The sequence below is a fragment of the Myodes glareolus genome, chromosome X (genome assembly GCF_982192425.1).
Source record: "Myodes glareolus chromosome X, mMyoGla1.1, whole genome shotgun sequence".
NCBI classification, from domain to species: Eukaryota; Metazoa; Chordata; class Mammalia; order Rodentia; family Cricetidae; genus Myodes; species Myodes glareolus.
This window is the reverse complement of record NC_142053.1, coordinates 394,283-538,461: the sequence shown is the minus strand read 5'-3', so window position 1 is coordinate 538,461 and position 144,179 is coordinate 394,283. Positions and strand designations below refer to the sequence as shown.

General features: G+C 37.8%; 1 protein-coding gene across 5 annotated transcripts; it reads right to left on the bottom strand.

Annotated features, from left to right (window-relative positions):
• Window positions 1-36,094: 36,094 nt before the first annotated feature.
• Window positions 36,095-143,831, bottom strand: Tmlhe (trimethyllysine hydroxylase, epsilon). 5 transcript variants are annotated; one of them, XM_085684777.2, is made up of 10 exons: window positions 143,685-143,827; window positions 137,124-137,232; window positions 120,696-120,898; window positions 85,568-85,749; window positions 66,853-67,029; window positions 58,018-58,297; window positions 56,192-56,311; window positions 42,959-43,195; window positions 37,169-37,307; window positions 36,095-36,536 (listed from the first exon to the last, which is right to left on the bottom strand). In XM_085684777.2, the coding sequence occupies exons 4-10, from the start codon at window positions 85,746-85,748 to the stop codon at window positions 36,405-36,407; spliced, it is 1,266 nt and encodes a 421-aa protein (XP_085540903.2). In that variant the 5' UTR covers window position 85,749; window positions 120,696-120,898; window positions 137,124-137,232; window positions 143,685-143,827; the 3' UTR covers window positions 36,095-36,404. The 5 variants fall into 5 exon arrangements, with proteins under 5 accessions (XP_085540903.2, XP_048283574.3, XP_048283575.3 ...); XM_048427617.3 differs by lacking the exon at window positions 137,124-137,232 and having other exon boundaries at window positions 143,685-143,831; XM_048427618.3 differs by lacking the exons at window positions 120,696-120,898; window positions 137,124-137,232 and adding an exon at window positions 93,339-93,408 and having other exon boundaries at window positions 143,685-143,829.
• Window positions 143,832-144,179: the final 348 nt, after the last annotated feature.

Genomic DNA, 144,179 nt, shown 5'->3' with positions numbered 1-144,179 from the left:
TGATCAGTGGTTGTTAATTCCGGTTATTTTTTGGTATTAGTGTTTGTGTGTTTTTCTTCTTTGTGTTAGGCTGGTGGGGGTTATCAGATGCCTGTTTTTTGTGGCTGCAGTTAGCTTCTTTGGGTTGGGGTTTTCCTTCTAGTAATTTCTGTAAGGCTGAATTTGTGGACACACATTGTTTAAATCTGTTTTTGTCTTGGAATATCTTGTTTCTCCATCAATGGTGAAAGAAAGTTTTGCTGGGTATAGTAGTCTGGACTTGCATACATGGTCTCTTAGTGTCTGCAGCACATCTGTCCAGGACCTTCTGGCTTTCATGGTTTCCATTGAGAAGTCGGGTGTAATTCTGACAGGTTTCCCTTTATATGTTACTTGACCTTTTTCCTTTGCAGCTCTTACTATTCTTTCTTTATTCTTTATGTTTTGTGTTTTGACTATTATATGGTGAGGCAATTTTTTTGATCCAATCTATTTGGTGTTCTGTAAGCTTCTTGTACTTTCATAGGGATATCCTTTTTTAGGTTGGGAGAGTTTTCTTCTATGATCTTGTTGCATATATTTTCTGTGCCTTTGAGCTGGAGTTCTTCTTCCTCTTCTACCCCTATTATTCTTAGGTTTGGTCTTTTCATGGTGTCCCAGAGTTCTTGGATGTTTTGTGTTAAGATTTTGTTGGATTTAATGTTTTCTTTGACCAATGTGTCTATTTCCTCTATAGTATCTTCAGTGCCTGAGATTCTTTCTTCCATCTATTGTATTCTGTTGGTTATACTTGTCTCTGTAGTTCCTGTTGGTTTACCCAGATTTTACATATCCAGAATTCCCTCAGTTCATGTTTTCTTTATTACCTTTATTTCAGTCTTCAAGTCTTGAACTGTTTACTTCACTTTTGATTGTTTTTTCTTGGTTTTCCTGGGTTCCTTGAGGGGTCTATTAATTTCTTCCAATTTTTTGTTTGTCTTCTCCTCCATTTCTTTGAGAGTTTTTCAGTCCTCTTTAAAGGTCTCCATCATTTTCATAAAGTTACGTTTAAAGTAGTTTTCTTCTACTTCTTCTGGGTTAGGATGATCAAGTTTTCCTGTTGTAATACCACTGGGGTCTGGCATTACCATGTTGCTTTTTAGATTGTTGGATGAATTCTTACATTGGTGCCTACCCATCTCTTCCTTCAAATGAGGCCAGCAGTGTCTTTGCATCTTGGTCCAAATCCTTGCAGTGGCTGTCTGAGTGTTTGGGAGTTTTTCTTTGTCTTCCCTGTACTATCAATGCCTGTCTCAGAAAGCCTCTGAGGTCTCTATATGCCTGCTCTCTTGCTCTTCTCTCCTGGTTTGCTCTCTTGGTGCTCTCTGTTAATTCCCTCAGTGTTTGTAGCAAGCTCTTGATTCCCTCAGTGTTATAAGAAGCTCTCAGCTTTTAGGTGGTGTGTGGCTAGTAGCTTGAGGGGTCCAGTGGATGGGTTTGGGTTTTGGGGGAGCTTAGCTGTAGGAAACTCCCTGCTGGCTGTCTAGAAAAGCTGAGGGAGTTGGGGGAGGGACCCAGGGTTTTTTTTCCCACTGTGGAGGTCCTAGAGAGTGTGGCATCCTGCCCTTTGGCTGTTCACTCACCTCTTAACTACCCTCAGCATTGGAGCAAGCTGTGTTTCAGAGTTTCACCGAGTTTGCAAGAGCCCACAGCAACTTTTATAAGGAAAACATTTAATTAAGGGGCTCACTTACATTTTTTGAGGTTCAGTTCATTATTATTATGGCAGGGAGCATGGTGGCGTGCAGGCAGATGTGTTGCGGAAGGAGTAGCTGAGAATCCTATAACTTGTGAGCACTGGGAAGTGAACCGAGGTGAGACACTGGGTAGTATCCCAAGCACAGGAAGTCTCAAAGCCTGCCCCCACAGTGACACACTCCCTCCAACAAGGCCATATCCACTCCAACAAAGACACATCTCCTAAGAGTAGCACTTTCTTTATGAATATAGGGCCAATTACATTTAAGTTATCATAATGATCTATTGTTAATTATGGGGTATTGAAGTCACCTACTATCATTGTGTTAGGATCAATATTTAACTTAACTGTAGTTGTGTTTCTTTTAAAAATTTGAATGTTATTGTACTTGGTGCCTAAATGTATAGAATTATAATATCATATTGACAGGTATCTAGAACTATAATATCCCATTGATAGACTTTTTCTTTAACTAGTATGTAATATCCTTACTTTGATATTTTGATTAGTTTTAGTTTTAAGCCTATTTTTCAGATACTAAAATAGCTATGCCTGCTTGCCTCTTGATTACATTTGCTTAAAATATCTTTTCTCATTTTTTACCCTAAATTATTGTTTGATCTTTATGGTGATATGTATTTCTTGGGTGAACCAAAAGATGAATCCTGTTTTCTTATCCAATCTGTTAGTCTGTATCTTTTTATTGTGGAATTGAGACCATTAGTGTTGAAAGTTATTATTGAGCAATGTTTACTAATTCCTACTGTTTTGTTGCTGTGGTTTTTGCTGCTGTTCTTGTTTTTACCTGTTTTGCTTAATTTTTCTAGGATTATTTATTTCTTTTGTCCTCTTGGGTGTAATTAAACTTCTCTTCAGACTGAAAGACCCAGATAAATGCAGACCCCTTTAGCAGGAAAAATAGAGTCAAAAATCTAGGTTAGCCGGTTCAGTGACTCTGTTTCTGGAACTAGCTGAAGATAAAGTTAGATTATAATCTTGAGAATAATCTTGAGAAACAGGGAGTTACCCCCCTGTGATTATCACTGGTATTTTGGGAATTTTTGAATGATCACTGGTATTTTCGGAATTTTTCAATGATCACTGGTATTTTGGGAATTTTTGAATGATCACTTGTATTTTCGGAATTTTTCAATGATCACTGGTATTTTCGGAATTTTCCAATGACACCCTCCCTACCCACTTTGGATTACTGGGTTGTGGTTTCCTCCCTTAAATACCCTTTCTCCCAGCTACTCGGGGTTGAACTCTCTACCCCTGCGTGGAAAATGAGTTTTGGCCCCAGTGCACTGGTTCCTGTCCTCTCATTAAACCTCGTGTGATTGCAGCAAGGATGGGTTCTCATGAGTTCCTGGGGGTCATGTTATTCCGAGACTTGAGTGAGAGTCTCCCCACTTCAGAGGTCTTTCAAGACTAATGTTTTCCTTCTAGAGTCTTCTGTAGAGATGGATTGAAAGACATAAGCTGCTTATATTTATTTTTATTATGAAATTTTTTCTTTCTCTGTCAATTGTAGTCGATAGTTTTGCTATGTATAGTACTTTGGTCTCTCATCTGTGGGCTTTCAAAGTCTGTAGAACATATGTCCCCATCCTTCTGGCTATTGGTCTCCATTGAAAATTCAGGTGTTATTCTATTGGACCTGCCTTTATATGTGACTTGGTCTTTTTTCTCTTGAAGCTTTTCCTTCCTTTCTTCTTTTCTTCCTTTCTTTCTTCCCTCTCTACATTCCTCCTCCTCCTCTCTCTTTCTCTCTCTCTCTCTCTTCCCCCCCCCCCGAATCAAGGTTTATCTGTGTAATAGCTCTGACTATCCTGAAACTTGCTTTGTAGACCAGACTGGCCTTAAACTCACAGAGATCCGCCTGCCTTTGCCTTTGCCTCCTGAGTGCTGGGACATCTGGTTGTAACATGTGGGGCCGGCTTGTTGGGGTTTCTGTCTCGCCCAGTACTCCACAACTGGCAACTCCCAACGAAAAATAGCACAGAGTCTACATTAGGTTATAAACTGATTGGCCTATTAGGTCAGGCTACTTATTAGTTCTTATAACTTATCTTAACCCATTATTCTGATCTATGTTAGCCACATGGGCTCAGTACCTTTCTCGGTGTGACAGCTTACATGTTGCCTCTTCGGTGGTCTGTACAGGAGTGGCTGAGGGCTTCCTGTGTCCCAGAATACTCCCAGTCTCTTTACTCCACTCCTACTTCCTGTCTGGCTTTCCCGCCTATACTGCCTGCCTGGCCAATCAGCGTTTTATTAAAATATGATTGACAGAATACAGACAATTCTCCCGCACCATTTCCCTCTTTTTTTTTTTTTTTAAACAAAGGAAAATACCCATAGTCCATTTGTTGGGAATGTGGGCGTAGTATTTCAGGCTACTTCCTGCTGGTTGGGGGCGCTGATGATCTTATGGGGACCTAAAGAAAACTTAGAGTTATCATCAAGTCCTGACTGGAGTATCCTGTGAGTCTCGATCATCTCAGGCAGTAGTCTTGAATCTGTTCTGGATGTAGAACTCAGACATCTGGGCCATCTGTTCCTATCGGAGATTTTTCAGGTGGCCTCCCTTGGTCAAAGGTGATTATTCTTAACTCTGAATAAATCCAGAGTCTCTCGTTTTCTGTGGAAACAAAAGCAAAATCTCTTCTCCAAAGTAGCATACCTTTTGACTTCAGTTTTGAAGCCAAGGTATTTTCAAAATTCCTATCTTGGGTTAGTTCAGCAGCATTTATAAACAAAAGTCTTTTAGCAGCTGTTGCTCCTTCCTCAGCAATCAAACAATTTAAAGAGAGCATAATAGCATACAGTATGAAGATTCTCTGTGCATTTTCCATCTTTATATGGCTTTATTTTAACCTCTATTTCTTTTATTTTTACTTTTACTTTTTGAGACAGGATCTTTGTATATCTTTGTCCTGGAATAACACTGTAGACCAGGCTGTCTTTGAACTCACAGAGATCCTCCTGTCTCTGCCTCCCCAGTGCTGGGATTAAAGGTGTATGCTACCACACCTTGAACTCACAGAGATCTGTCTCTGCCTCCCAGGCATTGGGATTAAAGGCGTGTACTACCACACCTTGAGGTCACAGAGGTCAATCTACCTCTACCCCTTGAAGTCACAGAGGTCAATATGCCTCTGCCTCCCAGGCATTGGGATTAAAGGTGTGTACCACCACACCCAACTACTCTCTTTTTTTCCTTTTAACTTTAAGAACTTTAACTTTTAGCCTGCATATACACACTGTAAACCATTTAGAGGTTTTCTTCCTCTTTGAATCTCTCTTTACTGTATATTTTTCTTTTTCTGACCACATGAGCCATTAATTTACTAAGCAATATGGAGAGCCGTGGCTTTGACAGCTAGATCCAGCTCATTCCTTAGCATTTCAGCCTCAAGGCTGAGGTACCAGCCAGAGCTGTGTTCACTGCCACAACTCTATGGCGTTTCAAAATCCTTGCCAGCAAGCAAGCTGCAGCATTCTGCTCACAGACCACACTCAGTCGGACTGCCTGCCTGAAAGAGTCAGAGTTTGCTCTGGCAGGACAGCCCAGAAAGCCGGCATTTTAAAACAGCACAGCTTTTTTCCTGCTACGACTGAAAACCGAAAAGCATGTGTTCAGCTTTTCACCAACAGCATTTAAGTGTTTCGTGGCAGGACCTCTTAATGAGCTGCAAGGTTTTGCAGTTAAGGCTGAGTCAGGAAGCCTCCCTTAGATGAGAGTGTTTGCTTGCTCTAGCAAACAGAGCAGACCTGAGAAATTGCTGCTACCAAGAAAACATGCTTTACTCTATTCTTTCCCAAGCTTTTTACGCTTTATGTGGATTTAGTTATCCACGTTGGCGCCATATGTAACATGTGGGGCCGGCTTGTTGGGGTTTCTGTCTCGCCCAGTACTCCACAACTGGCAACTCCCAACGAAAAATAGCACAGAGTCTACATTAGGTTATAAACTGATTGGCCTATTAGGTCAGGCTACTTATTAGTTCTTATAACTTATCTTAACCCATTATTCTGATCTATGTTAGCCACATGGGCTCAGTACCTTTCTCGGTGTGACAGCTTACATGTTGCCTCTTCGGTGGTCTGTACAGGAGTGGCTGAGGGCTTCCTGTGTCCCAGAATACTCCCAGTCTCTTTACTCCACTCCTACTTCCTGTCTGGCTTTCCCGCCTATACTGCCTGCCTGGCCAATCAGCGTTTTATTAAAATATGATTGACAGAATACAGACAATTCTCCCGCACCATCTGGTCACAATCCTCTTGAAGGTTTTAATATTCTTTCTTTGTTCTTTATATTTAGTGTTTTGATTATTTTGTATTTTTGGAAGTTTTGTTCTTTCTTTCTTTCTTTCTTTCTTTCTTTCTTTCTTTCTTTCTTTCTTTCTTTCTTGAGGGCTTCCAATATTTCCAATATTTTTGTTCTCCTTGTTTTGTTTTTTAAATTTTAATACTTTTTAATTACTTTATAAATAATACCAATCAAAATTGGTACTCCCCTTCTCCCCTCCTCCCACTTCCCTCTCGCTCCCCCCCACACCCTCTCCCCTATCCCCTTTCAGTCCTAAGAGAGGGCAAGGCACCCTGCCCTGTGAGAAGTCCAAGGCCCTCCCCCCTACATCCAGGCTTAGGAAGGTATGCATCCAAAGAGAATAGGATCCCCAAAAGCCAGTACATGCAGTAGCGATAAATCCCAGTGCCATTATCAGTTGCCCCTCAGTCTGCCCCAACTGTCAGCCACATTCAGAGGGTCCAGTTTGATCACATGCTTGTTCAGTCCCAGTCCAGCTGGATTTGGTGAGCTCCCATTAGATCAGGCACACTGTCTCAGTGAGTGGACCGACCCCTCACAGTCCTGACTTCCTTGCTCATATTCTTCCTCCTTCCTCTCTTCAACTGGACCTTGGGACCTCAGTCCATTGCTCCTATGTGGGTCTCTGTCTCTGTCTCCACTTTTCTCCCATCCCGGAAGTTTCTTTTATGGTCTTGTCTATTTGGTGTTCTGTATGCCTCTTGCAACTTGATAGGCATCTCTTTCTTTAGTTTGGGGAATTTTTCTTCTGTTTTAAAAAATATTTTCTGTGCCTTTGACCTGAGTTTCTGCTCCCTTCTCTGTATCTATCATTCTTAGGTTTGTTCTTTTCTTAGTATCCCACACTTCCTGAACACTTTGTGCCTGTAATTTTTTAGATTTAACATTTCCTTTGAACTACCCATTTCTTCCTTTTCCTTATGACAATAAATTCTCTCTTCCACTTCTTTTAATTTGTTTGTGAGCTTACCTCTAAACTTTTTGTTTGTCTTCCTGAATCTTTCATTTCAGTTTTATTTCAGTTTGACTTTTCTTTAGTGATTCTATTTCTTTGTTAAAGTCTATTTTCATATCTTAAATTGTTTTTCTTATTTTATTCAACTGTTAGGTTTTTATTTCATGGTCTTCAATGAGGCATTTATTTATTTCTTCTTTAAGGTCATTGAATATATTCATAATTGCTATTTTAAAGTCCTTGTCTTATACTTTAGATAAATTGCTTTTCTCTGGGCCTATAGCAATAGGGACAGAAACTATTCCTGATTATATCTTGAACCTGTACAAATAATGAAGTCAATTCTGTATCATCTGGTATAAACTCAGTGATTTCAATATGCAAAACAACTCTTTCTGCATATTGTGAATCAGTAACTTTATTGAGAGGTTCTTTAAAATCCCTTAGCACCATGAGAATAGCATATAATTCTGCCTTCCGAACAGAATTATAAAGGTTTTGTTCCACCTTACTTAATTCTTCTGATTTGTAACCTGCTTTTGCTGATTTATTTGCAACAGCTTAAAATGTATGGGCTCCAGTTTTTGAAACATTACGTAAAATTTGGAGAAGAATCCAAAAGGTCCCCTTTATAAGGTTAATTCTATCACTTTTGGGATAGTTGCTATTAATTTCTCCCCCCAAATTAGCACAAACTCTTTGCCATGGTTCATTGACTTCCCATAACTGTTTTATTTCATCAGCAGCAAAAGGCACTATAATCTCTGCTGAGTCTATACCTGCTAATTGATGAACTCTTAATTTACCTTTTATAATTACTTTAGACTCTTTTTCTATGTAAGCCTGGCTGTGGGTTGCTGACCGGCCCATCTGCCTCATCTATCAGTCCATTCCACCCAACCTTTCCCACAGACCGCCCTGCGTGACCGGCCGGCCTCGTCCCTTCCTTCCGTTGTGTTCTTATTAAGGCTTTAGTTCGAGAACCCCATAGGTTTGTTTCCCTGGCTTTTCCTTTGGGCATGGGATGGGGTTGAGGGTGTCAGTGTGGGTAGAGGGCGAGGTGGGCCTAATTGGAGGAACTCGGCGTGGGGGTGGTACTGGGTGCTAGTGACCACAGGCTGGTCTTCCTCTGGGCAGGAGGTGGGAGTGGAAGGTGGGGGAGGAGGGTGAGGTGGGCCTAGTTGCAGGATCACAGTGGTGTTTGGGGTGCAGGTGTGGAAGGCAGGCAGGGATGGTGGAGGAACAGCCGCTCTGGAGGGAGACAAGGAGGACCTGGGTAAGGGGTACATGACTGGCTCTGAACCAGTGTGGGTCAGCACGGCCAGCTGCATCAGAAAGATGGCCTCCTCAGGAGACCACAGAGCAGAGAGGACCCCTGTACAAAGGTGGGCTTTTGACTGGAGATGCTGATGTGAACATAACAGTGGCATGTGGGCACTAGGGCCATGGAGGATTATGATTCGTTATTCATCCTGGCATTGCCAGCAAGATCTACCAGGAGGCTGCATTGGTAATGGGTGTAAGTGATCCGTAAACTACCAAGGGCTCCCCCAGGCCAGGGCCAGTTTTAGCCTGAGCAGGCTGGTCTCAGGTTTGTGGGGGCCCGCTAGGATCCAGACGCTAGGTCCCGCCCCACAGACGGTCATTTGCATACTTAATGGCACTGGGCCTCAACCGCCTCTCAATCGGCATCACCCAGGGCCCCCCCCCCCCCCGCCCCCGCTCCCACAGGTTGTTATTTACAGATGGGTCCTGCTGTCAGACAGATACCACCTGACCTTCCTGACTAGTAGGCAGTCGCCCGACCTGCCTCCAGCAGCGCTCTGTGCCTATCACCATGGCAACGGGTGAGCGCTGGGTTGCCTGCTGCAGCCAAGGCGGAGACGGAGGTGACGCGATTTCCGGCGACGACCAAGATCCCAGCCTTAGTGATGACTGTGCCAGTTCGCACTCCCCACCCGGAAGTCAGGAGGTGTGGCCGGTCGGCCAACATGGCGGTGGGCCCAGCGGCTGCAGTGAGCAGCGGCGCGTGTCTTGCTTTGATCCTGCGGACTTCTTGTGCCGCTTCTGGCAGGTGTCCAACAAGCCTAAGAGCGTCCCAGGAGATGTTGTGTCCCAGGCCAGAATTTGTTAATTCCAAACATGGGAGGAGAAAGACCACTGATCTAAATAATCTTAGCCAGATTAAATAAAACCTTTTATTTTTGTATGCAGGCTGCCTTCCTCTTAGGTGAGGCTAATGATGTCAGCATTAGATGTGGGGAAGATAGACAGGGCTTTTGTAGCTCAATTGAAGGGGTTTTTAAATGGATTTGGCAGACAACATTGGTGGGCTTATGGAGAACATAAGCATAGGAAGTTAGTTCTAACAATCCTCTGAAACAAAGACATGGCTACCAGGTAGCGCTAGAAGTCCGCAGGATCAAAGCATGACACGCGCCGCTGCTCACTGCAGCCGCTGAGACCACCGCCATGTTGGCCGACCGGCCACACCTCCTGACTTCCGGGTGGGGAGTGCGAACTGGCACAGTCATCACTAAGGCTGGGATCTTGGTCGTCGCCGGAAATCGCGTCACCTCCGTCTCCGCCTTGGCTGCAGCAGGCAACCCAGCGCTCACCCGTTGCCATGGTGATAGGCACAGAGCGCTGCTGGAGGCAGGTCGGGCGACTGCCTACTAGTCAGGAAGGTCAGGTGGTATCTGTCTGACAGCAGGACCCATCTGTAAATAACAACCTGTGGGAGCGGGGGCGGGGGGGGGCCCTGGGTGATGCCGATTGAGAGGCGGTTGAGGCCCAGTGCCATTAAGTATGCAAATGACCGTCTGTGGGGCGGGACCTAGCGTCTGGATCCTAGCGGGCCCCCACAAACCTGAGACCAGCCTGCTCAGGCTAAAACTGGCCCTGGCCTGGGGGAGCCCTTGGTAGTTTACGGATCACTTACACCCATTACCAATGCAGCCTCCTGGTAGATCTTGCTGGCAATGCCAGGATGAATAACGAATCATAATCCTCCATGGCCCTAGTGCCCACATGCCACTGTTATGTTCACATCAGCATCTCCAGTCAAAAGCCCACCTTTGTACAGGGGTCCTCTCTGCTCTGTGGTCTCCTGAGGAGGCCATCTTTCTGATGCAGCTGGCCGTGCTGACCCACACTGGTTCAGAGCCAGTCATGTACCCCTTACCCAGGTCCTCCTTGTCTCCCTCCAGAGCGGCTGTTCCTCCACCATCCCTGCCTGCCTTCCACACCTGCACCCCAAACACCACTGTGATCCTGCAACTAGGCCCACCTCACCCTCCTCCCCCACCTTCCACTCCCACCTCCTGCCCAGAGGAAGACCAGCCTGTGGTCACTAGCACCCAGTACCACCCCCACGCCGAGTTCCTCCAATTAGGCCCACCTCGCCCTCTACCCACACTGACACCCTCAACCCCATCCCATGCCCAAAGGAAAAGCCAGGGAAACAAACCTATGGGGTTCTCGAACTAAAGCCTTAATAAGAACACAACAGAAGGAAGGAACGAGGCCAACCAGTCACGCAGGGCAGTCTGTGGGAAAGGTTGGGTGGGATGGACTGATAGATGGGGCAGATGGGCCGGTCAGCAACCCACATCCAGATGGCAGCAGCAGCAGAAGCTTTGCGCTGTTTTTCATTTGACTGATTTATCTCCAACACTTCTGTTCATTTTTTTTCCCTCTCAGAGTCTTAATTTCCTTGTAGAGTTTTTTTTTCTCCACATTTTGAGTTTGTACTCCACTTAGCTATCTATTGTTTGTCTCTTTTTTCACATGTCTTTGAATTGGTTGCCTTACTTTATTCACCCGTCATTTTGTGTCCTCTATGAGGTCTTTTGAACCTTTTAAAAAATTGGAAATCTGAGTTAGTTTTATGGCATTTCAGCTATCTCAGCATATTGTTTTGTGTATTGAAAGTAGTGACTTTGTGGAGGGAGGTGTCTCATTGGCTCATTTTCTCAGCCCTCTCCCCTTCCCCTTCCCTCACTCTATTGTGTGTTTCTTTGTAGTACTTACACATCTTTTGGGAAGGATATTGTTATGGATTTGCAGTTTATTAACTGCATGGTCTTGCAGTTAATTTAACTTTGTTCTTTGTTCTAACAATACCTTAAACAAGTGTAAGAGACACCAGACATTTCCATGCCATAAATACTGGACAGGAGCAAAGAGACCAGCTATGTCAGGATGTTGCCAGCACCCAGCCTTCTTAGGTTCCCCTCCAAAGATGACGCCCACAAATAAGCCAGAAGCAGTCTTGAGAATCTGTCGCCCCAATTCCTTCAATCTGTTGTGCTAATGTCCCACTTTTTATTATAAAAAAGAGCTGGGAATGTAATAGTCTGGCTCTTTAAGAGACAAGCCACGCCCACTCCCTTCCTCCTTGCAGCCTCTGTCCTACTCTTCTTTCTTCCTGTCCCTTCTCTGGGAGAGGAAGTTTTTACCTCTCTCCCCACTTCTCTGCATCCCCCGCCTTTCTCTCCTCTTCTCCTTTCTCTCTCTCTCTCTCTCTCTCTCTCTCTCTCTCTCTCTCTCTCTCTCTCTCTCTCTCCCCCCCCCCTTTCTCCTCTTTTTCCTTCCTCTCCATAACGCATCTAATAAATAACTAACTTTATTTTGTATGGTATATTTATCATCCGCATGGTCTTGTGCACTGTCCCTGCTTGGGACCTCAGCAGCTTGTAGCAAACCCATCTGCATGGTGTGACTATCTGTCTGCCCCTTGGCTACCTGCCGCCCACATGGCTAGCCACGGGGGATGCCCAGGGGACCAGCCACCTTGGTTTGTGGGGACCCGCAGCAAATCCATAACAGATATATCCCTCTGGCTTTTAATCTCCCCCTTTCCCAGTATTTCTGTTTGTGATATGATGTGTTCTGTAATGATATTTTGTTTGTGATCAACAAATAAAGCTTGTCTGATGATCAGAGTGCAGAGTTAAACTTCTAGGTATCCATAAAAGCCAGGTAATGGTGGTGCACACCTTTCATTCCAGCACTCGGGAGGCATGAGTTCAAGGCCATCCTGGGTTACACTAAACTGATCCTGTCTCAAAGGCAAACAGCCAGTTGATGGTGGCTCACACCTTTAATCCCACCCAGTATTCAGGACTCACATGCCTTTAATCCCAACACTAGGGAGGTGGAGACAAAAAGGGATATGGCTAGGCAGAGAGGGTAATGTAAGGCAGGAGGAGGAGACAGGAGCTCAGATGAGGTATGCAGTCTCAGCATGTAGTCAGGACTTGTAGAGACAGGATTTTCCCTTTGGTCTGAGCATTGGTAGAGGTAAGAACTCTCTAGTGGTTGACTGCTCTGCTCCTCTGATTTTTCAGCATTAACCCCTGTATCTGACTCTGGGTTTTTATTAAGACCAATTAGAATTCATGCTACCTGTTTTATTTTATGTGAGTGTGTGTGGTGAGTTGTTGAGTTTGGGTTCCTCACTACTATTAAGATGGGAGGCTGATGGTAATAACAGATACAATGTTTGACATCAATACAGGTGTTGAATACTCTCAACTGCTTGAGTGTCATGGTTCTCTTCTGCACAGAATGCAAAGTATGCATCTGATAATCATGTGCATGGAGTCCTTATTTCATTAATTTTCCATGTCAGTATCCTTAGATTGTTTTCATCTTGGTTGATTAGGTGACTCACAGAAAACTCTTTTAGCTATGAATCCATTTAACATTGATTTTTAGTATAACATTCCAACCCTAGCCTGGATACAGAGAGTTCTATTCAGGAACACTTACTTTTTTGTCATGGAATAACCCTCTAGATTAATATTTAGAGATGGCAATGGCCAATACTGTACTAGTATTGTTTTCCAGAGGGATTTTTGATGAATCTACTTCTGAAACACTTTTCAGCCTTCATTATTTTGCTGTCTAGTCACCTTCATGCCTACTCCCAAAGTTAACTTTGCATCCTTGAAGGATCCTTTAGCTAAATCAATCTGGTCTTTTTGTTTGCTTGTTATTTTCTTTCTCCCTAAGGAAATCACAAGTCCTCATTCTGTGCCCTACTCAAATCTGCTAAATTAGTTGTGACTCATTCATCTGCTCTTTAACATGTAAATCTTAGTTGCTGCCTCCTCTCATGTTTTAATCTCTTCCTTCAAATTCTGTCCTTCTCATCTGTTTAAAGAGAGCCTTTAATAGCTTAATCAAAGTTTTCTGGAGGACATGAAGTCAAATGTGAATTTATAGACCCCCTGTTAAGTATACCTTAATCATCATCATGCACATCCTCTTGCCTGTCTCATCTATTCTATAAGCTATTGCTTACAGGCCATTCTTCCCATTACTCTCCAGAATTTGCTTGTCTCATCAGCCTCTCTTACTCTTCTGTTCTTTATGTTTTCAACCCTAAGGTCACCAAAACCTCCAAACAACTTCCTATCCCTAACGTAAGTGCTGTGGCCTAGAAGTTCAGATGCCAGATTATCACATTTGTGCTTCATCATCTATTTATCATCTCTGATATATATGTCATTTTCTTATACCCTTTCTAGTGAGACAGTCTTCTTAGATAATATTGGCAACAATGGTGAGCAACTACTATGTACTATTTATTGTGTTCTGCTCACTGTAGTAGGTAATTTTTACATATTACTTTGTTTTGTTCTTCATCATAGCTCAAGTAAAATGCATTCATTAGATCCCCTATGATTGGAAGTTTTTCATCTTCCTGCCAGTTCATGAGTAACCACCACTCAGAGGCTTAATATTACTTATAAATGCTTGGCTGATGACTTAAGCTTATTATTAGCTAGCTCTTATATTTAAATTAACGCTTATTTCTCATCTATACTTTACCACATGGTTCGTGGCTTGTTACCTCATTTTCTACATGTCTTGCTTCCTCAGCAGTTGGCTGGCATCTCCTGGACACTTCCCTTCTTCTTCTGTATCTCTTCTTAGATTTCTGGGCTTGCTCTCTCCTGCCTTGTCATAGGCCAAAGCAGCTTTATTTATCAACCTATGAGAGCAACACATATTCACAACATAGAGAAAGACATCCCAAAGCACTCCCCCTTGAACATGAAGACACAGGATGGGCACACCTTGATGGGAGGAAAAGAGCTTCTCAAAAGGTAATAAGAGGCAGAGATGGAATTCAAACAAGCCTAGTTAAGTCTTTGTTTTTCCCATGACACTATCCTACTTCAGTGAAAACATCAGAGAAAAAGCTAGAAAGCAGATGAAGGGAGGACACCAATTACTGGAATTTGAAGAAGTAGTTACCATCAAAGTGTATAACATTAACCCTTGTGATCTGTGCTGGTCTCTTGCTAAACACAGACAATCCTTCAGAGCTAACTGACAAAACCCCCAGAGATTCTTAATTCAAATATATCATGCCAATGGTCTTATTGAGTCTTTGCTTCCCTGGGAAAGTTCATTAGCCAGGCCTTCATGTCTGCATTTTGTTCAATAGCGGTATTTTCCAATATCCTATATTACGGCCCACTAAATTTTGATCACTCATTATCTTTATCAGCCCAAAGTTCTAAACATTTTCACAATTCTCCCCAAAACACAGGTTCTTTACAGCAACACTCTACATTCCTATCCTAGATAGATTTCTCTGTTACTGCATTAAAACACTGACCATAAACAACTTTTAGAGAAAAAAGTTTATCTCAGTTTACATTTTACACTCTACCAAGAAAAAAAGGCAGGGCAGGAACTCCAGGCAAGAACATGGAGGAAGGAACAGAAGCAGAGGTCATGGAGGAATTCTGCTTACTAGCTTGTTCCTTACAGTTTGCCCCATTAACTTTCTTATACAACCCAGGACCACTTGGCCAGTGGTGGCACTGCCTATGCTGGGCCCTTCCACATGGTTCATTAATCAAGAAATGTCCCACAGACTTGCCTACAGGCCTGTCTGATAGATGAAATTCCTCAGTTGAAGTTCCCTCTCACCAGATGACACTAGCTTATGCCAAGTTGGCAAAAATCTAAGCAGAATGTGATCTTCAGTTAAACTGACATAGTTATCTGCTGACACAGAAAGTAAGTTAGAATACCACTGTTAATCTGCACACTACATGCCAAAATGAATTAAAATGGCTTATCAGAGTTGTAAAAGATGCTTGTTTCTTTCATCTCTTCAGAAAGGAAGTTTTGAATCCATTACTGAAGCTAATACTTTTATATTGCTTTATAGCCTGGAGTAAAAGCAGTTACAAAGATAAGCCTAAATCAAGGAAGTATACAGTCATACTTTGTATGTCCAATGCAAGGAATGAGGGAAGAGTAAAATCCACATGGAAATGGTATTTATCAGTCAAGAAGGTTCAGTGAGTTCATGATATGGAAAGCCTACAGTTCCAAACATATGGTAATAATGAGTAAAATATAAAAGATAAGCTGAAAAGGACTAACAATAAAAAAATTAAACAAAAGACCATATAATTATCTTCATACTGAAGTGTCAGGCTTACTGCTCTAGAAACAAACTGTGGTAGACAGCAGTTACTCTCATGAAAGGCATAATATTCCAAAAATACTTTGTAAAATGCTGGTTATAGGCCAGGTTCGTTGTTTAAAGTGAGGGTATTTACAAATTCACTAACCCTTATCCATTGGTCTTACAAAAATAAGGACCAAGTTAAAAAACAAAACACTGTCAGGTCAGAAACCTTTGCCAGGGTCTTTAGCTCTAACTAGGTACAGGTCAGGATACACAAAGAGCCTGGCCTCACAACCAGCAGCTGTCTCTGAGTAGATCTCCCAAATGCCAATGACAGTTCCTATAAAATGGGTTTGAATCTAACAACTGACTGGTATTTGGGAGTCTAATTATGAGGGGAATATGCTGAATAAGTTGCTATCTTTCTACAAAGCTTCCACTTTGGGAAGAAGGAAACATAGAAGAGTTGAATAACACTTTTTAGATTATGCTTTTTAATGTTTGCAAACTGTTTATCAAACTAGATAATCATGGGGCTTTTAAAAAGATTTTGCTAAACAAACTGAAAGTATGTCTAATGATTGTTATATTATAATGATTATACAGTAGACTGTGTCAGTGTAGAGATGGGAGGAAGTTAACATTTACTATATGATATAGCATACTAACAATAAGATTTAGCTTTGGTGTCAAACTTCTAAAACTCTGTTCTGTCACCTTGGCTGAGGTGCTTTATATCCCTTTACCTCTATGTTTTCCATTTATAGAATAGGTCTGGGGATGTTGTTCCCGATTAAAGCATTGTGAACAGTGTTCTTGTTTGAATATGAAATGTGTTCTATAGGCTTGTGGGTTTGGACACTTGATTTTCAGTTGGTCGCACTATTTGGGAAGGTTGTAGGACGTTTAGGAGGTAGAGCTATGCTGGAGGAAGTATGTCACTGGTGGAGGGATTTGAGGATTTATAACCAACCCCTAATTTCTGTTTTCTTTCTGTTTCCTGATTGAGGAATGGCAGAGTCCTTTCAGGCTGTTTAATCCAAAATTCACAGAAGAACAAACTGAAGTTCAGCATAGGAGTGGGACATGCCTCAGGTTATTTAGTAGATGAGGGAGGGAGTAAGGATTCAGCACAGGGCTCTGTTCTTGAGTGATTCTCAAACAACCTGGAGTGTACCAGAATTCCCTAGAGGGCTTTGCTGGTGTCTGCTGTTAGAGAGTTGGGGGAACTGGGAGGAGTGGAGAGAGGAGAGACTGTGGTCAGAATGTATTGTATGAGAGAAGAATAAATAAAAAGAGGAAGAGAGGCAAAGAACAGCAATTTGCTTACATCCTCAAATGATGATATAGCTAGCCTGGAGATATACCAGAGTTCATTAATCATTCTTTTCTGTTCATGGTGGAGTACAGGGTTTGCAATCTATAGACATTCACACACAAAAGGGTAACAGGTAAAGAAAAGTAAAGAAAAAAAATATAGCATTAAGAAGGTGAGATAAACGGCCAACATTTCCAAGTTGTGAGGGATTTCCCAGTTTAAAAAAAAAGGATTACTTTTTTCAAAAAGCTACTAAACTTTAAGTACTTATACGAACAGATTATCAGTTAACTAGATTTTTTTCTTGTTTTATTTTTTTCAATATGAGTTTTATATTTTTAATTGTTTAAGAATTTCATACATGTATATATTTTGATCAAATATACCTCCCATTTCCACCTTCTCCAATTCCTCTTGCCCAATACGTTCCCCTCAAACCTTGATGTGTTCTGGTTTTAAATCCACTGAGTCTACTTAGTATTACTTGAATGTGCATGGGTGTAGGACTATCTACTGGGGCATGAGTAGCCTCTCAGCGACCAATTCCTGAAAAAAACTGCCGGTGGCCATGTAAGAGGTATAGCAGGTGGCAATTGAAGTTCAAGGTGTCAGTCTACCAAGAGCAAAATCCCTGATTGATGAATCTGTGATAGGCAAGGCCCCAAGACCACAGACTCCAGAATGTCTTTTGCTTCTGCTATGCCTTTACATGTTTGCTGCTGTTATCTGTCTCTGGTATCTGCCATGGTGTGAATGGGTGTGGGGAGATTCCCCACTGTCTGAAATGTAGTGTGTTTATCTCATGGAAACATTCCATTCTACTGGGCATTTTTACCTTTGGATTATTATGAAGATTATTTCCTCCTAAGATGTATTGTCTAATTGATAATAATAATGTTAGTTGAAATAGAGTATGGATTATTAAAAATAAATTAAGGAAGTGTCATACAGCTAGAACACATTTGTTTCTATTGAGGAGCCATATAGACAGTGGCTTAAGTTAATGATTAAGAAAAGCAATTGAGTCCCAGGAGCCAGGCTGCCTTGAATTCTTTTAATCTTAATGTTGGAAGATGTGTTTACAGCTTTGGGAGTCCATCATAGCTGAAATAAAGCTTTGAAAATAACTGAGAATTAGGCTAAGATGTTTTTGTTAAATAGCCTTGAGGTGAGAAATCTAAGAAGTCAATTTAAAGTTTTAGAAAGACACATGGTTGAAGGAGGAATTTGTTAAGTCCAGGGAACAAGAATAAAGAAGCCCAATTATTATTAGCTAACATATCTTTCTTTCTAGGATTAGTTGATGACAAAAGGTGATGGTTAATTCTTTATACCTATTTCTGCCCTCAATCTCTTGATATAAAAAGCTATTGATGAACCTCAACCACAAAGACAGACACCTACTCAGAGTAAAGGGTTGGGAAAAGGTTTTCCAAGCAAATGGACCTAAGAAACAAGCGGGTATGGCCATTCTAATATCTAACAAAATCAACTTCAAACTAAAATCAATCAGAAGAGATGGAGATGGACATTTCATACTCATAACTGGAACAATTCATCAGGAAGAAGTCTCAATCCTGAATATCTATGTCCCTAATATAAAGGAACCCACATATGTAAAAGAAACTCTTCTAGAACTCAAGGCAGTCATCAAACCACACACACTAATAGTAGGAGACTTCAACACTCCTCTCTCACCAATGGACAGGTCAATCAGACAGAAACCAAACAGAGAAATAAGAGATTTATTGGAGGTATTGAATCAAATGGACTTAACAGACATCTATAGAACACTCCACCCATATAGGAAAGAATATACCTTCTTCTCTGCAGCTCATGGAACCTTCTCGAAAATTGACCACATACTCGGTAACAAAGCAAACTTCCACAGATACAAAATAAATTAGTAACCACCTGTGTCTTGTCAGATCACCATGGATTAAAATTAGAATTCAACAACAATGGTACCCCCAGGAAGCCAACAAACTCATGGAAGTTGAACAGTCAACTACTAAATCACCCCTGGGTCAAGGAAGAAATAAAGAAAGAAATTAAAGTCTTCCTTGAATTTAATGAAAATAAAGACACAACATACTCAAACCTATGGGACACTATGAAAGCAGTGCTAAGAGGAAAGTTCATAGCACTAAGTGCCCACTTAAAGAAAACGGAGAAAGCACACATTGGAGACTTAACAGCACACTTGAAAGCTCTAGAAAAAAAAGAAGCTGATTCACCCAGGAGGAGTAGAAGACTGGAAATAATCAAAATGAGGGCTGAAATCAACAAAATAGAAACACAGAAAACAATCCAAAGAATCAATGAATCAAAAAGCTGGTTCTTGGAGAAAATCAACAAGATTGACAAACCACTATCCAAACTAATCAAACGGCAGAGAGAGAACTTGCAAATTAATAGGATCAGAAACGAAAAGGGGGACATAGTAAAAATGGCAATTCTACCAAAAGCAATCTATAGATTCAATGCAATCCCCATCAAAATCCCATCAAACTTCTTCACAGACCTTGAGAGAACAATAATCAAGTTTATATGGCAAAACAAAAAACCCAGGATAGCCAAAACAATCTTATACAATAAAGGAACTTCTGGAGGCATTACCATCCCTGACTTCAAACTCTATTACAGAGCTACAGTATTGAAAACAGCTTGGTATTGGCATAAGAACAGAGAAGTCGACCTATGGAATCGAATAGAAGACCTGGATACTAACCCACAAACCTATGAACATCTAATTTTCGACAAGGGAGCTAAAAGTATACAATGGAAGAAGGAAAGCATCTTTAACAAATGGTGCTGGCATAACTGGATGTCAACCTGTAGAAGAATGAAAGTAGATCCATATCTATCACCATGCACAAAACTCAAGTCCAAATGGATTAAAGACATCAATATCAATCTGTCCACTTTGAACCTGATAGAAGAGAAAGTGGGAAGTAGGCTACAAGATATAGGCACAGGAGGCCACTTCCTAAGTAGGACCCCAGTAACACAGACAATAAGAGAAATAATGAATAAATGGGACCTGCTGAAACTGAGAAGCTTCTGTAAAGCAAAGGACACTGTCAGTAAGACAAAAAGGCTGCCTTCTGACTGGGAGAAGATCTTCACCAACCCCTCATCAGACAAAGGTCTGATCTCCAAAATATACAAAGAGCTCAAGAAACTAGACACTAAAACTCTAATTAACCCAATTAAAAAATGGGGTACTGAACTGAACAGAGAATTCACAACAGATGAACTTCAAAGGGCCAGAAGACACTTAAGGTCGTGCTCAACCTCCTTAGCGATCAGGGAAATGCAAATCAAAACCACTTTGAGATACTATCTTACACCTGTCAGAATAGCTAAAGTCAAAAACACCAATGATAGCCTATGCTGGAGAGGATGTGGAGTGAGGGGAACACTCATGCATTGTTGGTGGGAATGTAAACTTGTGCAGCCACTGTGGAAATCAGTGTGGCGGTTTCTCAGGAAACTGGGAGTCAACCTCGCTCAAGACCCAGCAATTCCACTCTTGGGAATATACCCAAGAGATGCCCTATCATACTACAAAAGTATTTGTTCAACTATGTTCATAGCTGCACTATTTGTAATAGCCAGAACATGGAAACAACCTAGGTGCCCCTCAATAGAAGAATGATTAAAGAAGGTGTGGAACATATATACATTAGAGTTTTATTCAGCAGTAAAAAACAATGACATCTTGAATTTTGCATGCAAATGGATGGAAATAGGAAACGCTTTACTGAGTGAGGTAAGCCAGACCCAAAAAGAGGAATATGGTATGTACTCACTCATAAGTGGTTTCTAGCCATAGTTAAAGGTCTTTGAGTCTAGAATTTGTCATCCTAGAGAAGCTAAATAAGAAGGTGAACCTGAAGAAAATCATATAGTTATCCTCCTGGATAGTGGAACTAGGCAAGATTGCCAGGCAAACTCGGGTGCATGGGGGGTGGGGGGGTGGTAGTAAGGCAAGATGGTCAGGGAGAGGGGAGAGGGGAGGAATGGGGATGGTTTGGGGGAATGGGAGGGGGGGAGGGAGGAAGGTTGGTTGTGGGAGCAGGGAGGTTTATATCTCAGCTAAGGGAGCCATTTTAGGGTTTGCAAGAGACTTAATTCTGGAGGGGTTCCCAGTAAAAATTAAATAAAAAAATAAAATATGTGGGTGCCTTTACATTAGGGGCATAGATATTCAGGATTGAGATTCTTCCTGATGAGTTGTTCCTGTTATGAGTATGAAATGTCCATCTCCATCTCTTCTGATTGATTTTAGTTTGAAGTCGATATTGTTAGATATTAGAATGGCCACACCTGCTTGTTTCTTAGGTCCATTTGCTTGGAAAACCTTTTCCCAACCCTTTACTCTGAGTAGGTGTCTGTCTTTGTGGTTGAGGTGTGTTTCTTGTAAACAGCAGAATGTTGGATCCTGTTTTCGTATCCAATCTCTAAGTCTATGCCTCTTTATAGGTGAATTGAGTCCATTGATATTAAGAGATATTAATGACCATTGGTTGTTGACTCCAGTCATTTTTTGGGGGGGGGGTAATAGAGTGTATGTGTTTTCCTTCTTTGAATTGTGCTAGTGAAGGGTCGCTAGATGTCTGAATTATTGTAGTCAGTGTTGGCAATGTTGGATTCCTTGGGATGTAATTTTCCTTCTAATATTCTCTGTAAGGCTGGATTAGTAGTTACGTATTGTTTAAATTTGTTTTTATCCTGGAATATTTTGTTTTCTCCGTTGATAGTGAACGAAAGCTTGGCTGGGTAAAGTAGTCTGGGCTTGCATCCATGGTCTCTTAATTTCTGCAGTACCTCTATCCAGGACCTTCTGGCTTTCATGGTTTCTATAGAGAAGTCTGGTGTAAGTCTGATAGGTTTATCTTTATAGGTTACTTGACCTTTTTCCTTTGCAGCTCTTAATATCCTTTCTTTAATCTGACTGCTTTGTGTTTTGATTATTATATGGCGAGGGGATGTTTTTTTCTGATCCAGTCTATTCGGTGTTCTGTATGCTTCTTGCACCTTCATAGGAATATCACTCTTTAGGATGGGAAAGTTTTCTTCTATAATTTTGTTGAATATATTTTCTGGACCTTTGATGTGCAATTCTTCTCCTTCTTCTACTCCTATTATTCTTAGATTTGTTTTTTTTTTTTTATTATGTCCCATATTTCCTGAATGTTTTGTGATGAGAATTTGTTGGATTTGCTGTTTTTGGTCAGGGCGTTTATTTTCTCTATCGTGTCTTCATAATCTGAGACATCAACATTAATCCGTCCACTTTGAACCTGATAGAAGAGAAAGTGGGAAGTAGTCTACAAGATATAGGCACAGGAGGCCTCTTCCTAAGTAGGACCCCAGCAGCACAGACAATAAGAGAAACAATGAATAAATGGGATCTACTGAAACTGAGAAGCTTCTGTAAAGCAAAGGACACTGTCAGTAAGACAAAAAGGCTGCCTTCTGACTGGGAGAAGATCTTCACCAACCCCTCATCAGACAAAGGTCTGATCTCCAAAATATACAAAGAACTCAAGAAACTAGGCACTAAAACTCTAATTAACCCAATTAAAAAATGGGGTACTGAACTGAACAGAGAATTCACAACAGATGAACTTCGAATGGCCAGAAGACACTTAAGGTCATGCTCAGCCTCCTTAGCGATCAGGGAAATGCAAATCAAAACCACTTTGAGATACCATCTTACACCTGTCAGAATAGCTAAAGTCAAAAACACCAATGATAGCCTATGCTGGAGAGGATGTGGAATGAGGGGAACACTCATCCATTGTTGGTGGGAATGCAAACTTGTGCAGCCACTGTGGAAATCAGTGTGGCGGTTTCTCAGGAAACTGGGAGTCAACCTCCCTCAAGACCCAGCAATTCCACTCTTGGGAATATACCCAAGAGATGCCCTATCATACCACAAAAGCATTTGTTCAACTATGTTCATAGCAGCACTACTTGTAATAGCCAGAACCTGGAAACAGCCTAGGTGCCCCTCAATAGAAGAATGGTTAAAAAAGGTGTGGAACATATACACATTAGAGTTTTACTCAGAGGTAAAAAATAATGACATCTTGAATTTTGCATGCAAATGGATGGACATAGAAAACGCTTTACTGAGTGAGGTAAGCCAGACCCAAAAAGAGGAACACGGTATGTATTCACTCATAAGTGGATTCTAACCATAATTAAAGGTCTTTGAGCCTATTATTCGTGATCCTAGAGAAGCTAAATAAGAAGACGAACCTGATGAAGACTATTTAGCTATCTGCCAGGAGGTAGGAAATAGTCAAGAGTCCCAGGTAACCTTGGGTGCATGGGGGGGGTGGGAGGGTTGTTGGAAGGGGAGAGGGTTAGAGAGAAGGGAGTAGGGGAGGAATGGAGAAAGCTCGGTTGACCGGGATGGGGGGAAGGGAGGAAGGATGAATATGGGATCAGGGAAGAATATATTTCAACTAATGGAGTCATTTTAGGGTTTACAGGAAACTTGATTATATATGGGATCCCAGGTCCAAGGAGAGATCCCCAGATTGTTTTCTGGGCAGAGGAGAGGGTGCCTGAACCGGCCTTGGTCCATAACCATACTGATGAATATTTTGCTTATCACCATAGATCCTTCATCTGGCGATGGATGGCGATACAGACGGAGACCCACATTGGAGTACCGGACTGAGCCCCCCAAGGTACAAATGAGGAGCAGAAGGACGAAGAAAATGACGAAGGACTGCGAGGGATGCTATCACCCACTGATACAAGGGGTCGGATCTAATGAGAGTTTACCAAGGGCAATTGGACTGCGACTGAAGGAGCACGTGATCCAACCAGATTCTCTGAATGTGGCCGGATTCTCTGAATGTGGCTGGCCTGGAGTCTTTCTGAGAAGCCATTGACAATGACACTGGGACTAGTTTCCTCTGCATATACTGGATTTTTGGGATCCAGTCTCTTTGGATACTCACCTTCCTGGACCTGGAGGGCGGGGGGGAGGAACTTGAACTTCCCACAGGGCTGGAAACCCTGACTGCCCTTAGGGACAAAGAGGGAGGAGGAGAGGGAGGCGGGGGAGTGGGAGGGTGTTGGGAAGAGGGGCGTAAATGGAAACTTTTATAATTTAATAAAATTACTTTAAAAAAAAATAAAATAAATAATAATAATAATAAAAAAGGAAAACGCTTTACTGAGTCAGGTAAACCAGATCCAAAAAGAGGAATATGGTATGTATTCACTCATAAGTGGAATTTAGCCATAATTAAAGGTCTTTGAGCCTATTATTCGTGATCCTAGAGAAGCTGGATAGGAGGGTGAACCTGAAAAAATTCAGGTAGTTTTCCTCCTGGAGATTGGAAATAGACAAGAGTCCCAGGTAACCTCGGTTGCTTGGGGGGGTGGGAGGGTTGCTGGAAGGGGAGAGGGTTAGAGAGAAGGGAGCAGGGGAGGAATGGGGAATGCTCGGGGGACTGGGAGGGGGGAGGGAGGAAGGATAGATATGGGATCAGGGAAGAATATATCTCAATTAAGGGAGTCAGTTTAGGGTTTACTAGAGACTTGATTATAAATGGGATCCCAGGTCCAAGGAGAGATCCCCAGATTGTTCTCTGGACAGAGGAGAGGGTGCATGAACTGGCCTTGGCCCATAACCATACTGATGAATATTTTGCTTATCACCATAGATCCTTCATCTGGCGATGGATGGAGATGGAGACGGAGACCCACATTGGAACACTGGACTTAACTCCCTAGGTCCAAATGAGAAGCAGAAGGAAAGAGAACGTGAGCAAGGAAGGCAAGATCAGAGGGAACCTTCATACGACGAGGGATGGCGATACAGATGGAGACCCACATTGGAGCACTGGACTGAGTCCCCAAAGGTCCAAAGGAGGAGCAGAAGGAGGAAGAACATGAAAAAGGAAATCAGGACCGTGAGGGGAGCGATCACCCACTGATACAAGGGGACTGATCTAATGAGAGTTCACCAAGGCCAGTTGTCTGGTACTGAGCGAGCATGTAATCCAGCCAGATTCTCTGAATGAGGCCGGATTCTCTGAATGTGGCTGGCCCGGAGTCTTTCTGAAATGCCATTGACAATGACACTGGGACTTGTTTCCTCTGCATATACTGGATTTTGGGGATCCAGTCTGTTTGGATGCTCACCTTCCTGGACCTGGAGGGAGGGGGGAGGAGCTTGAACTTCCCACAGGGCTGGAAGCCCTGACTCCTCTTAGGGATGGAGAGGGAGGAGGAGGGGGAGGGGGGAGTGGGAGGGTGTTGGGAGGAGGGGCGGAAATGGAGACTTTTGTATTTTAATAAACTTTGAGAAAAAAAAAAGCTATTGATGAGTTGGTATGCATCCTAAATTTTTAAAACAGAGCTGACTGATTCTTATATAAAAATTGAGAGTTGTGATTCTTTTAAGATTCCTTATATGATTACCTTTCAATATAAGCAATAAAGTGATTGGTTCTTTCTTTGTAACTGCAAAGTGCAGCCTTTCAGTGAAAGAACTGACTGAGAAGAAAACCTTGCTTACACTGCTAATCTATAACAAGTTGCTTGGGTATGAATGTGTGTGGGTTCTTGGGATAATTTGTTTTATACCTGTAATATGTAAAATGTTTACGCATGTTAAGGGATATGGATAACATGCTGTTTTTTACTTGTATTTATTGTAATCATTTGAAAAATAGAATGTAATCACAATGTGATTTTTATATTGCCTGAAAGATTTTGCTGGGGTATGTAAGCTGTAACAGAAAGAACAAAGATAGAATTGGAAGGAAAACATCAAGAATGAGAGAAGGAACTCACCAGGAAAATAAAGCATAGAGAATAGAGAAGGAAACCATCAAGAGGAGTGTGTGTGTCTTGCCCTTTTACCCTTCAGATAAAAAAAGTCTTAGTATGCTGACTCTGTGGATTTCCTTCAAGCCCTGTGCTGCTGGAGGCTAGTGCCCCAGGCAGCAAAACACAAAAACAAAAAACAAACAAAAACCAAAAACAAAAACAAACACCCCTCCCCCCAAAAAAACCTGTCTCTTTCTCCCCCAGTAGCTAATAGCTCCTCACATATGAGTGGGACTTCATGAGTCTCTTCTTCATCCATGCTGTATATTTTGGCTGGCTTGATCATGTGCCAAAAGTTGCAACAACTGTGAGCTTTGTGTGCAATGGCCTTGTCATGTCCAGCAAGTACTGTTCTTACAAAGTTCATCAAATAGTGCAAGTACCCCCTCTTCCTAGATGGTTTCTGAGTCATGTTGTGCATGCATACACGCATGTGTACTTGAGTGTATGTGTGTGTGTGTGTGTGTGTGTGTGTGTGTGTGTGTGTGTGTGATATAGATGTTCTATTTGGAGCTGAGATGTTCTATTTGGCTGTTTTGCCTTGTATGTTGATCAGTTCTGGATATAACCATGTACTGCAAAATTTCTCTGATGAGGGTTGATAGATACACTAATCTATGAGTATAAGACAAAAAAATTATGGGGCAGTTTATTATTACATCTATTTAGTAAAGTAATAGTATTAGGTTCTCTCCAAGGAACAAAGATCTAGTAAATCACAGGTTTTTTTTTGACCAGTAATGATACCAGGCATCAGTTCCATCTTGTTGAGTGGGTATTAAATCCAAGTAGAAAGTGGTTGGCTACTTCCATAGCATTTGTGGCACTTACAACAGTGGGATTATCTTGCCAGGCCAGTCATTATTGTAGCTTGTAGAGTTAACAGATGGGTAAGACTGATGATTCATTTTGTCCCCTGGAGGCTTGCATAGTATCATTCAGCACTATAAAAGCTAGCCAGTAGTGTTGAAGCTTCACAGTTAGTACAAAGCATTTTGATTTCTGCATGTTCTATGACTAAAGTATGTGATGCCTTCAGCAATAGGGTCTTAAAATCTAGTTCTGGAGGGTAACCAGGAGCAATGGTAATAACAAATAATGTTTGGAGGTTGTCTAAAGGACTCTACTGACCAACAAATTTAAAGTGTTAGCCATACCTGGGACTGAGGTTTTTATTTCACGGCATCCGGTACCTGGGAGAGGCACTGTCCCCCTTATTATAGGTAATTCAATTTCAAGACACATACACATAAACACACACACATGCATGCACACATCTGTATGTTAGAAAGCTTCTACAGTAGCGGGTATCCATATGACTTTTTCAAATGTTTTTAGTGTTAGTTATCCCACCCAGTACTCCCTCTTCTACCGTACTATCCAATTCCTACGCCACTTAACCTTAAACTCAGTTGGTCACAATGAGGACATGAGAGTAGGAGGAGGACTTGTTGGCAAGGAGAAGCATTTGGCTGAAGTGGGGGGAGATAAAGGAGGGTAACAAGTGGGGGTAAATATGATCGAAAATCATTTGTCAAATGATCAAAGAACAAAATATTTAAAATAATCATTGTAAGCCTATGCACCCTATCACTGAAGGCATAAAGGAAACAGAGCACTAAATTGTGTCTGTAAAACTTTTGCAATTTACTTGTATAATATTTTAAGAGAAGGAATATGAAAAGAACAGCAGAAATGGAAGAAGAGGGTTTATACTTGTAAATGCTATCCAGTTGCCAAAAGACAAGTTTGCTTAGTAATATCAAGTACTCTGGAGGCATACCATCTACATGATGAGTTCCCTGAATAGTCAAACCCAGTAATCCTTTGAACTTTCAGTTGTGTGTGTGTGTGTGTGTGTGTGTGTGTGTATGGATCTCAAATGTCTCTGAAATCTGTTTGCAATTATTCCTCTAGTAAACACCAAAGTGATCATGGCTTTATTCCAAGAGTTGCCATAACTCCTAATTTAATTTCTTGAGATATGATATAGATGGAGACAACTCTTCCAGGATGATAAAACATATTTGAATTCCATTTCCATCTCATTATCACACTTGTGCTATCAACTGATTTTGACAGTGTCTGGAGATGTCCTGTAGGAGACTGCAAATTCTCCTTTATTCATGGTAGACTATAAGACAAAGGTTTAGGGTTTCAGCTAAGCCCTTTAATGTGCTGATATAGTTAAATGACTGACCCAATGATCTAAGCCTCTAGCCCAAGACTCATCAAAAGTATTTTCTACAGACACATACAATGGTGTTCCTGGGTACCTTTTTCATGGATTTTTGAGATTAAAAACTATTTTTATAGCAATACTATTGTTATTTTTTTTTCATTCCCATTTGTCTCACTAGTGCAGAGACTTCAGGTGGCATGACATGTTATAATGGCATGCATCTGATAACTAATGGACTGGTACTTTTGTCTTTTTAACTTTTAAACATTTCTTGCTCTCAGTATCTAATATAATTAGTATTAGATTTTGGGGTCCATGGTAACTTTTAAGGGTGCTAAGGTGCTTTTTAATAGCAAAAGATACAGGAGTATAGTGATTAAAGGAAAACCTATAGAATGAGATAAATGATTTATTAACTATACATCTGAAATGATGAGGTTGTTTAAATATATAGAAAACTTCAAAAATTCAATAACTAAAATACAAACAACAAATTAAAAGTTGGCAAAAATTCTGGATTGACAGTTCTCAAAAGAACACATAAAATGGTCAAGAGGTATCTGAAAAGCTGCTAAATATCACACGTCTTCAGGAAGAAGCCAACTCAAACCACAATGAGGTATCATTTTGATCTAGCTAAAATTGCAATTATCAACACCAAAAGCACAAAAGTTAGTGCCTATGTATATTAAAAAGAATGGTTATTATAACAGTTGTAGGAATGTAAATTAATGTATTCACTATGGGAAACATTATATAGCTTTTAAAAATAAAACTACTGTTTCATCTATATGCTCTCTTTGATTATATTACACACCAATGGAAAAATTAAACCTGTTTATCACAGCATATCTGCATGACCAGGGTTTTCAATATATTATTCACAGTAGCTAAAATAAGGAATCAACCTTGCTTTCCATTAACAGGTAACAAAAATGTGTCACAATGGAATACTATTCAGTAATTAAATAGAAAAGCAATATCCAATCATCTGCTGAAATTGGAAGACACTAGAAAATATCATAGGATATATTCAAAATACAAGTAAGCACATATTATTAGTCAAGTGTATTAAAAAAGATAAAAACTTTTCACAAATGTTGCTTTATGCTTTCCAGAGAGGTGAGTGGGTGCTCGCCTGGGCAGCCTGCCTGTCCGGGAAGAGAGCACAGCCCCTCCCCCCTCAGCTTCTGTGGCAGGGTCTTTGGTGTTCCACGGGACCCCTCCCTCCCCCCACTGCTGCGGGCCCTTTGTCTCCCGGGTCCTGGGAAGACCAGCTAGCCCTGTTGCACTGCTGAGGAGCTCTTTCCAGAGAGGTGAGTGGGTGCTCGCCTGGGTAGCCTGCCCGTCCGGGAAGAGAGCACAGCCCCTCCCCACTCAGCTTCTGCGGCAGGGTCTTTGGTGTTCCACAGGACCCCTCCCTCCCCGCACTGCTGGGGCCCTTTGTCTCCAGGGTTCTGGGAAGACCAGCTAGCCCTGTTGCACTGCTGAGGAGCTCTTCCCAGAGAGTGCTGAGGAGCTCTATCCAGAGAGTGCTGAGAAGTCCTACCCAGAGAGTGTTGAGGAGTTCTATCCAGAAAGTGCTGAGGAGTTTCATCCAGAGTGGAGGAGATGGGCAGGCGCCAATGCAAGAATTCCTCCAACAACCTGAAAGGCAACATGACATCTCCAGAATTCAGGGAGCTCGAAACTAGAAGAATTGAACACCCTACGCCAGAAGAAATAGAAGAAATTGACTATAAACTGATCTTTATGAAAATAATAGAGGAACTTAAACAGGAGGTGAAAATCTGCCATAAAGAAATGGAAGATAAGTATAACAAAAATATTGAGGAAATGAGTAAAGACATGGAAGAGAAATATACCAAAAAGTTTGAAGAAATGAGTAAATCCGTAAATGAAATTCTGGGAAACCAAGAAAAAACAATCAAACAGGTAATAGAAACAGTTCAAGATTTGAAAACTGAAATGGAGTCAATGAAGAAATCACAAACCGAGGGCCGGCTGGCTATGGAAAATCTAGGTAAACGAACAGAGACTTCAGAAACAAGCATAACCAACAGAATACAAGAGATAGAAGAAGGAATCTCAGACTCTGAGGACACCATAGAGAAATTAAACACTCTGACCAAAGAAAACAGCAAATCCAACAAATTCTCATCACAAAACATTCAGGAACTGTGGGACACAATAAAAAAACAAATCTAAGAATAATAGGAGTAGAAGAAGGAGAAGAATTGCATTTCAAAGGTCCAGAAAATATACTCAACAAAATTATAGAAGAAAACTTTCCTATCCTAAAGAACGATATTCCTATGAAGGTTCAAGAAGCATACAGAACACCGAATAGACTGGATCAGAAAAAAAATCCCCTCGCCATATAATAATCAAAACACAAAGCATTCAGACTAAAGAAAGGATATTGAGAGCTGCAAAGGAAAAAGGTCAAGTAACTTATAAAGGTAAACCTATCAGACTTACACCAGACTTCTCTATGGAAACCATGAAAGCCGGAAGGTCCTGGATAGAGGTACTGCAGAAACTAAGAGACCATGGATGCAAGCCCAGACTACTTTACCCAGCCAAGCTATTGTTCACTATCAACGGAGAAAACAAAATATTCCAGGATAAAAACAAATTTAAACAATACGTAGATACTAATCCAGCCTTACAGAGAATATTAGAAGGAAAATCACAACCCAAGGAATCCAACATTCCCAACACTGCCTACATTAACTGAAACATCTAGTGACCCTTCACAAGCACAACTCAAAGAAGGAAAACACATACACTCTACTACCCCAAAAAATGACTGGAGTCATCAATCACTGGTCATTAATATCACTTAATATCAATGGACTCAATTCACCTATAAAGAGGCACAGACTTAGAGATTGGATACGAAAACAGGATCCAATATTCTGCTGTTTACAAGAAACACACCTCAACCACAAAGACAGACACCTACTCAGAGTAAAGGGTTGGGAAAAGGTTTTCCAAGCAAATGGACCTAAGAAACAAGCAGGTGTGGCCATTCTAATACCTAAGAAAATCGACTTCAAACTAAAATCAATCAGAAGAGATGGAGATGGACATTTCATACTCATAACAGGAACAATTCATCAGGAAGAAGACTCAATCCTGAATATCTATGCCCCTAATATAAAGGCACCCACATATGTAAAAGAAACTCTTCTAGAACTCAAGGCAGTCATCAAACCACACACACTAATAGTAGGAGACTTCAACACTCCTCTCTCACCAATGGACAGGTCAATCAGACAGAAACCAAACAGAGAAATAAGAGATTTATTGGAGGTACTGAATCAAATGGACTTAACAGACATCTATAGAACACTCGACCCAAATAGGAAAGAATATAGCTTCTTCTCTGCAGCTCATGGAACCTTCTCGAAATTGACCACATACTTGGTAACAAAGCAAACTTCCACAGATACAAAAAAATATTAGTAACCACCTGTGTCTTGTCAGATCCCCATGGATTAAAATTAGAATTCAACAACAATGGTACCCCCAGGAAACCAACAAACTCATGGAAGTTGAACAGTCAACTGCTAAATCACCCCTGGATCAAGGAAGAAATAAAGAAAGAAATTAAAGTCTTCCTTGAATTTAATGAAAATAAAGACACAATGTATTCAAACCTATGGAACACTATGAAAGCAGTGCTAAGAGGAAAGTTCATAGCACTAATTGCCCACTTAAAGAAAACGGAGAAAGCACACATTGGAGACTTAACAGCACACTTGAAAGCTCTAGAAAAAAAAGAAGCTGATTTACCCAGGAGGAGTAGAAGACTGGAAATAATCAAAATGAGGGCTGAAATCAACAAAATAGAAACACAGAAAACAATCCAAAGAATCAATGAAGCAAAAAGCTGGTTCTTGGAGAAAATCAACAAGATTGACAAACCCCTACCCAAACTAATCAAACGGCAGAGAGAGAACTTGCAAATTAATAAGATCAGAAACGAAAAGGGGGACATAACCACAGACACAGAGGAAATTCAGAGAATCATTAGATCTTACTACGAAAGTTTATATGCCACAAAGTTGGAAAATGTAAAAGAAATGGAGATTTTTTTAGATAAGTACCATATACCAAAATTGAACCAAGACCAGATGAACAATCTAAATAGACTGGTTAGTCGTGAAGAATTAGAAGCTGTTATCAAAAATCTCCCTACCAAAAAAAGCCCAGGACCAGATATCTGGTTTCAATGCAGAATTCTACCAGAACTTCCAGGAAGAGCTAATACCTATACTCCTTAATGTATTCCACAATATAGAAACAGAAGAGTCATTGCCAAACTCCTTTTATGAAGCTACAGTCACCCTAATACCAAAACCACACAAAGACACAACCAAGAAAGCGAATTACAGGCCAATCTCACTCATGAACATCGATGCGAAAATTCTCAATAAAATATTGGAAAACCGAATCCAAGAACACATTAGAAAAATTATTCATTATGATCAAGTAGGCTTCATCCCAGAGATGCAGGGATGGTTCAACATACGCAAATCTATCAATGTAATCCATCATATAAATAAACTGAAAGAAAAAAACCATATGATCATTTCATTGGATGCTGAAAAAGCATTTGACAAAATTCAACACCCATTTATGATAAAGGTGTTGGACAGACTGGGGATACAAGGATCATACCTAAATATAATAAAAGCAATATACAGCAAGCTGACAGCTAGCATCAAATTGAATGGAGAGAAACTCAAAGCCATTCCACTAAAATCAGGAACACAACAAGGCTGTCCACTCTCTCCATACCTCTTCAATATAGTGCTTGAAGTTCTAGCAATAGCAATAAGACAACATAAGGAGATCAAGGGGATTCGAATTGGAAAGGATGAAGTTAAACTTTCGTTATTTGCTGACGATATGATAGTGTACATAAGAGACCCCAAAAACTCTACCAAAGAACTCCTACAGCTGATAAACACGTTTAGTAACGTGGCAGGATACAAGATCAACTCCAAAAAATCAGTGGCCCTCCTATACACAAAGGATAAAGAAGCAGAGAGGGAAATCAGAGAAACATCACCTTTCACGATAGCCACAAATAGCAAAAAATATCTTGGGGTTACTCTAACCAAGGAAGTGAAAGACCTATTTGACAAGAACTTTAAGCCTTTGAAAAAAGAAATTGAGGAGGATACCAGAAAATGGAAAGACCTCCCCTGCTCTTGGATTGGGAGAATCAACATAGTAAAAATGGCAATTCTACCAAAAGCAATCTATAGATTCAATGCAATCCCCATCAAAATCCCATCAAACTTCTTCACAGACCTTGAGAGAACAATAATCTACTTTATATGGCAAAACAAAAAACCCAGGATAGCCAAAACAATCTTATACAATAAAGGAACTTTTGGAGGCATTACTATCCCTGACTTCAAACTCTATTACAGAGCTACAGTATTGAAAACAGCTTGGTATTGACATAAGAATAGAGAAGTCAACCTATGGAATCGAATAGAAGACCCGGATACTAACCCTCAAGCCTATGAACACCTAATTTTCGACAAGGGAGCTAAAAGTATACAATGGAAGAAGGAAAGCATCTTTAACAAATGGTGCTGGCATAACTGGATGTCAACCTGTAGAAGAATGAAAATAGATCCATATCTATCACCATGCACAAAACTCAAGTCCAAATGGATTAAAGACATCAACATCAATCTGTCCACTTTGAACCTGATAGAAGAGAAAGTGGGATGTAGTCTACAAGATATAGGCACAGGAGGCTACTTCCTAAGTAGGACCCCAGTAGCACAGACAATAAGAGAAACAATGAATAAATGGGACCTGCTGAAACTGAGAAGCTTCTGTAAAGCAAAGGACACTGTCAGTAAGACAAAAAGGCTGCCTTCTGACTGTGAGAAAATCTTCACCAACCCCTCATCAGACAAAGGTCTGATCTCCAGAATATACAAAGAACTCTAGAAACTAGACACTAAAACTCTAATTAACCCAATTAAAAAATGGGGTACTGAACTGAACAGAGAATTCACAACAGATGAACTTCGAATGGCCAGAAGACAGTTAAGGTCGTGCTCAACCTCCTTAGCGATCAGGGAAATGCAAATCAAAACCACTTTGAGATACCATCTTACACCTGTCAGAATAGCTAAAGTCAAAAACACCAATGATAGCCTATGCTGGAGAGGATGTGGAATGAGGGGAACACTCATCCATTGTTGGTGGGAATGCAAACTTGTGCAGCCACTGTGGAAATCAGTGTGGCGGTTTCTCAGGAAACTGGGAGTCAACCTCCCTCAGGACCCAGCAATTCCAATCTTGGGAATATACCCAAGAGATGCCCTATCATACTACAAAAGTATTTGTTCAACTATGTTCATAGCTGCACTATTTGTGATATCCAGAACCTGGAAACAGCCTAGGTGCCCCTCAATAGAAGAATGGTTAAAAAAGGTGTGGAACATATATACATTAGAGTTTTACTCAGCGGTAAAGAACAATGAAATCTTGAATTTTGCATGCAAATGGATGGACATAGAAAACACTTTACTGAGTGAGGTAACCCAGACCCAAAAATAGGAATATGGTATGTACTCACTCATAAGTGGATTCTAGCCATAGTTAAAGGTCTTTGGGTCTATAATTTGTGATCCTAGAGAAGCTAGATAAGAAGGTGAACCTGAAGAAAATTTGTATAGTTACCCTCCTGGATAATAGAACTAGGCAAGATTGCCAAGCAAAGTCGGGTGCATGGGGGGTGGGGGGGGGTGGAAGTAAGGGAAGATGGTTAGGGAGAGGGGAGAGGGCGAGAATTGGGGATGGCTTGGGGGAATTGGAGGGGGGAGGGAGGAAGGATGGTTATGGGAGCAGGGAAGTTTACATTGCAACTAATAGAGCCATTCTAGGGTTTGCAAGAGACTTGATTCTTGAGGGGTTCCCAGTAAAAATTAAATAAAAATAAATAAATAAATAAATAAATAAATAAAAAGAAAAATAAAAAAAAAAGAAAAAGAAAACGCTTTACTGAGTCAGGTAAGCCAGACTCAAAAAGAGGAATAAGGTATGTATTCACTCATAAGTGGATTCTAGCCATAATTAAAGGTCTTTGAGCCTATTATTCGAGATCCTAGAGAAGCTAAATAAGAAGGTGAACCTGAAGAAAATTCAGGTAGTTTTCTTCCTGGAGATTGGAAATAGACAAGAGTTCCAGGTAACCAAGGGTGCATGGGGGGTTGGGAGGGTAGTTGGAAGGGGAGGAGGTTAGAGAGAAGGGAACAGGGGAGGAATGGGGAATGCTCGGGGGACTGGGAGGGGGAAGGGAGGAAGGATAGATATGGGTTCAGGGAAGAATATATCTCAACTATGGAAATCAGTTTAGGGTTTACTAGAGACTTGACTGTAAATGGGATCCCAGGTCCAAGGAGAGGTCCCCAGATTGTTCTCTGGACAGAGGAGAGGGTGCCTGAACTGGCCTTGGCCCATAACCATACTGATGAATATTTTGCTTATCACCATAGATCCTTCATCTAGCAATAGATGGAGATAGAGACGGGGACCCACGTTGGAACACTGGACTTAACTCCCTAGGTCCAACCGAGAAGCAGAAGGAAGAAGAACGTGAGCAGGCAGGGCAAGATCAGAGGGAACCTTCATCCGGCGATGGATGGCGATACAGATGGAGACCCACATTGGAGCACTGGACTGAGCCCCCCAAGGTCCAAAGGAGGAGCAGAAGGAGGAAGAACATGAAAAAGGAAATCAGAACCGCAAGGGGAGCGATCACCCACTGATACAAGGCGACTGATCTAATGAGAGTTCACCAAGGCCAGTTGACTGGGACTGAAGGAACGCTTGATCCAACCAGATTCTCTGGAGGAGGCTGGATTCTCTGAATGTGGCTTGCCCGAAGTCTTTCTAAAACGCCATTGACAATGACTCTGGGACTTGTTTCCTCTGCATATTCTGGATTTTTGGGGATCCAGTCTGATTGGATACTCACCTTCCTGGTCCTGGAGGGAGCGGGGAGGAACTTGAACTACCCACAGGGCAGGAAACCCTGACTGCTCTTAGGGATGGAGAGGGAAGAGGAGAGGGAGTGGGGGGGAATGGGAGGGTGTTGGGAGGAGGGGCGAAAATGGAAACTTTTATATTTTAATAAACTTAAAAAAAATAAAAAAAAATTAAAAAAAATGTTGCTTTATCAAAATTTTCTCATTTCTAGAATGTATGGCATTCTGATTTAGCAGAAGACAAATTATATAATATTAGTTTCCTTTTAATATAGAGATTACATTTCTTAACTACAGTGATTAGGTACATCAAAAAGTTTGGAAAAGAGTAGGATCATATAACTTGAGAAGACAGTTACCTTAGTAGATGGCTGCCATTAGGTAATTTAAAAGCCCCTCTTTAACAGGTTTTTCCTGGTAAAGTAAGGAAAATCTTCTGTTTCATAGAATAGAAAGGAGACAAAGTGAAACAAATTTTGACACAATATTGTTGTGTTGATACAAAATTCTGGTACCAGGATGCCAAGTGTACTCATAATCCCAGTGCTTTCAATTTTAAGCATGAAGGCCCATGAGACGAGCAGTATTTAGCACATCATCTCTTGTTAAATAGCAGCCACAGAGTTGGCGGTAACCAGTGAATGATTCCCTGCCATGAAGGATTCGCCAATTGTCTATAAACAGTACCTGTAAATGTATAAATATAAAAAAGAGAGAAAACAATCAGAACTAGGGAAAATCAAAGGGAACTTAAACCAGAAGAGCTCACTGAAAGATAAAGCTTTAGATTGTTCTATTAGTTACATTTGATGAAATATTTTTCTTTTGAAGTTAAGCAAATTAAAAAGAAAATAAGATGTTTCTAACCCCATAGCAGGCTAAATAGCAATTAAAAAGAAAATAGTTTATAAGTTCTGTGCACCTGAGAGCTTATATTCTTTGTGCAGCTATCATTTCTTCAAAGTAAATCAGGAAATTGTGTTTTTACATAATTCTCAGTTTATTATTTCTCAATTATGTTTTATGTAAAGCTGAAGCTATACTTTAGAGGAAATATCAATGCTTAAAAATGGAATTATTAAGCTGGAAGGATCTTAGTTAAATCCCTTCATAATTACAACAAGTGTCTGATGTTTAGAGATGACATGGTGCCTGTTTACAGATCATCAGTGAATAAATGGCATGGCCAAGAACAGTACCTAGGACATAAGAAATTTTTTTTTCCTTTGTAATATGGTGATACATATTAAACAAGTATCATTCTTCATTGATTTTATATGGCAAGTTTATTTGATATCTTTATAGAATTTAGGGCCTACCTTTCCAGGCTTCAGTTTGACCCAAAGCTCATTCTCAGGCCTTCTCAATTCAGTTGTTAGAGTTCGGTGTGCTGTATACCAACGATGGACAACATCATAAGGAACAGTGTTGATGACAGCCCGGTCATAGTTGTTGTACCTTATATGGAATCATGAGAAATAAAGATCTCAGACACATGATAAAGACATTTATGGTTACTTAACTGTTTTAGATAATACTGTCTCTGTTCCACACTTGAAACAACAATGAATCAACACATACTTAGGAATACAGCACCAGAGATAGGAATTTTACTATCTGCTGGTCATATTTTCTTTTTCTTTGGCGATTCTGGTGGCAGGGAGTCAAAGTTAAGTTCCAGTTGATTTTTCCCAACTCAGAATATGTTTTTTTTTATCTGAAATGTGTTCCATGGAGAAGGTACTTATTTGTTAACGGGCATGAAATCAAAAAGAGATTTGAACTTTTTTCATTAAACTAAGGAGGACAAAATAAGCTGTATAAACAAGGCTATTTAACAAAACAGAATGACAGAATGAGATAATTCCACAAGTATTTCCTTTTGTGGGAAAAATAATAGCTAAAACACAATAAACAGTTTTACTCAGAGATCTTAATGGGGACTGTCATTTATTCAACATGGGCACTTACATAAGCACTTGCCATTGCCAAGGAGTTTATTAAAAAATACCTATGCAATGATGAACATGGGAGACATGATCCCAGCTATTAGGAAGTTTATATTCTATTGAAGATGCAAGTTTATAAACACAACAAATATAAATAAGATAGCTTCAGTTAGCTACAGATGCTGTGTGAAAACACAGTGACATGTATTTAAGGGTAACTGGAAAATCTGTTTTTGGGTGCTGAAGGAATTTTTGGAGAAATGACACTTGAGCTGGTGCCTGTATGAATAGAAATCCAGTATATGACAAGCTGAAGTAAGTGCAGACTAGGCAGAGAGAATAGCAAATACAAAGTTTGAGTTACAATGGCATTTTATTATGTTTACAAACCACCAGGCAGGCCATGTGATGGTGTGGAAGGTCCTTCTGTCTATGTGTTGCTTTTATTGGCTAGTGAATAAAGAAACTGCCTTGGCCTGCTGATAGGGCAGAACTTAGCTATACAACTTTGGAATCAATAAGATAAAATAGATAATGGAGTACTTTCTCTAAATTTGCTAAGTATAAAATGGACTAAATATTGTAAATGTAATTCTTACTTGATAACTGTTTTTGTTGTATAAAGTTTTACTGTGTTAAAGTTAAAACTTCATTTTTTATTTAGACAAAAGAGGGAAATGTTGTGGAACATTAGTTTAAGATGTATTACACTTGTTTATGCTATGGAGTATTTATTTAACAATGCAAAGATGTGTTTCACTCTTTTGTGCTGCATTTATTTAACTCGGTGAAGCTGTATTACTTTGCCTGCCTAAAACACTTGATTGGTCTAATAAAGAGCTGAACAGTCAATAGCTAAGCAGGAGAGGGATAGGCAGGGCTACCAGGCAGAGAGAATAGGGGGAGAAAGATGAACAAAAGAGATCAAAAAGTGAGAAAAGTAGGACAGGAGAATGCCAGGGGCCTGCCACCCAGCCACACAACCAGCCATGGAATAAGAAGGAAAGAAAGACATATAGAATAGAATATTGAAGATAAAAGCCCAAAGGCAAAAGGTAGATGGGATAATTTAAGAAACGCTGGCTAGAACTAAGATAAGCTAAGGCTAGGCATTCATAAACAACAATAAGTCTCCATGTATCTATTTGGGAGCAGGATGAAGGGCCCCCATAGAGTTAAAAAAACCCTATATTTTACTACAATGTGTATTATATTGCCAGATTTTATCAGACACTCCTAAAAAGTCTTTCTTTCAAAGAGAAATAATGGTTCTCTTCTGGATATCACGTGGCATTTCTTAGTTTTAGTACACAGCATAAATAGAACCAATATTCTTTTTTCCTCATGTGTTAAATAAGCATCTGTTTAGCAGATCTCACAGAACTACTATCAGGGTACCAAATGACAGACCATAATGAACAGTGCTTCCTCCCAGGCTTTTAGGAGCCATGCCCTTATGAGGAAGACAGTGGGGTGGTGTGGGACAATGGTCTGTAGTCTGTCAATTATATTTTAATAAAATGCTGATTGGCCAGTAGCCAGGCAGGAAGTATAGGCAGGACAACCAGACAGAAAGTAGAGGTGGGTCAATGAGAACAGGAGAATTCTGGGAACGAGGAATTCCTAATTGGCAGTTCTGACCCAGCCACAGAAGAAGCAAGATGTGACTGCCTCACCAAATAAAGTACCGAGCCACGTGGCTAACATAGGCAAGAATAATGGGCTAATATAAGTTATAAGAGTTAATAAGAAGTCTGAGCTACTAGGTCAATCAGTTTATAACTAATATAGACCACTTGTGACTTTGGGACTTAACGACTGTGGGAACCAGGCAGGACAGAAACCTCAGACAACAGTGAGGAAAGTCTTCAACAGGGTGTTGGCACTTAATATTATTTCTAGAGCTTTCAGTCCTATATAGTTGGTGCTGTATAAATACTATTTTATTGACTTATTTCTCTTTCCAGTAGGAAAACTGTTATTAGCCACCTTTTACACATAAGACAACTGAAACTTGGAAAGAATAAATCTGTCACAGCTTACTATTTTAGGTAATTGGATCTCTTTAACATTTTATTTGTTGATAGTACTGTGCAGATAGAATTATCTAATTCCTGTTAACACTTACTCATAAGGCTATCCTAAAAAAGTATCTATAACAGTAGTTAAAATTAATACAACTGACAGCACCAAGTACTGGTAAGGAATTGGAGTAGATGCAACTTTCATCCTTTCTATATGAAGAGGTAAAATGGTACAACTAATTCGGCAAAACATTGTTTACTAAAACTAAACATTCTTGGACTCTGACATATCTGTACTATCCTGTGATGCTTAACACCGATTGATAGACTCTAGAACCACCTAAGAGATAAACCTCTGGGAAAATCTCTGAGGGTGTTTCCTGAGAGGTTTAACTGGGTATGGAGTCCCCACCTTGAATGTGAGTGGCACCAATTCATGGGCCAGAGCCCTGGATTAAATACAAAAGAAAAGTGCACTGAATACCAGCATTCATTTCTCTCTGTTCCCTGACTATGGCTTTTAATCTTTAACTCACTCTCCAACTATGAGTCAGAACAAACCCTTCCTTCCCTGAATTGCCTTTTTAGGTATTTTGTCAGAGCAATGAGAAAAGTAACTATTACACATCCCTATATATTCATTTAATTGAAATAAAAATATATATTCACAAGAGTATTTATGGACAATTTTATAGCAATTTCAATCATAATGAAATCAAACTAGAAACAATGTAGATATAATTTTTATATATTATTCATATCTTATTATTTAAACCAACCAATCAAACAGTGGCTTCCTTTGGGGGTATATATGCAGGGTTTGACTGGACAACAGAAAGGTACTTCCTCTATTAAAGATAATATTTTATATATATTGATATAGATTCATGACACAGAAGTATATTCATGTTCATTTCTCAAACCTCCATAAGTTTATATTTAACATTTTAAAACATCACTATATGTATATTTCACTTGAAAATGGACAGGTATAGAACCATATTGAACTCTATTTTATATAAATATTGAAGTATTTTAGTGGGAGATATATTCATATTTGTAATATATTTTAAAATGGTTCAAAAAACATGATCAACTGGTGGGTGGATAGATGGTGTTTTAGTTAGGGTTTCTTTTGCTATGGTGAAACACCATGACCAAAACAACTTGGGGAGGAAAGGTTTTATTTAGTTTACACTTCCACATTATAGCTCATCAACAGAGGAAGTCAGGGCAGAAATTCAAACAGGGTAGGAACCTGGGGGCAAAAGCTTAGAAGAGTGCTTGTTACTGGCTTGCTCCTCATGGCTTGCTCAGCCTGCTTTCTTATAAATCCCAGGACCACCAGCCCAGGGGTGACAACACCCACAATGGGCTGGATCCTCCCACATCAATCATTAGTTAAGAAAATGCCCTACAGCAGGATCTTATGGAGGTATTTTCTCAACTGCGGTTCCCTCCTCCAAGATGACTTCTAACTTGTGTCAAGTTGACATCAAAATGAACCACAATAGATGGATGGAGAAATAGAAGGTTCCGTGACAAAACAAGAATAGTACTATCTTAATGGAGGATGTAGGTTGCAGGCTAAGGTTTTCCCACTCTAAATGATTTTAGTTTTTCAATTTGTTAAGGTGTTCATAACAAAATGTTGGACATACTTCTTATTTTATGTAGTAGGTATACAAGAGATGACTGAGGAGATTATTTCTGGGAAGAACTTATCCAAAAAAAGTGAGTTACTATTGACATAATTCCTTCTGCCTTCCAGGTAAAGAATAGAGATGGCAACTTATTTTTAACAATGTGTATGGCTGGTATTGTTATTGAAAGCCAAAAACTCATGACAAACAGGTTAAGTGATTTGGTCAAAGGTGCAAAGCATTGAATGATAGGATTTTACCTTTCCTGTACTACATCGTTACCTTTTGCAGTTCTTATCAAGCTGCCTCTGTATTTCATATCTCCTTCCTTATTTTTATTACCATTTGGTATAATACATATTTGCTTTTTAAAAATAAAACAGGTTATTCTATTAGAATGGGAATTATATGACAGTCATGAATTTTCTCAGAGTTATAACTCTGGTGTCAAAAATAGGGCCTGTGTCTTTGTAGATACTCAAGAAATGTTTGTGGAAGAACAATGCCCTCTAGATGTTTGCTTAAATGAATGAAATAACATAAAATTTTTTTGGCTGCAACATGGAAAACAACTTAAAATCTAAAGAAGCATAACATATCTTGGGATGAATTTGTGTAGAAACTTGAGTTGTATAAGTTGAAGCTACAACAGTAAGAAGGGGACAGAACATGCAAAAATTGTGTAAGCTATGAGAATAACTTGGGTTCTTTGAAAGATACTAAGTGGATGTAGGACTTTTCACAAGAGAATGATAAAGTAAGTCAGATTTGTATTTCCAAAAATTACTTTAGGGCCTGTGAGATGGCTCATCAGGTAAAGACACTTGCTGTACAAATATACAAACATATACATATTATACAATATATTTTAGATGCATTATATTTATACATTATATAATATATTTACACACATAAGGTCTGAGTTTGATTTATTGATCCAATTCTGAGTTAACCAAGTCCTGAAAAGTGTTCCTGTGACTTTCCCACATGTGCAATGGTATATATACCCTTGCAAGTTCTCACACATAAATATACACACACAATAATAAATAAAATTTTAAAAAATTTCTCTAGCTACAGCACATAAAACAGATAGAAGGTGGGTAAGGGTGAAATCAATGGCACTGTGTAAAGGTGACTGTGGTCTCACACAAAAAGTAGATAGGAAGTACTGGGTACTTTGTGGAAAAATTTTTAGGTAACCTGGTTAGATTGGTTGCATAGTGTGAGGGAGATGGACTTGCTGAGGGTGGTTTTTAGTTTTTTCTTTGGGCAATTTCGTGGATATAACATCCAATGAAACATGAGTGAATACGTAGAGAGGTGGGCTTATGGTGAGTGGAGCCTCTGAACTAGATTTTGAATATGATTTTGAGCACTGTATGTTCTACAAAAGAGTCAAATGATAATTCCAAGAGATAGGTGGATACATTAGTTAAGAACTTAATATATAATAAATATATCACATGGGAGAACAGTTGTTTGATACTCACCTGATCAAATAGAGCTCTTTATTCCATGGGTAGATATTTAAGACTGGCCCGATTCCAATCATGTGGTTGTGACATTCTCCAACATTTTCAATATATTCATGCTTCAATGGCACTTTGCTGAGGAGTTCAAATTCCTCAGGTGCTTTTTGAAGTACTTGTTGTGCTGCATAGAATCCATCTACTAACAGTGTCCTCCCACCTGTTCCTTCATGCTTAAGACAATGAAAAACTTGAATGCTAAAGAAAGCAAAGCAAATTCTTTTGTTCAGTGGATAAAAGAAAACATATTAAAATTATAGCATATTATATCTAAAATGATAACTAAACCTAATTTGGTAATTTTAATGAAGAAAAAAAATCTATTTCCTAATTGTTTCTCCCTCATAGAAAGTTGTACTCTTTTTACTCTTAAATAATATTGAAAGTGAAACATGCCCCTGGCAATGCTGAAGCATGTGTGGGCAGCCCATTTACATTGGGTTTCATGGTCTGAGTTGATGAGGATGACTGACCAGGTCTCTTCCTCAAGAAAAAGTTTCCACTGAGATACGAACTCAGACCACTGACTCAAAGTCTAGAGAATTAACCATTACTACACATTTATTTCAAAGATGTATAATATGTTATATATATACACACATATATATATGCCAGGGAAAACATGGGAATATAGACTTAAACAAAATATGGTCTCTGTTTTGAAGAATCTTATAATCTAGTAAGAAGAGATGAAACTACTACAAATAACATTTGAATAAAAAATAAAGTTTTACACAAGATGTAACAATCTCTATAAGAAAGAAATATATTTACTTTAGTAAGGTGTTGTATAAAGAAATGTTTTTGAGTGATGAATGGAATAGCTTTGCCTAGTCTTAAATAATGAACAGGAATTGAACTGTTGTGTGGGAAGACCTTCTGTGTATGTGTTGCTTTTATTGAAGGAATAAAGATGTTTTTGCCAGTGGCTTAGCAGAATAGGGCAAAGAACGAATTCCAAGCAGATAGAGGAGAAAAAAAGGTCGAGTCAGGGAGAAGTCATGTAGCCAATGTAGGAGACAGACTTCCCTGCTGGAGCCTGCAAGAACTGTGGTGGTAAGGCAAGACTTTGTGGTGATGCACAGATTAATGGAGATGGGTGAATTTAGAATATAAGAGCTATTTAGAAATACGCTTAAGCTATTGGCCAGATAGTATTACAAATAATATAGTTTCTGTGTGATTACTTTGGGTCTGGACATCTGGGAATGAATAAACAACCTCCATCAACAGAACTGAAATGATATTGAATCATAGAGAAAGGACCCTAGGAAGAGGTAAATATGGTGTTGTAAATCAACAAGCCATATTCAAGGAAAACAGTATGAAGTACCTGTTGTCATAGCATAGACAACCACAGAATTCTCTTAAATTGTTAAATATTGGCATTTTTTAAAAGTTCAGTGTGGCTGGCGAGATTGCTCATCAGGTAAATGTACTTGCCTCTCAGCCTGATGACTTGAGTTTGATCCCTAGAAACCATGCACTGTGTGGTGGTTTGAAAGAAAATAGCCCCCAAAGGGAGTGGTACTATTAGGAAGTGTGGCCTTGTTGGAGAAAGTGTGTCACTATGGGTGTGGGCTTTGAGTTGTCTTTTGCTCAAACTTCCCTCAGTGTGATTTTCAGTTGACTTCCTGTTCCCTTCTGGTCAAGGTGTAGCATTCTGAGCTCCAGCACCATGTCTGCCTGCATGCCTCCATGCTTGTCACCATGATGATAATGGACTGAACCTCTGAAACCGTAAGCAAGCCACCCCAATTAAAGGTTTTCTTTATAACAGTTGCTGTGGTCATGGAGTCTCTTCACAGCAATAGCAACCCTAATTATAGTACAAGGAGATAAGTGACTCACATAGGTTATCTTTTCACCTACCCATGTGTGCATTGGCACACAAACCCAAATACCCCCATCACACAAAGAAGTAAAACTAAAAAAAAGATTTTCTTTTAAGGTGTAGCTCAGTTGGCAGAATACCTACCTATTGTACACAAAGCCCAGGGATTAATCCCCAGCATCAGTAAGATTGATGTGTGGTGACATATGCCTGTAATCCCAGAATTTAAGAAGGGCATTCTTGTCAGCTACATGGTAAATTTGAGGCCAATCTGGGATACATAGGACCCTGTCTAAACAAAACAAAACAAAACAAAACAACCACCAACCAAACCCCACCTTTCCTTAATGAAATCTCAATTTTGTTATTTTGCTTCATAGATAAAAATAATTTAAAACATTGATTGTGCCAATAGTACTAAAGTCTGGCTGGAATAAAGGTGATAAAAATAACTTAGAAAACCATGTACAGTTTGAAGTATAGGGAAGAATTGAGATCAACTCTAAGTTTCTAACTTGGGAAACCTTAAAGATAATAGTGCTCTTTGGAATACAGATAGACACGTGATAAGATGATAATGAAGGTTTGAAGAAGTTGTCAAAATAATTAAAACATGTATATTTAAATATGTTAACAGAAAAAAGTTCTGGAAGGTGACTATAATTGTTTGAAATATTCAAGTAGAATTTTGAAATTCATGAGGAGAAATAAAGTTAATAGTATTTATACCCTGCTATTACTCTCTTTAGTGTCCATCACTCCATGTCCCCCTCTCTACTTCTTAAGTTTCTGTGGTTACTCCAGACATTATATAGTCATAGCTGAAGATTTGAAGATAAGAGCCACAGATATGAGAAAACATATGGTGTCTATCTTTCTGGGTCTTTGCCACCCCACTCAACATAATATTTCTTAATACTATCCATTTACCTACAAATTTCATGAATTCATTTTTCTTTACAGTTGAATAGTATTCTACTGTGCACATGTACCACATTTTCATTACCTATTCTTTGGTTGAAAGACATTTATGCTGTCTCTACTTTCTAACTATTGTGAATAGAGCAACAATGAACATGACTGAGTAATTATTTGTGGAATAGGATGTTGAGTCCTTTGGACATATACCAAGAAGGAGTATAGCTGGATCCTATGATAGATTTACATTTATCTTTTATAGGATTCTCCACACTGATTCCAGAAGGGTTGGATCAGTTTGTAATTTCACTAAGAGTGAATGAGTGTCCCTTTCCCCCAGCATTTGTTGTGCTTTTTTTAATTTTGTTTTGTTTTGTTGACCTTGGCTATTCAAATTGGAGTAAGATAAAATCTCAAAGTTTTTTTTTTTAAATTCACATTTCTTCTGGTTAGTTTTATGCCAACTTGATACAACCTACAGTGGTTTGAGAAGAGCAAATCTGAATTGAAAAAAATCTTCCATAAGATTAGTCTGTATGCAAACCTGTGGGGCATTTTATTGATTAAGGACTGATGTGGGAGGGTCCAGACCACTGTGGATGGTTCTGCTCCAGGGTAAATGGTCCTAGAGTGTATAGGAAAATAAACTGAGAAAGCCAGGAGGAACAAGCCAGTAAGTAGCATTCATCTATGACCTCCTCATCAGTTCCTGCTTCCAGGTTTTTGTATTGAGTTCCTGCTCTAATTTCCCTTGATAGTGAACTATAAGTTGTATGATGAAATAAACTCTTTCATTCTCAAGATACTTTTGGTCATGGTGTTTTATAAGAACATTAGAAGCCCTAAGACAGAGTACAAACAGTTTTTGAGATATTTCTTAGCCACTTTTATTTCTTCTTTTGGAAAACTCTCTATTCAGATCCATTGTCCCACCCCCTTTAAAACTTGGGTTCTTTGTTTTATTGACTGTTTTCTGAATTATTTACATATTATAGATATTAATCATCTGTTATATGTATAGCTGGTAAAATTTGCATTTCTTTTTTTCACTTTATGTTTCTCTAGCTGCGCAGAAGCTTTTTAGTTTTATGAGTTCCCACTTGTCAATTGTTGACCTTAATTCCTGGGCAAATGGAGTCCTATTCCTTTCTGAATAGGACCTATATCTTGTAGAGTACTGCCTATGTTTTCTTCTAGAGGATTCAGGTTTTACATTAAGGTTTTTGATCCATTTAGAATTTGTTTTTTCTTGTTATTTTCAGCAAGATAGTAGATATGTATCTAGGGGAATAGCAAGGTACAAGTGATTTCAAGGGTGAAATGGGGTAAAATGGAAGGGAGGTTTAATTGTGGAGTGGGGGAGGGGATCAATACAGAAAGAGAGGGTAAAATAACAAGGATGTCTGAAACATTCATTGATTATCTAATACCAAATGGTCAGCCCTGAAAACATACATATAAGTAACATTACACAGACTGAGAAACTTGTATTTAGGAACATACATGAATATATACATATGCATGCTACAACAACTAATGAAAAAAGAGGCCATGAATTTGAAAGAAGGCATGAGGGAGTATATGGGTGGGGGTTAGAGCGAGGAAAGAGTAGGGAGAAATGATATAAAAAATTAAAGGCCATAAGGAACAACACTTCTAATTGTACTTAAAGCCTTTTCAATAAGAAAAAAATTATGCTTGTCACTGGAAACCTCATCAACTACCCAAGGTTATTGAGGTAGTAGATCTTAGAGGAGAGCCTACTATCACCACTTTACAAAACCAATGTAATTCCTAAGCATATTCTAAATATTTATTCTTATATCCACAGATAAGTGTAGCTCTCATCTTCTAAAAAAAACAAGAACAAAAACAAAATCAAAGAAAACTTCTCTTTGCAACAGATGGAAACTATTACAGAAAAGTACAACCAGCCAAAATGCAGAGAAAAGTGATTATAGGGTGTGCCCAGTCTCAGTTGAAACATCTACAATATAACTTCTGTATTTAAGGCATAGGCAACATAGCAGAAGAGAGAAGAGGAGGCAAAAAATCCTGTAAGAACCAGAGAATCAAGAAATCTACTGTGAGATTGTGCCTCCTTAAAATGACAGGAAACTTCATCCAAGATACCTCAACAATATACTTCCTAAATAAGATCAGAAGAAGTAAAACAACATTAGACAAGCTAACATGGAAGAGGGAAATCTAATGGGGTCCTAACCCTAAACAAAGAAGTACAGGCAACTAAAGAATGCTAAGATCAGGTGAAATACTTCTCCCCAGGGAAGAGACACTTAATTGGTTTATACATGACTAAGTGGTTGGCTAGTCCTGAAATCATATACATACAAATAACACTGGAAGAGTGAGCAGTTATATTTATATATCCAGGTATGTGTGTCTGTGTGTGTGCATGTGGTGGTTTGAATGCAAATGGTCCCCCAAGGGAGTGGCACTATTAGGAGGTATGACTTTGTTGGAGTGGGTATGGCCTTGTTGGAAGAAGTATATCACTGTGGGCATGGGATTTGATGTTTCCTATATACTTAAGTCACACCCAGTGTCTCATTGGTGTGGGAAGTTCTTCTGTATGTGTTGCTTTTATTGATTAATGAATAAAGCTACTTTTGGCCAATGGCTTAACAGAGTAAAGCCAGGCAGGAAATCCAAACAGAGATGTAGAGAAAGAGTAGGCTGAGTCAGTGAGATGTCATATAGCTGCTGTCAAAGAAGACAGATGTCCGGGAACTTTACCAGTAAACCATGAGCCTCATGGTAAAATATAAAATAATGAAAATGGGTTAATTTAAGATGTAAGAGCTATCTAGCAATATGCTTAAGTTATTGGCCAAGCAGTGTTTTAAATAATATAGTTTCTGTGTAATTATTTTGGGTCCGGGCAGTCAGGAACAAACAAACAGCTTTCGCCAACATCTCATAATCACTTCCTGTTGCCTTTGAGTCAAGATGTAGGGCTCTTAGCTACTTCTCCAGCTTCATGTCTACCTGAATGCCACCATTAGATGATAATGGACTAAATCTCTGAAAATGTAAGGCACTCCAATTAAATGTTCTTCCTTTATAAGTGTTGTCATGGTCATGGTGTCTCTTCACAGTAATAGAAACCCTAATTAAGATAGTGTCTTAGTCACTTTTTTATTATCATAGTTTTTATTGAATCTTTGGGAATTTCACATCATTCACCCCAAACCCATTCATTTCCTAGTCCCTTCATATCTGCTCTTCACTGTTGTTGTGTCCACCACAAAAGAAAACTAAAAAAAAAATAAGATAAAAATAAAAAGTAAAAAAATAAAAATAAAAATAAGAATATTAATTAAAAGCAAAAAAACTAAGAAACACAAGCAAAAAAAAACCCCACCTTACTCCTTTGTCTTTTGTACCTTTTCATTTGTCTTAGTGGCATTGGGATCTGTTGTGTATCAAGCAGTATACCTTTTTGTCCAAATAGCTTTACTTGTAAATTTTCATTGTATAATATGTTGTTGGTCAGGTTCAAGGCCTCTGGCTTCTGGTATACCAACAATACTGGACCCTCATTGAAGCTCCTTTTAGATATCATTCTGTTGCCCCAAGTTATCCTGTGGCTGTGGTTTTGTAGAACCAGTCATTTCCTCCAGCAGGTCATAGGTGGGTTAGTGCCAACACAAAGCCCTGGATGGTGGTAGCTGAGTTGTTCTGACTGGAATACTGGGACTAGCCCCATTAAGTGCAGAACCAGCTCTCCCCCGACCATGGTGAGGAGTAGGGTCAGCTTTTCCAAGTGCAGGGTTAGGGGTGTGTGGGAAACTCTATTAAAGATGAGGACAGCTCTCAGTGCCTGGGTCATCGGGGTCCAGTATCTCAGGCTGATGAGGAGTGGGTTCAGCTATCCTGGGCTAGTGAGGGCAGGACCAGTTTAGCATGGACCTTGTACTTTAACACATGGTCCAACACATGGTTCACATGGGCCCCTGTAAGTAACACAGGCATCAGACATCAGCATAGAACCCAGTTGTGGCAGGACCAAGGACCATCAGCAGCAACATGGTCCTTAGGCTCCAATTTGGCCCAGGTGTAGTAGTCAAGACCATGAGAAGTCACATGGCCTTCAATGGTAACAGAAACTACAAATCTCAACCTAGACCCTGGCTATGGTAGAGCCACAGACCCCAAAATTGCCCCTGGCAGCAGCTCAGTCCTGGACAACACTACAGCTCTTGGTAGCAGTGCAGATCATTCAGGTTATCACAGACCTGGTATCAGAAGGGCCCTGGACCCCAACATAGCCAGAAGTAGAGGCCCAAAGGCCAGGCATCCTTGTGGCCTTTGGTGGCAACATGGGCCATGGACATCAACATTGACCCTGGCTGCAGTAGGACAATGTTAATTACTTTTTTATTGCCATGAAAGAATACTATGACCAAAGCAACTTATGAAAGAAAGCATTTAATTTGGGATTCATGGTTCTATGGAGTTATTCTGAGCAACATGGTGGGAAGCATGGCAGCAGGCAAGCAGGCATGGAGCTAGAGAAGTAGCTAAGAGCTTACATCTTGATGTACAAGCACAAGACACATACACACAGAGAAAGAGATAAGTAGGAATGACATGGGCTTTTTCAACCTCAAATCCCGTCCCCAGTAATATACTTTCTCCAATAAGGCTATATCCCCCAATCCTTCTTAAACAGTTCCACCAACTGGGACCAAATATTCAAATATATGAGCCTATAGAGGGGGGCACCATTGTAGTTCAATCTAGCACAATTCTCATATAATAAGAAAGAAAAAGAGGCTGTGGTTTAAAGTGGGGTAGAGTACATCAGAGGGATTGGAGGGTAGAAAAGGAATGGAGAAACAATGTGATTATACTTTAAAATAAAACTTGATGGAAATTTATTGAAACATGTAAAAATACAGGAAATATATCACAAAGTAAAACAAGGAAGAAACATAAGGAAAGATAAAGGAATAAAATCAAGAATCTAAAAGAAATGCAGTTAAAATGTGAAAAGTAATTTCTGACCATATTGAACTTTCTCTGAAACTTCTAGTCTGGGTTATTTATCAGTCACTTAAAAATGTTTAACTCAGAAGAGAGGTAGATTTTGTGATCTATAGGTGATAAAAAGCAACAAACTGAAAGAAGTCATTTGGAAGGCTTAAGTATGAAAGCCTTGAGGAACAGTAATAATGTTATTATGAAACTCATTACTATTCATAATAAATACCCCCTAAGGGAGACAGATAGATATCCCTAAGAAAGAAAAATAGGACAGTTAATAGATAGATGAGGATATGGAAGGGAAGAATCAAATTGGGGTGGGGAGAGGAAAAGAGAGGGAATACAGAGAGAGAGAGAGAGAGAGCTAAAATTAAGCACCATTTGAGGGCTAATATGGAAACCTAATATAGTAGAAACTTCCTAAAATATATGTTATAATAAAAATAAAATGTTGCAGGTCCCTGAATGGTGGCAGTGGGCAGCCATGAGACCATGGTGGGCCATGAAGGCAGCCAGTCCCAGGTAGGGAGCTTCACAGTGGTTGAGAGACAGAGACCTATTAGGCACACCATGTAGAGAAAGTCGGTATTTATTTAGTGGATTATGGAGGGGAAAGGGAAAGGGGGGAAGGGGAAAGGGGGGAAGAGCAGAGAGAGAGGCAGAGATAGAGATAGAGAAAGAGAAACAGATAGAGAGAAAGAGAGGAGGGGGGAAGGTGAGAAGTGGGGAGACTGGAGAGAGGCAGAAGCTGCCTCTTTGGGAGACAGAAAGAAAGAACTCAGACTGGAAGCAGAAGGAAGACTTGCCTGCCTCAGCAGATGGGGGAGAGGGAAGGGTGGGGCTTGTTTCTTAATGGAACAAGACAGATCATTACATTCCCATTTCTTTTTTATAATAAAAAGGCAGGAGTTTAGGCACAGCAGGTTAAATAAATTGGGGGAGCAGATTCTCAAGACTTCTTTCTTCTTATTTGTGGGCATCGCCTTTGGGTGAAACCTGAGAAAGTTGGGTGCTAGTCACATCCTGGCATAGCTGGTCTATTTGTTCCTGTCCAGTATTTGTGGTATGGAAATGTCTAGTGTCTCTTACACCTGTTAAAGGTATTGGCAGAACAGAGGACAAAGTGAAGTTTAGGGAAAAAAATTTAGAACCAGGGACTTGAGAGGGGTGTATCTGACCTGTTTAGGATGGATCCTTCAATTTGGCTCCCTGGAACTCACAAGAATTCTTTGGGTTTGTGAAAATAGAAGTTTTAGACATATACATTGTATAAACAGTAGCATATTTATGTCAGAATGGCTGTGGCAGATATTTTTGCATAATGAAAAGTTTCTTTAAGACTATGAAAGGCAGCATGAGAGAGAAATTCACCAAATGTTATGGTAAAAATAAAACGGTGCTGTTCCCTGAGTGGCTGCAGCAGGCAGCAGGCCATGAGACCATGGTGGGCCACGAAGGCAGCCAGTCCCTGACAGGGAGCCACGCAGCGGGTAAGAGACAGAGATGTGTCCTCAGCTGGCCCACCTTGGGCAGGAGGGAATGTGGAGAGAGCCTGGCAGAGTCATGGCACCAAATGTTATGGTAAAAGTATAAAAATGGCACCATTCCCTGAGGGACAGCGAGTCCCAGTCAGGGAGCTGCATGGCGGGTGACAGACAGAGAAGGATAGGCACACACAATGTAAAATGAGGTTGAATATTTATTTAATGGGTTATGGAAGGGAAGGGGAAAGGGGAGAAGGGGGAAGAGCAGACAGAGGCAGAGAGAAAGAGAACCAGAGGTAAAAAGAAGGGAGGAGAAGGGGGAAGTGGAGAAGGGCAAAGAAGAAAGAGAGGCAGGAGCTGCCTCTTCAGGAGAGAGATGGAAAGGAAGGACTAGCAGGCTGGAAGTGGAAAGAAGATCTGCTTGCTTCAGCAGACTGGGGAGGGAGTGGGTGGGGCTTGTCTCTTAAAGGGACAGGACAGACCATTACAATATACATATATGAAGGTGATCTAAAGGAAATTGCTAAATAATGAGGGAGAAAGAGCCCCATCTGGATATCTCTTGTCACTAAATGAAGTTTCCAATACTGGGAATGGTCTACATCAAAATGAATTGTTGGTTGAAGGGAATCCCATGAGAATCCCCAAACAACCCAGGCTGTTGCCAAGATAATAGGTTGCTCTTCAAAAACTGACAGCAAGGGCTCACTACTAAAGACAATATGTACATAATTCACTGAAGATGGAGAAGATGACCTGGTGCCAACATAAAGCCTTCACCCCTACTGACTATTGATCATGGTATGGGAAGGTTACAAAAGGAGAAAGGTAAATACCAATCCACCTACAAACCATTCAATCTACAGTGGTATCCTGCCTGCAAAATATGCTAGGAAAATGGTGACCTAGAGCTTGTAGGAGTAACCAATCAGTATCTGATTTGACTTAAGGCCCACTTCAGGAGATGGACCCATATTGGACACTGCTCACATGACCAAGAACCTGAGACTAGACAGCCCAGGGACCTAGGGCAAAATCAAATACTACTTTTCTACTGAAAGAATGCAGCAATACAATGACTCCTAAAGACGTTCTGCTATAATCATAGATAAGTGCCTTGCCCAGACACCATCAGAAGCTTTAAGAGTCAGAGGGGATGGAGAACACTAAAAAAACAAATTCCTCTAAGAAAGCACTTATGAACTCAAAGAGAAGAGATTGAGGCAACACATATCCTGCATGAGTCTTCATTAAGTCCTTTGTGTTATGTATTATGGCTTCCTAACAGAAAGAGTGTTAGAGCCAGAGGAGATGGGGGACAGCAATGCAATAGGCCCACTAAAACAAAAGGATTGATGCACATATGCACTCACAGAGACTGAGGCAGCATGCACAGGGCCTGCATGAGACTGAATCAGATGGGGCACTAGTGTTTATATGAGAAGTGGACATATGCCCCGATTCCTCACCCTGAAGCAATTGCCAATTGATAACCACTTGCAAACAAGAAATGAGTTTTCTCTAAAGGTGTCTCACTAGAAAAAATCTACTCTTAAGGGTAGGCTACATGCCCAGTAGTAGATGGCCATCAGAAAACGAACTCAATGACATCTTTGGAGATTTTATTTTTTGTCTTATAATGTCATGTCAAGGCTATTTTTTTTTAAATCTTATTTTTTATCCTTTATTTTAATCATGTTTTTCCTCTACCTTTTTGCACCATAGGTCCCTTGCGTGTATATTATGGCTTCCAGTTTAGTGATTTTTATGGGATTCCTGAGTGTGCAAATGAGTGGGTCTCTGCATATATATCCATTTCTTGTGTCTTTTCTTGGGCTCTTTTCTTTCTATTTGTTTTTTCCTATTCCAATGAGCTAGTTTTTGTTTTATCTTTTTTATTATTATTCTTTAGAAGCCTGTTTGTTTTCTATTGAGAAACAGAAAGAGGGTAGACTGGTTGGGAGGACTGTTAGGAAGAACTGAAATGAGTAGGGGAAGGGGAAACCATAATAAGGATATATTATGTGAAAAAATTATATTTTAAATAGTAGGAAAGTAATAATCTAGTTATAGCTCTCCTGAGAATATACCCAAAGCAAACAAGTCAGTGTACCACAGAGACAGTTGCAGATCTTATTTATTGCCACACTATTCACAGCAACTGAATTAAAATTCTCTCTCTCTCTCTCTCTCTCTCTCTCTCTCTCACACACACACACACACACACATACATATACACATACACACATGCAACTTACACACTTATACATTAATATATTTGATATCAATATTTTATGCAAAGTAAGTCAATCCCACAAAAAAAGTATTACATGTTTTAGTGAATATATGGTAGATAAGGAGAAAGAAGATATGAAACTGAAAGGGGACTACCAGGGATAATAAAAAAGAAAGGGAGAAGGGAGTATAGATAGGTAAGAATAATAGAAGGGATAAATATGATTAAAGTGCATTATAAGCATGTATGGAACTATCATAAGACCCCCTTATACTTAATGCATACTAATAATAATTTTCACAAGGTACTAAATACATATTTTTTAAAAAAGGGTAGCTATAAAAATATAGAAAAAAGGAAAATAGAGTCTAGACAAGTATACAAAAGTAGAGAATTAATAAAGACTGACTGCTAGGAAGTCATCAGGTATGGAAAGGCTAAAGATAGAGGAAAATCTCCAGTTGAAGAAACGATGACATTCAGAGCAAAAGTGGCTTCAGAAAGGATATGCATTTAATAATGAAGATAATAGTGGTGATTACAATAACTAAAATGGTAATGACAACTAATCCTTACTGAATACTTAGTATGTGTTGAGAATAATGTTAAATGCTTTAAATTTATTACAAAATTTTTATGTAGGAGGGTCATCTGTCTATGTGTTACTTTCATTTGTTAATAAAGAAACTGCCTTGACTTTTGATAGGATAGCAGCTTAGATAGGCAGAATAGACAGAACAGAATGCTGGGAAGAAGGCAATGAGGCAGTCACCATGAAGCTCCGGCCCAAAATAGATGTAGGTTAGGAACTTTCCCGGTAAGCCACCACCTCGTGGTGTTACACAGATTACTAGAAATGGGTTAATCAATATGTAAGAGTTAGCAAATAAGAGGCTACAGATAATGGGCCAGGCAGTGTTTAAATGAATACAGTTTCCGTGTAATTATTTCGGATAAAGCTATTAGGGAGCCGGGTGGCGGGATGCAGCCCACCGCTCCCTTTTACTACAAAATTTAATCCATTTTCAACATAAATGGATAGATTGTATTTCTAATCTCATTTTACAGATGAAGATATGAAAGTTTGGAGATTTTAACTTATATGTTCGACACCAAAAAGCTAATAATACATGTTTAGACTGCATTGAAGATTACAGTCTAGTTGATGTCACAGCCTTAACTCTGCACCACTATCAATAGTCTGTCTCTGAATACAGTAAGATCCACCAGCCACTGCCTCCTGAGTTCCGGAATTAAAGATTTCTACCATCATGTCAAAAATGTTATTTATAAAACTTATAGTTACCTAACTTTTTTGGTGAGTTGCAATTACTTTGAGAAAATATTGTAGTCCCATATAGTGGGTTGGAAGTCTGAGGCAAGAGGATTGTTCAAGTCTAGGCTACATTCTGAGTTTAAGTTCTAGGACAGAGCAAACTACGCTACAGCATAAGCCAGTATCTTTTTCTTTTCATAGACACACATGTATATGTGTTATATTTTAAATACAACTTTTATTCATAAAAGTTTACTGAAGACTAAACTAGAATATTTTAAAATGACTATGTTTCCAGGGAAAGATAAAGAAACACTCATGTAAGTCCACAGTAAGTAGACATGATCTTCACTAAAATAGAATGGAAGACAATTAAGGAACAATTCAAGACCATCAACCTGAAGAACACTACACTGAAAAAGTCTAATATACTTACCCACAGGGCTCTTGAAAGTAGGTAGTGTCAGTGTGCCGATCTAGAGCTAGCTTGGTGTATGCAGTGTCACCTCTGGAAAAATCTGAAGTGAAATACCACATCCTTCCATAGATGGTTTCTCTGACAAGTAAAATCAAGAAAAAACTATTAGGTATTTGTAATATTTAATTTTAATGTAATATTTAATTATGTTTGTAATTTTATTAATCATTGTTTACTCTGAATATATATAGTAGTTGTTGTTACAGATTGCTATATATAGGTGAAATTGACAGTTAAAAATGCCAGTTTTTGAAATTTTGTCACTAATTGATACTTTGGGAATGTGAACTGAAAATCACTGAAATGCACATTCTGAAAGCTCAGGGATCACAGCCCATTGTTTATCTATTTTAATAACCTCCTTATTCAAGGCTATCCCCTGGGGTTTTTTTTCTTTTATAGAAATAATGATGTGGCTGCTTACAGCAAGTGACAATTTTAATTAACTTATATAACAATTACTGTCTTTCATTAATATTCAGATTTTTCAACAATAGTCATTTTCTAACATATTAGAAAATCTAATAATCAAGTATAAGAGAGAGTTTCCATATTAGTCATATGTCATAGAGGTGTTTGCATTCATTTAATTGTTTGAACACAGAGGAACAAGAAAAAGAGAAAATGTTATTTTTGTTACAATTATGAGACTTGCTATATTAAATTTCTCCTGCAGTATAATAGATTTGATTTTGCATTTATTTTCTCAGGGGGTTCAGATCTGAGGAAAAAATACTTTTTTGGTTTGGGTTTTCAAGATGGATTTCTCTGTGCAGCCCTGGCTATCCTGAATCTCACTCTGTAAACAATGCTGACTTGAGATTCACCTCCCAGGTTCTGGGATTAAAGGACTGTGTCACAACACCTAGATTTAGGGAAAGGATACTTTAATTGTTTAGCTTTGAGAGTTCCTTAGACCTAAGAGCAAATAGTAAATGCTTTTCCTATTGAAATAAAAGTTTACAAACTTTCTCAGTTGTTTGCTTAGCAACAGTTTCTTTTATTTGAGAGCTTTGAAATTGTGTTTCAAACTAAATGGCTCAAAAATGCTATTTATTAAGTTCTACTACCATTGTCTTCATGACCCAGCATACTTTGGTACACTGAGTAACACAATGAACTAGTTAGACATGAATTTTATTAAATAAAAAACAAATACTATTTGTAATGAAGTAAATTTATGTCACATTTAATGCTACAGAAGATAAATATATATGAGAAATGGAAATTAGTAATGAAAAGAACATTTTATTTAGGATAAGTAAACCAGAGGTATATTGCTTACTGTCACAGTGATTCTGGAAAAGTCACTTATTGGATCTTAGAATCAGGTGCTTATCAGTGGGGAACAGATAATGAAACATGATTAAAAGGGCTACAGACCAAAATACAATATAGGTTGTGAATATGCTAAATGCAATATAATATATCCAATGAAGCATTAACAACCAATCTATGATTGAGAGTTAGGTATCTATGAAGATAAAAACTGGCTGATTTTTACAACCTCTCTATTTTTAAAATACAGTACAAATTCAGGCCCCATTTGAGCAGAATACAGTACAGGGAGGAAGTCATGATGGAAAAAGGAGTGAAGGACAGGGGGAAAGAAAGGTATGGAGAGATGGAGGGAGGGAGAGGAGATTATTTGGGGGGGCAATATTGAAGACTGAACCTGGGCCTAGTATATTTGAGGCAGATGCTTCATGAGCTATATTTTTTCACATCTTTTAATTGGTGCTCATGTAGAAATTAGTTATTGTGCATTTCAGAAAGTAAATTACCTGATTAAACTGATCCTTTCTGCCAACTTCTCTGTATGCTCTTGAGTGGGAGGGACATTTTCTACAAATGCAATTCCATATAGCAGAAGGTTCTGCAGAAACTTCTTCAGTTCATCATTTGTTTCTAAGAAACTCTGGAAATCTACAGATGGAACTTGGGCTTGCTGGTAGAGTTTAGCATTCCATAATATTCTAGGTTGAATTACCTTTAGTTTCTGCACTTCATAGCTATTTTTCACCAGCCAATCCAGATCATATCTAGTCACATGACCATCTGGCCCTTTTTAGGAGGAAAAAATGATTAAAATAAAATTTTGAAATATTGACAACAATTTACTACTTTAAAATATTTATTCTTTTGTCATTTGTAACACAAAGGGTCTGCTCATTGGAGTTTCTGCCCTGTCCAGTTCCCAACAGCCAGCAAGCCCCAAAGAAAATCACACAGAGGTCTCCATAAGTTATAAAACTGATTGGTCCATTACCTCAGGCTACTTATTAGCTCTTGTAACTTATATTAACCCATTATTCTTATCTATGTTAGCCACATGGCTCAGTACCTTTCACAGCAGGGCATGTCACACATTGCTTCTTCGGTGATCTGAACAGGACTGGGAGGGATGGGCTTCCTCCTAGTGGTGTGGGAGAATTGTCTGTATTCTGTCAATCATGTTTTAAATAAACGCTGATTGGCCAGGCAAGAAGTATAGGTGGGTCAACCAGACAGGAAGTAGAGGCGGGGCCATGACAACAGGAGTAGTCTGGGAAGGAGGAAGCTCCCTCCGCAGTTCTGCTCAGATCACCGAAGAGGCAAGATGTAAGCTGCCCCACTGAGAAAGGTACCGAGTCATGATTAACATAGATACGAATAATGGGTTATTATAAGCTATAAGAGCTAATAAGAAGCCTGAGCTAATGAACCAATCAGTTTATTATCTTATGGAGTCCTCTGTATGATTTTCCTTGGGGTTTGCTGGCTGTGGGGAACTGGGCAGGACATAAACCCCAACAAACAGGCCCCCTCATGTTACAAATGGCACCCAACGTGGATAACTCCATCCACAGAAAGCCTGAGAAAGCTTGGGAAAGAATAGAGTAAAGCATGTTTTCTTGGTAGCAGCAATTTCTTGGGTCTGCTCTACTTGCTAGAGGCAAGCAAACACTCTCATCTAAGAGAGGCTTCCTGACTCAGCTTTAGCTGCAAAACCTTGCAGCTCCTTTAAGAGGTCCTGCCACAAAACACTTAAACGGTATTGATGAAAAACTGAATGCATGCTTTTCAGTTTTCAGCCATAGCAGGAAAAAAGCTGTGCCATTTTAAAATGCTGGCTTTATGGACTGTCCTGCCAGGGCAAACTCTGACTTTTTCAAGCAGGTGGTCCTGACTATGGAGCTTTTAAGTGTTGTTTAACACTGTTGTAGCTTATTTGCTGGCAAGGACCTTGAAATTCCATAGAGTTGTGGCAATAAACATGGTTCCCGTGGTACCTCTCCCACGAGGCTGGAAAGCTAAGGAATAAGACGAATCAAGCCATCAAAGCCACGACTTTAATCCTTTCCTTAAAGACTCATGTAGTAAAAAAAAGAGAGATACACGGTAAAGAGAGACTCAAAGAAAAAAAAAACTCTAAATAATTTACAGTGCGTTAAAAATATATGAAGGCTTAAAAAAGGGTTAAAGTTTTTAAAAATAAAATGAAAGAAAGAAAGTAGTAGGGTGTCTTGTTACACACCTTTAATCCCAACGCCTGGGGGGCAGAGGTAGATTGATCTCTGTGACTTCAAGGGGAAGAGGTAGATTGACCTCTGTGACTTCCAGGTGTGGTAACACACACCTTTAATCCCAATGCCTGGGAGGCAGAGACAGACAGATCCCAGCACTGGGGAGGCAGAGACAGGCAGATATCTGTGACAAAGATACACAGAAACACTGTCTCAAAAAGTCAAAAATTAAAAATAAAAGAAATAGAGTTTAAAATAAAGCCATGTAAAGATGGAAAATACACAGAGAATCTTGATACTGTATGCTATTATGCTCTCTTGAATTTTTTGAATGCTGAGGAAGGAGCAACAGCTGCTAAAAGATATTTGCTTATCAATGCTGCTGAACTAATCCAAGATAAGTATTTTGAAAATACCTTGACTTCAAAATTGAAGTCAAAAGGTATGTTACTTTGGAGAAGAGATTTTGCTTTTGTTTCCACAGAAAATGAGAGGCTGTGTATTCATTCTGAGATAAGAAAAATCCAGTTTCATCAAGGAAGACCACTTGAGAAATCTCCGGTAGGAACAAATGGGAATTTTGACTGGCTTTATTATGTGCCAAAATTCGCAAAAACTGTGAGCTTTGTGTGTAAAGGTCTTGTCATGTTCAGCAAGTACTGCTCTTACAAAGTTCATCAAAGAGTGGAAGTACCCCATACACACACACACACACACACACACACACACACACACACACACAGAGAGAGAGAGAGAGAGAGACATACAGACACACACACATTACTATATTCATCTGGCTTTGGAGTTGGACAATGGCTCTGTACTCTCCTAAATCCAAGTGTGTTGTTAAAAGGAACATTCCAATTTTCTGTCTCATATCGGGGGCCATCTGACATGGGACAGAAGAAAGACTAGGAACAATTTTACTTTCTCCATGCCTATTTTGTCTATATCATATTCTTCATTGAATGTATGCTTATATGAATGATGTTTAAGTTTCATGATGAACATAGATTTTTCTACAGATCCTTTCTGTGCAGTAATCATTGAAGTTTCCAGGAAGAAGATGGGGCCCTACAGCAACAACTCTACTTAGTTGAGATGACATCATAATGCAGACAGCACTACTATAAGACCGCTTTTTTGGGTACCAGAAGCGGAAATGGTACACCATCTCATGACATTCTGGCCAGAACTCCAAAAAGAACTTGGAAAAAGAAAACTCTATCTATCGACTGCTTGGAAATTGTTTGCAACTATACTAGACAGTAATTTTGAAACTTAACCATCACTTAAATTTTGCAGGATCCCTTTAAGAGAACATTGCCCCATGATAGCAGGAAGCAATTCTAGAAGACGATGTCCACCCCTGCCCAAAGAAAAATTTGTCTATAGAGTTGGGAACAATGTTTAGGGGTTGTTGATTATTAATTGTACTAGATAGAGGGTTGGGGTGAAAACTATGTTTGTTAAAAAGGGGGGATAGTAATAGTGGGTAATAGAGTGAATACTTGTGAGCTATTATTTATGGATAATTTACATTGATATAGTTTTGTATATTGATACAAGTTCAAATTATATCTGCTACTTTTGTTTACATTTATACACATAAGCAAAGTTATTTTGTCATATTGTATATATGCATGTTTCTACTTCGGTCTAGGATATTTTGTATATTGATACAACTTTTAGGTGTTTGAGATGGCATGTCTCAGCAGGATTCTAGACATCACACAAAGAGATAGGATGTACAATAATAACTTTAAGAAACACCTCCATCTATGGAAATAAGTAAACTACAGGACACAACAACAGCACTTGAGACACTTGGGCCATGTTATCAGAATGAATGACAGCAGATACCCAAATATAGCACTGCTTGGAGGAATGTACAAGATAAGTTGAAGAGGAAGACCAAAAACAAAAAACAAAACAAAATGCTGAATAGACAGCATAAAGGAAGACTGTAGAACCTTGGGTATGACAATATCACAAGCATTTAGGATTACCTAGGATAGGAACAACTAGAGAACCACCATAAAAGGGCTGCCCATGCAAGCTTAGGCATTGTCGGGGCAGCCAGGCAGTGGTGGTGCACGTCTTTAATCCCAGCACTCGGGAGGCAGAGGCAGGTAGACCTTTGTGAGTTCAAAGCCAGCCTGGTGTACAAGAGTCATTTCCAGGACAGGCTCCAAAGCTACAGAGAAACCCTATCTCAGAAAAACTAAATAATAACAATAATAATAAATAAATAAAAAAAATTGCCAAGGCATAAATGATTATATATATTATATATACATACATACATACATACATACATACATATTCTTTTAATGTGTCTAAGTGTTTTGCCTGCATGTACGCGAGTGCACTGTGTGTGAGCTTTGTGCCCATAGACTAACCCCAGAATTGGGGTTACAGATGAAAAGAAACTGGCCAAATTACATCCTCTTCAAGAGCAGCAACTGCTCTTAACTACTGATCCATCTCTCCATGGCCTGTTCTCATAGTTTTTAAAAATTTCTTTTATTTTTTGATTATAATTATATCATTTCCTCCCCTCCCTTTCCTTACTTCAAACCCTTTGATACATGACCCACCTCCCATATTTATGGCTTCTTTTTCACTGTTTTTATATGTATATTTCCCTAAATACATAAATATTACATGTATATTCTATATAATGTTACTTTTATGTATGATTTCAGGGCTGATCATTTGGTGTTGGATGACTAGTTGAGGTATTCATCCTCTAGTGAGGACTACCTTCCTCCAACTTCCAGCATTCCCTTGTTGCTTTAAGTTCTTTGTATAGGGTTGAGGTCTTCTGGGCTTTTCCTCATCTATATTAGCATGTCTACTGTTGTTGTCCTTGTTTAACTCATGTGTAAGCAGTCATATAGAGGTGAGACTTTAGGAGTGTGTTTGACATTCCTAGGAGACAGAATCTCACAACAAATTCTCTGCTATTCTAGCTTTGACTTGCTAATATATTTTGTGAAACTTCTCATAGACCTTTATTGAGTGATCTAATTTTTCTACTTTTTCTGCCCCTGATTCTTTTGCTTCCTACATGATTCATTCTGTTGGTGAGTCTTTCCACTGAGTTTTTTTTTTTTTAACATTTTGAGTTTTTCATTTCTACCACCATTTCAGTTTGGCTTTTGTTCAGCAATTCTTTTTGTTAAATTTTATTTTTATATCTTGGGTTGACTTCTGCATTTCATTTATGTCTTTGTTTTCATTCTTTTGGAGTGCATTCATTTCTTTGAGTTGTTTGAACACAGTTGCAATTATTCTCTTAAGTTCTTTGTCTGGAAGTTTTTCCAGGTCATTTACACTTAGGTGCTATTATTATGTGATTAGCACTTTATGAAAGAGACATACTGTCTTGTTATTTTTTTCATGTTCTGGGACTTGCACATCTTAAGTAGTATGTTGGTTGATGTTTTTCACGTTATCCCTATGTTTTTCTTTTAAAACTATTCTTTCCTCTTTTAGCAGAGAAATTTACAATGTTCAGGAGAAGGTTGAGATGCTCATTTTCCTCTGTGGGGCTTATAAAAGAAGTTCTGGAGTGATGTAGGTAGGCCCAAGTAAACTAAGTCAGATCTTTCTGAAGAAGGCTATGTTGGTTGTATTCCTGAAACTGATGTGGGATTTCCCTCTGTATGCTGTGATTACTGTTAATGAATAAAGAATTGCTTTGGCTCTATAGCAGAGCCATAGAGGGATAGAAGTAGGTGGGGAAAAATAGACAGAATTCTAGAACAAAGAAGGAGTCAGGGAATTGTCATGTAGCCCCACAGAAGACAGATGCTGGAACTTTAGCTGGTAAGCCACAGCCATATGGCCATACACAGATTAATGGAAATGGGTTAAGATGTAAGAATTAGCCAATAAAAAAGCTAGAACTCATGGGCCAAGCAGTGTTTTAAATAATATAGTTTCTGAGTGAGTATTTCTGGGCAAAGCCACCAGGAACTAACGAGCAGCTTTCCCCTCCAACAAATTGGCGCCACCCTGGCTGATTAAATTCACATAAAACCCGAGAAAGCTTAAAAAGGAATCCTAGACACAAAAGAACTGAGTTAAACATGGTTTGGTAGTGGCATTTTCTTGGGTGGGCTCTGTTTAGTAGAAACAAGCATAGGAATTGCTCCTTTAAGAGAGGTTTTCCTGATTCAGTGGTAGAAGGAAAAAATATGTGCTGTTTTGAAACGGCTGCAGCATCCTGGGCCATGCTGCCTATATGAACTCTGATGAGGTCTGGCTATGGAGCATTTAAATGGGGTTTGTGAGCAGAATGCTACAACTGCTTAATGGCTCAACATAGACCCGCTGCATACTTAGAACTGGGGCAATGTACATGACTTGCAGAGGCAGTGAATGGATTTCCACTACATTGGAATGTGCAGATATGCAATAAGACAGATTCAGATACAAAAGACCTCTAAACGAGATTCAGTGTATTTAAAAAAATGTACGGAGGCTTAGGAGAGAGAGAAAAGAGTATAGAGAGTTGGAAAAGAAGTAAATCATTTAAAAATGTCTTTAAAGAGACAGAGTACAGACAGTCATAGATTAAAAAGAGTAAAGAAAAATAAGCCACATAAAAATAGAAAATTCACAGAGAGTCTGGATTATGTATACTATTGTGTTTTCTTTGCATTTTTTGACTGCAGAGAGACATTTAATTCTGGGGACTGCTAAGCTAAACCATCATATATGTTTTAAAGGTTTCTTGACTTCAAAGTTTGGGTCTATGGATATATTACTCTGTTTCCACAGAGGATGAGAACCTGTGGATTGCTTCCAGATTAATACAGTTTGATGGGACATAACCTCCCGAGAGTTTACCATGAACACCCCTCAAATAATTACTTCATCCAATAAACAGGAAACAGTTTGAAGAAAACTACACCCATATTCCCAAATATTGTTTATAAGTGTTTATATTTAAAGGGGGATAAGCTATAGAGATTTGCATTGGTATGGATCTTGGTTTATTGATTCAAATTTAAGGTTAATGTATATATATATATATATATATATATATATTTCTGCTCTTGATTAAAGTATTGTGTTTATGCATCTCACTTAAAAATATAATGTATAATTAAGAAATATAGGCAAATAGTCATCTATAATAGTCAAGTTTGTAGTCATGTTATTTAAATTTTCTAGATGTACAGAAATGTATTTCAGATAGATAGGTATCCTTTAAACCTTTCAAAGACTACAGAATATAACATTTAAAATGTTTTAAGAAGTTTGATCTTGTCATGACAGAGACATATCTGTTCTTGGCAGCACCAATTAGTTCAAAATGATGATGGGCATCAAAGAGGATCCTCATGGAGTTTGCTAGCCACTTGGGCAAGAAACTGCTCTTGCCTGAACTGTTGCATAAACTGAACATGTAGGACCCACATAGCAATGACTGCTGAACTTGCCTAAAAGTGAGACAATCCTTCTGGGTTCCTGCTCCATAAAAGAGTCTGCCATTCTTCAGGACACAGAAGAAAGTGACTAACAAACTGTCAATATGAGCGGAATTGTCTTTGAAATTCCCTACTTCATGGAAAAGTCTGCCAGATACTATGGGCCTGTAGGTTGAAGATGGATATTCCAACGTTTCAGAAAAACCTTGGATGACTGTCCAGGCAGTCAAATGTCTCTGTCAATTCTAGAGTTTTAGAAGTTGCTTACAATGCACTTCTTGTTTACTTAGGTAATATTATATCCTTCTAGATTCTTTGATGGAGTTGAAAAATTTATAGTTATAGTTTTCCTTAGTTATGATAAAAGATAAAGTAGATATAAATATTGTAACTAATTTTTGCTTGATATTTGTTTTTGTTATATGTAATTTTACTGTGTTAAAGTTAAAACCTTTTTTATTTAGAAAGAAAAGGGGAGGTGATGTGGGATTTCCCTCTCTATGCTGTGATTACCATTAATGAATAAAGAACTGCTTTGGGCCTATAGCAGAGCTATAGGGGAATAGAGATAGGTGGGGAAACCTAAAAAGAATTCTGGGAGAAGGAAGTAGGAGTCAGGGAATTGCCATGTAGCCCCGCCAGAGACAGATGCCAGAACTTTTGCCTGTAAGTCACAGCCACATGGCTATATACAGTTTAATAGAAATGGGTAAATTAATATGTAAGAGTTAGCTAATGAGAAGCTAGAACTAACAGTTCAGGCCAAGCAGTGTTTTAAATAATATAGTTTCTGAGTGATTATTTCTGTGTTAAGCAGTCAGGAACAAACAAGCAGCTCTCTCCTCCTCCAACACTGAAACAAAATTCTTAGGAGCTATAGGTCAGCACAGTGTAGGAGTCCATGGTCCTTGTCTTAAGTGTGGCTCCTGGATATATAGGTAGGCCTAAGAAGGGTAGGCCCTAGTTCTTCTCTAGTGCAAGAGGGACAATATGGGTGAGCATAAGTAGGGAAAGCCTCGTCTCCTTCTTGCTACAGAGGATATGCCGTCTGGGATCCTGGAGGAAAAATCTTGGGAGCTATAGGCAGGCCTAGTACAGAAGGCAGTGGGTAGCACCTGAAGTATGATTTCCAGAAGGCATAGGAAGGCTTTCAACAGGGGAAATGGTATGAACGAGGCAATTCAGGCTGGTCCAGGGGGTTCCCAAGGAAGTATGGGTTGGTCTAAGCAAGGGAAGCAAGATCTCCTTACTTTCTGCTGAGAATGTTAGTCCTTATATGTGAAACCCAAGCAATCAGGAAGCTGGAGTAGTACAATCACTAGTATGAGGCCAGGCTGTATATAGTAAATTTATGGACAGTTGGGGTTATATTACAAGACACTGTCTTAAAAATAAAGTATGAAACAAAGGCAAAACAAAGAGTGACAAAAGCAGTCATCCTTGAAATGTTTCTTAGTTAGAGATTATCCTGTCTGAAAATTAAGTATGATTTTAGCTGTCACAAAACAAAACAAAATCAAAAGGTTATTGAAACTGCTTCAAAGCAAGGGGGGGAAATTAACTAAATAAACTGCACCCTATTTTGGAAAGAGCCAAATTATTTTTTTCATAAAATTATTATTCTTTAGAAAAAGACCTAAGAAATCCAAAAAAACTCCTGTATACTTACAAGTGAAGAAGAGTGTGGATTCATACAGTCGAATGGTCTTTGGCTTGATACATAAATCCACACTGGCAGTATCCAGGCTCCGCTGGTGAGTCTTAGAATTATAGCACGATGCAGAGCGGCAGTGGTCTCGAAGCCAGACATAATCAAAGCGCATTACAGCATTAGCATATTGCAGCTCTAAGAGAAATATCAGATTTAACAGAAATATTTACTTAGGAAAATTAAATACCAATAGTAAAAAACATTCTTTTCTAAAAGACTTTTTAGTAACAAAGAATTAAGAGTAACAAAGGGCAGTCCCTTGGCAATCATTAAAAATATTATACAATTTCTATGATACAAATGGTATGATTTTGATATACAGGGCACATAAGACTACAAAAGGCTTAGATGTATATCTAAATAGGAGAGAGTGCACAAGATGTATTTTGTACTATTCTAGCAATTCTATTATATCGAAGAAATAAAAAAATCGGAATCAACAGAAAGTAAATGACTTTCCTATACACCAGTTTACCTATTTAGTGGAAGTAAAATTTACAAAAGCAATAGAAAGTCTATGTCTAGAAATGAAATGTAGAAAAGTAATATGAAGAAATCTATTAAGCTATTCTAGAAGACTTGAAGGAAGCCAACATATAGAAATACCATGTTCACATATAGGCAATTTCAAAACCAGAAGAGATAAATTCACTTAGAAATTAATGCACAAATTTCATGTACCAATCTATATCTTAGAGAGTTTCATATATTTAAAAAAAGTAATTCTAAAACTCATTTTGAAAAATAATAAAGTGACAAGTTTGCAAAAGAGAGTATGAAATATCAGCCATAAAAGCACATTATAAAATTGCACTTTTACATATAATAGTACAGAATAGATCAAGAAAACTGAGTGGCATTCCCAACTAGACCCATAAATATATGGAAATATGGTATATGAAAAATGTGTCATTTTATAAAAGCACAAGAAAGATTGACTTCTCTACAAATGACAATGGAAAAAATCATCTGGGAACAGGAAATTCTTATCATTAAGAAATCAACTTCTGATGGGTTAAAATACATAAAATGAAAACTTTAAATCTCTGAAGAAAGAAATTGCAGAAGATACTAGCAAATGGAAAGACCCTCCCATGTTCATGTATTGGTAGACTCAATATTGTGAAAATGACCATTCTACCATAAGCAGGTTATAGATTCAATACAATTCCAACCCAAACCCCCCAACATTCTTTACAGAAATAAAAATAGAATCCTAAAATTCATATGGAACCAGAAAAAATCCCAGATAGTCAAAGCTATCCTGAGCAAAAAAGAACAATGGGCTGTACTGTTTACCATTAATCATTAATTAAGAAAATGCCCCAGAGGCTTGCCTATAGCTGTTAAGGAGACATTTTCTCAATTGAGGCTCCCTCCTCTCTTATGACTCTAGCTTATGTCAAGTTGACATAAAACTAGACAGCACAGTTAGCTAAGTCCTCATTGCTTCCAACTGTCACTTATCTTTTTCATCAGCGCTAACTACCTAAGACACAGGTATGTAATCCTGGCACTCTGGAAGCTGAGACAAAAGAATTTTGAGTTTGAAGACAACAGAGTTTACATAAGGACAACTAGGTTAGCTTGTACTACATAATGAGACAATGTCTTAAAAATGATAGATGTATGGATAGATGATAGGCAGATAGACAGACAGACAGATAGAAAGGCAGACAACAATGGAAATCCTGCTATTTGCATGACATAGATCATTCTGCAGGACATAATGCAGAATTAAATGTAGCATGAATAATAAAAACCCAGAGACAGATATTAGGGTTTAACCAGAAGTTCAGAAAAGTAAAACAGCCAGTCATAGGTTTTTTACCTCTACCTCAGACAGAAAATGGGTGATCCTGCTTCTAAAAATCCTCAGACTGAGACTCAGCTGATACCTGTCTCCTCCCATCTTAAATTCCTCTCTAGTGCTGGGATTAAAGGAATGCAAAATCACCACCTAGCCTCTATTTCTAACTATTGTGGCTTCTGGTATTAAAGGTGTGTGCCACCACTGCCTGGCTTGTATGGCTGACTAGTGTGGCTGCTTTGCAGTGATCTTCAGGCAAGCTTTATTTATTAAAACACAAATAATATACCACTCTAGTTTCCCATTTGTCTAAAATTAAAAAGAAGGCTATGACTAATATAAGAAAAACTATATACAATGAGTACAATAAATGTATACAATATATACAAGCAACAAATATAGCAGCAATGTCCAGTCCATTTGCATTTGACAAATTCAGAGAAAATACTTCATATCTACCCTTTCTTTGTGAGTCCAAAGTTTGCACCTAATTTACTTTCTATCATAACTTGCTTTCTGAGTCTGGTAAACAAGGAAAACTATAACTACCTAGTCATCAACTCACTCAGAGACCCAAGTGTAAAAGAAGACTGCTATTTCATTTTTGGCCACCCAGACCTGAATTATCACACAGAAACTGTATTAATTACAATTAATACAGTTGCTTGGCTGCTTGGCTGATTACTCAGGCATATTTCTAGTTAGCTCTATGTTATTAAAACATCTTAAATACCATATTCTGTAGATCTCTGAAGTGTTTGTAGACAACCTACTTAAAATATATCTTTGAACTTGAATACATATCTAATGTAACTACAAGTTTGATTTTAATAGACGATTAGCTAGTAACCTGCATTTTCTTATCCTAAACAGCTAGTAATAATAATTTTCAAGGACTAGAAATTTGTATTGCATTGTTAAGTGAGCTGTATAGGTACAATATCTTGAACAAGTTTAGAAATGTAAGTACAGTATGTTTTAACAAAATTAATCTCAAATTTGTATCAATATACAAAATTTGTATACAATATACAAAAGTCCAATCCAATGTAAAATATTTGAAACTAGCAGTTGCTCTCTAAAATTAGACTCAATAACCTACCTTTTTATCTTATCATATCTATATCCTCCTTTTTTTCATTTCAAAGTAGATTCTACCCTTTAATTCTAGCATATCTGTATCTCCTTTTTTTCTTTTCAAAACAAGAACTCTGAATCTAATCTCCTTGTTCAACTTTCCTCCTAGCCATAACAAATAACAAATTGTAACTAACCTCCTAAACAATGACATAATTCATTGAATGGCCAAAAACCACCCACCCCATCTCTTGGGAATGTAGGAATCATATTATTAAATTTACTTCCTGCTGTTTGGGGGCAATGACATCTTTAGGGGATCCTAAAAAGATTTTTTTTTTGTTAATTTTCAAGTCTTGTGAGAGGTAGTTGTATCATTTGTTGTCTAATATCTATGTAATGGGAAAATGCAGGGCTTGTCTCAAGTCCTGGCTAAAATATCAATCATCTCAGCTAGCCATTTCAAAAGTGTTCTGAGCCGTTTGTAGTTCAAAACCGATCTTTAAGTGATGTTTTTCAGCTTAGTTGTATTATCACAGTTCTGGAGGAATCATTGTTGTGGAGTCCCATCCTCCTAATGGAGACTTCAAAGGTCACTATTAGGCAAGCTTATGGTTCACTGCAGAAAACTGATAGAGACTCAAACCAGAAATCATGTACAAGAAGGTAGATGAAACCCTTTTCTAGAGTAGTTAGTACTCTATATGACCATTAATATCCTGACAAAAAGTATAATATATATATACATTAATTTTATAAAATTTACACCTTAAGAAAAGCTGTTAAAGAATCAAGATAAACCAAAGAAGTATGAGAGTAGTGACAATAAAGTAGTCCTTAAATATTTTTTTATCTTCTGTCCCATATCAGGTGTCTCTTCTGACATGAGACAGAGATTTTGGATTTTACTTTAATAAGCATGCTTGTGCTGTGGGGTAATGTTCTTGTACACTGTAAAGATTTGTCACTTATATTGGTTTAATAAAACGCTGATTGGCCGTTAGCCAGGTAAGGAGTATAGGTAGGAAAACCAGACTAAGTGAATTCGATGAAGAGGAAAGGCAAAGATGCAGTCACTAGTCAGACTCAAAGGAAGTAAGAAAAAAATGCTACATTGTGAAAAGGTAACAAGCCATATGGCAAAACATAGACAAGAACTATGGGTTAATTTAAGTTGTAAGAGTGAGTTAATAATTACCCTGAGCTAATAGGACAGTTTATAATTAATATAAGGTTCTGTGTGTTTCATTGGACCTGAACGGCTGTGGGATAAGGTGGGACAGAAACTTCCATTGGCATGCATGGGTTCAGAGAAGAAAAGGGCTACACTCCAACTTCAAAGCCAGCTTTAATCTTTAATTAGACTGGGGATACAAAAAGACCATTTCTGTTATATGTCTATAAAGAACAGCAGAAACAAATATTTGGGAAGATTCATGACATTTTATGGTGTTTGAAATGTGATACACCAATAAGCCAATTTAATTTTTTTGAAATAATTTTTTCTGGATGATTAGTCTATTTTCTTCAGATGCCTCATTTGTACAGTGGTCTTCAAGTTACTTGACTGGATACATTTATTATTATGAAAAGACAAAAACAAAACTCTTCCATAACCATAAATTTAAGAGGAGAGTCTCTTTTGGCAAGTTCTGTCTGATCAAATGAAAAGCATTTTTTAGTTTTATAGGTTAGTTTAGATTAAATAGCCATAGTGCTTAATGAATAATCATGTCTTTTAATTAAGAGATGTTACTTTTTCCAATCAAATCTTTATCAATTTTGATCATATCCATAGTTTTTGCTTTCCTGTGGAAACAAAAGCAAAATGCCTTACCCAGCATAACACATGTTCTGGTTTCCATTCTGAGGTCAGTACATCTTTAAAGTATATTGGCTGATTAAATTTTGTTGCTCTCTTTTTTTAAAAAAAAAAACTATCCAATGTCTCTCTGAAGCTGTTCCTTTCTCATTAGCATTTGGAAAATTCAAAGTTAATATAGCATTATGCAACTTATTTCTGGGGGGTCTTTATCATCCCTTTCTGTTTATTTAACAGATCCTTTGGAGTTTGATTTGATCTTTCTATAACTGCCTGCTCGGTAGGATTGTGTGGTATACCTGTAATATACTTTATAATAAGTAAAACTGTTTCATTTTCTTAGAGAAATATGCTGGGGCAGTGTCTGCATTTATTTGTTCATGTATAGTTGTGACAGCCATAACTTCTCGGAAATGTGTAAATACTGAATCATCTTTTTCCAAACTCAAAGCAGTTGCTTAATGAAATACTAAATAGATAATAGTGTGGTGTATATATTTTAGTTTTCCAAATTCTACAAAATGGAACACATCCATCTGTCAGATGTCATTCCTTTGAGTACCTTTTGGGTTACTTCCTGCAGGTAGTGATATTTGATTGTATAAAGAACAAGTACTACATTCCCTTATAATTTCCTTGGCTTGTTGCAATGTTATAGAAAATTCTCTTTTTAAACTTTTGCTATTGACAGGATGGTTCTTTAAAATGAAATTCTGAGGCATTCAGCACATTTCCAATCAATAATTGACCAATTTCTGTATTAACTTGTGCTAAAGGACCTGGCAGGCATATATGGATCAGATGTGTGTTTTATATATATGGGATGAGTCCTATTTTTGATTGTATTTTGTAACTGAATAAATAATAGTCAATTATGTATCATCTGGTATAAATTAAGTGATTTTAATATGTAAATCAATTCTTTCTGTGTACTGCAAAACTATGTTGAGAGTTTCTTTAAAATCCCTTAGTACCATGAGAATAGCATATAAGTCTGACTTTTGGACAGAATCACAAGGGCTTTGATCCAATTTATTTAAATTTTCTGATTTGTAACCTGCCTTTCCTGATTTATTTGAATCTGTATAGAATATAGACGCTCCAGTTATTAGTGTGTCCCATACAATATGAGGAATGATCCAGTTAGCTCTTTTTATAAGTTGAATTCTCGTTTGGGACAGTTGTTGCTTATCTCTCCCAAAATTACTACAAGTTGATGTGGGATTCCCCTCTACATGCTATGAATATGTTTTATTACCATTGGTTATTAAAGAAGCTGTTTTGTCCAATGACTTAGTAGAGTAAAGCCAAGCGGGAAATTCGAACAGAGATATACAGAGAAAGGAGAGACAGTCAAAAGACGCCATGTAGCTGCCAAAGGAGAAAGACGCCAGCTGCCAGTCAGAACCTTACCAGTAGACCACAGCTTCATGGTGATTCAGAGATTAATAGAAATGAGTTAATTTACAATATAAGAGTTATCTAGAAATATGCATAAACTATGGTTCAAACAGCATTGTAATTAATATAGTTTCTGTGTGATTATTTGCATGCTGGTGGCCAGGAAACAAATGACCAATCTTTGTTTACAAAATGGTACACCAACATAAGGCAACTATATTCACATAAAACCTGAGAGAGTTTGAGAAGGAGTTCTAGACATAAAAGAAAAGATTTAATAATGACTTCTTGGTAGCTGTATTTTTTTCAGCTTTGATCATTTGCTAGAAGCAAGTAGAGGTAAGATTCCTTTAAGAGAAGGCTTCCTGACTCAGTGATATCAGCAAAAACTGCACAAATCATTTAAGAAGGCTTCTTGGTTCATACTAGTTGCTGTTCAAGAACAGCTTTGGGTCTTTCAGGAGGCTGAGCACTTCAATGGGGTTTGTGGGCAATGTGCCACAAGTTACTTGGTGGCAGCATGGGCCAACTACTTCCCAGAGTTGAGGTGGTGGGCACAGCTCCTATCTGACCATCCCAGAGCTGGTGGTGAACTACCTCTGCCATGTTAGAAGGCCGAGAGAGACAGAGCCATTATCCAGGGCTTCCCTGACCACACTGTTTACCATTTTAACGTGCTTCCAGTCAGAAAATGATTAGAGATACACAATAAAGACAGATACACAATAAAGACAGAAAAATAACCTCTGAACAGATCACAGTCTATTTAAAAAATTTACAGAGGCTTGGAAGAGAGATGATAAAGAGTATAGACAATTATAATAAGAAATAGTTTGAAAAAATAAAACGACGTCTTTAAAGAGACAGAATACAGACAGATTAAAGGAATAAAGAAAAATAAGCCACATAAGGATGCAAAATACACAGAGAGTCTGGATTATGCATACTCTTCTTTGAATTTTTGACTATAAATGAGATAAGTACAGAAAGACATTTCATTATATGGGTTGCTAAGCTAAGCCAACATATTTATTTTAAATGTATCTTGACTTTAAAGTTTGAGTCTAAAGATATGCTGCTTTGGAAAAGAGGTTCTGTTTTTGTTTCCACAGAGGATAGAAATCTGTGGATTCCTTATTGGCTAATATGGTTTGATCAAAGAAGACCCCCTGAAGTAATGGCCCATATGATCCAATATCCATGAAAGCTTCAGGATTGCTGGCTGAGATGGACCTACCACACACGATACCCCATGAAAGACCTGATTAACAGTGCCCCCAATCAACAGGAAATAGTCTAGAGAACAACACGCAAATTTCCTGAATGATTGTTTATAAATGTTTATTTACATTTAAAAGGGATATGCTATAACTATGAATACTTTGCATTAGTAGTATGGATCTTTGGTGCGGGAGAATTGTCTGTATTCTGTCAATCATGTTTTAAATAAACGCTGATTGGCCAGGCAGGAGGTGTAGGCAAGAAAACCAGACAGGAAGTGGAAATGATGCAAGGAGAGCAGAAGAATTCTAGGGAGGAGGAAGTTGATTCCTCGCACTCCTGCCCAGATCAACGAAGCAGCAGGATGTGATCTGCTCCAGTTGAAAAAGGTACTGAGCCACATGACTAAAATAGATCAGAAAAATGGGTTAACCAAGATGTGAGAGTTTGCTAATAAGTAGCCTGACCTAATGGGCCAATCAGCTTTATAACTTAAAGAGATCTGTGTGACTGATTTTCATTGGGGCTAAACAGGCTGGGGGAACTGGGCAGGACAAAAACCCCCAACAAACAGGCCCCCTCATGTTACATAATGGTGCCCACGTGGATAACTACATCCACAGAAAGCCTGAGAAAGCTTGGAAAAGACTAGAGTAAAGCATTTCAGTTTTAAGCTGAAGTAGGAAAAAAGCTGCGCTGTTTTAAAATGCCGGCTTTCTAGGCCTTCCGGCCAGGGAAAATTCTGACTCTTTCAAGCAGGTCATCCTGACTATGGAAACATTGTTGCAGCTTGCTTCCTGGCAAGGACCTTGAAACACCTTAAGAGCTTTTGAATGTTAATTCCTTAGCAAATGAAAGACCCATGTGGTCAGAAAAAGAGAGATACACAGTAAAGAGAGATTCAAAGAGTAAGAAAACCTCTAAATGGTTTACAGTGTGTTAAAAATATATGCAGGCTTGAAAAAAAAGGTTTAAAGCCTTAAATTAAAAAAGAAAGAAAGAGAGTAGTTGGGTGTGGTGGTACACACCTCTAATTCCAGCACTGGGGAGGCAGAGACAGATGGATCTCTGGGAGTTCAAAGATAGCCTGGTCTACAGAGGGAGTTCCAGGACAAAGATATGCAGAGAACCTGTCTCAAAAAGCCAAAAGTTAAAAGTAAAAATAAAAGAAATAGAGGTTAAAATAAAGCTGCATAAAGATGGAAAATACACAGAAAATCTTGATACTGTATGCTATTATGCTCTCTTTGAATTGTTTAAATGCCGAGGAAGGAGCAACAGCTACTAAAAGTAATTTGCTTATGAATGCTGCAGAATTAATCCAAGATAGGTATTTTGAAAATACCTTGGTTTCAAAATTGAAGTAAAAAGGTATGTTACTTTGGAGAAGAGATTTTGCTTTTGTTTCCACAGAAAATGAGAGGCTCTGGATTTATTCTGAGTTAAGAAAAATCCAGTTTACCAAGGGAGGCCACCTGAAAAGTCTCCGACAGGAATAGATGGCCCAGATGTCTGAGTTCTACATCCAGAACAGATTCAATACTGCTGCCTGAGATGATCAAGACTCACAGGATACTTCAGTCAGGACTTGATCATAATTCTAAATTTTTCTTTAGGTCCCCATAAGATTATCAGTGCCCCCAACCAGCTGGAAGTAGTCTGGAATACTACGTCCACATTCCCAAAAATAGACTATGGATATTTTCCTTTGTTTTTCTTTTTTAAAAAAAGAGGGGGAAGTGATGTGGGAGAATTGTCTGTATTCTGTCAATCATGTTTTAAATAAACGCTGATTGTCCAGGCAGGAGGTGTAGGCGGGAAAACCAGACAGGAAGTGGAAATGATGCAAGGAGAGCAGGAGAATTCTGGGGAGGAGGAAGTTGATTCCTCGCACTCCTGCCCAGATCAACGAAGTAGCAGGATGTGAGCTACCCCACTGAAAAAGGTACTGAGCCACATGGTGAACATAGATCAGAAAAATGGGTTAATCAATATGTGAGAATTAGCTAATAAGTAACCTGACCTAATGGGCCAATCAGCTTTATAACTTATAAAGATCTCAGTGTGATTTTTCTCTGAGACTAAACAGCTGGGGGTACCAGGCAGGACAGAAAAACAAACAAACAGGCCCCCTCATGTTACAGATCTTGGTTTATTGGTATAAATTTAAGATCAATTTTCTTATATGTATATTTATGCTCTTGATTAACCTATTGTGTTTGTACACCTCATTAAAAATGTAATGTATAATTAAGAAATACAGGTTAATAGTCATCTATAATAGTCAAACTTGTAGTAATGTTAGTTATGTTTTCTAGATGCACAGAGATATATTTCAGATGGATAGGTATTCTTCAAAACTTTCAAAAACTTATAAAACATGGCATTTAAAATGGATCTTAGAACTTTTCATGAAAATGAGACACATCTGCTCCCAGCAGCACAATGTACTTCAAGAGGATGATGGACATCAAAGAGGCTCCATATAGAGTTTGTTAGCCATTTGGGCAAGAAACTGCTCTTGCCTGGACTGCCTGATGGTATGTTGAATGAATTGGACATGCAGGACCCACAGAGCAAAGACTGCTGAACTTACCTAAAGGTTAGACAATCCTTCAGGGTACCTGCTCCATAAAAGAGTCTGTCAGACATTCTGCAGGATACAGAAGAAAGTGACTGGCAAACTGCCAATAGAGGCAAAACAGTCGTTGAAATTTCCTACTTCATATAAAAGTCTTCTGGATTCTATGGTCCTCTAGACTGAAGATGAATACCACAATGTTACAGAAGAACTTTAGGTGACTGTCCAGGCAGCAAGATATCTCTGTCAACTCTAGAGTTTTGGAAGCTGCCTATAATGCACTTCTTTTTAACTTAGGTAATATTATATCCTCCTGGGGTCTTTTATAGAGTTGAAGAATAGATAGCTATAATTATAATTTTCCTTAATTATGATAAAAGGTAAAATAGACATAAATATTGTAACTGTAATTCTTCCTTGATTCCTGTTTTGTTATATGCAATTTGACTATGTCAAAGTTAAAACCCTCATTTTTATTTAGACAGAAAAGGAAAATGATATAGGATTCCCCTTTCTATGTGATGAATATGTTTTATTATCATTAGCTATCAAAGAAGTTGTTTCCGCCAATGGCTTAGAAGAGTAAAGCCAAGTGGGAAATCTGCACAGAGCTATATATAGTCGACGAAGTTAAGAAGACGCTATGTAGCTGCCAAAGGGAAAGAAACCAGCTGCCAGTCAGAACATTACCAGTAAGTCACAGCCTCATGGTGATTCACAGATGAATAGAAATGGATTAACTTAAGATGTAAGAGTTAGCTAGAAATAGCATAAGCTATTGAGCAAACAGTGTGGTAATTAATATAGTTTCTGTGTGATTATTTGTGTCTGGGCAGCCAGGAAACAAATGAGCAGTCTCCATCTACAACAGGCTCTTTTCCAGGGTTCACTTTCTGTCCATAATTTGACAATTTTATCATTATTAAGAGGTCCAATAGTTTCTGCTGGATCTATTACTGCTAATTAATGAAGTCTCAATTTTCATTTTCAAATTAACTCAGAGACCTTTTCCAAATAAGTTTTTAATTTCTTACTTGGCATGTGTGGTCAAAAGACCCATTCTAAGATAATATCTTCCTTCTGCACTAAAATCCCTGTGGGGACTGTTTGGAGGATAATATGACCGGAATGCTGTAAAGATTCAGATCCATCCAATCCATGTAAGCCTTCTGTAATTTTTCATCAATCAAAGGCAATTCTCTCTCAGCTTCAGCTGTTAATTACTTGGACTATTTAAATCCTTGTCACTATTTAATGTTTTGGTTAAAATAATCACTTTATCAGGTTTTATCCCAATAGCACATCTGCTGTGGGACAATGGTCTGTACCCTGTCACTTGTATTTTAAATAAATGCTGATTGGCCAGTGGCCAGGCAGGAAGTATAGGTGGGGCAACGAGTCAGGAATTAGAGGTGGGGCAATGAGAATTCTGGGAAGAGGAAAGTTGCAGTCTGTAGTTGTCACCCAGACACAGAGGAAGCCAGACACAGAGCAAGATGTGACTGCCTTACCGGAAAAGATACCAAGCCATGTGGCTAACACAGACAAGAATTATGGGCTAATATATGTTATAAGAGTTAATAAGAAGCCTGAGCTACTAGGTCAGACAGTTTATAATTAATGTAGACCTCTGTCTGATTTCTTTGGGACTTAACAACTGCAGGAACCAGACAGGACAGAAACCTCAGTCAACACACACCATAGATGGGAAATGTCTCATAGAAATCTTTGGAAGTAATTAAGAGTCTGTAATTGATCCTAATTTGCACCTTTTGGGATCTAAGTTTTTGTAAATCTATGTTATAACCTAAATAATTAATAGAATCTCCTCTTTGTATTTTTTTCAGGTACAATTTATAATCTCCAAAAGGCAAAATTTTCTTTAGCTTTTCAAACATTGTTTCTAAACTATTTACATTTGGATCAGATAGTAAAATGTCATTCAAGTAATAAGAAACTATAATTTCAGAAAATTGCTTATGTATCATTGCCAATGGCTGACTTACAAAATATTGGCACAGGGTGAGACTATTTAAAATTCCCTATGGGAGAAACTTCTATTGCTATCTCTTAGCAGGCTGAGAATTATTATAAGTAAACACTATGAATGCAAATTTTTCTTTTTCTTATAAAAATATAGTGAAGAAACAATCTTTTAAATCAATAACTATAAGAGGCCATCCTTCAGGTAATAGAAAAGGCAAGGGAATTCCAGACTGTAGAGAGCCCATTGGCTGAATCACTTTATTAACAGTTCTTAGATCTGTTACCATTTTCCATTTTCCAGATTTCTTTTTAACAACAATTAGAGGAGAATTCCAAAGGCTAGCTGATTCTTTAATATGTTGAGCATCTAGCTGCTCCTATACCAGTTGTTCTAAAGCCTGCAGTTTCTCTATTGTTAAAGGCCACTGCTATCCCATAGAGGTTTGTATGTCAACCATTTTAAAGGTGGGGTGTTGGTGCATTTGAAATATCAGCAGCTGTTGTGCCCTGTTCTTGTACCACCTGAATGATCATTGACTGTTCTTTATAAAACCTTCTAATATTTTTCTCAGAAACATACAGTAATTTATCATTTGTTTCTGAGATGGGGGAATGCTAATCTGAGTATTCCACTGTAGTAACAAATCACATCCCCACAAATTCCTTGCTATGTTAGCCACATATGGCTTAATAGTCCTTCCTATCCTTCTGTCCCTATACATTTGACCCATCTTGTGCTCTGCCTTACCTGATATGAAGTTCCGATCCCTAAAACCTGAACATTTATGTCCTGAAGACATTTAGATGCCAAGATTCTGATGAAATTATTGTTATATCCACACCTGTATCTACTGGACCTTCAATGACAACATCATGTAGTTGTATTTTTAATTTTGGTTTTTGTTCATTAATATAAGTTTGCCAAAATACTCACTTTATAACTTTTCCTGAAATTTTTGTTGTCTCTTGCATAGCTGTTTTATTATTCAGAACAGTATGGTCTCTTACAATGGGCATTAGGTTCTTTAATTTCTCTGGGAAAAAGTTTCCTCTAAGATGACAAGAAACTATTGAACTGAATTTGGCATAGGGGCCTGCAAGAGGCCACTTATAGAGTTTCCTGATGGCAAAGGATTACCTTGAATATTCTTCGTTGACCTACATTCATTAGTCCAATACCTGACTTTGCCACACCTTCTGTATAATCCAGAAGTGAGGGGAGTTCTAAATGAATTATTCTTAGATAAAAACATTGTTTCTAGTAATACCATATCTATAATCCTTGTTTGCTACAATTACAACATGTGACATTTCTATTTTTCTTCAAATACCTGGAAATCGCCTTTCCTATCCATGCACCATCATACTCCTGACATTCAATATTACTTGTAACTGGAATCCATTCCTATAAAGGTGCTGACTTAGGCTTTAACAGCCTAATTATCCTTTTGCATAGAGATTGACATTTTCAAAAGACAGGGATTTGATTATTATTTTTCTTGCTTCTGAATTTGGTATCATTCTATTTACTGCTGAAGTCCTTCTTTGTAAGAAATCTATAGCCTTCCTTTCAGTCCTGTATAGCCTAAAGTTATATGATTCAAATTTCTTTCCAATTTCTGTCTCAAGCATTCAAAGCTGCTGTGTTGCATAAATCCAGTTTGTGGTCATCATATACAGATTTCCCTTTTATAGCAGCATAATCTCCTTCTTCAAGAATTTGATTTTGGGAGATTTCCATACCTTTAGCTTTACTCTGTTATTCAATAATCTTTTCCTCTTCTCTGAACAAGGTTCTCCATTGTAATTGTGAACCAGGCTCTAAAACACCTTTAACCAATTCTATCTAGTCTTCAGGGATAATTCTATTACACGTTTACCATGAATTTAACATTTGGTTCATAAAAGGTGAATGCATGCCTCATGAGACTATTGCTTTCTTAAATCTCCTTAAATCTAACATTGTCACAGGAGTCCAGTTAGCTGTATTGGATTTTTTGACATTTGGCAATCCCTATAAAGTTATTGGATATATTAAGGTTGGTTGTTTGAAAACTTTAGACTTTTCCTCACTATTCTTATAATGCAATGCTGAAATTGGTTCTCCATTAAATTCTTCTGTCTGGATTTCGATTTGAATAGCTGTGTGATCTGTTTTATTAGGTTTTTCTAAGGGCTGTATCTTAGCTCTCAGATTAACCAACTTTTTAGTGATAACCAAAAATGATAAAGGTGATAATGTTTAAAACTGATATTATATAAATCCCATCTAAATCAGTTATGTTCTCATTTAATTCTTATTTCAAATGGTCTAGCGTATTAATCATTCAGACACCCAAATTCTTCCATTGTAATGGTTTTCCCCATTTTTAATGTGGGGGAAAAACTCTCTTTTTACTAATTCATCTTTTTAAGATTTCCCAATTGTCTTACCAAATGTTCTGCTGACATTGATGAAGACGAGAGGCTTATTGCTGTTGCATAGAACAATAAAAGCTTGACTGAATTTCAAGGCAACTAACTAGTTGGGCAGCAACCCGAGAAGGGGGTTCAGGGAGAGCCCGCAAAAAGAGAAAAAAGAAAAACCTAGCCAGTACATCAGTGACTCCAGCTATGTGTAGGTCCGACCTATGCTGGTGGCTGTAAAGTCACAGGGAAGTAGCTTTTTGATGAATTCATACCCCAAATGTTGGATGCCAGTTGTAGCATGAATAATAAAAACCCAGAGACACTGGGGTTCAAAATAATGATCAGAAAAGCAGCGAGCCACAGACTCTTACCTGTACCTCAGACTGAAAGTGAATGATCCTGCCTCCACAAATACTCAGATTGAGACTGAACATGAGATTTGTCTCCTCCCATCTTATATTTTTGTCTAGTGCTGGGATCAAAGACATGCACCACCACAACCTGGTCTCTATGGCTAACTAGTATAATGCCTAGTATTAAAGGTGTGTGCCACCACTGCCTGACCTGTATGAATGACTAGTGTGTCTGCTTTGCATTGATCTTTAGGAAAGCTTTATTTATTATAACACAAATAATATGCCACTATAATGAAATAAGTCACGTATGGAATGAAATATATGGTATGATTTCAGATGTTATGTGGAAAACAAAAAAAAATCAACTATACAGAGATAGAGGCTAAAGCAGTAGTTACTGGGAAAAAGACAACTGGGAGGAAATAGGAAATATATATCAGAAGATACACCGTAGAATAGAATATATTCAAGACTATAAATCTAATATATATTGTGAGTATAGTTAATAGGTTTATAAATATTAGTTTGCTTAATAAGTAATCATTTTATTGTCTACATGTATCTCATAATACCATGTTACTTACATTAAATTTACACTAAATTAAAAATAAAATTTATTTTAAAAAGAAACATTTATTCAAGAAAATATTTACTGAACTTTAGTTAGTAAAAGCAGGAACATGTGCTCTGCTTTAGATGTTCTTTGTTCCTACTCTAGCTCCATTAGCAGTATTTTTATAAGGGTAGACAATCCAAGAAAATCTGCAGTTTTGCTGTCAAAGTAAACTAACTTGATTTGGAAAAGAGTTCAGAAGAGTCCATGCCCTAGGTTTTGTGCAGTCAAGAAACACGGCAAAAGAATACCCAGAAATCTAACAACATGAACAAGAGAATGAGGTATTATAAAGAGTCTTGTAAAGCTCCAATATGCATTTATGTTTGGAATGACACACACTTATGCAAGTCTGTGTGTACACTAAGGAAAGTTGGAAAATTGTAAGGGTGTTCTACTTATCCCTGGAAGAAAATGAAGCATTGTGCAGGCATAAAGAAGATATGAGAACAGGAGAAAATAAAAACCATGGTAGACTTTTAAGTAGCATAAATATTTAATGTGACTCAATTCACACATATATCAATTGGCAAAAGATACAAACATTGATGGTTTGAGGATTTTAAGAATGACTTTTGGGATGGGCTATAAGCTATTCCTAGATTCTCAATCTCAGAACTATGATACATATACTGAAACAGTATGGTTCCTTCTGATTATTCATTTTCACTATACAAAATGTATAATTTAATTAATGTACTAGTTATTTCAGTATTTGTGGTGGAACCTTCATGGTTTTCATATGAAAAACCATACCTTTCCTTTTTCTTACCTAATTACCCTGGTTAAGATCTCTAGTCCAATGGTCAATAGAAACAGCAACTGTAACCTTTCTATCTTGTTTGTGATCTTAGAAGAAAGATTTCAACTTAAGAGCTCCAAATAGTCAAAGCAATTTTGGCTAGAAAGGACAAAAGTAGAGATATCATATTACCTAATTTCAAAAGATGTTACAAAACCATAATAATGAACATGGCATATAACTGTTATAAAAATAGACAAATTGACCTATGGAATAAAGAGATGATGAAGGATTCCCCTCTATATGCTGTGATTACTATTGATTAATAAAGAAACTGCTTTGGACCTATAGCAGGGCAGAGGAGAGGTAGGCAGGGAAAATTAAACTGAATGCTGGGAGAAAGAAGGTGGAGTCAGAGAGAAGCCATGTAGCCCCACCAGAGACAGATGCTAGAACTTTACCTCATAAGCCACAGCCTCATGGCGATACATAGATTAATAGAGATGGGTTAATTTAAGATATGAGTTAGCCAGAAATGCGCTTAAGCTATTGGCCAAACAGTATTGCAAATAATGTGGTTTCTGTGTGATTACTTTGGTTCTGAGCAGCCAGGAACAAACAAGCACCCCCCTACAACAAAGAACCATTGTTATAAAGTACACATGAAAATCAACCAAGAAAAATCACATTCTGAGACATAAAACAAAGCTCAAAAAGTTAAAGAAATCTAAAAATATATGTTTTCTCAGTATAATGAAATTAACTAGAAATAAATAATAGTAGAATATAAAAGTACTGTGCATTTAGAAATTAAGATATAAGCATTAAAATATATGATTTAATAGTTTCAAATAAAATAAAAACATTCTGAACTAAATCAAAATGAGTATACAGTTTACAAAAAAATTAGAAGGTGCTGTAGGAAGGTTTACATCTAGTAACTACCCGCCTGCTGGGACGTGGCCTCATAGACTATTTACCCTGATGTGGAAGCACATCTGGCCCCTTCTCTCCTCCCCCTGGGCCCCGTTTTGCTGGTTCAGTTTGTTTTGGATCTCATCTTTATCCATCGTTCAAGCAGAGAATCCTGATTTGTAAGTTTTACCCCTTAATAAATGCCTGTCTATTTCTTAGTTCTGAGCTAGTGTGGGATTCCTTTCTTTAAGTGTCCAATCTTTCAACCATCAAGAAAGCACTAAAGTAGTGATTAGAGGAAAATGTATTGCAATAAATGCATACAGTAGAAAAGAAGATCTAAAATTAATAGCCTAAGTTATAACATTAAAAAATAAGACAAGAGCAAATTAAACTTAATGAATAGTCAAAAATTGATAAGAAATAGATTGAAAATGAGAGACAAGAAAAATCAATGAACCCAAAAATGATTTTCTTGAAAGAAATAAAACTAATAAATCTTTAGCCATGTTAGTCAAAAGGGAAAAGAAACAAGTTACCAACATCAATAAAATTAGTTTGAAGTTGATTAGCTACAAAAAAGTCAAGAAAAATATTCCATTCATTTAGCTCCCAAAATAAAGTACTTAGGAATAAATTTAGCCAACAAAATAGCATCTCTGTATTCAAAAGTATAAAACATTGATGAAAGACTTGAGAATACAGAATAAATATATCATTGGAGCATCTGTAGTCATTGCTGATATAATCAAGTTTAAAAGTTATAATGATTGCCATCTTTATAAGGAGAGGCTTACTTCAAAATAATGTAGAGGGCAATGTAATGGAAGTAAGATTGAAGTGATGCTTCTGTAAGCAAGTAAGCAAACAAACAAACAAAAAAGCCAAGAATTTCTGACAACTAAAAGAAAATAGAATAGGTTAACTGAAGAAAGATTCTGTCAAAAGACCTTTGAAGGGAGTGCAGCCTTGGCAATATTATGATTTCCCAAAGACACTCATTGTGAGAAAATATATTTCTATGTTTTATTCAATCTGTTTACTTCTCTAGTTGGCCATTTCAACCTGGAAAAGTGAGTCTAAAAATAAAGTGTTCTAAAGTTTCATGTAATAGCCAACTTTATTCAGAACATCAGATAATTTATATTCTGAGGGTTAAGAAGCATCACCTGAGTAAAGTATACAATTACAAGGACAAGCCACATGTGGCAAAACATGTTTTTTTCATAGAGGCATATGAATAAAAACAGCTGAAATAAACTCACACCTATTAATTACAACTGTAGGAGCATAAAAGCAAATTACAAGAACAATTCTGTGCTTTTGAAGAAACTGAATTAAACTTAATGAATAGTCAAAAATTGATAAGAAATAGATTGAAAATGAGAGACAAGAAAAATCTTGTTTTCTTGGAGTTTTCTCACAAGCACTCAGAATTTCCCTCATACAACTCCAATTCTTGGAGTGTGTTCTGACACTATTCAGTTTGAAATCCTTTCAGAAGCTTTAGGAATCAATACAGTGGGTAAAGCTTGCTTTCTGTGGTTGTAATATTCCTAGTCTATATGCTTTAAACACTTTACCACGACTATTGAGGCTTTCTTTCTTTTTCTTGGATGATACAGGGTATGGAGTTTGGCTGGAGCACTGCAGAGTTATCTCTAACTAAGCTGAGATTTTAGTGTTCTGTTTTTTTTTTTACCACAATTAAAAATTAATATGTCCTCACACAGCTCTTACCCAAATGATCTTCATGTTGGAGCCAAGTACAATTCACAGACTTGGAAAATGTATGGCACCAATGGATGGATAAGGAAAATAAACTTTTAAAGTTGGACAGGTGAAGAGCTTGACCTATGTCTCCTCTCTTCATCAAATTCTGGAGCCTGCTTTGTAGGTGCAACAACTTATGGTACCACATCCTAGAAGATAAGAGAGAGTAACATAATTTTTATTAGGCCATGATAAATATATGATACAATTATAAATAATGTATATTGTATAATTGAATAATGATACAATTATAAATATAGCTATAAGTAATATAAAACAATAGGTTTAATGATCTCAATTAGACAAACCAGATAATCTGAAAAGCATACTTATCCTAATTTGTGGTATGGGAAGAGGAAGAAAGCCATGTAACCAAGAAAAGTCTATGTGGTTCTTCAGGTGACTGTATTTAATGACCTGACAAATATGTAGTAAAGTTAGTAAAAACAAAAAACTAATTTTGAGTTAACTTGTATATATATATATATATATGTACATTTAAATGTAGGTTTGATTATAGGTACTGAATTTTATGTTGATTTATGGGATGAAACTAATAACATATAAATACCATAGAGACTCAAAAGACTTTAGTGATTTAGTGAAGTAACAGGCTATGAAGTTGGTGACTAAAGTTAAATTTCTTGAGCTTTTGTGAATGAGAGCAGAAAGAAAAATGATAAAAGGCCTCTACTGATATACATATGGCTTATATTTGTTTTCTTCACTGTTTCTTGTTTCTCACCTCATGCAGAGAGGTATTATATATGATGGGCTCCATAAATGAGTTATGAATTTTCTATTTTTAAAATGTTAAAAACATAAAAATGAAGGTAGATGAAGGTAATATGTGATTTGTAAAGTCTAAAATATCTGCCATCTCTTCAAAGTAAAGATTGTGACCCATAGTCTAATACTTAGTTTTTATTCAAATATACCCTGCAACATAAAATAAGTCCTTCCAAATCCACTCTTGAGAAGTTGTAAATTCATTCATTACTTATTTTTCCCAATAAATATTAACTCATATTAAATATATACCAGAATTTATCTCTCTCTGCTTGCTTATTCCTGCTACCAAAGCTACAGTTAGTTGCTTCTGTTGTCAGGACTTCCCTGTCATGATGGGCTACATCACCTTAAATCATTTGCCAAAATAAATACTTACTTTTAAAAGTTGTTTTGTCAGATATTTTGTCATACCAATGAACAAAATAACCAATACAACTTGGAAAACTAGGAGCACAACAAGGATACAACTATAAGAACTGAACTGAGTCTGACAAACTTGCAGACACAAATATTCTCAGGCACAAACTGAGGGATTGGTAGAAAAGCAACCAGGAACAAGGTGGGAGGACATCCATTGGAAAAGGTAAATACGAGCCTCAGACACTGAAAATTATATGTGAAAATGTATTTACTCAGAACACCAGAAAGAAGACTATAGCTGTGGGCAGACAAAGCACTTGTATACGAACCTATAGGAGAACCGATTTTTGTCCAGGAACCTAACCTACCAAGGAAGACATTCTGACCTAACTTAGTTTGATTTACCATACAAATATGTGGCCATCTTCCTACCTGAACAGTTATGTGCAAAAGACAACTTAGTAGAAAGCACATTCATTTCAACAGAGAAGAAACTTTGACTAATGATATATTATTTCCTATTTTTTGTTTTTTATAATTTTCAGTTTTTTAATTTTAATTAATGATTGTGTTTTATCTTTTATCTTGACTAAATGGGATTTTATGATAGATAGCATCTAGTCTATAGTATTTTCTCTATTTCCTCTTATACATCTAACTCATGCTTTCATTCCTACTGTATTCCTTCATTTTCTCTTCTTTTTACTTCTTAATTATTAATATCCTTTGCTTAAAAATATTGCAACTACATATATATTAGAAGTATATTGGCTTCTCTACTTTTGATTCATATTGGCAGTCTAAGTAAATTATATGAATGTTTTATATTACATTTAAATATTGAAATTATTGCTAAATAATTGTTTGTGATACTGCTTGCTACCTGATTTTCCATGCTAAATAGTAGAGGGTATCATAAGCAAACCAATCAAGAATAATGGGAAGAAGAAAAATGAAATGACTGGAGGACACACCCATTTTAACAAATGTGCAAAATATAACAAAGAAACACAGATTTGCAGCAAGATAAGACCCTAAGATACCCCCAAAATATGTCAATAACTGAAGGCAAAAATAATGAAATAGCAGAAATACAAAAAATATAGAATACTACTATTAAAAATGCTCAGTTAGGGGCTAGAGAGCTGCTTCAGCAGTTAACAGATCTTCCAAAGGACCATGGTTGGGGTTCCAGCATCTACAGTCATCTGTAACTCCAGTTCCAGGGTATCTGACACCCTTTTCCAGACTCTGTAGGTAATTCATACGCATGGTGCACAGACATACAAGCAGAGAAAATACTTATACATAGAAAATAAAACAAATTTAGAAAGTTCAATTACCACATTGAAGAGGACTCAACAAATGACTGAATGAAATGAGAAAATCAATTCATGACCTAGATTAGAAAGTCAACAAAGTAGATGAGAAAGTAGGCAACGTGGATGAAAAACAAAGAAATGAACAAACAAAAAGCTATCAGGGACGATTCAGTAATGAAATTGAGATTATGAAAAAGAACCAAACAAAAGTCAATCAATCAGATAAAAAAAACACATGGGAAACAACATCATTAGAAAAGATGTGGGAGTCCCTCTGTGTGCTGTGATTACCATTAATGAATAATTACCAAAAATGAATCATTAATGAACTGCTCTGAGTCTATGGCAGGGAAGAACAGAACTTAGCTAGGTGGGCAAAACTAAGCTGAATGCTGAGAGGAAGAAGGGAGGAGTAAGAGAAAAGCCATGGAGTCACCGGAGACAGATGCTGGTAAGCCATTGTCACATTACATTAATAGATAATCCACACATACTATGGCATATACACATACATATAAGTAAAATGTAATTTTAAAAATTAAATATAGGGATAGTAAGACGGTGTAGTGGTTAAAGGTGTTTATTGCCAAACCTGAAGACCTGAATTTGATCCTCAGACACACATTAATAGCAGATTCCTGCAAGTTGTTCTCTAACATTTACATGTGGATACATGTCTATGCATGAGTGTGCACACACACTCCCCAAATAAACATTTGTGAATTTTAGATGTTAAAAACGTACATTAAAAAAACTAAATGCATCCAAAATCCATCCAATGAAATAATAGAAAAACTACCAAAGATAGAAAAAAAAAGGGACATTCAAACATAAGAGGCATTTAGAATCCCAAATAGACATAACCAGAGAAAGGTCTTTCTATGCCATATTATAGTCAAGATGTCAAAAATACAAAGCAAATATATAACATTAAAAGCTATAATAGAAAAGAAAAAAAAGCACTTCTTTATCTATAAGCCAAATACTTTAGGATAGTATACCTTTTATCAGCAATGATGAAAACCAGGAAAGCAAGGAATGGTATATTCAATCCTTGGAAGTAAACATATTTTTGAGTTTCATATAAATAAAAAAAAGTTTATTATAGATTCATAGGTAGGAGTCAAAGGAGAGAAGGAAGGAAGGAAGAATATCGATATAGAACAGGGCTCTTGTGTAAGAGGAAGGGTCCCAGGAGATAGGATAACAACAAGTTATTAGTCTGGGGCATTTTTAAAGGACTAATGGCAGAAACTGGGTGAAGTATGTGGAGGAGTATGAGTTGATTAGTTCAGTTTTCCCAGCAAAGTGTTTATGTGCCTCCTCTCAGTTTCAGTCATGTAGTCACATGGAGGCTTTATGCAAAAGCACTCACTTAGGGAATCATAAAGAAACAACTGTTTAACTCTGGCACTGCTCCAGCAAGAACATGTATGGAACTTCTGTTTTGAGGTCCTAACCCTACCAGACCAGTTTCTGTCTCCTGTTCTCATCATTCTCCTCATCTAAAGAAGTAACCCTGAAATCATTTAGGAGTCAGACCAGAGATCAGAGCCCACAATTACTCTTTGGCAATTCCGGCATCTGGCAGTACAGAACCAAGGACATTTTTAATTTGTAGTCAAGGGCATGAATCCAGACCCCAATACCTAAATAGGCTGTCCTGTTTTGTTTTGTTTGTTTTTTAATCTCCTGGCCTCATCTTTCCCTCCTCTGAAGAGGTAACCTTAGCTTTTATTAAGAAACTGGGGTCATGATCTACATAGCCTTTTAAAGTTGAGTAGGGTTGTCAGGTGCAGCAGTTGGGGTACTATTGCAGTGGGTCTTTCTAAGGGACCTTGAATGTTCATCAGTGGTTTTATCTGAATAATTGTTATATGTAGGATGGAAAGGAAGTCCTTGGCTGGTGCCTATAAAGAGATATAAGAAAGTAAAGGCAAGAGTTAGGATCCCTGTGAAGTTGAAGCCTGGATTGCCTTGAAGACCTGAAAGTGTTGGAGATGCCAGAGCTGTGGGATACCTGCCTAGGAAAGCTGTTAATAGAGAGTAGAACCAGCCCAAGAGAGAGAAGTGTGTTGCAATCAACAAAGTCAAAAGGAGTTGGAGATCTGAAGATCAATTTGACATCAGACATGGAGATGTAGAGTTTGGAGTCTACCCAGATGGGTTTTGGTCCTGTTTTGGTTCAATATTTTCTCATTATGTTTCCCTCCATTCCTTTTGGAACAGTAATGAATATCCTGTGCCATTATATGTTGGAATATATGATCTGCTTTTTCGTTTTGATTGTACAGGGGTTAAAATTAAAAGATTGCATGAATCTCAGAAGAGACTGAATTTTTAAGCAAGTTTGAGACTGTTATAGGCTATGAGGGCTTGTAGAGGTTGGACTAAATGCATTTTGCACTATGTTATGACTACAGGTGTATGGTGGCCAGGTAGTAGAATGTGGGTTTAGGCCCACTGGGAAAGGCATTATTAGAAGGTTTGGCCTTGTTGGAGTTGGTGTGGCCTTGTCGAAAGAAATGTGTCACATGGAGAGGGATTTGAGGTTTCAAAAGCTCAAGCCATGCCTAGTGCTGGGAGGTCCTGCTGCTCAGAGGTTGCAGTCTATCATGGCAGCTCTCTCCAAGCTGGGCAACATGGATAACTCCCTCTCCCTGGTGGAAGGCACTCTGTTTTCTGGTAGACCTTATTTGGAAACTGTCTCTAGGCCTGGATGCCTGACTTATCTCTAATATGACCCTGGAAGCAGTTCTCTGAAGAAGTTCTTCCCCCTGCTGCCCACATGGTAATTAGACATTGTGCTAGGAACATTACAATAGGACACCGCTTCCACATATGATAACTAAGACTTGTAACTAGGAGCTTTATGATAAGAGCATGTTGTTTAATGCAAATTAGGTGATTTTCCAGCTACTGTTTCCAATCCTATATATTCCCTATACTCTGGAGTAAAGTTGAGCAGAGTCACTGAAATAGTCTCCTGGACAGCTGTCTTCCTCATGTTCACAGGCTGTTCAAGACTTTCTGTCATTGTCAAGACATTCTACCGCTTGTCCTTGTTGACTGGTAGCTAACAGGCTGTGAGGATAAAGGGGAGCCACAGACTAGTGGTTCCCTGTCTCTTCCTGCTGTCTGCTGATCCCTATGTAGAATTCTCAGGTACATTTCCATGACCAAGTCTGCTTACATGATACCATGCTTCCTGTCATGATGATAATAGACTAAAACTCTGAACTGTAGGCCAGCCCCAATGAAATGTTTTCCTTTATAAGACAAAATAGGGTTATATTAGCAAACCAAATCCTAGGCAGAGAACCAAAAGAGGCCCAAACAAAGGACATTTTCGCATGTAAGAATTAAAGTTCATTAGCATCTCTTGATGGGCTTACAATGTCTATTTATTGGACTTTTCTCAAGAGTTTTTCGTTGGTCTCCAAAGCTGGACTCCAGAATGATGAACCCAGAATCTGAGCCAAGGTCATAATGTTCTATATATGAGCAGCATCTTCCTTATCAAGAAGAAAATCCTTAATGGGAAAATATTATCTAAACAGCATCTCATACAGATTTGTGATTTCATGAACTGTTAAGAAAACAGCCATTTTAATCTTTGGTTATAAATTCTTGTTTGGGTATATAAGACCATGGAGATGGAAAAAATTAAGCATTTTTTTCTTTTTGACTATTAAGGCCAGTTGAGAATATTACCCTTAGGAGTCATTTTATCTTGAGATAAGCCTCTAAAACAAAAAATAAAATCAGTTGCTCCATCTGTTGAGAATGAATCAAAGGCCTCACTTGACCATGGAAGCATGGACGTATGTATCCCTCTGTGTTGATTCTCCTCACAAACCTACTTTTAATATAGAGAAATATAGATAATTTTAGACAAAAACAACCTAAAACAATTTATGACCAGCACGCTGACAGTAGTGTATAATGAATTCTTAGGAGTGTCTCAATCACAAGGGCATAAAACAATAAATTTTGTAACAGGAGTAGATGAATAACTAGGTAAGAATACACTAAACCTCTGAAACTGAGTCATCCCAATTAAATGTTTTCTTTATAAGAGTTGTCATGATCATGGTGTCTCTTCACAACAATGAAAACTCTTATTATGATGGATATAGTCAATTATTATCATGATAGGGATCATGGCAGTGTGCACACAGATGTGGTCCTGGACTAGACAGCAGGAAGTCAACTAAAACACTGGGCTGTATCCTGAGCATAGGAAATCTTAATGCCTGCTCCCACAGTGACACACTTCCTCCAACAAGGCCATATCCACTCCAACAAAGTCACACCTCCTAATAGTGCCATTCTCTATGAGATTATGAGGGCCAATTACATTCATACTACCACAGGGTCCAACACAGTATTGTAGCAAGTTTTTCTCTGAGCTGTCAGTTCCCAAATAACAACACAGAGACTTATTATTAAATATGAAAACTCAGCCTATATAAGTTAGGCTTCTCCAACTAGCTCTTATAAACTAAATTAACCCATTTGTATTAATCTACATTTGGCCCCATGACTCTTTACTTTCTTCCATTTTGCAATTCCTGTTTCCTCTTGTATCCTCTGGTGTTTCTCCTGTACCTAGATTCATCTCCTTTTCTTCTCTCCTTTTGCCTGGAAGCTCCGCCTAACCTCTTCCTGCCTGTCTATTGGTAATTCAACTCTTTATTAAACCAATAGGAAGGTATGTTGGAAAAACCACACCTTTACAGTGTACAAAAAGATTATTTGACCACACAGTAATCAGCAAACCCTTAGAACTAATATCGGAGAAAGAAAATAACAAATAATAATTCAACCAACCAGAAAAATCAATCCCCCAAACACAGAAATTCTCAAAACTCAAAAATGACAATGTAGAGACAGACTCACACTGAACAGAGTGGACCATGAGGTGAGTGACTGGCCAACCAGCTGGAGAGCCCAATCTCTAGGCCCTAGGCCCTGGGGCAAAATCCTAAGCCCTGCCCAGACCTGCATCAGCTGCACTAGCCAGCCAATGGGCAAACCTCCTTCAGGCATGCTGCTCCTAAACCCCGTACAGAACCCTGTAATCTACAAGTCCCACTCTGCCTCCATACCTACTCATTTCCTGATCACCTCAGTGATTCTCCTAGAGTCAGGCTGTAACTGCACAGAGCAGACTAAGAGGTAAGTGACCAGCCTCTCAGCTGGACAACACAGTCTCTAGCCCCTAGGCCCTAGAGCAAAGCCATAGCCCCTCCCCCACCTACCTCAGTTGTAATAGCTGGTCAGTGGGCAAGCCTCCTACAGGAAGACTGCTCCAACAGCCTCCATAAGAGCCTGTAAGGGGTTGGAAAAATATTTTCCAATCAAATGAATCTAAGATACAAGCACATGTAGCTATTCTAATATCTAACAAAACAGACTTCAAAATTATTCAAAAGAGATGAATTAGGACACTTCATACTCATCACAGGAAAAATACATCAAAATGAAATCTCAATTATGAACATCTATGCCCCAAATACAAGCCACACATGTAAAAGAAACATTACTAAAACCTAAATCACACATTAAACCCCACACACTAATAGTAGGAAATTTCAACACTCCACTCTCACCAATGGACAGGTCAACCAGACAGAAACTTAACTGAGAAATAAGAGAACTAACAAATGTCATGAATCAAATGGACTTAATAGGTATCTAAAGAACATTTCACCAAAACACAGAAGAATATACCTTCTTCTCAGCACCTTATGGAACCTCTTTAAAACTGATCACACACTCTATAACAAAGCAAACCTCAACAGATGAAAAAAAAATGGAATAACTCCTTGTATCCTTATTGGCTCACCATGACTTCAAGTTAGAATTCAACAACAACAACAACAACAACACTAATTGCAGAAAGCCTAAAATCTCATGGAAACTGAACAATGACCAACTGAATCACTCATGGGTCAAGGAAGAAACACAGAAAGAAATTAAAGACTTCCCAGAATTCAATAAAAATAAAGGCACAACATACCCAAACCTATAGGACTACAGGACACTATGAAAGCAGTGTTGTAGATAGAAATTTCTGTCTTGCAGCTGTTCAGTCCCAAAGAAACAGAGGCATATATTAATTGTAAACTATTTGCACTATTAGCTTTGATTATTAACTAGCTCTTACAACTTAAATTAACCCATAATTCTTATCTATGTTTAGCCACATGACTTGGAACTTTTCTTAGTAAGGTATTCTCATCTTACTTCCTTTGCATTTAGCTGGTGACTATGTCTCTGCATTTTCTTTTCCCAGAATTTTCCTAGCCTGGTCACCCTGCCTATACTTCATGCCTGGCTACTGATCAATCAGTGGTTTATTAATATGACTGACAAATCTCTACAGTGTACAAGAGCATTATCCCACAGCACAGTGCTAAGAGAAAATTTCAGAGCACTAAATGCCTACATAAAGAAAGTAAAGAAATCTCACACTAGTAACTTAAAAGCACACCTGAAAGATCTAGAACAAAAAGAAGAAGACTCACTTAGGAAGAGTAGATGACAGAAAAAAATCAAGTTGAGGGCTGAAATCAATAAAATAGAAACAAAAAAAAACCCAAAGAATCAAAGAATCACTGAAACACGGAGCTGGTTCATCAAAAAAATCAGCAAGATAGACAAACCCTTACCAAGCTAACTGAAAGGCAGAGACACTATCAAAATTAATAAAATCAGAAACAAAAAGGGGGACATAACAATAGACACTGAGGAAATCCAGAAAATCACTAGGTTATACTTAAAAAAACCTATACTCCACAAAATTAGAAAATCTAAAAGAAATGGACAATTTTATGTATAGGTACCACATACCAAAATTAAATCACTACCAGATGAACAACTTAAATAGACCTACAACTCAAAAGGTGATTAAAAAGCAATTATCAAAAGTCTCCCAACCAGAAAAGGTCCAGGGACATATTGTTTTAGTGCAGAATTCTATTAGACTTCAATGAAGGGTTAATACCTATACTCCTCAAATTGTTCCACAAAGCAGAAACAGAAGAAATATTGCTGCTGTGTGATAATGCACTTGAACACTGTAAAGATTTGCCACTCATTGTGGTTTAATAACATGTTGATTGTCCAGGAGCCAGGTAAGAAGTATAGGGTAGGACAACAAGACTAGGAGAATTTTGGGAAGAGGAAAGACAGAAACACAGTCACCAGACAGATGCAGAAGAAGCAAGATGAAAATGCCTTACTCATAAAAGGCACCAAGCCATATGGCTGAATATAGACAAAAATTATGGGTTAATTTAAATTGTAAAAGTAGTTAGTAATAAGCCTGAGCTAATAGGCCATACACTTTAAAGTTAATATAAGCATCTGTGTGTTACTATGGGATTGAATGACTGTGGGACTGAGGGAGGGGCAGAAACTTCTGTCTACACATTGCCAAACTCTTTTTACAAAGCTACAGTTACCCTGATACCCAAACCAAACAAAGACATTACTAAGAAAGATTACAGACCAATCTCCCTTGTGAACATTGACGTAAAATTATTCAATAAAATAATGGCAAACTGAATCCAAGAACACATCAAAAAATTATCCACCATAATCAAGTTGATTTCATTCCAGAGATTCACGGATGGTTCAACATATGAAAATCTGTCAATGCAATTTACCATATAAATAAATTGAAACAGAAAACCATATGATCATATCATTAGATACTGAAAAAGATTTCAGCAAAATCTAATGCCCATTTATGATAAAGGTCTTGGAGAGATCAGAGATACAAGGAACGTATCTAAACATAATAAAAGCAATAAACTGCAAGCTGACAGATAATATCAAATTAAATGGAGAGAAAATTAAAACAATTCCACTAAACTCAGGAACAAGACAAGGTAGTCCATTCTCTCCATATCGATTCAATATAGTACTCAAAGTTCTAGCAAGGGAATAAGACAACAAAAGTAGATCAAGGAGATACAAATTGGAAAGGAAGAAATCAAACCTTCACAATTTGAAGATGATATGATAGTATATATAAGTGACCCCAAAATTTTATTCAGGGAACTCCTAAAGCTGAAAAACACCTTCAGTAATGTGGTAGGATACAAGAACAACTCAAAAAGCATCAGTAGCCCTCCTATATACAAATGATAAAATGGCTAAGAAAGAAGTCAGAGAAATATTACCCTTTACAATAGCCACAAATAACATAAAATCTCTTGGGGTAATGCCAACCAAAAAAGTGAAGGACCTGTATGAAAAGAACCTTGAAGAATAGAAATTGAAGAAGATATTAGACCTTGCTCTTGGATAGGTATGATCAACACAGTAAAAATGGCAATCTTACCAAAAGCAATCTACAGATTCAATTCAATCTCCATCAAAACTCCAACACAATTCTTCACAGACCTTGAAAGAAAAATTCTCAACTTCATAAAGAAAAACAAAAAACCAAAAATATTCAAAACACTCCTGTATGATAAAGGCACTTTTAGAGGTATTATCATCCCTTACATCAATTTTTATGATAGAGCTAAAGTAATGAAAACAGCTTGGTATTGGCAGAGAAATAGACAGGTGAGGCAATGAAATAAAATAGAAGACCCTGATATTAATCCACACACCAATAAACACCTGATTTTTGACAAAGAAGCTAAAATTATACAATGGAAAAAAGAAAACATCTTTAACAAATGGTGCTAGCATAACTGGATGTTGACATGTACAAGAATGAAACAGATCCATATCTATACACATGCATAAAACTCAAGTCCAAATGGATCAAATACCTCAACATAAATCTAACCACCCTGAATCTCATAGAAGAAAAAGATGGATGTCGTCTTGAATACATTGGCACAGGAGACCACTTCCTAAATATAATACCAGTAGCACAGATACTGGAGAAACAATTAATGAATGGGACCTCCTGAAATTGAGAAACTTCTGTAAAGCAAAGGACAAAGTCAATAAGACAAAATGGCAGCCTACAGAATGAGAAAAGATCCTCACCAACCCCACATCTGACAGAGGGCTGATATCCTAATTATACAAAGAACTCAAGAAACGAGACATAAAATACAAAATAATCCCACTAAAAATGGGGTACAGATCTAAATAGAATTCTTAACAGAAAAAAATCTCAAATGGATGAAAGATGCTTAAAGAACTGTTCAACATCCTTAGCCATCAAGGAAATGCAAATTAGAATGACTCTGAGATACCATCTTACACCAATCAGAATGGCTAAAATAAAAAACACTGATGATAGCTTATACTGGAGAGGATGTGGAGTAAAGAGAACACTCCTCCACTGATGGTGGGGGTGCAAACCTGTACAGTCACTTTGAAATCAGTATAGCAGTGTCTCAGAAAATTGAGAATCAATCTACCTCAAGACTCAGACATACCACTAGAACCACATTGCAGCCTCTGCCTACATACCACTCTTGTGCATATACCCAAAGGATGCACACTCATACTACAAGAACATTTGCTCAACTGTGTTCATAGCAGCATTATTCACAATAGCCAGAACTTGAAAACAACCTGGATTCCCCTCAACCAAAGAATGGATAAAGAAAATGTGGTACATTTACACAATGGAGTACTGCTCAGTGGTAAAAACAATGACATTTTGATATTTTCACACAAATGAATGGAACTAGCAAAAACTATCCTGAGTGAGGTAACCTAGACCCTAAAAGATAAACATGGTATGTACTCACTCATAAGTGGATATTAGATATAAACAAAGGATAACCATCTTATAGTCCACAACCCCAGAGAAACTAGGTAATAAGGAGAATCCTGAGACTGTAGACTGAAGTTTCTATACCGTCCAGTCCCATAGCCTTTCAGTCCCAAAGAAACACATAGAGGCTTATATTAATTATAAACCCTTTGGCCTATTAGCTCAGGCTTACTATTAACTAGCTCTTATAATTTAAACTAACCCATAATTCTTATGAGTGTTTAGCCACGTGGTATGGTACCATTTCTCAGTGAGGCATTCTCATCTTACTTCCTCTGTATCTGGCTGATTATTGCATCTCTGCTTTTCCTCTTTCCATAATTCTCCTAGTCTGGTTATCCCTCCCTATATTTCCTGCCTAGCTACTGGCCACTCAGCATTTTATTAAACCAATACTAGTGACAAATCTTTACAGTGTACAAGAGTATTATCCCATAGTAAGATACATACATGGATCCCCCTAGGAAGGGGAACTAGAAAAAGTCTCTTGAGAAAATTAGGAGCATGGGTGGGGGAGGAGGTCATAAGAGAAGGGAGAGGAGAGAAGGGAAGAGAGGAGGGGAACAAGAGAGAATGGGATGGCCAAGATGGGTGAAGGACAGAGAGGGAGAGCTAGGAAATGGATATCTTGATTGAGGGAGCCATTAGGGGGTTAGCAAGAAACCTGACACTAAGGAAAATCCCAGGAATCCACAAGGATGACTCAGGTAAGACCTTAAGGAAAGAACTGGTCTTCCCCTGTAATCAATCAGATTGATGACTATTTTCATTGTCATCATAGAATTTTCATCCAGGAACTGATGGAAACAGATGAAGAGATACACAGCTAAGCACTGGGTCGAGCTCCCAGAGTCCAATCGAAAAGATGGAGGAGAAATGACATAAGCAAATGGGTCGAGACCATGATGTCACTACCCACAGAAACACCTGACCTGAGCTAGTGTGAGCTCACTAACTCTGGGAGATCCTGCATAGGACCAAACTAGGTGACAATTGTGAGGCTGGGGCACCAGGACTTATATCCCTACTGTTTAAACTGGCTTTTTGAAGCTTATTCTCTTTGGGGATACCTTGCTCAGCCTAGATATGGATGGGATGGGGCTTGGTTCAGCCTCAAAATGACATGCCAGACTTTGCTGCCTACCCATGGGAAGAAGGTCTATACTCTTTCTCTGAGGACTGGATGGTGGTGGGGTGGGGGAAGGTGGGGGAAATGGAAATAGGGGAGGGAGTGTGAACTGTGATTTGTTTTTTTGTTTTTTCTTCTCTTTTATTATTATTATCATTATTATTATTATTATTATTAATTTATAAAAATTTCCACTTCCTCCCCTCCTCCCAATAACCTCCCACTCCCCCAACTCCCTCTCCTCCTCCCTCTCCAGTCCTAAGAGCCGTCAGGGTTTCTTGCCCTGTGGGAAGTTCAAGATCCTCCCCCCTCCCTCCAGGTCTAGGAAGTATTAGAAGGAAAACTACAACCCAAGGAATCCAACATTCCCAACACTGCCTACAATAACTCAGCCATCTAGCAACCCTTCACAAGTACAACTCAAAGAAGGGAAACACATATACTCTACTACCAAAAAAAAAAAACAAAAAACAAAAAACAAAAAAAAAACCGGAGTCAACAACCACTGGTCATTAATATCACTTAATATCAATGGACTCAATTCACCTATAAAAAGGCACAGACTAAGAGACTGGATACGAAAACAGGGATCCAACATTCTGCTGTTTACAATAAACACACCTCAACCACAAAGACAGACACCTACTCAGAGTAAAGAGTTGGGAAAAGGTTTTCCAAGCAAATGGACCTAAGAAACAAGCGGGTGTGGCCATTCTAATTTCTAACAAAATTGACTACAAACTAAAATCAATCAGAAGAAATGGAGATGGACATTTCATACTCATAACAGGAACAATTCATCAGGAGGAAGTCTCAATCCTGAATATCTATGCCCCTAATATAAAGCCACCCACTTATGTAAAAGAAACACTTCTAGAAATCAAGGCAGTCATCAAATCACACACACTAATCGTAGGAGACTTCAACACACCTCTCTCACCAATGGACAGGACAATCAGACAGAAACCTAACAGAGAAATAAAAGAATTATTGGAGATATTGAATCAAATGGACTTAACAGATATCTATAGAACATTCCACCTAAATAGGAAAGAATATAGCTTCTTCTCTGCAGCTCATGGAACCTTCTCGAAAATTGACCACATACTCGGTAACAAAGCAAACTTCCACAGATACAAAAAAATATTAGTAACTACCTGTGTCTTGTCAGATCATCATGCATTAAAGTTAGAATTCAACAACAATGCTATTCCCAGGAAGCCAACAAACTCATGGAAGTTGAACAGTCAACTACTAAATCACCCCTGGGTCAAGAAAGAAATAAAGAAAGAAATTAAAGTCTTCCTTGAATTTAATGAAAATAAAGATACAACATACTCAAACCTATGGGACACTATGAAAGCAGTGCTAAGAGGAAAGTTCATAGCACTAAGTGCCCAATTAAAGAAAACGGAGAAAGCACACATTGGAGACTTAACAGCACACTTGAAAGCTCTAGAAAAAAAAGAAGCTGATTCACCCAGGAGGAGTAGAAGACTGGAAATAATCAAACTGAGGGCTGAAATCAACAAAATAGAAACACAGAAAATAATCCAAAGAATCAATGAAACAAAAAGATGGTTCTTGGAGAAAATCAACAAGATTGGCAAACCCCTATCCAAACTAATCAAATGGCAGAGAGAGAATATGCAAATTAATAAGATCAGAAATGAAAAGGGGGACATAACCACAGACACAGAGTAAATTCAGAGAATCATTAGATTCTCTACAAAAGTCTGTATGCCACAAAATTGGAAAATGTAAGAGAAATGGACATTTTTTTAGATAAGTACCATATACCAAAATGAATTGTGATTTGTATGTAAAATGAGAAACTATTATTTTATAATAAAAAGAAATAAAAAACAATGTAAATGACTTCAACTCCTCAATTTAAAGACATAGATTATCTGACTGAATTAAAAATCAAGATCCATTTACATATTGTCTCTGAAAATATGCCTTACTTGAAAAGATACAGAATGAGAATGAAAAGATAGAAATCAGTCTTTAAGTAAATAGAAGCTCAAAGTAAGCTATTGTAGCCATTATAATATCAGAAAAAGTAGGCTTCAAACCAAAATTAGTCAGAAGAGATAAAGAAGGCATATTAATAAAGAAAACAATCATGAATATGTAACAATTACAAATATATGGACTAAATGTTGGGATTCTCAATTTCATCAAATATTAATAAATATAAAATCTCAGAGAGTTACTGGTACAATAATAGTAATTTTCCTACCCCATCCTCATCTACAAATATGTCATGTAAAAGAAAAGTCAACATAGTTCAAATGAGCCTAACACGAGTATACTGTCTTCCATCCAAAAAACAGAATATACATTCTTCTAGTAGAACATGGAATATTCTAGTGAATGTTCTATGAAAACTTAAAAGAAATTCCCTAATTCAAATGAAAACGAAAGCACAAAAACCTTGTGGATACAACAAAAGCATTTCTGATAGGATGGTTAATATTATGATTCATTTTCCTGAAAAATCAGAGAATCTCAAAAAATAATGATGTATCTCAAGGTCTCAGAAAAACATGAACAAGTCAAAATCAAAAACAGTAGATGAAGGGGACTAGAAAAAAGATGCTCAGCAGTTAAAAGTATTAAGAGTACTTGCTTCTCTTGCAGAGGACCCAGGTTTGGTTCTTAAATACCACATTAGGTGCCTCATAAACTGTCTGTGACTCTTGTTTCATAAGACCTTAGTCAAGCTATGGTGGTTTGAGTGATAATGTCTCTTATTGGCTCATATGTGGGAGCACTTGGTCCTTCACTGGTAGTTTTATTTAGGTATGTTTAGGTGGTAGAGCTGTATTGGAGGATATAGTCACTAGTAGAGGGATTCGAGAATTTATAGTCTCACCTCACTTCCAGTTCACTTTCTGTTTCATGTTTGCAATTAAAGTGATCTCTCAGCTTCCTGCTCCTTCTACCATGCCTGCTGCTTACTGCCACACCACTCCGTTGACTTGATATATTCTTATCTCTCTGAAACTGTAAGCCAACATAATCTCTTTCATAAATTGCTTTTGGTCATGGTGCTTAGTCATAGTAACAGAAAAGTAACTATTAAAGAAGTTGGTACCAGCAACTTGGGGGTTGTGATAGATTTGATCATGTGGCTTTTAAGGCCTGGAAAGTTTAGTGGAAGGAAAATGAAGGAGTTTGGAGGTTTTGGCTTGAAAATCTATGGAGTGATTAGAGCTTAATGGGCTGTTATGGGAACTTAGAAGATAATGTTGAGAAAAATACAGAAGATGGTGGCCTGACTTACAAAGTTTCACAGAGAAGTGTACGATAGAGATATGAATAATTTGCATTGGCATGGATTTTAAGGTCAATTTTGTCATATGTATATGTATTTCTGATCTTGATTAAGGTATTATGATTGTGTAGTTCATTTAAAAATATAATGTATAATTAAAAATATAGGTTGTTAATGGATAATCATTGATAATAGTCAAGCTATTAATTAGATTTTCTAGATATGTAGATATATAGATATATAGAAATATATTTCAGTTAGGCATTCTTCATATCTTTCAAAGATTACAGAATATGGCATTTTAAATGTTTTAATAACTTAGGGTTTTTCATGAAAATGAGACACGTCTGCTCCTGGCAGCACCAATCTACTTCAAGAGGAAGATGGGCATTGAAGAGACTCCTTATGGAGTTTGTTAGCCATTTGGGCAAGAAACTTTTCTTGCCTGGACTGATGCATAAACTGGACAGAAAAAAACCACAGAAAGAGGACTGCTGAACTTGCCTAAAGGTGAGATGGTCTTTCCGGGTTCCTGATTCGTGAAAGAGTCTGCGAGACATTATACAGGACACAGCAGATAGTGACTGAACTGCCTTTAAAATTTCCTGCTTTATGGAAATGTCTGCTGGATACTATGGGCCTGAAGGCTGAAGATGGATGCCCCGATGGTATAGAGGAACTTTGTGTGACTGTCCAGATAGCGAGATGTCTCTGTCATTTCTAGAGTTTTAGAAGTTGCTTACTTCTTGTTTACTTAGATAATACTATATCCTTCTGGAGTCTTTGATAGAGTTGAAGAATGGATAGATAGTTATAATTTTCCTTAGTAATGATAAATGATAAAATAGATATAAATATTATAACTGTAATTCTTGCTTTATAACTGTTTTGCTATATGCAATTTTACTATGTTAAGATAAAAGCCTTTCTTTTGTTTAAACAGAAAAAGGGGAAATGGTGTAGGTGGGTCTTCTGTATTTCTGTTGCTTTCATTGGTTAATTAATAAAAAAACTGCTTGGCTGATAGGTCAGAACATAGGTGGGTGGAGTAGACAGAACAGAATGCTGGGAAGAAGGCAATGAGACAGATGCCATGCAGCCAGCTGCCAGGTCAGACATGCTGAATCTTTCCCGGTAAGCCATGACCTTGTGGTGCTACACAGATTACTAAATATGGGTTAAAGCAAGCTGTAAGAGCTAGCCAATAAGAGGCTGGAGATAATGGGCCAGGCAGTGTTTAAAAGAATACAGTTTCCGTGTAATTATTGTGGGAGCCGGGCGAGATGAAAAGCAGGCCTCCTCGCCTCATCACAACAAGTGTAAGAGTCCCTTAAAGACTCCTTGTGGGTGTTTATGTGGTATATTTGAATTAACAGCTGTGAAAGTGAAACCTTTGCTTTACTGTGACAATGGATACCGATCATCTGGAGCAGAAAAAAATGAGATGTGATTAATAACAGATCAGTATCACAGAGGCAAAATCTTCTGGAAAGGTGTTTTTTCAGGGTCTTTACACCAAAGCTGTAGTACAGTAGGGGTGGGGTGGGGAAGGAGGGGCAAGGAAGTATATCAAAATGGCAGAACTTGGCAAATATTTTGTAAGTTTCCCAAGTGGTACAGATTTTAGTGGCATGAAAGCTTCAGGAATGAGGGGGTCATGGAAAACAGCTGAGTCTTGGCACTTTAAGCATGGAAGCATAAGAATGTGAGCCTATTTCCACCATGTCTGAAGATCAGACTGTTTTAGTTTATTCTAGGTTGTTGACAACAAGTGTGACTATACATCCTGACCTAGGGGGTGGTTACTTGGTCTTTTTGACATTAAGATAGCCCATACAGGATATTCAAGCATACTTTTGCTTCTTCTTTTGAAATAGGAGGTTTAACCGTTGGAGTGGCTGTCTTCAGGATACTTGGTCTAAGGTGGGTTCACTGCCTAAACAACAGAATGCTTTTTGTTTAAAAATATTTGTTTGCATTTAAAGAGGGATATGCTATAGAGATTTGCATTGTTATGGATTTTGGCTTATTGATACAAATTTAAGGAACTTAATGTCAATTTTGTTATATGCATATGTATATTTCTGTTCTTGATTAAGGTATTGTGATTGTGTAGTTCATTTAAAAATGTAATGTATAATTGAGAAATATAGGGTAATAGATTGTCATCTATAATAGTCAAGCTTGTAGCCATGTTAGTTAGGTTTTCTAGATATATAGAGATATATTTCAGTTATTCTTCAAATCTTTCAGAGACCTTCAGAATATGACATTTCAAATGTTTAAAAACTTAAGACTTTTCATGGCAATGAGACACATCTGCTCCTGGCTGCAACAATTACTTTAAGAGGAAGATGGGTATTAAAGAGGCTCCTTATAGAGTTGGTTGACCATTTGCTCTTGCCTGGACTGCTTGATAAACTGGACATGCAGGACCCACAGAGAAATGACTGCTGAACTTGCCTAAAGGTGAGATGATCCTTCTGGGTTCCTGCTTCATGAAAGAGTCTGCCAGATACATTCAGGATACACAAAAAAGTGACTGACAAACTGTCAATATAGGCAAAACTGTCTTTGAAATTTACTGCTTCATAAAAAAGTCTGCTGGATACTATGGGCCTGTAGGCTGAAGATGGATGTCACAATGTTACAAAAGAACTTTGGGTGACTGTCCAGGCAGCAAGATGTCTCTGTCAATTCTAGAGTTTTGGAAGTTGCTTACAATGTACTTCCTGTTAACTTAGATAATATTACATCCTTCTGGAGTCTTTGATGGAGTTAATACATAGATATAGCTTTCCTTAGTTATAATAAAAGATAAAGTAGATATAAATATTGTAACTGTAATTCTTGCTTGATACCTGTTTTGTTATATGTAAATTTACTATGTTAAAGTTAAAGCCTTCCTTTTTGTTTAAACAGAACAGGAAAAATGGTGTGGGAGGTCCTTCTGTCTATGTGTTGCTTTTATTGGTTAATGAATAAAGAAACTGACTTGGCCTATAGTATGGGAGGAGGAAGGCAAAGTTAGAGAGAAGCGATGGAGCTTGGAGAGACAGATGCTGGGAACTTTAGCTGGCAAGCCACTGTCATTTGGCAATACATTGATTAATAGAAATGAGTTAAATCAATATGTAAGAGTTAGACAATAAGAAGCTAGAGATAATGGGCTAAGCAGTGATTTAATCAACACAGTTTCTGTGTGATTATTTTGGGGCTAAGCAGCTGGGAACTAACTAGAAGCCCTGCTCCAACAAATGGCTTGATGGCTCCAAGTACTGATGTAAGTGGCTGTTTGAGTTGTCCTTTGTATCATGTTAAAGCAGTCTTTTGTCTTCTTCCCCCTGTGGTATTGGGTTACAAAAGTGTATGAATAATTAAATGCAGGTAATTTCAGTATTTACTAGAACTCCCTCCCAGTACTAGCTTGTTTTCTGTTTTATTCTAACTTGCATCTTCATACCTTTTACTAACTTTTCTAATCCATATGCCCCTACCCTGGTAAATGGTATGCTTGTTGAAGTTGGTCTCTGACATTTAAGGGGCAGGAGGGGCCACTGGTGAAGGTTCAGCCTTAGCTGTAATAGACACACAAGTATTGAAGTGGTCATTGAGAGAAGCTAAAGTTTGGAACCATGTGACAGAGTTATGGTCCCTTCAGAAAGACCAAGAGGTCATTGAGGAAGGTGCATATTTAGTTGCAGTGCAGACACCAGGATATTGGAGATGTAATGACCATGATGACCACCAAAGACAAAAGTAAGTGTGGAGTGGAGCCAGACTGGGCCTACCAGACAAGCTGTGTGTTCTGTGGATTACAGAGTCAGAGAAGTTAAGCTTGTTTGAACCCTTTGGAGCCTAGAAGATTGTGACAAAGTCTCAGATGACAGATGATGAGCCTGTAAGAAATAGACTTACTTTTAAAAGAGAACTTGGCTTTTAAAGTGTAATTTTTAGAGACTTTTTGATTTTTATAGTTGGACTGTGTCTTAGATTATGATAGTAACATGAGATCTTGGGGACAAAGAAGAAAAGAAAAGTTATGGTTGAAGGTTGAACAGCAAGCTGACAAGGTATCAACTGTACAGGATTTTATTAACTTGATACAAACTAGAGTCATCTTGGAAGATGAGAACTGAATTAAGAAATTACCTTCATCAGATTGACCTGTTGATATGTTTGTGGGGGTATTTTTTGATTAATGATTGATATTGGAGGGTCCAGCCTACTGTGATTGGTGCTATCCATAAGTAGTTGGGCCTAGACTACACAAGCAAGCCAGAGGGAGAAAGTTAGTAAGCAGCTTTCCTACAAGGTTTCTGACTCTGCCCCTGCTTGAATCCTTGTGCTGAGTTCCTTAAACAATAGAACACGATTGTGACTGGAGAGTATAAACCAAATAAACCCTTTCTTCCCAGCTTAATTTTAATCACAGTGTTTTGTCATAGTAACAGAAAACACTAGGATGTGAATCTAAGAAAGAGAGAAGACACGATAAGAAAATTAGAGATAAAAATAAAACACTACAGTAGATTCCAATCTACTGTATAAATCAGAGTATCATATTTTGAGAACTTGCATTAAAAACTGGAAAATCTAGAAGAAACTGATAAATTACAAGATACATATGAAGTACCAAAATTAAATCAAGAAGATATAAAACATTAAACAGACCCATAACAAGAAGTGAGATTGGAACAACAAACCTAGGAACAAATACATTTATCACTATATTCTACCAAACCTTTAAAGAAGAGCTAAGACCAATATTTCTCAAATTTTCCATAAGACAGAGGAAAGGAATGCTAGCACATCAATTCCATAAAGTCAATATTAACATGATATAAAAATCAAATAAAGATACAACAAAAAATGAAAACAGGAAACCAATTTTCTTAATGAGTATAAATGAAAACTTTTTAATAAAATACAAACTGAATTAAAAAGCATATTAAGAAGATTACATACCATGTACATCCAAGGATGTATATACCATGGAGCCATAGTAACAAAACCAGCATGGCACTGACAGGAAAAACAGGCAGACAGGGTAATGGAATAGAATAGAATGATCAGAAGTAAATCCACACAGCTATATATCATATTGCTTGTGGGACTATGGATATAAATGAAGATAATTTGAAGATAATTATGTTAGACAAAATATGCCAGACAAATATTTTCAGCCAAAGATAAGGATGAAATTTTGTCATTTGGAGTAAACTGGGTAAAACTAGACACACATCCTCTCTCATATGTGGAGGCCAAACATAGTTGATCTAAATACTGAGTAGTGATTAATTAAGGTCTGAAAGGGTATATATGTGTGGGAAGATAGATAGGGAAGGATGGATTTCATCGTTTCAAACTGTATGCATATATGGAAATACTACAGTGAATCCATTAACATGCAACATTTATATGTACTAATAAAATTAAATATAATGAAAATTAGAAAATGTATACTAATTCTACTTACCCTCCTCTCCTCAAATGCTATTAGCATTTTTCATTTAAATGTTTTATACAATGTATTTTGATCATATTCTTTCAGCTCCTCTAACTCCTTCTATATGCTATCAAACATTTTCCCCACCCAACTTCATGTTATCTTTCTCCTTTAAATACATATACATATATCTCATATGATATTAACATTTTACACAGTTATTAAGCATTCATGTCTATACAGATGTGTAATTTCTTAATTGTATTTCATTCCATTACATATCTAAGTTTTCATTTAGGATCATTTTGTTTTTTGCCTGAGGATCTTTAATATTTTATTCAGTTTTTTGTTATAGGTTCCACAGATTAAGGACTATCTAAAAACATATATTTTGCATACACATTTAAAACCTTTACATAAAGATCATCAGGCATAGACTCATAGGTTTGCATTTACTTTAATATGCTGAGAGGTGTTGTTCTATTATCTTCATAAGTTTGTTCTTTGACAAGTTTATACATGCATATAATGCATTTGATTATTATTCCCCTTATCCTTTCTATTCTCTCTCCCACTCTAACCAATCCCCTCTTACTAGTCTCTTTCTGAAACACATGATGTTTACTCTGAGGACTTGAGGGAAGCATATGAGGTCTTGGGAAACCCAGTAAGTTTGGTGCATGGTTCTGGGACTCCAATTGCTTTTTTATATTTTCCAGAAATTTTATTAAAATACAATCAGATTAAGTTTTCTTTACATTTATTCTGCTTTGTAGTATAGAATATTTTTTAATTTATGATTTTATATTTGTGACTGGTAGAATTCAAAGATGACTTCCACCCTTACTGTTGTTTAATAGCTACCCCTGAAATGTGAAAGGGGACTATAAATATAAGATCTCACTTGCATAATTAGATTTCACTTTCAAAATAGGATGGAATAGTTGGCTACAAGAAAGAGAGATAAACCTCTAGATTGCTTTTCATTTCTGGCTATTATGAATAAAGCTGCAATGAACATAGTTGACCAAGTGTCCTAGTGGCATGATTGAGCATGCTTTGGGTATATGCCCAAGAGTGGTATAGCTGGATCTTGAGGTAGATTAAGTCCCAGTTTTCTAAGGAACTGTCATATTGATTTCCAAAGTGGCTATATAACTATTTACTCCCATCAGCATTGGAGTTTTCCCTTTACTCCACATCTTCACCAGTATGAGCTGTCACTTGTGTAACTTATTGATCCTAGCTATTCTAACAGGTGTTATGATGCAATCTCAGAGTAGTATTAATTTGCATTTCACTGATGGCTATGGGTATTGAAAATTTAAGTGTTTCTCATATATTTGAGATTTCTCAATTGAGAATTCTATGTTTAGATATATACCCATTTTTTAAATTGGATTATTTGGGTTTTTATTATCTAGTTTCTTCAGTTCTATATACATTTTGGATGTTAGAGTTCTATCAGATACGATGTTAGTAATCTTTGAGGTTGATCCCAGTGAGGATTCCTAGTAATGGAGGATACGGGGTCTGAACTGGCCATTTTTATGGACAGGCAAGCTTCTAGTGGTTGGACTAGGTTGCATTTAATTGAGCTGTTGGCTGAGAGGGTCCCATAAAGATATCTAAACAACCCAGGCTTATGCTAGGATAGAGCATCACTCTCCAAGAACTGACAGCAGGGCCCTAGTACTGAGGACAATGACACAGCTCATTGAATGTTGAGAAGCTGAGCTGGTGCCTGCATGGAGCCTTCATCCACCATGTTCTAGTCTATTTGGTGCAAGAATTCACATTAGGAATTCATCAGAACCAAGGAAATTAAGGCCAGAAGCAATTAATAAAAGACGTTAAATAAAATTCAGAACATGAGGGAGGTACATGTTTCCTTTGCATATGAAATGATGCACTGTACTTAAATGTTAATATAATGTGTAATCCAGTATCCTTGGATCCTTGACAATATCTTGATAATGTAGCCACTTACCTCTTTAAGTAATTGTTTCTGTACCATTTTCTCTCCTGTCAATTCAGGACATTTATTTTAAAGATATCAAAACTTTAGACATGTTGGGTGCTAGGAACATAAAGGTACTGGAACTACATCAGTAAATAAAATAAATATTCATATACCCATGAAATAACTTTTAATGATCTCCCCTACATATAAACTGGCATCACCATAGAATTCTTCCTCATGTAAATTACAATTCAATTCAATCAACTGTACATGCCAGAGATCAATGTCTCAAACCTGTCACATTCTTTTTTAAAATTTCTTCTTCAAAGTCAATTATCCAGTCATGAGAACTTTTACCCATTATATGAATCTGAACCCTAATTATATCACTACTTGTCATAATACTAGCCCAGGGTCATCATGATTTCTCACTCAAAAGGGATGAAACTGATCTATTACTCACTCTTTTCTTCTTATTTTGTATAGTGTATGTAGAAAGTGTAAACTAAACTAAACTAGATATATTTGAACAGATGCATGTAGGAAGTATAAACTAAAATAAAATAGATCCCTTTAAAGGGATCATTAAGCCCTTTAGAATAAGACTCAATGTTCTTATATTTTATATTATCATCTACTATGTAGCCCAGGGCTACCATTAAGACTCACATTTTTCTAATTATCTCATTATGTCTATTTACCTACTCCAAGATACATTATAGCCTTTCTTTTAAAAATATTTTTTTTTGCAATTACAATTATAACATTTCCTTTCTGCTCTTCGCCCCGTAACCTCTCCCAAGTACCCCAACCCTTGTTTATTTTACAATCAAAGCCCGTGTGGATGCTTGGGTGTCTTCCTCAATCACTCTCCACTTTATTTTTTGAGACAAGGTCTCCCACTCACTAATCTGGACCACACTGATTGTCTAGACTGGCTGGCCAGTGAGCCCTTGTAAATCCTCCTGTTTCTGTCTCCTCAGCACTGGGGTTAGTCATGTATCACTACGCGTAACCTTTAATATGGGTGCTGGGGATTGAATTCAGGTTCTTATGCTTGTATAGCAAGCACCTTATTTATTGATCCATTTTCTCAGCCCCTCATTCGTTTCTGTACTCAAACACCTAACATTGTTTCTAGTAATTAATAAGTTTATAGGAATTTCTGATGATATTTTATTTGTGCTCTAACAAATATAGCTTGCCTGAGGATAAAAGTGTGAAATGAGCCACTAGTTAGCCATAGAGGCCAGGCAGTGGTGGCATATACCTTTAATCCCAGCACTTGGGAGGCAGAGGCAGACCAATCTCTGTGAGTTCATGGCCACCCTGGGCTACACTAGATCGATCCAGTCTCAAAGAGAAACAGAGCCATGTGGTGGGGGTACAAACCTTTAATCCCAGTACTTGGGAGTCACATGCCTTACTCTCAACATTAGGGAAGTGAAGACAGGAAGGGTTATGGCTGGGCAGAGAGCAATATAAGGCGAGAGGGGACAGGAACTCATTGCATTTAGTTAGAGGATCTATAGAGACAGGATTTCTCACCCATGCATTCAGTCTGAGGACTCAAAAGAGACAGGATACCCCATTCAGTCTGAGGATTTTGTAGAGGTAAGAACTAGTGGCTGGCTGCTCTGCTTCTCTGATCTTTCAGCTTTCACCCTCTAATATTTGACTCTGAGATTTTATTATTAAGACCAATTACAATTCGAATTACAGGAACTGGACTGAATTACTCTTCCAGTTTAATGGACTCTTTATTATTGATAGGCTGTTTGCTCTAAATCTTTACCTTAAAAAGCGATAAAAATACTGACTGGTCAAGCCAAGGTAAGGATTCTAACAGATCATCAACAAATTCTTGTTTTGCTTATAGGCTATTAATTAGCATGATCTGAATATTATTTATTAACACACATTATATTAATTATATAACCTATATTCTGTTTCCTAGAGGATTATCACAAAAGAAATGTTAATAAAATTATATTTACTTATTCATTATATATACATATAAATATACATATGTATTATGCCATATTGCCATAAACAATCTGTAGTAAACTTGTCACAAATAAAAATGAGATTTAAATTGATACCCTTGCAATTTTTAATTGAAAATCTGTTCTAAAATTTAACTTAAGTGATATTCAGCTCACTTGGTTAATAGACTGAAGATTCCTACCTTTTCTTTGTTAAATGTGGTAATACATTTACAGAAATCTAGTTATATAGCATTGTTACTTAATTTCTTTGATCAATGAGAGTAGTTTAAAAGCATCATATGAGTTAAGTTACCCATATTAATACACCATGATTTTTCTAAGATCATAGAGCATTTCTTGCTGTTTTAAAATATTATTTCTGTAATCATGAAGTTAACTTGGAATTTTATTCTTTCAAGTGCCAGTCATTTTGGTACATGTCACTTATATTTATCCTTATTTTATATCCTTTTGTTTCTGCACACACACAAATCTACACAAACATGGAACTATGAGATTATTATAAACTTTCAACACAATCCTATAAATTTCTTTTTTGCTTTAATAAAATAATTTGCTATTCCATATTCAAAATTACTTTTGAGAACTTCTTAACCTTGGGAGATTAACATTATCTTAATGTAAATTAAGGTCCAATAAGTATCAATCACAATAACAGAAAATTTTGGAAAATAGCCATAACTAGAAATTCTAGTCAGGGTAGATAATTACAGCATAGGTCAATCGGGATCTTTTCACGGTTATTATTAAGGAAGAACCATTATCTCTGAAAGGCATCAAGCCAAGAAACCATTTAACTCCTGTCAATTTTTTCTTCCAAATGTCTTTCAGAGTTGCCCTTCTCTTTCCATTTCTATAGATACCTTCATCACCTCATACCTGGACTACTGCCATAGACTAGATGGTTTCTCTGCCTCCAGTCCATTCACATTCCACATTCCAATCCATTTTCTATATTATTGCCAGATTAATCTTCTTAAAACACTTATGTCATATCATTCTCCTACCTAAGAACTAGCTTAAATGTCACCATATTTATAACATATTCCCAGCTCTCTTAGGAAGAGTAACTGCCCACTCAGTTTCTTCACTGCCCTTTTTGTGCATATACTTAATACTGATTTTTCAATTTATTCAACTACAATTTCCTCAATTTTCTTTTGCCATTTTTAGTTAGATCCTTGAGAGAAGACACAGGTTTGGCTTAACCATTTTCAATAGCACTGAAGCGTTTACAAAGTTGGATCCAGCTCAAGACTATCATATATATACCTTTTTTTACTGTACCTACCTTGATCTTTCTCCTTCATTCTTTCTACTTATCCTCCAGGTTTCAGATTAAACATCAATTTACTGACAAATTTTTCCTAACAGTCTCATTAACTAATTATTTGAAAAAAATATTCTTTACTAGGTTGATTAAACAATTTAAGTATTTATTTAAATATCATGTAGTACTTCATTAAATTATGTACAATTTTGCATTTTATATATAATTGAAATTACATTTAATTTTAAAATAAATATGTAAAAATTAATTAGTCTATTAATATTAACACTTACTAGGTACATAACTAGTATCCAGCATTGTTTCCATCCAACACTTGTTATATATCAATGAATAAAACAAATATAAATTCCTACTTATTAGTCATCTATAAAGTTTATGCCTGAAACTCATGCAATTGTTTAAAAAAAATGAAAATAATTCATAATTTTTTCATTTAAAATTTTGACAATTTCATCTAGGTATACAGTATAATATTATGAAATTCATTCCATATCATTCTTTCTTATTCCTTGTCCACTCCTGCTGAATTCCTACTTCATCTCAACTAGTTATCCTGCTTTCATGTCTCTTCTTTTTTGAGTACATACCTTATTCAGATAGCCATGGCTACTATATTTTCATGACTGCAATGGTAGCAACATATCCAGAAGACAGTGTTTCATAGCACTTTTCCCCATCCTTTGACTCTTACAATCTCTCTGCCTCCTCTTACATGAAGTTCTCTGGGGCTTAGAGATATAGATGTTTGTTTAGGGTTGAATATTCAATAATCAATTATTTTTAGCACTTTGATTAGTTATGAGTCTCTGCGTTAACTGTTGCCCACTAACAAAAGAAGCTGCTCTAACAGGCTGAGAGCAACACTTGTCTATGGGTATAAATATAAGTACTCAGAAGGAAGTTTCAGAACATGCCCTATTAAGTAAAACATTTGTAGTAGGTTCTCCCTAGGGCTTGTGACTTTCTCAGAAATAGGATTTTAACTAGTTTTACAGCACCAGACATGTATTCCCTTCTGATGAGGAGGTCTTGACTCCACTCAGAAAGCAGTCAGTTGTCCCCATCATCATTATTGCACCAGTGTACAATTCTTATCTGACAGGTCAGTATTGTAAAATACAGTGTCCACATCTGGATAAAACTGCTAAGTATTTCCCTCAGCAGTGTGAATAACACCTTCTGTCACTATGAAAACTACCCAGTAGGATAAGAGTATACAGACTGATTTATTTATGTCCTGTAATATATATTTAAATATATAGTTCCTTCAGCAATATTGTCTTAAAATCTAGTTCTAGTGGGTAACCAAGAGTGACAACAGTAGCCTGTATTGTTTTGGCCAGTAACTCACAAGGAAGTGTTTTTGTACCTGACACTGAAATTTTCATTAATAACAATGGTTTCTGGGAGTAGCATTGTCCACTCATGCAAGGTATCTCTGTTCAAATTTGTTTTGAAATTATTGGTGTGGGAAGTCTTTCTTTCTTATGAGTTGCTTTTATTGGTTAATAAATAAAGCTGCTTTTGGCCAATGTCTTAACAGAGTAAAGTCAGACAGAAAATCCAGAGATGTAGAGAAAGCATAGGCAGAGTCGGGGAGAAGCCATGTAGCCAACACAGGAGACAGATGCCCCTAGCAGAGCATGCCGAAATGTTGCTCATAGGCCACAACCTTTTGTTGATGCACATATTAATAGATATGGGTTAGTTTAGAATATAAGAGCTAGCTAAAAATATGCTTAAACTATTGGGAAAATAGTATTGCAAATAATATAGTTTCTGTGTGATAATTTCAGGTCTGGGTGTTTGGGAACAAATGAGCAGCCTTTGACTACAAATTATATTTTATAGTCAGCTTATAAAATATAGTTTTTGATATGACTTTTTCATTCATCCTTAGTTTCAGTTAACCTTCCATCCCATTTTGTCCTTTTAACTACCATAGCATTTAAACCTTTCATGCCCAGTAATCTCACTCTACTGCTTTAATATCACATGTTTTACTATCTATTCTCCTAAGGCCTCCTTTTTACTTCTGTCTCATGGCTCTTTTCTTACTTCCTGATATCTACAAACACTCCAACTTAAAACACAGAAATCTAAATAATTTGAAGCTAGAATCTATACGTGAGAAAAAACATCCAGCATTTAAGTGAGTTTATGATTTTGTATTTGGTCTGTATTCCCAGCTATCCCAGGGCATATGTGGCCCATGGGTTGGACATACCCGCTAAAGAGAAAGTAGATAAAAATAAGTAGAATATATAAATTATATAGTAATTAAAAGGTAATAAAAGAGCAAGACACATCTGGGTATGGTAGCACTTGTTTACCCATTAGTTAGAAGGTAATAAAGGGGATCAGGATTTCAAAAGCATCCTTGACCACCTTGTAAGTATAAGGCCAATATTTTCTACAGGAAACCATGTACACTGGAGTTGGATTTTTAACTATCTTGGTCAGGGTAGAACTCACTTAGAAGGATGACAAATAGGAGAAAAAGAGGATCAAAAGAGAAGTTAATCATGAGGATATCTGAGTTTTAAAGCAAGTTTTAGATGCCAACCAGTGCAAAGGCTCTAAGTTCTGATCATTTGTTGGGACCAAAGAGTAGCAAAGAAGACAATATGGCTGAAGTTCAATAAGAATAGAGAAGTCAGAAAGGGGGGTGGGTGGGACAAATAAAATTTTAAATAAATACAATTGTTATTGTGACAGAAAAGAAAGACCATTTTAGGTTGTTGTTGTTTGTTTGTATTTTTATAGGAAAATACGTTAACAGGTTGATGAATTTTACGTGGACTGTTTTGGTTGCTGTATTAAGAAGTTATAAAATGGCCAAGGAAAGGAGAGAGATTTATTTGTAGGTTAATGAAATATTGCTGTTGCAGCAGAAATGCAGAAAAAATAGTACTATAGACTAGGGTGGGAGTAGCAGATATGGTGAAAATGAAACCAAATCTGTACACTTTTGAAAGTACAGACAATATGATTTGCTGATTAATTAGATATATAATGGGGAAAATGAGAAATAATGATCCAAGTTGATTGGACTTATAAACTGAGAGAGTGGAATTGTTATTAACCAAGATAAGGAAAATATAGTTTTGCAGAAAAAGATGAGGATTTGATAGGGATGTTAAATCTGAGATATATCCTTGATTTATAAGTGTAAATATCAGAGAGGCAGCTAGTTATATGAATTTTGAGATCAAGAAAGAAATTTGAGCTAGAGATACAAATTTTGGAGTTGCTCATTATTATTAAAAGTCACTGAATGAAACCATCAAGGTAATTGGTGGATACAGGGAGAAGAGGATCTACAATACCATAAATATTTCTTCAAGGATCACTTTTACTTTTTTCTGAGAATGCACTCATTAAAACATAATTATACATTTATTAGTTCAAATTATTGTGGTTAATTGCTTTTTTTTGAAAGAAAACAAAATCCAAGGAGAGCAAAGATGATGACATTTTATTCAAAGTTACCAGTATCTAGTAATAACTACCAAGTAATGTATTGGGTTATATGAACTAAAGGAATGTTCATTGATGTGGGATGTCCTTCTATATATGTGTTTCTTTTATTGGATAATTAATAAAGCTGTTTAGGTCAATGGTTTCACAGAGTAAAGCCAGGTGGGAAATCCAAACAGAGATAGAGAGAGTATGTGAAGTCAGGAGATGCCATGTAGCTGCCGAAGGAGAAAGATGTCTGCCAAAACCTTACTGGTAGGCATCACCCTCATGGTGATACACAGATTCATAGAAATAGGTTAATTCAACATGTAAGGGTTAGCTAGAAATATGCCTGATTTATTGGTCAAACAGTGTTGTAATTAATATAGCTGCTGTGTGATTATTTGGTCTGGATGGCCAGGAAATGAACAAGCAGTCTCCATTTACATAATGGTGCCTCTACATTTGGGGCTAACCCATGTGGCCACCACCCACATTGGATCTGGGCACATTGGATCTGGGTGCTTGTATGCCTGTGCAGGGTTAGGAGGAAAGTAGCCGAGAGCCTCTCAGCAGCTCAGCACTCCCTGCCTGGGCAACCAGCCTGATGGTGTCTGCCAGGTGTGCACAAAAAGGAGAACATGGTGGATTCCTCCTATCATACACAGAGACATTTCCAGACCACACAACATGCTGCATGGCAGATTTAGCTTTTACTCAGACAAAAAATAAAAAGGTTTCTGTACTACATGGTGCTTCCCAGAGTTGAAGTGGTGAGCACAGCTCCCACCCAGCAGTTCCAGAGACGGCATGGTGTGGGAGGTCCTTCTTCTATGTGCAGCTTTCATTGGTTAATGAATAAAGAAACTGTCTTGGCTTGTTGATAGGACAGAACTTAGGTAGACAGGGAAAACTAAATGGTATGCTGGGAGGAGGAAGGGCAGAGTGAGAGAGACGCCATGGAGCCACCAGAAGCAGATGCTGGAAATTTTACCCAGTAAGCCACTGCCACGTGGTGATACACAGATTAATAGAAATGGGTTAAATTAATATAAGAGTTAGCCAATAAGAAGCTGGAGATAATGGGCCAAGCAGTGATTTAATTAATACAGCTTCTTGTGGTTATTTCAGGGCTAAGCTAGCCGGGTGGTCAGGTTGAACAAGCAGGCCTCCGCTTACAGATTGGTGCCCATGTAGACAATTAAATCCACATATAACCTGAGAGGGCTTGAAAAGGAATTCTAGATGAAAAAATACAGAGTTTAACACAGCTTCTTGCTGTTTGCTGGCAGCATGCCACAGCTCCTTTAGGAGAGATTTTTCTGACTCAGCAGCAGCAGCAGAGGAAAAAAGCCATGTTGTTTTGAAATGTAGGCTTTCTGGGCTATACTGCCATTGCAACCTCTGGCTCTTTCAGAAGACAGACCATTTGAATGGGGCTTGTGAGCAGACTGTTGCAGCTTTCTTAATGGCAACATGGAATGGTTGTGTGCCTGGAACTGGGGTGGTGTGTTTGGCTCTCAGAGGTGTGAGCGGCTCCACCATCCTGGACTGGGTGGAGCAAGCAGGTGGTACCTTATTTGACCAAGTAATGTTGCAGTTTAGATTCTTAAGCACTTAGCATTTTAAAACCACAAAGCAAAAGTGCTCCTGGACAGTAAAGAATTACAAATTCACAATAGGACAGATTCAGACATAAACGAATTCTAAACGAGAATAAATGTACTTAGGCTTGGAAGATAGAAGAAAAGGAGTATAGAGAATCATAAAATAAAATTAATGCTTAAAAAAGGGTAAAGTCTTTAAAGAGACAGGGTACAGATAGTCATGGATTAAAAGGAATAAAGACAAATAAGTCACATAAAGATGGAAAATTCACAGAAAGTCTGGATTATATATATTATTGTATTATCTTTGAATTTTTTTTGACTGTGAAGGAGCTAAGTACAGAGAGACATTTCATTGTATGGATTGCTAGGCTAAACCAGCATGTATATTTATACATCTTGACTTCAGAATTTAGGCCTAAAAATAAGTTGCTTTGGAAAAGAGATTCTTCTTTTGTTTCCACAGGCGAGAACATGTGAAATACTTCCAGACAAATATGGTTTGATAGAAAACATCCCCCTGAAAGGCTGCCATGAACACCCTCAAAAAATTATTTTGCCCAACTGTTGACTGAGATGAACCTAGCACACAGGATATACCACAAAAGACCTGATTAACAGTATACCAAATCAGCAGGAAGCAGTATGGAAAAAAAACTACACCCATATTCCCAAATATTGTTTATAATTGTTTCTTTACATTTAAAGTATAAGGATGGATACTTTGCATTGGTATGGATCTTGGTTTATTGATACAAATTTGAGGTCAATTTTGTTATATCTATATTTCTGCTCTTGATTAAGGTATTGTGATGGTGTAGTTCATTTAAAAATGCAATGTATAATTAAGAAATACAGGTTAATAGATAGTCATCTATAATAGTCAAGATTGTAGTCATATTAGTTAGGTTTTCAAGATATATAGAGATATATTTCAGTTACTTAGTTATTCTTCAAATCTTTCAGAGACCTTCAGAATATAACATTTAAACGTTTTAAAAATTCAGGACTTTTCATGACAGTGAGACATATCAGCTCCCGGCAGCACCAATCTACTTCAAGATTTATTCCTAGCCATATCACTTAGCAAATTAAAGACTCATGTGCTCAGAAAAAGATAGACATATACAGTAAAGACAGATTTACATTTTAAAAACCTCTAAATGGTTTACAGTGTGTTTAAAAATATATATAGGTTTGAGAGAGAAAAGAAAAAGGATAGAGAAAGTCCTAAAAAAAAGAAAAGAGGGTAGTAGGGTGTGGTGGTACACACCTTTAATCCAGCACTTGGGAGACAGAGGCAGGCAGATCACTATGAGTTCAAAGACAGTCTGGTCTACAGAGTAAGATCCAGGACAGCCAAAGATACACAGTTTCAAAAAACTGAAAATTAAAAAATAAAAAACAAGAAATAGAGTTTTTAAAAAGCCACATAAATATGGAAAATACACAAAGAGCCTGGATTATGTATATTATGGTGTTTTCTTTGAATTTTTGGTTGCAGAGAGATATTTGATTCTGGGGGCTGCTAAGCTAAACTAAAATATATATATTAAAGGTATCCTTCTGGGGCCTCTGAAGAATTGAAGACAGATAGTTATAGTTTTCCTTAGTTATGATAAAAGATAAATTAGATATGAAACTTTAGACTCACAAAGATAGGATAGATGATAAGAGTATTTTCCTTAATTTGCAAAATGTAATGGACTGAATATTGTAACTATAATTCTTGTTTAATAACTGTTTTGGATATGTAATTTTACTATGTTAAAGTTAAAAACCTTCCTTTTTATTTAGACAGAAAAGGGGAGATGATGGTGGATGCCCTTCTGTATATATGTTGCTTTTATTGGATAAAGCTGTTTTGGTCAATGGGTTAGCAGAGCAAAATCAGGCGTGAAATCCAAACAGAGATAGAGAGAGAGGGTAGGTGGATTCAGGAGAATGCCAAGTAGCTGCCAAATGAGAATGATGCCTGCCAGAACATTACAGGTAGGCCACAGCCTCATGGTGCTACACAAATTAATAGGAATGGGTTAATTTAAGATGTAAGAGTTAGTTAATAAGAAGACAGAGCTAATAGGCCAAACAGTACTGCAATTAATACAGTTTCTGTGTGATTATTCGGATCTGGGCGGCTGGAAAATGAACAAGTAGTCTCTGGCTACAATTCATTTACATCAAGTTCTCATAATTAAATTTCTAATTGAAGTAAGGAAGTAAGTAAAGTATAAACAGCAATTCTTGTTGAGATAAGGGGGCAGTGATGATCCAGCAAGACCAAGCCTGTTTGAAAATAATCACTAGAGAAGAGCTAGATATGAGATACACAGATTTTACATATAAAACTTCCACAATTATAATGTGGACAACTATTTTGATTTAAATCTTCTAAAATACAAGATGTCAAGCCAGGCATTGTAATGTATACCTTTAATTCCAGTACTCAGGAGGTTGAGGCAGGCAGAACTCTGTGAGTTTGAAGTTAGCTTAGTTTAAATGGCAAGTTCTGGGACAGCCAGGTATATATAGACACGGTCTCAAAATGAAACAAAACAAAAGATGCCAAGATAGAAATATACATGCAAGAATGTTATTGGAGGAAATGCATGTGAAAGAATATGCAGAGAGAGAGAGAGTTAAAAAACTGGGATAGTCATCATACCATGATGCAGAACTAATTCCTGAAGAAGGAGATGTAAGCAAGGTCTTAAACTGCAATGCAGTTGTATAGTTTCAGCAAAATTGTTGGAGAATCTTCAAGCCAAAAATGGTCATCAGAAGAATCCAGGTCTCTATGGAATGGTCTTCATTAGTATTCTTGCCTTACTCATTTAGTACTTGGGAGCCATCCATGGAAACAGTGGCCTTGGCAGGAAAATAATAATGAATTAAAGAATGCAGTAGTTGGGCACTTGGCTAGCTACACTCCTTTTGGTTAGACATTTTAGAGGCACTTTATGGTGGTCACCACAAGAACTAAATTCAACACTGGTTGCCAGAACACTATGGGCCAAAAACATACCTTCAAGCTATATGAAGTCTAATAGGATCATCTATCAGCCTCTATTCTTGCCACTAATAAATGCTTCCCCATCAATGCACAAGCAGTAAGGTTTAAGGTACAAAGTTAGAACACACACAAAAAATTAACTGATTTGGATTTTAAAATGCACTGTCATATCCCTTTCCTGAGCTGTTTCCCCATTCCCAGACCTATCATTGGTCATGCATACTGTGTACCAGCTCAGTCTGGTGAGTGTCCCAGATTCCCACCCAAACTTTCTTCACACTCCCAAGCCTATATTAGATAGTACAGCATGTGCATTAGCTGAGGCATATCAAACTGGGAGTCACATTTGCATGTTTTCTTCATTACCACTGAACTAATTCCCACAGCACCAATCAACAATCAGTACCAAGTGCCTAAAGGACTAATCTACTAACTCTTCATACCAGATTTTAAACCATACAAGCTTGGGCAAAGGCAAAACCAAACCAAACTTCCATACAACAGAGTCAGTCTAGAATTTCACATCAGACCCATAATCAATGAAAGAAGTCCACGAACCCAGATCAACATGTGTGTAATCAAGCACACACATACTATAAAAGAACAAGATTGTAGTCTCCTCCTTATATTCACCAGTCCTGCAGAAATATGACTCAATGAGAATTGCCTAGGTCAGGTCCTCAACCTGTGGTTTGCAACCCCTTTAGGGGTTGTATATCAGATATCCTGCATATCAGATATTTATAATATGATTCATAATAGTAGCAAACAGTTATGAAGTAGCAATGAAATAATTTTATGGTTGGAGGGTCACCAAAACCGGAATAATTATATTAAAGGGCCACAGCATTAGAAAGGTTGAGAACCACTGAACTAAATGAAAACCAGGAAATGAAAAAAATCAGGATTTTAAAACTGTATTCAATAAACAGACAGAAATGCTGAAGAAAATTCAAGCTGAAATGAAGATGAAGTTGAAAAACATCAATAACCCAAGTAGAAAACTCAGAAAAATGATTTGCAGGAATCAATCAAGTAGAAAATAGAATATACAGACTTGAAGATAAAGTCGAGGAATTAAACCACAAAGCAAAAATGAAAAATAAAATACATGAAAGGAATTTTAAAATTCCTAGTATTCCTATGGAAGCAATAAAGGCCCCTGCATAGCCAAAGCAATCCTGAGCAAAAGGATCAATGTTGGAGGGATTGCCATAACAGATTTCAAGCTATATACAGAGCTAAAGTAATAAAGAAAAAAGAGCATTGTAATGGCAAAAAAAAAACCCAGACATGTAGACCCATGGAACATAATAGAACACTCAAACATGAGTGAATGTAATTAGAATCCTCTGATATGGCAAAGATGCTAAAAATATACACTGGAGGAAAGACACACCATTTTCAACAAATGATATTGGGAAAATTGGATGTTCATATGTAGAATAATGAAATAAAAACCATGTCTACCATCCTGCACAGAATCAACTCCAAATAGATCAGAGACCTTAATGTGAAACCTCAAACACTAAAACTGATAAAAGAAAACATAGGCAGTACCTTATAAGATAAAGGTATAGAAAATAACTTTATTAAAAGAACTGTATTTTCTCAGGAATTAAAGTCAATAATTGAAAAATAAGACCTCATAAAACCAAAAACCTTATATCCTAAGAACTTGATTTCCTCCTATGCAGCTATGTTCATTATCACTCTATTTACAATAGTTATGATATGGAAACTACATAAATGATCTTTAACTGATGAAAAGATACTGAAAATGTGGTACATATACAGTGGAAACCTATTCAGCTGTAAAGAAAACTGAAATCATGAAATCCTCAGGAAAATAAAGGGATCTGGAGAATATACTGAGGTAACCCCCACTCTGAAAGAGCAATGTCACATGTTCTCTCTTATTTGTGGATCCTTGTTCTAAATCTTTAGATTTGGATATATAACCTGAAGTAACAGAAGAAGCAAGAAAAGTAGAAAAGGACCATGGTGGGAATAGGGGATAAGAGCTGTAGGTGTGAGGTATAATAGAACAGTGGTTCTATGAAGAGGGAAAGGAGAAAACAGGGACGGGCTTTAATTGTGAAGGAGTAAGGGTAATACAGAAATAGAGGCAGGAAAGAGAGATAAATAACACTAAAGATGTTTGAAAAAGCATATAAAAACATTTTAAAAGTTTACTTAAACACAGACGCACACAGTTTAAATAGAATTATGCCACATGGGATGATAATGCTCTCCCCAACAACCATTATTATGTAAAACAAACAAACAAAAAACAATAAAACAAAGAAGCCAGGCATAGGAAACTTCTCTTCAAGTTGTTGGTAAGAGCAGATCTAAGAGACTAATAAAGTAACATAGACCCTTGATCACCTACCAGAGTGTAAGATCCTATTGCTGAAGACACTGCATACTTTAGACACAAAATTTGCAGGGATTGAACTGGAAATGATATAGAAGCCTCCTCCCTGAGGACAAATTCTCATTGTATCAGAAGTTGCTATGCAAGCTGTCAAGGGAGAAAAGGAATCAATAGTCCCACCTAGCTGTTAAGCTTGCAAACCAGGACAATGACCAGCAGGCATGACATCCCCACTAGTGCAATAATGGCAACTATATTTTGAGGGTAACCAATAGACTACTCAATAAGAGGAAAATTATGCCTGGTACTGTAAAGCTAGCCAATTATCCATGGCTGGAGTGATCACAGACCCTAGAGGAGAACCTACCACTGCCATTTTCCTAAATCACAATCTCTAACTGTATTGTAAATACTTAAAAGTAAGTGTAGTTAGTTCTCACCCCCAATCAAAGAAGTTTATTTTGTAGCATACAAAAATTACTACCAAGATCTACAACTTGCCAAAATATAGAGAACAAATGACTATGGGGTGTCCAACCCCAATTAATAAGTCCACAACACAACCCCTATACCTAAGAGCCAGGGAATATCATAGGAGAAGGGGGTGGAAAGAGTGTAAGAGCCAGAGTACCATGATATGTGCTACAAAACAGTGTCTTCTATGTATGATAGGGAAGCTATACCCATGAAATCTCAGAATACAGTCACCTAAACAAGATCAGCATGAGACAACAGCAGTTGACATACTAATATAGACTGAGGAAATTTTCACTCACCCCCTAGATGCAAAACTATGTACAATCAATGGCTGTAAAGAGAGAAAGAGAGAAGGGGGAAAAGGGAGAGAAAGAGAATAAGTTTTCTCTAGTATTGCAATCTTGTTTTCTCCTGATAAGTAATCCCAAGTGATCAGTCCTAAATGATTGTACATATAAGTAATACTAACTAGACTCAGTAGGTTGTATACTTGTTCAAAGTAAATAAAACACAATGCCAGAATAGAAAGGTAGTTTCATGGTATGGAGGAGAAAAATGACAATCCAAAAAGAAAAGAACCATGAGATAAAGCAAACTGCAAGCATTATAGGATAACACATAATGAAGTTTAAAAAAGCAGAAATTAATGATAACAACTGACAAAAGCAGAGCTCAGATCTTTTTGACATTAACTGAATAAAAACTACTACATATACTTTAATGATGAGAATTTACTATGAGAAAAAAGTACACACACACTATGAAATCATAAGGAAACTGTTTTGGAAGATGAAGGGTGCCAATGGGAAAGGGAAGGATAGTGGAGGGAAGAGAATGAACACAAACAAATTCCATATTATTTGCAATACTGTTTGGCCAATAACTTAAGCATATTTCTGGCTAACTCATATTTTAAATTAATCCATCTCTATTAATCTATATATCACTATGAGGCTGTGGCTTACTAGGTAAATTCCAACATCTGTCATGGCTTCTCTCTGACTCCACCTTCTTTCTCCCAGCATTCAGTTTACTTTTCCCCACCTAGCTCTGTTCTACTGTATCGCAGGCCCAAAAGAGCTTCTTTATTAACCAATGGTATTCACAGCATACAGAGGGTAATCCTACATCATAACACTATATTCTATTTCCCACTGTGGTAGGAGGCTGCTTGTTCAGACCGGCTGCCCAGAACCAAAATAACCACAAGAAACTACATTATTTAAAACACTGCTTGGCCCATTAGCTCTGACTTCTTATTGGCTAACTGTTACATTTTAATTTAACATATTTCTAGTAATCTGTGCATCACCACTAGGTTGTCACCTACCAGCAAAGTTTCAGCATGTCTGCCTCCAGCAGTTCTATGGCTTCTCTCTCTCTGTCTTCCTTCTCCCAGCATTCAGTCCAATTTTTCCCCACATACCTAAGTTCTGTCCTATCAACAGGCCAAGGCAGTTTCTTTATTCATTAACCAACAAAGGCAAAACATAGACAGAAGGACCTCCCACACCATCCCATTTGTTGAAAAATTTCCTCTTCCCCATAGCTCCTTAATAGTTCATGAGGAGGACAGGCAGGCCCTGAATCAGCTCAGTCACATTCCTGACCAGCAAGAGACAGTGAACTTCCAGCAGACATCCACTGGAGGAGGGGTGAGTTTGTTCCTGGCCCGAGGGCTTCGGCTAGGAGAAATTCAGACTTTCCCCGCCCCCCTCGACTTTCTGGTCGCCCTGCAGTGGTGGCTCCACCCTGCGGAGCTCTCCCGAATCCCATCCCAGCCTTCATCCAGGTATACCTTCCTCTCTTCCCCCCTTCCCCCTGGGGCCACAAGATCTCCCCAGAGCAGCTCCCTTGCGCTGGGCCGGGGCTGTGAGTGCAACCCGGCAGGAGGGAGTGCCTGTGTTGCAATAGACTACCTGAGGAAAGGTAGACCTTCTGTCAGTGAAGTCCCTGCCCAACAAGGGAACCTGACCTGGTACCAGAAGATCCAATATAGAGCAGTTGAAGGAAGAGATGGGCAGACGCCAAGGCAAGAACTCCTCCAACAATCTAAAAAACAACATGAAATCACCAGATCCCAACGACCTTAAAATAGAAGGACTTGAACCTCTTAATTCAGAAGAAGTGGAAAAAAGTGCCATTATGAAAGCAATAGAGTCCCTTAAACAGGATATGAATAATTCCCTTAAAGAACTGGATGAGAAGTACAACAAAAAGATTGAAGAAATGAGTAAAGAAATGGATGAGAAGTATAACAAAAAGTTTGAAGAAATGAGTAAATCTATGAATGATACACTGGGAAACCAAGAAAAAAACAAATCAAACAGGTAATGGAAACAGTTCAAGAATTGAAAACTGAAATGGAGGCAATGAAGAAAACACAAAACGAGGGCCGGCTGGATATGGAAAATCTAGGTAAACGAACAGAGACTACAGAATCAAGCATAACCAATAGGACACAAGAAATGGAAGAACGAATCTCAGAGTCTGAAGATACCATAGAGAAAATAAATGCTCAGATCAAAGAAAACAGCAAAACCAACAAATTCTCATCACAAAACATTCAAGAAATTTGGGACACAATAAAAAAACCAAATCTAAGAATAATAGGGATTGAAGAAGGAGAAGAACTGCAGATCAAAGGCCCAGAAAATATATTCAACAAAATTATAGAAGAAAACTTTCCCAAACTAAAGAATGATATTCCTATGAAGGTTCAAGAAGTATACAGAACACCTAAAAGACTTGATCAAAAAAAAAATCCCCTCGCCATATAATAATCAAAACACAAAACATACAGATTAAAGAAAGAATATTAAGAGCTGCAAAGGAAAAAGGTCAAGTAACTTATAAAGGTAAACCTATCAGACTTACACCGGACTTCTCTATGGAAACCATGAAAGCCAGAAGGTCTTGGATATAGAGCACTGGACTGAGTCCCCCAAGGTCCAAATGAGGAGCAGAAGGAGGAAGAAAATGAAAAAGTAAATCAGGACTGTGAGGGATGTGATCACCCACTGATACAAGGGGACTGATCTAATGAGAGTTTACCAAGGCCAGTTGGACTGGGACTGAACGAGGACGTGATCTAACCAGATTCTCAGAATTTGGCCGGATTCTCTGAATGTGGCTGGCCCGAAGTCTCTCTGAAAAGCCATTGACTATGATACTGGGACTTGTTTCCTCTGCATATACTGGATTTTGGGGATCCAGTCTGTTTGGATACTTACCTTCCTGGACCTGGAGGGAGGGGGGAGGAACTTGAACTTCCCACAGGGCAGGAAACCCTGACTGCTCTTAGGGATGGAGAGGGAGGAGGAGAGGGAGTGGGGGGAGTGGGAGGGTGTTGGGAGGAGGGGCGGAAATGGAAACTTTTATAATTTAATAAAATTACTTTCTCAAAAAAAAAAAATAAAGTAAACATGCCAACTGTACTAAAAAAATAGTTCATGAGTAAGATAACACAGACTAAGAAAGACAAGCATATCATATTTTCCCTCAAATATGAATATTCTCCTTAAAGATTTAGATATGTATGTTTTATTTAGAATACCTATAGATGATAGGTAATTGCCAAGTTTCTTACCAAGTATATTAGCCAGGGTTCTATAGAAGAACAGAACTGATAGAATGAATATTCACATATGGAGTTTAAATGGAGTTATCCTATAATGGGGGGCCAATCACAACTAGATACCAGACACTACCAAATAAAACCCCTACTACTGTAAATGGAAACTGTTTGTTTGGTTCCTGGCTGCCCAGACTCAAATAATAACACAGAAATTATATCAAATACAACACTATTTGGCCAATAATTTAGGCATAATTTTAGCTAACTCTTACATCTTAAATTAACCCATAATTCTTGTCTGTGTGAGCCATGTAGTTTGGTACCTTTTATCAGTGAGGTATCCTCATCTCGTTTCTTCTGAGTCTGGGTGACATCTGCAGACTGAGCCTTTCATCTTCCTAGAATTATCCTTGCCTGGTCACCCCACTTATACTTCCTGCCTGGTTACTGGCCAACCAGTGTTTTATTAAACCAATACAAGTGACAAATCTTTACAGGGTATAAGACCATTGTCACACATACTACTAAGAATGAGTTACCTCTTTTTTTGCATTTCTTTTTTATTTTATTTTATTACTTTAAAAATTACCATTCCACCCCGCCTGCCATCCCAGCTCCCATCCAGGTACGAATTCCTATATTTCTCCCTTCCCCCTGGGGCCATAAAATTTCCCCAGCTCAGCTGCCTTGTGAGCTGGGCCTGGGCTGTAGGCGCATCCCGGCTGGAGGCAGTTGCTGGGTCTTAAAGGCCTCCCTGAGGACAGGTGGACCAGGGGCCAGCTCAGCCACATTCCTGACCAGCAGGGGCCCTGACTTCTAGCAGAGGGCCATCAGAGGGGTGAGTTTCCTTCGGGCCGGGGCAGGGTCATGGTGAGGAGGAGGTTGGGCGTTCCCCGACCCCATAGATGCCCAGGTCGCCCTGCAGTGCTGGCTACCCCCTCCCGCCTGCCATCCCAGCTCACATCCAGGTACAAATTCCTATATTTCTCCCTTCCCCCTGGGGCCATAAAATTTCCCCAGCTCAGCTGCCTTGCGAGCTGGGCCTGCATTGTAAGCACATCCCGGAAAGAGGGAGTGCCTGTGCTTCAATAGCCTGCCTGAGGAAAGGCGGGCATTCTGTCAGTGAAGTCCCTGCCCAAGAAGGGAACCTGACCCGGTAACAGAAGTTCCAATAGAGAACATTTGAAGTAAGAGATGGGCAGAAGCCAAGGCAGGACCTCATCCAACAATCTGAAAAACAACATGAAAACACCAGATCCTAAGGACCCTACAATAGAAGGACTTGAACACCTTAACCCAGAAGAAGTGGAAAAAAGTGCCATTATGAAAGCAATAGAGTTCCTTAAACAGGATATGAATAACTCCCTTAAAGAATTGGATGAGAAATATAACAAAAAGTTTGAAGAAATGAGTATAGAAATGGATGAGAAGTATAACAAAAAGTATGAAGAAATAAGTAAATCCGTGAATGAGACCATGAGAAACCAAGAAAAAACAATCAAACAAGTAAAGGAAACAGTCCAAGAATTGAAAACTGAAATGGAGGCAATGAAGAAAACACAAACTGAGAACCAGCTGGATATGGAAAACCTAGGTAAACGAACGGAGACTACAGAATCAAGCATAACCAATAGAATACAAGAGATAGAAGAACGAATCTCAGATTCAGAAGATGCCATAGAGAAAATAAATGCTCTGGTCAAAGAAAACGGCAAATCCAACAAATTCTCTTCACAAAACATTCAGGAAATCTGGGACACAATAAAAAAAACCATATCTAAGAATAATAGGGATTGAAGAAGGAGAAGAACTGCAGATCAAAGGCCCAGAAAATATATTCAACAAAATTGTAGAAGAAAACTTTCCCAACCTAAAGAATGATATTCCTATGAAGGTTCAAGAAGCATACAGAACACCGAATAGACTGGATCAGAAAAAACATCCCCTCGCCATATAATAATCAAAACACAAAACATACATATTAAAGAAAAAATTTTAAGAGTTGCAAAGGAAAAAGGTCAAGTAACTTATAAAGGTAAACCTATCAGGCTTACACCGGATTTCTCTATGGAAACCATGAAAGCCAGAAGATCCTGGATAGAGGTACTGCAGAAACTAAGAGACCATGGATGCAAACCCAGACTACAATACCCAGCCAAGCTATTGTTCACTATCAATGGAGAAAACAAAATATTCCAGGAAAAAAACAAATTTAAACAATACGTAGCTACTAATCCAGCCTTACAGAGAATTTTAGAAGGAAAATCACTACCGAAGGAATCCAACATTCCCAACACGGCCTACAATAACTCGAACATCTAGCGACCATTCACAAGACAAATCAAAGAAGAAAAACACATACACTCTACTACCTAAAAAAAAAAAAATGACGGGAGTCAACAACCACTGGTCATTAATATCACTTAATATCAATGGACTCAATTCACCTATAAAGAGGCACAGACTTAGAGATTGGATACGAAAACAGGATCCAACATTCTGCTGTCTACAAGAAACACACCTCAACCACAAAGACAGACACCTACTCAGAGTAAAGGGTTGGGAAAAGGTTTTCCAAGCAAATGGACCTAAGAAACAAGCGGGTGTGGCCATTCTAATATCTAACAAAATCGACTTCAAACTAAAATCAATCAGAAGAAATGGAGATGGACATTTCATACTCATAACTGGAACAATTCATCAGGAGGAAGCCTCAATCCTGAATATCTATGCTCCTAATATAAAGGCACCCACATATGTAAAAGAAACTCTTCTAGAACTCAAGGCAGTCATCAAACCACACACACTAATAGTAGGAGACTTCAACACTCCTCTCTCACCAATGGACAGGTCAATCAGACAGAAACCAAACAGAGAATTGAGAGACCTATTGGAGGTACTGAATCAAATGGACTTAACAGACATCTATAGAACACTCCACCCAAATAGGAAAGAATATACCTTTTTCTCTGCAGCTCATGGAACCTTCTCGAAAATTGACCACATACTCGGTAACAAAGCAAACTTCCACAGATACAAAAAAATATTAGTAACCACCTGTGTCTTGTCAGATCACCATGGACTAAAATTAGAATTCAACAACAATGCTTCCCCCAGGAAGCCAACAAACTCATGGAAGCTGAACAGTCAACTACTAAATCACCCCTGGGTCAAGGAAGAAATAAAGAAAGAAATTAAACTCTTCCTTGAATTTAATGAAAACAAGGACACAACATACCCAAACCTATGGGACACTATGAAAGCAGTGCTAAGAGGAAAGTTCATAGCACTAAGTGCCCAATTAAAGAAAGCAGAGAAAATACACATTGGAGACTTAACAGCACACTTGAAAGATCTAGAAAAAAAAGAAGCTGATTCACCAAGGAGGTCTAGAAGACTGGAAATAATCAAACTGAGGGCTGAAATCAACAAAATAGAAATACAGAAAACAATCCAAAGAATCAATGAATCAAAAAGCTGGTTCTTGGAGAAAATCAACAAGATTGACAAACCCCTATCCAAATTAATCAAACGGCAGAGAGAGAACATGCAAATTAATAAGATCAGAAATGAAAAGGGGGACATAACCACAGACACAGAGGAAATTCAGAGAATCATTAGATCTTACTATGACAGTTTATATGCCACAAAGTTGGAAAATGTAAAAGAAATGGACTTTTTTTAGATAAGTACCATATACCAAAGTTTAACCAAGAACAGGTGAACAATCTAAATAGACCTGTTAGTCGCGAAGAATTAGAAGCTGTTATCAAAAAACTCCCTACCAAAAAAAGCCCAGGACCAGATGGTTTCAATGCAGAATTCTACCAGAACTTCCAGGAAGAGCTAATACCTATACTCCTTAACGTATTCCACAATATAGAAACAGAAGAGTCATTGCCTAACTCCTTTTATGAAGCTACAGTTACCCTAATACCAAAACCACACAAAGACACAACCAAGAAAGAGAATTACAGGCCAATCTCACTCATGAACATCGACGCGAAAATTCTCAAAAAAATACTGGCAAACCAAATCCAAGAACACATTAGAAAAATTATCCATTATGATCAAGTCGGTTTCATTCCAGAGATGCAGGGATGGTTCAACATACGAAAATCTATCAATGTAATCCATCATATAAATAAACTGAAAGAAAAAAACCATATGATCATCTCACTAGATGCGGAAAAAGCATTTGACAAAATTCAACACCCATTTATGATAAAGGTGTTAGAGAGACTGGGGATACAAGGATCATACCTAAATATAATAAAAGCAATATACAGCAAGCCGACAGCTAACATCAAACTGGATGGAGAGAAACTCAAAGCCTTTCCACTAAAATCAGGAACGCGACAAGGCTGTCCACTCTCTCCATACCTCTTCAATATAGTGCTTGAAGTTCTAGCAATAGCAATAAGACAACATAAGGAGATCAAGGGGATTCGTATTGGAAAGGATGATGTTAAACTTTCGTTATTTGCTGACGATATGATAGTTTACATAAGTGACCCCAAAAACTATACCAAAGAACTCCTACAGCTGATAAACACCTTTAGTAACGTGGCAGGATACAAGATCAACTCCAAAAAATCAGTGGCCCTCCTATACACAAAGGATAAAGAAGCAGAGAGGGAAATCAGAGAAACATCACCTTTCATGATAGCCACAAATAGCATAAAATATCTTGGGGTTACTCTAACCAAGGAAGTGAAAGGCCTATTTGACAAAAACTTTAAGTCTTTGAAGAAAGAAATTGAGGAGGATACCAGAAAATGGAAAGACCTCCCCTGCTCTTGGATTGGGAGAATCAACATAGTAAAAATGGCAATTCTACCAAAAGCAATCTATAGATTCAATGCAATTCCCATCAAAATCCCATCAAACTTTTTCACAGACCTTGAGAGAACAATAATCAAGTTTATATGGCAAAACAAAAAACCCAGGATAGCCAAAACAATCTTATACAATAAAAGAACTTCTGGAGGCATTACCATCCCTGACTTCAAACTCTATTATAGAGCTACAGTATTGAAAACAGCTTGGTATTGGCATAAGAACAGAGAAGTCGACCTATGGAATCGAATAGAAGACCCAGATATTAACCCACAAACTTATGAACACCTAATTTTCGACAAAGGAGCTAAAGGTATACAATGGAAGAAGGAAAGCATCTTTAACAAATGGTGCTGGCATAACTGGATGTCAACCTGTAAAAAAATGAAAGTAGATCCATATCTATCACCATGCACAAAACTCAAGTCCAAATGGATTAAAGACATCAACATTAATCCGTCCACTTTGAACCTGATAGAAGAGAAAGTGGGAAGTAGTCTACAAGATATAGGCACAGGAGGCCTCTTCCTAAGTAGGACCCCAGTAGCACAGACAATAAGAGAAACAATGAAAAAAAAATGGGATCTACTGTAACTGAGAAGCTTCTGTAAAGCAAAGGACACTGTCAGTAGGACAAAAAGGCTGCCTTCTGACTGGGAGAAGATCTTTACCAACCCCTCATCAGACAAAGGTCTGATCTCCAAAATATACAAAGATCTCAAGAAACTAGACACTAAAACTCTAATTAACCCAATTAAAAAATGGGGTACTGAACTGAACAGAGAATTCACAACAGATGAACTTCGAATGGCCAGAAGACACTTAAGGTCATGCTCAACCTCCTTAGCGATCAGGGAAATGCAAATCAAAACCACTTTGAGATACCATCTTACACCTGTCAGAATAGCTAAAGTCAAAAACACCAATGATAGCCTATGCTGGAGAGGATGTGGGGTGAGGGGAATACTCATCCATTGTTGGTGGGAATGCAAACTCGTGCAGCCACTGTGGAAATCAGTGTGGCGGTTTCTCAGGAAACTGGGAGTCAACCTCCCTCAGGACCCAGCAATTCCAATCTTGGGAATATACCCTAGAGATTCCCTAACATACTGCAAAAGCATTTGTTCAACTATGTTCATAGCAGCACTATTTGTAATAGCCAGAACCTGGAAACAGCCTAGGTGCCCCTCAATAGAAGAATGGTTAAAAAAGGTGTGGAACATATACACATTAGAGTTTTACTCAGCAGTAAAAAACAATGACATCTTGAATTTTGCATGCAAATGGATGGAAATAGAAAACGCTTTACTGAGTGAGGTAAGCCAGACCCAAAAAGAGGAACACGGTATGTATTCACTCATAAGTGGATTCTAACCATAATTAAAGGTCTTTGAGCCTATTATTCGTGATCCTAGAGAAGCTAAATAAGAAGATGAACCTGATGAAGATTATTTAGCTATCCGCCAGGAGGTAGGAAATAGACAAGAGTCCCAGGTAACCTCGGGTGCATGGGGGGTGGGTGGGAGGGTTGATGGAAGGGGAGAGGGTTAGAGAGAAGGGAGTAGGGGAGGAATGGGGAAAGCTCGGTGGCCTGGGATGGGGGGGGGGATGGAGGAAGGATGAATATGGGATCAGGGAAGAATATATTTCAACTAAGGGAGTCATTTTAGGGTTTACAGGAGACTTGATTATATATGGGATCCCAGGTCCAAGGAGAGATCCCCCAGATTGTTCTCTGGACAGAGGAGAGGGTGCCTGAACCGGCCGTGGCCCATAACCATACTGATGTATATTTTGCTTATCACCATAGATCCTTCATCTGGCGAAGGACGGCGATACAGACGGAGACCCACATTGGAGCACCAGACTGAGCCCCCCAAGGTCCAAATGAGGAGCAGAAGGAGGAAGAACATGAAAAAGGAAATCAGGACTGCGAGGGATGCTATCACCCACTGATACAAGGGAACGGATCTAATGAGAGTTTACCAAGGCCAGTTGGACTAGGACTGAACGAGGACGTGATCTAACCAGATTCTCGGAATTTGGCCGGATTCTCTGAATGTGGCTGGCCCGAAGTCTCTCTGAAAAGCCATTGACTATGATACTGGGACTTGTTTCCTCTGCATATACTGGATTTTGGGGATCCAGTCTGTTTGGATACTTACCTTCCTGGACCTGGAGGGAGGGGGGGAGGAACTTGAACTTCCCACAGGGCAGGAAACCCTGACTGCCCTAAGGGACGAAGAGGGAGGAGGAGAGGGAGTGGGGGGAGTGGGAGGGTGTTGGGAAGAGGGGCGGAAATGGAAACTTTTATAATTTAATAAAATTTACTTTCAAAAAAAAATACCATTCCAAATTCCCACTCCCTCCTCTCTTCCCACTCCCCTTCCACTAGCTCCACACACCCTCTCATCCCACCCACTCCTATCCTAAGAGCCTGCTTCAATACTGAGTGGACCTACGAGTTACCTCTTTTATAATTGTTGGCCAACAAGGTCCCATAGATCCCCAAACATTATATGCAACCAATGCTATTGTAACCCCCATGCCCCAGACCTTGTCATTAAGACCCATTGAAGACACTACCGAAGATACCACATACCTAAGTTATAGAACATCAAGAACTCTAGCTGCTACTCAATTGGAAGCTTCATCCCTACTGTTTACTCTTTATTAAATTTCCATTCTTCAAAGATGATTCCAAACCTCACGTCGCAAAAACTACACAGATATTTATATTTTATGATGGTTAATAGTACACTTTTTTAAAAAAAAACATTTTATTTACTGTGTGTGTGTGTGTGTGTGTGTGTGTGTGTGTGTGTGTGTGTGTTCTAGGTGCATATGTGGAGGTCAGAGGCCCTATTCACAATAGCCAGGAAAGGGAAACAATCTAAATACCCTTCAACAGACAAATGTATAATGCAAATGTACATATACACAACAAAATACTATTCACTGTAAAGAAAAATGAAATCATGAAATTTACAAGTAAATGGTTGAACCTAGAAAAGAGTATATTGAGTGAGGTAGTCTATACTCAGAAGAAAAACACTGCATTTTTTCTTCATCTGAAATTCCTAGTTCCAACTCTTTAGATATAAATGTAGCTACTACCCCTCTAAAATTCCAACAATTATTAATTACAGAATAAACAGAAATACCTAAGTATAAACAGCTGGAAATGCCATTAAGAACACATAGTCACATATGAGCCAATATTAATATCATCATGAATACTACAAAGAAACAGTCACTTTTGAAATGCTGCTGAACAACAACCATAATATTTTACTTACTGAATGATACACTTAAATCTGAGTAGACTGTATTAGGAATTGTAGTAAAGACAACTTAGATTCTACTTCTGGACAGCAAAGAATAAGAATAAAAAATTGAAAACTTTAATGTCTTAAGTTTTAGCTCAAAATACAAAACAAAAAAAGAACTACACTATTGTAAAAAAAAATAATCAAATTAGATAATTATAGAAGGATTTTGGAGTGGCCTAGTCAAGAGCTTGGCAAAAATTACTTATCCAAAAGCAAAAACAAAATGAAAAGTTATCAAAAATACATTAGATATAAACCAAAATGAAACAATAAACTAAGAACCATTCATTAGACTCTGGTCAGGGAAGTAGGCAGGCAAACTGCAAATATTCAATTTTCAAACCTCTCCTCCAAATCCAAATCCAATACCCCATACTCATTTCCACTTCTATAGCAGACCACTTGCTCTGGCCTCCACTTTTTCTGTCACCACCTCCAGATCACAAAGACCTCCTTCAAACTTTCTTTTCTTCACTCATCCCATTGTCCCAATCCCAGGTTGAGTAGGCAATCCCTCTGAACCCATAGGCCACTCTTTCCATGTAATCAGTTTGCTTACTAGTAGATTTTCACCTCTCCCTCCATTCTGTCACAGCTAATACTCAAGTCTCATCTCCAACTCTGCAGGAGACCACCTGTGTAGTGATGAGCTGCAGGCAGGCCTGCTTTTCATCCTGCCCAGCTCCTGCACGGCTAGCTTAGCCCCAGAAATAATAACACATAAGCTGTATTCATTTAAATACTGCCTGGCCCATTATCTCTAGAGAGTTAGTTACTGGCTAACTCTCACATCTTGATTAACCCATTTCTAATAATCTGTATAGCACCACGAGGTATGGCTTACCGGGAAAGATTCAGCATGTCTGACCTGGTGGCTGGCTCCATGGCGTCTGCCTCATTGCTCTCTTCCCAGCATTCTGTTCTATTTACTCTGCCTACCTAATTTTCTGTCCTATCAGAGGGCCAAGGCAGTCGCTTTATTAACCAATGAAAATAACAATAGATAGAAGACCCTTCCACATCACACCTGTTGTGGCCTCTCCTCATTTTCTGCTCCCATTCCCAGAGGACTAAGAAGATTCTGGTGGAACACCCTGCCTTCCACCCTCCTGTGGTTCCCCCTCAACCTCTCACCTTTAGCCAACCCCCATTTTTAAGGGTCAGTTTCCAGTACCTAGAAACCCCAGTGGCCACACCTATCAAGACCCAGAAAGAATTCCCTATCAGACAACACACAGCAACTATACTCTCCTAAGAAACAGAAACTAAAGAACGAAAACATCCACTCAACAAAGACTAGACCAGATATCAGCATCTAGAATTACAATATTCCCAATCTCAGATGCTTAGATGCCAGTGTAAAAATACAATAACAATCAGGACACTATGTCCCCACTAGAGTCTAGCAACCCTACCACAGCAAGCCCTGTATATTTCAACATAACTAAAGTATAAGAAAAAAACTTTAAAATCACCTGTATGAAGATGGTAAAAGTCCTTAAAGAGAAAATTAATAAATCCCTTAAAGTAATCCAGGAAAACACAAGCAAACAGTGGAAGGAAATGAATAAAACAGCCGAAGACCTGAAAGAGGAAAAAGAAACAGTAAAGAAAACCCAAACTGAGGGAAATATGGAAATGAAAAATTTAAGACTTTAAAAAAAACCCATCCAAGTTCCCACTCCCTCCTCTCCTCCCATTTCCTCCACACACACCCTCCCACCCTACCCCCATCTAATTCTCAGAAAGGGTAAGGCATATTGCCTTGAGGAAGGTCCAAGGCCCTCCTTTCTACATCTAGGCTGAGCAAGGTATACATTCAAAGAGAATAGGATCCCAAAAAGCCAGTACATGTAATAGAGAAAAATCTAATAAAATTTTAAAAAAAGAAAGAAAAAAGAATTATTATTCCCCCCCCAAAAGGAAATTCCATTTGGGAATCATATTGCCACAGCAAAAAAAAAAAAAAAAAAAAGAGGAATTCGAACAGAACCCTCAGAGTCAAGCCTCACCAACAGAATACAAGGGATGGAAGAGGCATTGAAAGCATGAAGGCATGACAGAAGAAACCAATACCCAAGTCAAAGAAAACGTTAAATCTAAAAAAAAAAAAATCCTGGTACAAAACATCCAGGAAATCTGGGACAGTATGAAAGGACCAAATCTAAGAAAAGTAGGAATAGAGGAAGGAGAAGAAACCCAGTAAAAGGCACAGAAAATATTTTCAACAAAATCATGGAACAAATTCCCCCAAAATAAAGAAGGACATGTCTTCTTTACAAGAAGCATACAGAATATCAAATAGACTGTAACTGGAGGTTTCTCTCCCAGTCTCCCAGTAGTCCCCTTGCCACATCATAACAAAACCCTAAATGTACAGAACAAAGAAAGAATATTAAAAGCTGCAAGGGAAAAGAGCAAGTAACATATAAAGTCAGGCACAGTCAAATAAAACCTGACTTCTTAATGGAGACTCTAAAAGCCAGAAGGGTCTGGATAGATTTAAGAGACTCTGCAGACTCTAAGAGACAATAGATGCCAGCCCAGACTACAATACCCAGTAAAACTTTCAATCACAGTAGATGGAAAAATGGGACATTCCATGATAAAACCAAATTTAAGAACTATCTATTTACATATCCATCCCTAAGAAGGTGCCAGAAAGAAAACTTCAACTAAAGAGGTTAACCCCATTCAAGAAAACACAAGAAAAACAATAATCTCAGACCAGTAAAGCAAAGGACGGGAAACACACACACACACACACACAGGTGCACACATGCGCACACACACATGAATACCAAAACTACAAAATAACAGGAATCAACAGATACTCTACTCCTCATGGATATCTCTTAACATCAATGGTCCAAATTATCCAATAAAAAGACACAAACTATCAGGTTTAATGTGAAAACAAGATCCATCCTTCTGTTACATCCAAGAAACACACCTCAACATTGAGGACAGACATCACCTCAGGGTAAAAAAATGGAAAAATATATTCAAAGCAAATGGACTTAAGAAGCAAGCTGGGGTAGCCACTGTAATATCTGACAAAATAGACTTCAACCCAAAATTAATCAGAAGACATAGGAAAGGACACTACATGACCATCAAAGGAAAAATCAAAGAGAACATTGTAATTCTTAACATCTCCGAACACAAGGGCCCCCAAGCTTGTAAAAGAATGCTACTAAAGCTTAAATCACATATTGACCCTTACACACTGATAGAAGGAAACTTCAATACTCCACTCTCACCAACAGACCCATCATCCAGACAAAAGCTAAACAGAAAAATGCAGGAGCTAACAAATGTTAGAAAATAAATGGACGTTATAGATATTTACAGAACATTTCATCCAAACAGAAAAAAAAAACATAATATCTTCTCAGAAGCTCATGGAACTTTCTCAAAATTGACCACATACTCACACACAAAACAAGTTCCAACAAGCACAAGAAAATTGAAATAACACCTGCATCCTATCTGACAACCACATATTAAATCTGGATGAAAACACCAGAAAGCTTACAAATTCAAGGAAACTGAACTCTCTACTCAATGAAAAATGGGTTAAGTCAGAAATTAAGAAATTAAAGGCTATCTGGAATTAAATGTAAAGGAGTACACAACATACACAAGTATATGGGGCACAATGAAAGTGGTTCTAAGAGACAAGATCATATCACTAAGTGCCTGTATAAAAACTTGGAGAGATCTCATTTTAGTAATTTAACAGCATACCTGAAAGCTCTAGAATGAAAAGAAATCACACACAAAAGGAGTAGATAGCAAGAAATAAACTCAGGGCTGAAATCAATAAAATAGAAACAAAAAAAATACAAAAATTCAATAAACAAAGAGTTGGTTCTTTGATAAAAATCAGTAAGATCGACAAACCATTATCCAAATTAACTAAAAGGCAGAGGGAGAATATCCAAATTAATAGAATTAGGAATGAAAGGGAGACATACCAACAGACACCATGGGAAACCAGAGAATCATGGGGACATACTTTAAAAACCTGTACCTCATCAAATTGGAAAAATCTAAAAGAAATTGATAATTTTCTTGATAGGCAACACTTGCCAAAGTTAAATTAAGATCAGAAAAACAATTTAGATAAAACTATATCCTAGTGAAATATACGTAGTTATTAAAAGCCTCTTAACCAAAATAAATAAATAAATAAAGCCCAGTGCCAGATGGTTTGCATGCAGAATTCTATCAGACTTTCAAAGAAGAGTTAACATCAATACTCCTCAAAATATTCTACAAAATAGAAACAGAAAGAACACCGCCCAGTTCATTTTATGAGGCCACAATTATCCCAATACCGAAAAGAACAAAGAAAGAGCATTACAGCAAATAAACTTATACTTAACATCCTGCACAAAACTCAACTCCAAATGGGTAAACACATAAACATTAAAAACAGATACACTGAACCTGATAGAAGAATTAAGTGGAGAATATCCTCAAACTCATTGGCACAGGAAAAAAATGTTTTGGACAGACCACTGTTAGGACAGACACTAAGATCAACAATTAATAAATAGGACCTCATGAAACTAAGAAGCTTCTGCAGGGCAAAAGACACTGTCATTCCAACAAAGTGGCAGCCTACAGAATGGATAAAATTTTTACCATCTAAACATCTGATAAAAGGCTAATATCCAAAATACATAAAGAATTCAAAAATTAAATAACAAGAAAACAAAAAATCCAGCTAAAATGGGATATACCTGTGGAAGAAGGTGAAGAGGAATTGTGGGAGCCAGAGGGATTGAGGACAGTGGGAGAGCCTGGCCAACAGAATCAACTAAGCAGGGTTCAGGGGGGCTCACACTGAAGTGGCAATTGCAGAGCCTGCATAGGTCTACGCTAGGTCCTTGGCTTATATGTTATGGCTGTTTGCTTGGTTTCTCAGGATAACTCCTGACAGTCGAAGTGGGGGGTATCTTACACTTTTTTTGCCTGCTCCTGAAACCCTTTTCTCCTAGTGAGTTGCCTTGCCCAACCTTCATGTGAGGGGTTATTCCTGATCTTATTGTCTCTTGCTATTCAGTGCTTGGTTGATGTCCCTGGAAGGGCTATTATTTCTTTTTTTGGGGGGGTGGTAATGAGGGGAATGAATCTGGTGGAGAGGGGAGGTGGAGGAACTGGAAGGAGTGGAAGGAGGGGAAGCTGTTGTTAGGATATACTGTATGAGAGAAGAATAAATAATAAAAAATGAGGTACAGATCTAAACAGAGAATTCTCAAAAGAGGAACTCAAATTGCTGAGAAACACTTAGAGAATGTTTGACATTCTTGGCCATTAGGGAAATGAAAATCAATACTATGTTGAGATCTCATCTTACACAAGTCAGAATGGCCAAGGTCAATAAAACAAATGATAGCTCATACTGGTGAGGATGTGGAGTAAGGGGAACAATCTTACATTGTTGGTGGGGATGCAAATTTGTATAGCCACTATGAAAATCAGTGCAATAGTTCCTCAGGAAGACAGAAATCGAACTACCTCAAGGACCAGCTATATCATTCTTGGACATAAACCCAAAGGATGCTTCATCCTACCACAAAGACTGTTTTTCAACCATGTTCATTTCTGTTCTATTCATAATAGCTAGAAACTGGAAACAACCTAGATGTTTCCCAACAGAAGAATAGATTTAAAAATATGTGGCATATTTACACAATGGAGTATTACTCAGCTGTTAAAAATAATGACATCATGAAATTCATAGGCAAATGGATGAACTAGAAAAAATCTGGAGTGAGGTAACCCTGACCCAGAAAGATACATATGGCATGTATTTATTTGTATGTGGATATTAGCCATTAATTGTTTTTGAAAAGGAAAAGTAATGCAATTGAGGAGGGCAAAAATAATTCAAATTTCTCATACACAGATGGTGGTTAATGTGAATTTTCTGAATGTAAAAAATGTTGCAGCCCTTTCAGAAATGTCTGGCAAATTATACAAAGGAGCTTCAATATGATATAATTATATATGAATATAATGTATTTTGATTACATTTTGCTGGCTTGAAATTTGGAGGGTAGAAGAGAAATGGAATCATTTTTAAAATATTCATGATGTGGAAGTGACAGATGATGGAGAAGGGTGAGGATGTCTCATAACTGAGCATGTTTAAGATCCTGTCTCCTATGTTGCATTTCTATGCTCCTAAGGGCAGTAAGTGGGTTGTCCTCCTAGACAAAGTTGGCATTCACTACTAAACGGAGTATGAGGAATACAGGAAAAAAGATTAAAAGAGCAAAAATATGGCTAACAAAACAGTCACCAGTGGGTCCTTCCAAACAATCAAGCGTAAAGTCACCCTCAAGACCATTCAACAGATGTTCAGCACCACCCCCGAGACCATTTAAGAAGCCATTTGTTCACTTTCTCACTCAGAAGAACATCTCCCTTCTTTATCAGTCACTTCTTGCCTAGAACTCGCAGGTGTGGCACAGGCTGGGTTTTCCCATGATTCTCTCATTGCTTTCAGTCTTTACATGGGACAATAGGAGGCTTATGTACAGCTCAAATAAACACGAAGGGTGCCTGGTGTTGTAGAAAAGGTCATAGTGGGACTCAACTGGTGGAGTTTTGATCACCAGGTAAAGAATCCTAAGAACAAAGAGGTTTACTGATTCAGGAATTTGGTCCTCATGCCCCAGATTTAAAAGGCAGAAAACACAGCTGCCAGAAAAAGCTTAGACACTGAATGGATATTTTGCTGCCATTCTCAGAGTTGACAAACAGGGGCAGAGTAGTACTGACTCCTGAGACAGACACCAAGACAAGGAAGCTCTCTATCTGTTCCAGTTTTTATTTTCAAGAAAGAAGTAGGAGGAACACACAGTAGAAGTCCCCAAACTCTACTAGAGTGAATATTCTGTTCATCACACTGCTTATGAGATAATGTATGACTTCTTTAATATTGTGGTAAATTATATTTTCTTTTCATGGTTGTTCTACAATAAGGACGACTCGGAAGTCCCAGTATTTGTCCAAAGAGTTCATATTACTTCTGTATCTTTGTAGTCACTTACCTAATGTAAAGTGAACTGCTTTTAAGTTTTAACCAGAGTATATCCTGCTAAAATACAACAATAAAATAAGATCACTGTAGGAGAATGAATTATTGAAGTGTTCCTAAATAGGAGAGTTCAGCATTTAATTCATTTAATTCAGTAATTAATTAGTGAAATTTCAAACTATTTTTTTTTCATGAAACTTACTGGTGGTATATTATATTCATTCAGTACATAACATTTTGGGCAATAATTTTGTTTAATTTTTTTTACTAATAAAGTATTCATAAGAGCATTTTAGAGTTGATATTCAATTCGTGCACTAAATGAATGTTTCCAATAGTTTAGAAAGGTTCTTCATAGTTTTTTGGTTTTTTTGTTTGTTTGTTTGTTTGTTTGTTTTGTCAGGACAAAAAGAAAGGTTTCTAGCCTACCTTCTCACAAGACTTATTCTGCAACTACACTGACAGCCTTGATCTGGGTAAGAGGGGCAGACTAAGGGTAAAAATCTGGTCAGAGAACATTAGTGAAAGTGAGAGAAGGACATCAGAGCTGTAAATTCTTCCAAAAGCAAGGTTCCTCCCTAAGCTTCATGGCTGAGCAAAATGAGGCATGCAAAACTGTAGAGACCAAATGAGTGGTGGATTCAGGACTGGAAGGTCTAATAGAGTTTGAAAACATGTATATTGGGTGTCATTCTCAAGCGCAGCTTGCTTCAGCTGTTTCAGTGTTAGGTAGGCCCCAAAAGGCCCTATGCTGATCTCCAGGGCTGTGTTGCAAAACTAGCACAAATCGTGAGAACAACCTTGCAGCAAGGAAAGAAATGTCTTCCTCAGCCAGTGTAAAGTTAGTATTAATCACCCTGGGATGACAATTGGAGCCGCCACTGCCCACTATGCCAGGCCCCAAAGCCCAAGACTAGGTGAACCCGTGGGTCCAGGCCACCTAAGACACCCCTTCCCAGACCCGAGGAGCGGCACCTACCTGTGCTGGAGGTTGCGACTCAGAAGTTTGCGGAGACAAAATCAAGCAGAGAGGCCGGAGCGCAGCCTAGTCACTCCTTTTGCTTTTTACTACCCTGCCCCCAAAGCCGACTGACTCCCGTTCCCCCTCCCCCAGCCTGCTCTAGCCTTGCCGAGAACCTTAAAGCCCCGCCCCGCTACTCTCCTTCCGGTCTTGCAGGAGTGGGTGCCTCACGGGGGCGCCTTTAAAGACTAGATTCCAGAAAGATCAGTCAAGTGCTCTAGTTTCATTAAACAGGTTTGGAGGTATAATAAGAGAAAGAGGGGTCCAGGACATTAAAATGCATGTAAACTTCCTGCTATTTCTGTGCTCTTCTATAATCTGGCTATGCTAATATTAATAGTAGTATACTGTAAGATCTAAATTTCTTACATCATCTTTCCATGTGTCACACCTATTGGATTTCCATACATTTGGAAGAGCATTTTGAATCAAAGGCCCAGTTACAGTGCTAAT

Coding starts and splice junctions, on each gene's coding strand:
- Tmlhe (XM_048427617.3), bottom strand. CDS start 85,748: ATGTGGTACCATAAGTTGTTGCACCTACAAAGCAGGCTCCAGAATTTG. Junction 67,030..85,567: donor CCAACATGAAGATCATTTGG/GTAAGAGCTGTG, acceptor TATTTCTCTTAG/AGCTGCAATATGCTAATGCT. Junction 58,298..66,852: donor ATCCACACTCTTCTTCACTT/GTAAGTATACAG, acceptor CCTCCTAAAAAG/GGCCAGATGGTCATGTGACT.